Here is a 131,975-nt window from a genome sequence, read left to right as displayed (position 1 = left end):
TTTGGTCATACAACATTACTTAAAATTAATATGTGGGGGAATACAGATGTAAGTCTACAGAGGGCTGAAAACACTACACTCCAGCACACTCTCACACACAATTTGACTTTCACTGAAGCGCCGTCTCCACCACACTGAATGCTATGTATATCACTACAGTTAAACACACAATAGCCCCAACCAATGAAATGATTTATCCAGTGACTTTTTCCACCCTGACTGCTGTGCAGTTGTACATCAGAGCCTGACCCTAACAGGCCAAATTAGTCAGTGATGTATTCATTAATTTGCTGAAATATTAGTCAATTAATCATTTAGTCAGTTAACAAAAACTTAATTAACAAAAAGTGATAATATTTAATTAAGCAGGTAATTTAACATGAAAAAAAAATTCAATCATTCTAGACTATTTCTGGTATCACAAATATAATAATTTCAGCTTTTCTCAGTTTAACATTATTGTACATTAAATACTTTTGAGTTTGGTCTGATGAAACAAGCAATTTTTCATTATCTTCATATCCACATACATTTTAAAAAGTAAAAAAAAGGTGAAACTATAATTTATGATTCATTTTTATTATCCTTTATGCAAAGAAGTAGTCTCATCGAGAAAAAAACATCAATAAAAAAACATCAAACAAAGTTAACACACACACACACACACACACACACACACACATACTCACTAAGTGGTGGTTAGTGGTTACACATTTAGAAAAACAATGACTCAATTTAATAAATAAACCTTTATAGTCATTCTTTGAGCATAGTATTTTAAAATATTTAAGTAGTACAGCATCTTAATTTTTTTACATTTTTTTTTTTTATTTTTTAATGAAGAACATAACTTTTGTTTGAATATGCGATACAGATGAAGTTAAAACATCCTGTGACCTGACATTAACATGACTATTGAGATGATGATCAGTTTTTGCGGTACAGATTTATAGATAATTAAAGAACCTCCCTTCTGTTGGCTTAGGTAATTATTTATTTATTTATTTATTTATTTATTTATTTATTTATTTATTTATGACCAGGGCAATAGGGCTTGGGGGTAAAAGGGGACTGAGTATCCAGGGCCCTCGTGTCAGCAGGGCCCACCATAATGCCAGAATAAATAGCCGTTTTTACAGGGTCCAGAATTTTGTGCAACGCCCCGTTTCATGACCAAGGATATGGGGGTGAGATTGACAATAAGAGTCCTGGCCAAAAAAAAAAAAAAAAAAAGTTTATCCATCTATCTGCTCTGCACAGATGTTTCAGCTGGAAGCTCCGTCTTTATTTCTCAGCCAAATGCATCTAAACGCATCCTTGAGCATTCCTGACGGGATTACTGGGCCAGGTACCATCCACTGGTCAGGAGAGATAAAGAGAGAATGAGTCAGAGCGAGCGTGCAGCACAGCCTGCTTGTTTTCACGTCTTGCGCTGCGTGCTTGAGCAGATTTGCCTTGATAAAAGATAAAGGCTCTTTGATAGGCTGCAGGTGCGCTGCTTTAATGAGCATTACCACCCCCCACCCCCGCTTTCTTCCCTGCGAAAACGCACCACAGACGCACATCTGCACATCTGTCATTCGATGCTCTGCAGCATCTCCCTGCTCTCTCCTCCCCCTCCTCCCTGCCTGTCACTCATCCCCAGACTCTCTCACACGCTCAGCACACATCCCACGCTGCATTATTTGAGGAACCAAAGCGACGTCAGAGATTTGCTATTCAATGAAATAGTTTTCCTGTATTGATACAGCTTTTCGTGGCTTGCCGAATCCAATTGAGCTGCCCAAAAAAACATCCAAACCCCACCCACACGGGGCATTCCAGGCAGGCTAAAACAAACGCTCGGAGAAACAGGAAAAAAATACAGTAATTCAGATGCAATTTGGCCTGTTAGAGGTACCTTGGAGAAAGAAAGAAACAGGGGGAGACAGACAGATAGAGAGAGGGATGTTAGGTGTTTGTTTGTGGGCACTTGCTTCCCCTTCATTCAGAGCCTGAGGTGCCAAGGGAATAACTTGATGACGTGGGTTGTGGCCTGGGCAGGAAACGTTGGGAGGAACTTGTGACTTTATATTAAGTGCCGGGGCGGTTAACAGGAAAAGATAACCTGTTTCTGTTGATATAGCAGGGAAGTGTGAATTCTTGGCACATGCGAGATTTCGCAGAGAGGAACAGGCACGACGATGCCTTCCATGTCTCTGATTGACTGGCTCACTGGAATTTCCTCGAGTTCACTGTGGTTTTGTTTGGGTGGCTATGATGGAGTGTTACAGGAATGCTTAAGGGACATTCCCGCCGTAAGTGAAAAGGTGTTTCTTATGCAAGGAGAGATACTGTTGCATCATAGTGGCCACACAGTGTAGTCTTATCAATGCCCTCTTGAACAAGCGGCCTTGTTATCTGTGGTCTTTTTTTGTGATGCTTACAAGTAAACAGTTTAGTTTAAGCCGACATACTCTCCAAGGAGTTGTTCAGCAATGACTCAGCAGATGAGCCATTTAGAGAAATAACATGGACTGATCATTATCTGGCAAGGGTGTGTATATGCAAGTCACATGCAGGACAGAAAAATCAGATAAATTATTCTAAGCCTGCTCTAATTTTAAATTTCTAGAATTTAGCAGAGGGAAAAATATACATATTTAAAAATACATTTGTCAGATGTTAACAAACAACAGAGCATTCTGTAGTCACTGTGTGTAATTATTACATCAGTGTGGTGAGATTATACTGCACCTCCCATTGCCTGAAGAAAAAAGAAAATGCCCATGTTACACTTGAGTAATAACAGGTTGTTACCACCACTTATTGCTGTATGTGTGCTCACTGTATAGATTTAAAAAATATATATAATGCTTTTTTAAAATGCTCTTGCATGGGATTGCCCTTTGCAGCAAGTGCAATGCTCTAATTTCATCACACAAACACACACACACACACACACCATCAGCATTTATGAAATTAATTATTACACATGCAAATTTCTAACAAGCTTTGCTTTATTGCCATATATTAGGAATAATTTCCTAGTCCTACACATTTTCTCACTAACTGCAACCGAAATTTGCCTCAATTTATTTTTTATTTTCTCAAAAAGCCTTGAAGCATTTTTAATTATTAAAAAAAAATCACAGTAATTGCTAAAATTAAATTTAAAAATATTGCATTCTTAAGCAAAAGCGCAAGTACACTTTCATTATTAGAAAAACAATTTTCATTGAATTCCTATTCAAATAGCTAACACTGTGGTATATTGAGTATTGCTGATTGGCTGAACACACACACTTTCTCCTCTGCTGCCTCCATCCAGTTCAGTCAACCAAACGGAAACCCAGTCAGCCACTCAGTCAGTTAGTCAACCAGCGAGACACCTAGTCAAGCAGTCAGTCAGTCAGTCAGTCAGTCTGGTGTTTGGGCAGGGTGGAGGCTCGTAGACGGGCCCTTTGTCTGAGCAGAGAAGCCCCAGACACAACAGTGGCTGGCCCCGGCCCCTCACAATGGCCCTCCACACAAAAGCCCCACACACTGGGACAATGGGCCGGGCTCAGAGTGGGGGTGGACCACTGAGCTGAGGTTACCCACCTGCACACTTCAGGACCGGACCCCCACCACTACCCCACCTCTCTACACACACACACACACATACAAAACCCCCACCCATCCAGCTGTAAAGAGCTGCTGCAGGTGTCTTCCTGTGTCGGTGGCACGAGGAGGAAGCAAGGAGATGGCGTGCAGTGAAAGCATTAATTTGGGTTTTACAGCAGAAGATGAGCCATGACAGAAACCAAGACACGTGCAGTAAAGTTACTTCAGGTCAAAGAGTGTCTAGCTGTGGACTAGAGCTCTGCTGCTGGCATACATCACTCACAGTGACAAGAAATTCTCACGAAAAAGAAAATAAAAAAATATTAGATATTGCTTTAGAGCAAATATTGATTTGTTTTGCAGATAAGGGATAGGTGTGTTTCTATTTTTTTTATATTTCAGTTTTATAATATCAATGACTAAATATTAGAACAAAATTGATAATTATATAAACATGTTTGAAATATAATATATGACTATTTTTTAAAAAGTCAGGAATTCTCCGTTTTAGATTTAAATAAGAGGCAGAAAATACAATTCCTAATTTGAATGCAATTTTGCCACTGAGCATAGCACATTTTACAAAAAAAAAAAAAAAAACTCCACTAGCTTCAGTTAATAATTGTAAATATGCCATTAGAGGCCAGAACAATTTTAGGGTTAAAAAACCCTAATTAAAAATATATATAAACAAATTAAAAATATAATTTAAACACACCACACAAGACCTATAAGAAAAAAACACAGGCTCTAATATTCTCTCTAACACACACACACACACCCACCCACACACACACTCACACAAATACAGATGCTACAGCAGCCAGTGAAAAAGTAAAAAAAAAGATGTTAATAATTTAAATTTCCATATTTTACCTTAAGAGTTGAGGATCGTATTCTGAGCTCAGAGCACTGATATTTTTTCCATCAAAGCCATTCCCATGATAAGTTACTGAATGTTACTGGCTGCAACAAGTGGTCTGCTTTCCTCACTCTCCTTTTCATTGGATAAAAAAAGTGTCAATCAGCAGCCCGCTCAAAATGCTGGTGGATTCATATTGGGAGTGTCACTACATTGTACCAGGATGCCTCCATGCACAGAAATGCTGCAGACTTGCACTTCAAAGAGTGTGTTTTTAGACTTTCACTGATAGAAAAATGTAATGCTATTTTTTTCCTGCAGCAAATCTGAACATTTAATGGATAAAACTGTGTGTGCATGTTAAAGTGAATTTACACCAAGTGTAAAAAGCAACAACAAGTCACATAGATTTAATTTTCTCTTTTAATTGATTGCAACACATTTTATAACCACACATTACAAAATGCACATCAAATATTTTATCAGGCTCAGTTTGCAACCTTATTGATAAGAAAAAAAAACTACCAAAAATATGCTTTTACAAAATAAGACAATTATAATAAAGTAAATGCCACTTTGGATAACCGTAATCAAAAACCCATTTTTTATTCTACATAAAAAAAGCTTGACATAAATAAGTTAGTATAATTTCTCAGTGTTTTTACAAAATTATGTACATAGGTACATTGCAAAGATTTACACAAATACACAGGCATGGTGACTGCATTTCTGAGACAAGCTGTTCTCTTTCTCTCTCTCCATCCATCCAGGTGTACACTGGTCTCTTTGAATATAACCCAAGCTTTAGGTAAATAAAGGGAAGCTTTTAGATGCTCACATTTGCATCCTCAGCAGGCTAACAACATTGGTGAAACAAATACAAACATGAATGGAAATTTAAATCTAGGTTATCACAAAAAATGTGAAGTCAATTAAGGAGCACAGGCGGTGCTGGCAACCATACCGAAGCAACCATGTATTTGGTATTGTAGGACATTCAACCCTTTTCAGAAAACCTCCTCTCTGAACAGAATTAAGGCTGATGAAACAAAAGGAATATAGTCAAGGAGAGGATGACTTTACAACACAACCTGTGCAGTTTGTATGGTCTTTGTCCTTCAATATCTGAGTACCTCACAACTCCTAATCAAACACACACAATGTGGCTGAGGTGTGCAGGAGAACTTGAGAAAAAAATAGATCATATTCCAGGATTCAACTGATGCTATAAAAGCATCCATCTCAAAATAAATAATCGGGTGATGTAAAGGAAGTCCTAAAAGAAATATTATGTTTTTATTCCTGTGTTGATTTCCTGGGGAAATTGATCTTATAGGAGAACCTGCACTTGGTGACACTGAAGTGACCAGAGGAAGAAAAAAAATAAAAAACAGATGAGCTACATTTGTACCGTTCTTCACTGCTGAGTTAGGAAGATGACAGAGTGAAGATACACTGTTAAGAAACTGTAAGAAACCATGATTTTGTTTTAAATGTAGCAATTAGGGACTGTGTCAAAGTCAGACTGCTTCTTAGAAAAGAAAATAACAAAAAAAAAAAAAACAGAACAGCATTTTGGAAACATGTATCAAACTACACTGCAATTCTTCAAGTCAAATCAAAATTCACACCTTTTTACATAAAGGATTTGTGTCAAATCATAATATTTTTTTATGTGCTACATATGGAGAAATATAATATAATATGTATATTTATTTACACACAGGTAGTAAAAAAAGGAGCAAAAAAGGAAATCAAACCTAATTGCACACTGCTACATTGACTGCTTTTAGAGGCAGTAACTTTTTAATTGAGTGCCACAACTTTAGTGTTTCTATTCAGTGCTTCAACAGCGTCCTCCCCCGTCTTCAGGAGAGTTGATATGTTTCTGATGCTGTGTAGTTTCTCTTCCAAAAATCGGCCAACACTGAGGTTTCCCACACAAAAGGGGAAATACATCTTCGGCTCTGTAGGGGAAAATTAGATGAAAGAAAAAAAACAAAATAAGAGTCTGCATGGGTGAGGCGAAGTTATGACACTGGGCTTCATGCATCACTTGAAGAAAACTTTTGCACATCAGTGAGAAGGGACAGAATATTTTGTGAAGAATGACTTTGTTCTATATCCTCTTGCTTTTTGACAGAGATCATTAACTTGAAAGCAACAAGACAGTATGCAAAATATAGTGTGAAATGCACTGCAGTTTCCAGTGACAGTTGCAAGAATTGATTTTCACACTGAGCAAAATAATATAGCTGAGAAAGTAGAAGGTGTGAGTATAAATTGGCACCTGTACTGCCTTGAATTTTGCATTTATAATAATTTATAGGTGGTTGCAAGGCAAATAACAGCTAACATGCATGTTAAAAATGTAAACTCATAAACTCTTCTTCCTCAAAAACACAATGTTTTCTATATATTTCAGTGTACTAAAACATATTCACAATCATTATGAAGACTTCACCCGTTCCCACAAATTAATAAATATACTAAAAAAGCAAGTTTGGTTGTTTATCCTGCACTGCAGCCCTGACAGTTCACATCCTGCCACGACAATACAGATTTCATGCCTTTTCTCCCTCCGCCGTGGCCAACGAGCGCACTTGATTTCTGAGCTGCACGGCTCCTCTGCACACTCTCCGCCGGCAGAGACAGATGTGTGTGTTGTAACATTAGTGTGCAAAGTGTGTGCAGCGCTCACACACACACACACGGACACACACACACTCACAGAGAGAGAGACCAGCCCCTTCCCGTCCCTGCTCTGCTCTGCGCTGAGGGCAGTGGCTGCTGACGTGTTACTACTACACTGTTGTTCAGCACACTTGTTGTTTACAGTTCAGTCGGAAACTCAGGCTCGCCTTTGCAGGCAGCGGTTGTAGTAAAAAAAAAAAAAAAAAAAAAGGTGTAAATGTACAGCCACGTTCTCTCTGTTGCTACTCATAACTGCCCCTGTGTCGATCATAGTGAATCGAAACAGGTTTGAATGCGAAAATACAGCTGAAAGCTTTGGTAAAGTCGACCAGCTGCGGTAACTATTTTACTCACTATTACTACTTAATGAATGGGGCAGCCTGACGACACCGTTAAAGTGCATTATATGTGTAAAAAATATATATTTTGATTGGAACACTTGAACAGGTTTGAAATTAAATGTTTAATCTGAACTGCAAAGGGGCTGCGTTATGAATATCTTATTATATTACTGAAAAAAATCTATACCTATATTTTTAAATAGGGTTTTGTTTGATTTACACCTGCCTTTAGAGACAAACAACAGCAGGAAGATGAGGACGAGACTGACGCTGATAAACAACCAACTCAAGTTACACCATGCAGAAGCCCATTAAAAAAAAATACATTTTTAAGAAAAAGTTGCATTAAAGACAACATAGTTCCTTACCGTTTCTCGTCCTCACGTTTGCCTCTTGGGACTGGTCTTTCGGGGTGTGTGTTCTGCAGGATGGCTCAGGCTTGGACAAGTCACCTCATCTGAGTTGGTGTGTGACCTCTTATTTTGGGCCGAGGGGTCTGCAAAAGCAAAGTGAACAGTCAGTAAAAACTACTGGAAAAAAAATAAATAAAATTAAAATTAAACAATGTCCAATTTCCTTGCATGCTGCATGTAAGCTTACACTTTATGGTGCAAGTTTTCATTATGTCGTAATTTTAAAAAATATATTTTTTCAGCCTGGGGAGCGACATACCACCACTGTGATCGATATGCTGCAGTGAGCAGCAGCCAGGCTACCTGCTACACTAGAATACAGTCGGGTGAAAAATATTGGTCATTTTGTTGCAAATCTAGTACCGTGACATGCAGGTCTTTTCCTGAGCCCGGTGCACTGCTCCTTGCACTCCATCTGCCCGTCAGACCTGTCGATGTCTTCGCTCGGAGCCACCACAACACAATTATGATTCCCATTTAGATCCACATTGTTATTCCCAGCAGAGCAGACGCCCTTCTCCCTCCGCGGCTGCTTGCTGTAGAATTTCGGGACGTCTCTGCAATCCACTAATTCCCAATCGAGCCTGCCGTTGGCCAGCGGCGTGTGATTGGCGAAGTCGAAGCCCCACTTGGCGGAGGCAGCCTCTTCCATCTCCCGCAATTGTCCCTTTAAATCCCTCTTTAACTCTTCGTGATCCACCGAGCCGAAGAGGCTTCTGCAAGCTGACGGTTTTGGGTGATCCGACACCCGGGAGTCCGTCCGCTCCAGAGTCGGGCTCCCGTTTGATAGTCGAACATCTGACATTTTCCCCCAGAGAAAGGCAAAATTTTTCAAACAGCCGGGAGCGTCCAGTTTTCGCAAGAAAAACACACACCGCTCAAAAACAACGGGTATCTCCTCGTCGCTGCGCAAGATCCAAAACAAGCGTAAAACGACTTATGCCATGCATACGTCGGGCTGGAAACGGTAACGGTCGCGGTGTTTTGAAGCCGAAAGTAGTCTCCGCGGATCATCAAAACAAAGTGCCCAGGAACTGAAGCCGCTCTGTCAATTTCGTCCCGTAGTGAGAGGAACTGCGGACAAACCTTCTCAGTACCCAATATGGCGATTGAGAGATGTGTACTTGGGATTGAGAGTGGAGCTTGACTAGGGGGGTGAGGGGGGAGGAAAAAATGATTGACACACAGACCTATTTAAATGCGAAAGAGGCCGCTCATTGGTCAAAGCGCCTAGGCCCGCCCACTTCTCTTAAGGTGGAGCAACGAGTTGCGGCTGGGTTTGCAACATCCAGCATGTCTGCAGATCACAGCAAATCCTCACACTCCAGGCTGCTCTGGCGAAGAAAACATGAAACATTTAAATTGTAACAAGCATTTTAATTTCTGGCTGAGAAAAGATGTTCTCTTTTATACTAACATTTAAATAACTGTTTAATGCAATTTTTAAAACTACTAGCAAAAACTAGTCAGGGTACAGTGAGACATAAAATAAATTGAAACTACCTAACTTATGATGATCCTATATACTTTTTTTTTTTAAATCACAAAATCCACCTTTGTATATAAATAAAACTAGAATTATTGCATCATGGTTTATCTCTCTGCCTACCAGTCAAGTTGCAGTTTAAAACCATGTCTGTCCAGATGTATGTGTTGCAAAGACTTTGAAGGAATTTAATTAAAGCCAGTGTTTGTTTTGACAATTGACATTGATTCAAGTGAATAATTTCCAGTCAGACATATGCTGATGACTTTGTTAAAGACATTAATCCGAAGCTCATTATCTGCAAAAAAAAAAAAATCCCAGGAACAGGAGGCCCCCTGTCATGTTTGTCATCCAGGGAGAAGAAGTGAAGAGGGGGGGCGGGGGGGATTCATACAAGTACCTAGGGGTCCAAATCAATAATAAAAAAAAATTAAAAAAACTGGCCTGGAAGTGACAGAGCAGACATTTCTTCCTGAGGAGACACAGATCCTTCAGTGTCTGCAACAGGCTCCTGCACATCTTCTGTAATTAGTGTGTCTATTCTTCATGGTGGTGTGCTAGGGTGGTGGCATCAATTGTTGGAGGTCAGCAGGCTCAACAAGCTGTTAAGGAAGGCCAGCTGGTGATTAGGTTGGACAGTGTGGACAAAATCAAAGCCACCTTGGATGACCTTTTCTCACTCTCTCTGCAACGAGCTGCAGCAGATTGGCAGCTCGTTGCAGAGAAAGGGATGAAGGACAAGATCAAAGCCTGGGGGATGTTTTATCAACTGAGTCCAAGGATAGAGGATTTTGTTTGCTGTACAGATCTTGAAGCCCCTAGATTTGTGATAAAAGGGATTTATAAAACATAGGCTACTTGACTTTTTATATGCATTGTTGTTCCTGTCTTTTGGTGTGTAAATTCACAGAGAAAATAACAAAGAGAAGTAGCTACAAATTTTAACAAGTGGATGATTCACACATCAACCCTACAGCACAGACGATCTATACAATCACCCCAGTTTCAAGGTAGACTCCCAAAATTAATGTCACCAATTAAGTATCTGATCATATGTGAAATATGATCACAATTTTCCCATCTGTTCCAGAGTTATGGTATTGAATGATTGATGAAGTAGTACTTCTGCAGAACATTTTGATGTGAGAGAACGCTGACCTTTGACCTTTTTTAATATAAAATGTCATGACTTAATAATTTTCTCCCGTTAGACATTTGTGTGAAATTTCTGCTATAATGATGGCATAAAATGTGTATTTTGAGGTCACATTGACGTTGACCTTTGCCCACTAAATTCTAATCAGTTCATTTCTGTGTCCAAGTGGATATTTGTGCCGAGATTTTAATAAATAAATAAATAGGTCCTCAGATATCATGAGAAGGAGATGGGAGGATTGACAGTTGCTGACACAGAAGCATTACATTTTGACAGCTGCCAAAACAAAATGCAATAAAAGTTGTTAAAAAAAAAAGTTGTGTGTGCAGTTTAAAATTACTGTTAAAACTGAATTGCTTGCAAAGATTCCACCTTAAAAGAAATGACATTTCTGAAAAGACATAAGCTTAAGCTTTAAGGTGTGGGCCCTCTGTTGAAGTAGGTATACCTCAATGTAAAAACTATCCCAATGATGGCCAAAGAAGAAATAGAAAAAAAATAATTCTGCAGATTGGGTAAATGTGTACTTATGTAATGGTATTTCCACCAAATCTCTGGAACTGAGAGAGATAAGTCAAGGTCAGCACACACCAGACCCTGTCCTCATCTCTACCGGTCCCCAGGAGAAAAAGAGAAGAACAGATGTACAGGGACCAGAAAGCCATGTATGTATCCACATTAAAAAGCTTGCAAATGCATCAAAACAAAAATCCCAAAAGCAAAAGAAAAGCAATAAAGATTAACAAGCAAAGTCCCTGCATGAGGAAAGTTCTGAGTAGTTATTTACACCACAGTGAAAACTTCAAACTGTAGGGTCAAATTTAATGCCAATCTTGTAAAAATATTCAGCTAATGGAAACGTCAAATTTATGTTATCTAAAAGTGATCTACAAGTGAAATTAGTTTATTTTGGAATCAATCCAAAACTTTGTTCTTTTCTTTCTGGTACAGTTTACACCTTCCACCACTAAGGCAGAAAAACAGCCACATTAAAACAGATGTTGGCCTCATGTTCACATAAAATTAAAAAAACACAATTTGCTTAAAATAGAACGATAACCTATTTGCGAGAAATGATGCAATTTAATTTTACTGTGAGCAATTATTTACCTATGGGGTCACAGCAGGGTATGTGGCGCAGCTGTGGGTTGCCATTAACACTGGGACAATGCTGCCCTCTAGTGTTCACTTTCCAAGATCTCTGGACAGTACAATATACAAAGTCATCAGGCAACGATCATTATATCAAACGCTTTTTAATACCATAGCTTTACATTAATGTCACATCTGTACATATACATATTTATATGACAACCACCGGCGACCCCGTAGGGTTAAGACCATGGCAAAACCCCAAAATGTGGGAAAATATCAGTCAATCAACATCTCCTCACTGATCCTGCAGACGTGTAGTCGCCTACCTTCCCAGTCACTTCATTATACGTCAAACTGGTCCCTTGTGAGAGCAGACAGCCTCAGAGGCTGAGCCATTTGATGATGTAAAAGTTCTTCTTGCCCACTCTGAGTAAGGTAAGTCCATTTGATAGGATATGGAGTTTGGGGATCAGCACCAGCTCTGGTTTTTCCATCTGCCTGTGGTTGATCCACACAGCTCCCGCCGAAATCATTTGATACCTGCACACAAACATTAAAACAATTAAATAATACAGGGTTTCCTCTACATAGCATGTCTGAAATAGTCTGGATATTACCTTACATTGCTGCAAAACATCTCCTGAATTTCACCCAAAACCTGGCAATCTTACTTAAGTATGGATGTAAATTATTTAAAAAATTCTAACCACTATATGTGCAACTGCACCACCTTTTTCATGGTGGAGGTTAGCCTCTTTAGTCATGCCCCTTTTTACAACTCAGGTCCAGTGTTTATGTGGTTGCGTGTGCATATGCATGCATGCATGCTTGGAAAATGTTAACATTTTTCCAAACACAACAAGTCTTTCATGGAACACACTGCTAAAGGTAAGGGTGAAAATATGCCTCCCTAATTTGGGTGGACTGGCCCTTTAACGTTCATATAAGAACTGTATGGTAATGTTTCTAAGTTTCCTATTTTTGTTAACAGCAGTGACAACAAAGTTGACTGAGTCAATTGATTTAAAATGCATATTACAGGGTTCGTACACTTTTTCAGTGGTCAAATTCAAGCATTTTTCAAGGACTTTCAAGGTCCATTTTCAAGCTTTTCCAGTATCTTACACCTGTTTAATTGCATGTTTTAGATGAGTACTTACATACTAAAAGGGGGAGATTTCACTCAACCATACCAACAGCGATGGTATTACTTTTAGGAGGAACGGTCTTCATTTCAGATAGGCTACTCTTTATTTTTATATTGAACATGTGATTATCTATAGTCTATAGATGAATATAGTCAGATTGCAAGAGAAATACAGTAATGATTTCAAGCATTTACAAGCACTTTATCCAAAATCCAAGCACTTTTTAAACCTTGAAAATACAACATTTAAATTCAAGCATTTCCAAGGATTTCAAGCACCCGTACGAACCCTGATATTAAAATATATCCGTTTTCTCAACAGAATCTTCTTAAACTCCCACCAACCATCAGCAGCTTATTTTCTAATGCAGATATTATTCTATTATTCTATTCTAATGAGATATATATTTGGGACAGATGATTTAACCACGAGTTCTTACCCTCTGGGTCCTTCTGGAATTGCGTTGACTTGACGACAAGCATCTAAAACAGTGGTACCCGGCTCCAACAGCAACTCATGGAAGGGAGCCTCCCTAAAGAGTTCCTGAAGCTCCTCGTCACTCATTTCCTCCAAGGCCTGCACGCTGCTGTGGTACAGCGCGTTGGTACATCTGCAACAATACCATGGAATTACTTTTCTGGTCTGAATAGGTTGATTACACTGATAGATCCACTCTGCAACTGGATAATTTCCAATAAATAATAATGTAGAAAACTGGGATTATATTGAATAAAAACATTAAATACCACATACAGTACAAACAGCATTTTCTGACCTCTTTGCACTCTCGAAGCCCTCCTTTCCATGCACCAGTTTCGTCACCTCTGCTGCCAGTCGTTTATGTGCGAGGCGTTTACCTGGATCCTCTCTCTGCTGCTCCATCACTCTCTCCACCTCCGCCAGAGGCAGGAAGGTGAACAGCTTCAGGTACCTGCAAAAAGACCACACAATATACACTACCGGTCAAAAGTTTTAGAACGCCCCAATTTTTCCATTTTTTATTGAAATTCAAGCAGTTCAAGTCAAATGAACAGCTTGAAAGGGTACAAAGGTAAGTGGTGAACTGCTAGAGGTAAATAAAAAAAGGTAAGGTTAACCAAAACTGAAAGATAATGTACATTTCAGAATTATGCAGGTAGGCCTTTTTACAGGGAACAAGAAATGGGTTAACAACTTAACTCTATGGAGTCTTGGGCAATTTTGTCCATTTTTGAATTCTTTTCATGTCTTTGTAAGTCATTTTGTGTCTTTTGGGGTCTTTTTTTTGTCATTTTGTGACTTTTTTTTGGTCATTTTGTGTCTTTTTTAGTCCTTTAGTTCAACATAAAATGTGATTTTGAATCTTTTTTTTATTTTCAAAACACTATCATGCTCAATAAAGAATTTTAAATGTTGCAAATGTGCATTATTTCAGAGTACACTGAGACATTAAACTGCATCATTTTCAATTAAATTCTGGAAAAGTTGGTGTGTTCTAAAACTTTTGACCAGTAGTGTACCTCAGCCTCCTGATACAGTCAACAAAACAACTTAATTTACATCATGTTAGCATTACCTACATCAGCCAGATGGGTGTACAAACAATGAGATGCTGTCAGCTCATGCACTGTTTAAAACATCTGTATATGCTAAACCAGGGATGGGCAACTTAAATGCTGGAGGGGGCCAATATTTTTCATGACACTACCACAGGGCCACTTGTAGGACCGTGCACTTAACCAGGTATGATGAAACTGCAATTTTAAATATGTTTACAGTGCAGTAACTCAACATATTTCATGCATGTTTAACAGTATAAATAGGAATACAAAAGGTTTGAAGCAAATAAAAAATAACCACTTACTGTGATTTCTTTTTTATCAGTGCAAGAACAGCAGACCAACATTAACCTCCTGAGAACCTGCATCCTCATATGTGGACATTACATTTTAGGTTCGCTGGACCTTTATACTTCATTCTGCTTAACTGTGACATGTTGTCCTCAGTAGTACACACTCTAGAAAATACATCAAGGAGTGTAAAAATCAAATGGCAGCATCTTGGTAAAGTCAACCAACAGCTTATCCCCAGAAAAAAGTGGACCAGGTACAAAACCTGATCAGATTTTATGGTTAAAACTTGTTTATTTGTGCTTAATAATGTTTGTAGTTTGAGATTCTGTACAAATTTGACTATTTTTAGCAACAGCAACAAGCTACGACTGCTAATCAGGAAGTATTAATTTGACAACGAATAGATTTTGCTATTGTTTTTTTCAAAGAGAGGTTGTAAATGTATGGAAATAATCAGATTTACACACTGATGAATTAATTGTGTTCTACAGTAAAATAATGCTTAGTTTTTAATAATGCTTTGTTTTTGTACTCATCATGTCCTACTAATCCTAAATATCTAGGAGAAACTAACAATACTTACCAAACTAAAGCTTGGGTCTCAGGAGGTTAATTGCAAGAAGTAATTTTGTGCATTTTTACACTGCACTTTAAAGATTTAATGCTCAAATGCATGTAGTTGTACTGAGGGCCACTTCAAGTGAGGGTGCGGGCCGTATGCGGCCCCCGGGCCTCCAGTTGCCCATCCCTGACTAAACCTATCAACAGGCTTCATCTTCACTTACTCTTCCACGCTGGAGTCCGGCTGTCTGAGAAAGAACTGGTAGAGTTCAAAGGGAGATGTCTTGTTTCTTTTGAGCCACACAGCGTTGCCTGCCGTCTTCCCCAGCTTGTCCCCCACAGAGCTCTTCACCAGTGGGATGGTCAGACCGTACACCTCCTCACCGCTCACTCTGTGGACGAATCAGGCTTTAGTACGCAAGTGCTGCATGTCTGTTGTAGGCATTTTTGAGATCGGAATGGAGCACTTTGATATAATTTAATGGAATCAAATGGGGATGATGTGGTCATTTTGTGGTTTTGCTCCTTCTCTCTTTGTGATTTCAAGCAAATTGTAATAAAAAAAACAACCTACTAAACATATAAAATACTGGAGTTTTTGTTTGACTTTTGTTATCTATAAAATGAGTCAAGAGTTTAAGATTAAGGTGTCATCAAGGCCTAAAACAGTGTCATCTCAGTGGGCAAGAATTCTTTGTAGTTTTCCACAAAGCAGGAAATCACTGTTTTATTTTGTTGTTTATTTATTTATGTGTGTTTTGCTTTAATTGTATTGTTTTTCTTGGTTTGGACCAATTTGTATTTACTTTTCTTTCATGTGCCTTTGTCCTAATTAGTTTTATTCCCTCTGTTTTGTTTTGGCATGTCTTTATATTCGTGTCTTCCCTTGTACTACGACTGTAATCACTGTAGTGCACAATAAAAAAATAAAAAATAAAAAAATGAAGTGTGTCCACTTTATAAATAGTTAAAATGTGTTTCACCGATAAGAATAACTGCTTGATAGGTTGGTCAATAAGCAGAATTGAAGAATGACTCCTAACACTTCACACAAGATTGTTAGTCATGTGTTGGTGTGTATTAGAGGTCGACCAAAACATCGGCCGGCTGATATATCGGGCCGATATTTGCGTCTTTTACTTGTATCGGCATCAGCTGATACGTGTGTGCATTTGCCGATAAATTAGCACATTGAGCAGCCATGCATTGAGGTAAAAAAAATAATTGATGCTACCATAACTGAGATGATTGCCACAGACAATCAACCATTTACGGTTCTTTCTGATGTTGGTTTTCAACAGTTGGTGGCATTGCTAATATTTAAATGTTCTATATTGTTTGCTATCCAACTGTTAATATGGTTTGTTTGTTTTGTTAATAAATGTTTGTTTTCTGTTTAAATTGAGACTTGTGTAACATTTTTTATCATTGTGTCATTTTTATTGTATAAATGGAGGGGGGGAAAAAGTCAATATCGGCCTCACGAATCGGCCCAAAAAATCGGCAGCACATATCGGGGATCTGTTAAGACTGTTAAAAATAATCGGCATTCAAAAACCTGTCGACCTCTACAACATTCTTAAGGACGTTTGGAACAATGTTCCCAGACCATATTGCAATAACCTGATGTGCTCTTATCAAATAGGATGGACATTTACTTGTGAATGTAGTCATGGCCAGACATCAAATTGCCCAGCTGGTCGGTGCCTCCGAGCTGAATCTTGCAGCCGTATACTTGGTTCAGGTGATGGAAGTCATAAGCTTGGAACACCTGGTAGGTGAACTCAGTCAGGCTCATGCCCTCCGCGCTCTTCAGCCTGGACTGCACGCTGTGGCGGCTGAGCATGGTGCCCATCCTGAAGTGCCTTCCGGCCTCCGCCAGAAACCCAACCACGCCCCGGTCCTTGTACCAGCTCAGGTTGTTCAGGACGGTCACAGTGCCCAGCTTCCTGGCGCTGTCATGAAAGTGCAGTTCGTGGTTGGTGAAAATCCTCTGGATGTCCTCCCGGATGCTTTTGGCGTTCGCTTGCACAGTGTCCGAGGACATCGGCTCCCTTTCGCTCGTTTTCCCGCTCGGATCTCCGATCTGTGCCGTGGCTTCTCCGAGCACAGCGAGGACATGGTGCCCGGCGCCTCGGAAGTGCAGCAGGCCGATGATAGCGAGCAGGTTGCCCACATGGAGGCTATCGGCCGTGGGGTCAAAGCCGCAGTATACAGTCTGAGCACCGGACTGAAGCAGCCGAGGGAGCCGGTCCTGCGCTGCGTCTTCTGGGAAAGAGTCCTTCAGAACACCCCGTTTGTGTAGAGAAAGGAGCAGTCCGTTATATGCGGAGGAAGAACAGTGAAATTTAGACCCGAATGAGAGGCAAAGACTCGCTCGCTTTGGCAGAATACAGGATCCATGCCGCGATACATAACGGCAGGTCCTCACCATGGACGCAGCCATGTTGGACAATGTGTCAAGCACCAAGGAGTGTAAGAGGAGGAGGAGGAGACAGGGAGTTACAAACAGCTGTCTGGAGCATTACCGCCCCCTTCTGACAAGGAGTGTGTCCAGTAATTAATGTTGAACTGTACTGTGATCTTTCTCTCTCTCTATCCATACACATATTGTATATATATTTTTGGCGGGTACTGTTTTATCCCAAAATGTAAATATTATAATATAGTCATTTTTGAAAAAAATATACTGTGCCATTTTTTATTTATTTGTTTTACTAACTAACTATACTAGTGTGTAGGGCTGGGCGATATATCAAAATAAAAGATATATCCATATATTTTTAAATGTGATATGGAATTAGACCATATCGCATATGTGGATATAGTTCAATTAAAGAAAAAGATTGGCCTATTTTATTTCATAGGGAGCTTTGATTTTTAAAAAGGTTCCCCTGTTGTTATACAGTATTTATGTTCACTTAAATAAACGGTTTCAATAAAACCACTTGTGACATGTCATATTTGGCTTTGACTTTCACTGAACATTTGCTCTCACTATGCGATAAAAATATCTGGATATTTATCGCATATCGATATTTAGCCTAAATATATCTGGATATGACTTTTGGTCCATATCGCCCAGCCCTACTGGTGTGTGTTATTTCTAAGCAATTTTGGACAAAAATTACAATTTTGTGGCACCGTGTTGTGGCATTTTTGGACATAAGATATTTTTTTGTGTGTGTGGGTTTGTTTGTTTTTTGTTTTGTTTTTTTACATTTTTGGACAAACTATACTATTACAGTCATCAATTATTCTTGTTTTTTTTTTCTTTACAATTTTACTTTTTCGATATATATACTTTAAAAAAAACATTTTGGACATGCTATGCTGTAGCGTTTTTAGATATTTTTGGACATACTATACAATGGCATTTGATTGGAATTTTGGACAAACTATAATATGCCGCTTTTGTTTTGTTTTTTTGCATTTTTGGTCATCGTGTTCTATTACAATCTTCAACATACTATTCTAGGTTGTTACTTTTTGGACAAATTACAATTTGACTGTGTTCAACATACTATATATATACTTACTAAACATACTAAAAAAACATTTTGGACATACTATACTGTTACTATACTATAATTTGCATTTTTGGGGAAAAAAACATGCCAGTTTTTTTTACTTTAAAAAAAAAAAAAAAACTATACTAGGGCCTTTTTTCAATTTTGTTTTCATATTTTTGGTATAGAAATAATGATACTACAAAATCTAACTCACTCACACTTGCACTTACGGTCTGCTTTGGATATATATATATATATATATATATATATATATATATATGAATTTAAACATAAAACCTTGTAGCCTGCATTTCTTCATTGTGCTGAATAGTGAAGACAAGGATAATAGAAATTATAAGTTTATTTAATAGGGAAATTATTATCTAGATAGTTATTAAGTAAAAAAGTGAGATAAAATTACATTAAAATATAACATTACTTTATAATATCAAGTCTAAAATACACAAATCTATGAATAGAGTTGTTAAACACTTAATTACACTTATAACAAAATAAATTTGAAAATGTTTATTCACTGAAAATAAAATATAAAAGCTGAAAGAAGACAACAACATTATAGTTACTGCACTGGTTTTGCATTACTTTTAGAACCAGCAATGCAAAACCAGAGTGCAGTAACTACCTTTTTGAGGTCAAAGGTCAAATAAATCATCATGATTTTTTAGCTTAAATATTACATCATCAATACATCTAGAAATAAGTGACCTATCTATAACCCATTTGGCTGACCAGTTAAAAAACAAATAACTTCAAAGCAGTTTTTCTCAGTTCTATCATTTGTGTAGTTACTGCTGTTAGGCTTTGTAGGGCAGTATAGTTATGTCAACCTATAGTGTCCCAGTTTAATTCCTCCTGCCTTTTATTTCTCATTTCTGCTTTGACTACATTTCACTATGATTAACTCATATTTATGAATCTCATAGTTGCATCTCTTCCTGTTTGTTCCCCTCTATTTCTGTGTGTGCTGGTATCCAGATCAATTTCACTATTACGCCTGTTTTGTTTATTCTGTAGATGGTTTTTAATTCCAGCGTAATGTTGTTTTGATCAACATATTGAGCCCAAAAATCATGAAATCTGAAAAATTATACTGTTTACTACAATAAAAACCACAAATATGCTCAATGAACTGTTTTGGAACTTGGAATGTAAGCATAGGATACAAATATGAACATATAAAAAGATCACATTTAAATATTATAAAACTATATACAAAAAAGTCCCATAAAAACATGTATATTTATAGGCGTTTTTTTCCTTGTTAACTGCAACTCTTCAAAACAAACTATGGGAAATTACACAGAGAGCTACACCAACGCTCAAATATTTCTGTTCTATCAAATTAAAACTATCATATCTTTGGTTTTACATGACCTAGGAATGTCAAACAAAAGTTGGGAGAAAGTTTCAAGTCTGTACTTTGGAGTAATGTCGTTTTGCTCCTGACTGCATACTCTGAGATCTGAGCCAATTACCACTTTGTTTGACATTACATTTAACTCTGGAATTATTGAAGCAACTACTATTCTGTCATTGACTGCTTTTGGGACATCAGTGCTTGTTTTTAATATGATCAGAATCAAAGATCAGAATAGAAAACACGGGTGGAAACAACACTTTATTTCTGGCGCCATCTGCTGCAACCCTCCAACATCCCAGCTCCAGTTAAACTGCATGTGCTCTATCCCCGTCTTATGACTTCCTCTTCTCCTCCTCCTTCTGCACTTGTGCTCAACCAGGAAGGAACTCAGCAGCCAAAGACAGAGAGAAAATTAATTTATATCCAATGAAAGTGAGTGTGATTCATGTGTTGTCATAAAGTGGTAATGAAGAAATTCTAAAAGTCATTGTTATGTAATTTCAATTGACTGCAAATTACATTATCTATCATAATTACTGTAGGCTATGATGATTTTTGTCAAAAATGTCAAAAAAATTGTCAAATTTTAAAATGCTTAAAAATGCTAAATAATGGCCCAATTATGGTTTGTGATACATGAAATAGTATAGTTTGTCCAAAAATAGCGGGGGGGAAACACCATATTATGGGATGTCCAAAATGACCCCCTCAAAAAAAGCCATACTATGCATGTGAATTTTTGTCAAAAATGGTCAAATTTTAAAATGCCTAAAAATACTTAAAATGGATCAATTATGGTGTGTTGATATATATTAAAGCATAATATGGCCAGAAATGACAGGGAAAGACGATATTATGGGATGCCCTAGCGTTTTTATATTTATATATATATATATATATATATTTATATATATATATATATATATATATATATTTATATATATATATTTTATTTATTTTTTATTTTATTTATTTTTTATTTTATTTATTTTTTTATTTTTTTGCTTTTAATTTTTTTTTATTTTACATATTTTGACAAACTATACGATTACAATCTTCAACATACTATTCTCTATTGTTCTTATTATTTTGGACAAATTACAGTACGAAAGTTTTCAACATACTATATTGTTGAGAGCAGTTTCATTAAGAAACTACTTATATTTTTTCTGTATTTCCTAAGTGAAACTGCTCACAACAAGCTCTCAGTAAAAGCAATGTAGTGTAATTGCAGGTTTCACTCTACACCAGTAGATGGCGAACTTGCATCAGGTCCAGCTCAGCAGCCCAGAGTTACAGCCTAGGATCACTAACAATTTTTATTTGTTTGTTTCCAGCCATTTCTACCCTAAAAATGCATCTATAGAAACCAACTTTAGGCAACATGGGCTGAGGGTGTTGTATTAACTTTATTAGTATTCATTTAAATACAAACAACTAAAACGCAGGTTGGTGGATTTGAAAATCATTTTATTTTGAAATCCATTCAATGTCAACTGGTTCCATTGTTTAAATGACTAGATATACATTCATCAAACATTTACAGCATTGTTACCAAGCCACAGTACACATTAACAACACATCCAAAGACAGTCTCTGTTGTCTCTTTGCATGACACTATAGCCACAAAAACAAACTCCATGAAATCCAGGAAGAAAATAAAAAATCAAAATATATCTAATTCCTATGACTGCTGCCCCCTGGTAACATTTTACTGTCAGTTTTGGAAAATAAGAATAAAGGTCATATCAATATTAATCAATATTGTTGTTGGTGTTTGTGTGCTGTAAGGCAGAGTACTATAAACTCCCTCCAGAGAGAAAAAGAGAGACAAGAGATAGAGAAGGATGAACAGTATCTTTCTATGTCCTGAGCTAGTTCAACAAAGGAAGACTAGGTTTCCCTGATACAAGTTAAAAAGTCCCTTGTCAATTCAACACAAAACAGACATTCCTAAGGGTAAGCAGACATCACACAATTACACGACTTTTCCTCTTGGGCTCTAGTGTTTCAACCATTTTTGTGTTTAGACTTTAAAAGTTTGTCCTTTTTCAAGCAAATCCTTCATTGTTACTGGTTTGCATCATAAAATGAAGCCTCTATAGCACATCTGAGCCCCTCTCTTGCTGTACATAGGATACTTTCCTTAATCTTCTTTGACATAATTTCCTGTCTGCGTGGCCCTGTTGTGTCAAAAACAGCTCATTCCAGCTGCGACACAAACAATTTTACAAGTCTAAAAGTGTGTGTGTGCACAAGTCAAGTTTTTTTTCTGAATCTCTAGTGTTTTATGGCATGGGCACACGCTAAGGCACAGATTGTTTGTGGTTAATCCCGAAGCATGCCTGGGAACTACAAGTCCCAGGAATCTTGCGAGGGGAAGAACCGAGCTGCGTTGGATGAATTCTGCATGTGGGACTGACATTCTGTGAGAAGATATAATAATAATAATAATAATAATAATAATAAGTAGAGGCAGCTTGAAGGTCAGTAATCTACTCATGGCATAAGAAATGTTTGGTGAGTTAGTACAATATAGCAGCGAGTGAGGAAAGTCAGACAAAAAGCGTGACAAAAACAGGATTATAAAACAGTACATACTGCATTTTCATTACTGCATCTTCGTTACTGTAATAGCATATGATGTGATGTAAAATTAGGAGTGCAATCAGTTTCTCCATTTAATCAACAGAGATGTGTTGCATCAAAAAATAAAAGTTGCAGGCAACTATGGATGATTTCTGATAATGATGAAATTCTGTGCATACATTACCCTTTTTTCATTTCTATTTTTTTTAAATATGCAACCTGAGTACAGAGTATAAAAAGACCAATATTATAAGATCAGTGCTGGGTTTGATTTTTTCAAATGATAAAAGGTCACGGAAGTCAAGTTTACTAGTAGCTAGTACAGCCCTGCACAGCCCACATACGTTTTCACTTTGAATTCTAACAGTTAATTAAAATAAACTGAATGCATACTGCAACATTGATGGTTCTCGATCTAAAAATAGCAATCAACAAAAGGAATGTCCCCAACGGGATTCAGATCTATGGATATTCAGATTACCAGTTGCCCTGTTACCCTTAAGTCTATTTACACTGCACTCTTCAATCGTGCCATTTCAAATACACAATTATCCGATTTAGTCATACATATATACTTTAGTATAAAAATATGATCCAATTCAATTAAAACACAAAGTATGTGGAATTTAAGCAAAAAGAACAAACAGTACATAACTACATTTACTGTAAAATTTTAAACATTTTAAAGTATTTACCAAACGGAGGAATACAAAAGTTGATCATCATTTAGTACCTTGTATACCTCTTGAGTTAAAAGTCGGGGCGAGCAGTCAATGTGATCATTTAGCTATGTACAGTACACTCTGTTTACACAATGTGATGCAATTATAAACACAAGATCCATTTCTTGTGACTGAATTTCAATAAATCTGTAATGATTTTAGGAGATTTTGGTTGGATGAGGAAATTGGAGTGGGAGGCATTCTGTCACTAATTTACATACAGTATATATTATTCAAACTATCTACCATGCACATTTTCATCATTTCCATATCAACATTCCCTCTGAAGCATTTCTACACAAGGCAGTATGGAAACAAAATACAGGAGTGGCCTCTTCACATGCATGCTTATTGTCACGATAGAGGAAAAGAACATCTTGTGGAAATGCATTTGGTCTTCATCCATTACCAAACACTCACTCACAGAATCACATAAGTGCAATCAGCCAAATGCTTGTGTTTGCTTTTTTTTTTTTTTTTGCCAAAAATAACAAGGCAATTTAAGAGAAACTACAAGAGCAAAATAGAACTGTTTTCAACCAAAATGACAAGTTTGATGATGATGAAACACTTGTAATGTCAAAGTATTGGTTTAATCCGAGGCCATCACATTATGATTTCTATGAAAAAAGAAAGAATAATGCTCTAAATTTGCCATCATATAAAAAATGTGCATGTAAGACCCCTGAATCTTAATCAACTGCATGTGTCATGAGCACAGAACACAGCCAGTGAAATACAATAGAAGGCTGACAGACTGAGCAGGAGGAGAGACAAAACATGAGAAACTGAGAGAAGCAAAGCAATGAGATGGATTCTGGAGGAACAGGGCTTTAATGAGTGAAAAATAAAGAAATAGATGAATTAATTTCTGGCAAATCCACTTTAAGTCTGCGTGTATTAAGGTTGCAATGCGGTTTATCTTGGGGTGTTAGCCCTTAAATACCAGGACACAAAACAGAATGGAGTGCCAAACGTCTGTGCATGTTTTGTGAAAAAAGGCATTTAGCAGAGGTCCAGTATAAAATAGTGTCATCAACATATCACAGGTGTGTTCGAGCTTTAGACGTGCATTGTGATGCATGTTGTGATCATTTCAGTCTTGAAAAACTTCAACATTTCTTACAAACTAAGATTTTTCCTATCTGATTCTGAAGTGTAAAAATGCTATTGCCTGTACAGTTCGTGGACAAGTTGAGTATTAAGTAAATAATACATACCGAGTCTCGATGATGTCGTTCGGAAGAGAACAGAATATGAAAGACCGGTCATTTCCAGTATCATTACAAACACAATATGGCTTAGAAGACTTACGGGGGGTTGGTGCTGGTGCATGGATGCCCAACACCAGAGCCGTTATTGGCAGCCAATTTGGCATAAGCTGCCTTGCTTTAAAAACTGTACCATTACTGTGTTAATGCTGCTGCCCACTGAAGTCATTTGGGTGTTGTTAGCTGTGAGGGTATATGGCTCTTTGCTCTTTGACATCAGTATAAAAATCTATTTTCAAGCATACTGCTGGAGTGGTGACTATTAAGTTCACTTTCTTTCCTCATTTTAGGGCTTTTAAAGGGTCAGGACAGGGATAACCATGGAGACCACCTCAAATACTTAAAATTAGAATTTAGTGCTTTTTTCCCAAGTATTTGGTCAGAGATTGTATACACTTGTATCTAGATTGGGGCTCAATCAGGTGTACATATTGTCTTTGCATACATGACTTTTCTGTCACACAATGGAGTGTGGACTGCGTTAAACCGAGACAATCATCAGCCTCTTGCCAGGGCCTTCACACGACCTCTTGTGCTGACTAGAAGCCAAAGCTAACTCTTGCTGCATCAGGGGGTTTGAGTGGTTTGACTTAGCTTATCACGGAGGACTCTTTTTCTGTCCCTGAAAAAAAGAGATGATTTGTAGAGTGCCTCTCCTGGTTATTTCTCCACAACCCTTAGTACATGTCTCTGTAGATCTCCTGCAGGAGTGGGTGCAGTGAGGTGTCCTCTGTCTTTTTGATCTCCTGCACCAGTTGCGCATGCTCCGTGACCAGCTGCCGGAGGTCAGCAAGTTTCTGCAGCAGCTTGGGGAAGAGGAAAGAGTCGTCGGGGTGATTGGCCAGCAGGTGGAGCTGTAGCACCTGCACAATGCTCTCCTGCATCCGTTCGATGTGCGCCACATTCACCAGGCCTGGGCGGTCTAATGGCAGAGGAGGAAAAGTAAACTTGAGTGAGACGGCTAATTTAATAACAAGGAAGTACCAGGATGCTTTCACAATTCCTGAAATTTGTATGACATTGAAGAACAGGCTTTGAGATACAGTAAAAGATACAGAAAGAAAACTAGAAACATAATTTTTCCTGCATCCTCACCTCCACAGCAGATAATAGCTGCCACAAACAGAGCCAGGTCACTGTCATCCAGCTCCAGCGCGTTAAACTTCATTGCAAACTGGAACTTTGGCTCCATCATGTCACTAAACGGCCTCCGCAGGCTCTTGAGGAATTCCCTGGTAATGAAGCCTGAGCCGTACGCTACCAGCAGCCCGTCCTTGTTCATACTGGAGGCGAGCATGGCAAAGAGGGCCTCGTACACGCCATATTTCAAAAGAGTCACCTGATCGTTTAGGTCCAGGCTGGAGAACCCGGGGACGGACTTTGCAAACTCTGTGAGCTCTGTGACAGTTTCCACAGACGTGCACTGGCAGCAGTGGAAAATCCGAACTTCTGCCTCCCTGTCCTTCAGAATTCCCGCTGAGCCGACCATCTTGGCCACCAGCGTCTGCTCTGCCAGCTGGAGGGTCTCCATGTCATGGATGACAAAAGGCTGCGGACAGAATGGAAAATGACAAACTCTTATGAGCAATACGTTTAAATTATGGTTAAAAGTTGGTAGAAATGCAACACAGTCAGTACAGTGTGCCCTGTGATTTTCCATACATTACATAAATAAACCTGACTATGTAAATATGGAAAAGCTGAGTCAGCAAACTCTGTACATGAAAAACTGTAGTGATTGTGGTGTTTACTCATAATTCACAATGACATAACTACTCTCCTTGAGCCTACAGCTATACAACAATGGGTCACTCTTCACACTCTGAGAAATTATTTGCACTTTAAACTTCTTTAGAGTGTCCCGGTGGCACCTGGTAGAGCACATATCCCAGAGGCCTTGTCCTCACAAGCAGACGGCACAGGTTCAAGTCTGGCTAGCCGTCATATGGCCAAAAAATAAATAATGTAAATCATTTCTCTAGAAATACAAGAACAGATCTACAGTTGGAAATAAAGCAGTGTCAGTGAAAAAAAGTAAAAAATAAGAGGGTAAACAGGAGAATAATTTGAAACTAATGCCCAATACTCTAAAACATTCTCAAAAAATCTTGTTCAACGGACACAGGTACTTTAAGATAAACAGCAATGTAAGCTCGAGCTAGCAGTGATGTCCTTGATTATAATTACTACGTTTTAGCTGCGTCACTGTTCGCACATGGAACAACTTATAACATGTGATGAGCAGCTACACCTGCTGCTGCACATCAGATCAGAGTTCGAGTCATGAGTGTTGTGCTAAATGTGGTCCAGAGCAGCAAGGGTACAGATATGACCGCCATGAGTGGTTTCACTTTGTGTCCGTCAACGCAATACTTGATCATCAGATCACTTGTAACAGATAATTTACAATAAATACTGATATAACAAACATAATAGGCTTCTAGACAACACTGCAAAAAAAGCCAACTTGTATTTTTTGACCTAAAACAGTGATTTAAGTTGGTACAACTTGGAAATATAAATTATTGACATTTAGGGCAATAATGTAAGTTAGCACAACAAAGGAAGCCAGTTGTCTGCTCAAAAACAAGTTTGTGAGTTGTTGTTACTTATATCTTTAAGTTGGGGTTCACAACAAGGGACAATAGTTCTGCTAACTCTTATTTCTTTGTTGTGAAATTTGGTCTTTAGCGAAAGCTAGCGGCTAACTGATGCTAGCGGCTAACTGATGCTAGTGGCGCTGTTTGTTACAGCTACAAGAGTAGCCTTTAGCGTATCAATGCTAACTCAAAATTGTGGTCACAACATTAGCTGACATTTCATAGCGGCGTTACAATCGTGCCAGAGAAATTCAGAGTTGAGCAAACTTAAAAACAAAACTTAAAATATTTAGTTTAATTGTCCAACTTAAAATTTTATCGAAGTTTGTTGCCTTGAAATTTTGAGTTCACCCAAGACTTCTTTTTTTGCAGTGAAGATGTATGTGCATATGTATGTTGTACATGTATGTATGTTTGTATAATGCTTATAATCTATATTTTGATCATGAAATAATAATCTCGGTTTCAGAATGTGCCAAAACTTTGTTTTGCATGCATGTTGTTTCCAGTAAATATCTTCAGTTTTGTTTTGGATATACTTTGCTTTTTTTTGGCCTCGCTGCCTGAATTGATGCTACGCGATTCTGCAGAAGAAAAGATGACATATTTTTGTTCTTATTGCCATCATAACAATGGGTGTTGGTACTTCAGCGAGTAAACATACAAAGCCCACAGCCCCTGTTGACTCTCAAGATTTCCATGACAACATAATTACGCTCCTTGACCCTGCAGCTATGATGGTATGTGAACTCAAAATGGGTTTCTAAACCATTCTGTTCTATAAATATTCATTCAGTTTACACTGTAAGCAGAGCCACATGTGCCTTATCATTATGTTGTGTATGCTCCAGAAGCTGTCTGATGAAAACACTGTAACAAAAGACTATCAAGAGAGCTACTGTTAGCCTTTGCTAAGTACAGCTGCTCTACTGCTGATGAAAGTGTCTTTGGTTTTAAGACATTCAGTAAAGACTGTACTGACTGTTAAGATGAATCATACCAGAGCAAAACAAGTTAAGTCAGACAGTAAAACTAATTGCTCGCTGTACATAAATCAGAGTTAACAGTGACACAATTATGGCTCAGTATTCCTCCCAGACGATGAGACAGATGAGTCAAACCTGACTGACAATATCTCGCTCAGTTACTGATCCAAATAAGTTCTTAGAGGATCCAGTTTTTCTAGGAGGTCGATTAACAATTCAATACAACAACAAAAGGGATTTTTTTCCTTATCAACTGTCTTCTTGCAATAGTGTCTTCAAAAGTATTAACTATTTACTTAAATTAAATAGTGGATTCAAATGGTCCAATTCCCAAAGTTGGAAAAGTCATTTTTCCATCTTGGGTGCGTTCATGCCCTTCAGTGATAATGTGGAAAGAACCTGAACCCTACAAAAAAAATGTGCTGTATTTTATTATGCGTTTATTTGCGTTATTGAACACACTAATAGCTATTTCCAGTATTTGTTTCAAAGGAAACTGATCAGGTGAACCATGAAATATGATTGAGAAACACTTTTTTCCCCCATTTTTTTGACACCTCATGAATGCAGCACAATGCAGATTGTGAACAAAAGTGAAAATGGTTTGTGTCCTGTTATTCAGATCATCTCCAAAATTGAACAGGTTCTTCTATTGCTTATGCTATACTCTTCCATGAAATCTCATGAAAATCGGGCCAGTATGCCTAATCCTGCTGATGCATGATGAACATTAGAAAGGCTCTTTGTGAGGCGTCCCTGTTAGGGTTAGGGTCCCTTTGCTGCATGTCTTCCCCTCTGTCTCCTCCTTCCATTCTCTCTGTCACTGTTTTTCATAGCTCTTTATACTATACTGTCAAAAAACATCTCAAAATCTGAAAAAAGTTACCAGGCACATCGTACAATATGACTTTTGTTGTATCAAAGTGCTGTGACACTATGAATGAACACTAAAATCAAGGATTGGATCATACAATACATGCATTTTAAACTGACTGCTGTCTTTTGGCTGCCCAGACTCCCTCAGGACTCTAAATGGACACTTATGTCCATCTAGACGCTTTGATCTCCAGAAGCTGAAGGGGGAGGTCTGTGTTTGAACACGGATGTGCACTCACACTGACCTGTCCCTCTTGACCTACTTCACACCTACACACATGCATCCATGGAATTCACAACAACTCCAGGCTGCCGTCCCCGACCCTCCCCTTGCCGGTCCCCCTTTTGGATGAAAAGAAAATGAAAGAAACAAAGTGGCGAGGGAATATTTTGAGTGAAACTGGGAATGGGTGATGAAAAGAGTCCAGGCATGGAGGGAAACAGGCGGTGGAGGAGAAGTGATGGGCTCATACACTGGCTCTTTATACAGATACAGATGTTTCCTTGTCCGGCTTGTGTGCTGGCTCGCACCACTGATTGAGCAAGTTATTTCTGCCAATGGCTACGGTGCTAATAATCTCTGAGGTGCAGGCTGCCAGGTCACATTGAGACATTAGTTTGATTGCATTACATTTTAAATGTGGTCAGAATTAGATAGAAATCACTCCAATGGGGAAGAAATACATTTAAAAAGTTGCAAGACAAGAGGACCTTGACCTGTGAGGAAACTCTGGAAATGAGAAGAGCCATGAACAAACAATCCACACATGCAACACCTTCCACTCACCAACCCACTACTCTTATTCAACGTACAGGGGTGCTGGTCTTGCCGGTGAGAATGGTTCGAGCCTTGGCCTTGTTCATGTTGAAGTTCTTGAGGTAGGCCTCGTAAATCTGCCGGGCCAGCGTCTTCTGGTCGGCTACCTGGGGGTCTACCACATCCCTGTCCCCCGTTACCATCTCCGCCTTCAGCTTAAGCTTCTCTGACTGGGGCATCCTACCAAAGCGGATGGCTGTAAGCAAAGCAGACAGAAAGTCAGACAATTTGTGCCGGTATCAATCTGTCACAGATCAAATATGTGCCGCGGCAAATATTGCAGAAAATGCAATAAATGTTTTATTGAATATTATTATAATAAATAGATATAGCCCTTTCAATAAAACCCAGAAATAAGAGGACCCAGTGTGCTTTAAAACAAACACAGTATTGGACATTTTAAAATAGCCTGAAACCACAATAACATCATATTCAAGATGCTCACATTTGGAGGAATCATATTCAAGAAATCACTGCGTGAAATTAATCCAAGCCAACATATCAGCAGAGAACAAAAACATGTACTGCACTCATACAGAAAACATTAAATCTGCCCAAATAAAGCTTGTGGAGCTGTAGCAATGAAATGTTCAAAAATAGCACCAGTGAAGAGGAAGAAAGTGCTCACTGTTTCATCCTGATATCTGATACCAAAGCCTGAATTCTTGAAATCTATTGACCGGGACACTTTCATGTTATTCTAAACAAGAGAATATCACATAATGTCCTGATAAGATAAAAAGTCTAACACCCGAACACGGGGAGAACCACAGACCACATACCAAGTTATCACCTGACTACTTTCATTTCACACATGCAGACAGTCTTACCCTTGCAGTGAATGCATCCAAAATTAGTATCAAGTGTTCTCTGTGCAGTAAAAACAACACTTAGCAGAGCCAGGAGGCGGCCTCAGGTTGCCTTAGGTGACGAAAAGGCCATCTCAGGCTGAGGTCCTGCCCTGACAAGACCTTGGCACTGCAGTCAAATATTAAAAGCTATATTTCCTGCAAAACAACAGAAGCCTAATGCAATGATCTTCTTTGCTTTATGGCATGAATAATTAACCTTATAGTCAACAGTAACAGTTAAAATACATTTAGCAATCATAAATCCTGTATAGTAAATCCTGCAGTAGTATAAGTTTAACGCAACATATGCAGCAGCTCCTCACAACATTTAAATGAACTAATTGCCCCATAATTTTGATTAAATAACTGGGAATTAGCGTGTGTAAATAACGACGAATGCTTTTAAACCTCGATTGTCATGAAAAACTTTAATTTCAAAAAGGTACATACACTTTCTTTGCATTTTTTAAGATGCATTTTCATGCATCTTAAAAAATAAAAATGGAAACAAAAACGGTAAAAGGACTTCTCTTTTCATGCATTACAACAATCAGAAAATTCTGAATGAACATACAAGTGCAGTAGAGAAATAAAAGGTGTGTGTGAAGTGTGCTTCATCGCTATATAAGAGTTGTTTTTCTCAGAGGATGCCGACATCTCTCAGACGACCTGATCCCATTTGACGAATGAGATTAGAGGTGAACTGGTTTTAACCCCTTCTCGCCCATTTAAATGGCCACAAACTGATGTGCACACACGGCGCTCTCTGAGAACCCAACATCCAGCTGCACCTACCGCCTGCATTTACAAGACCATAAAAGTATAAAAAGAGATCCGATTTCCCCTGTTTCCCAATGAGCCGCCTACTTTTAAAACAAATCCAGGCCAACTGAGCAGGACAGAGAAGGGATGAGATGCCGAGCGAGCAAACAGCATGAGGGCCCATTAGATTACTGCTCACAAAGTGGATGGATCATCTGAAGCTGGTAAAGCTCCACAGTGGGCGTCTGGGCAGGAGCCAAGACTAATTAAGATGAGAGGAAGTGAGTGATGTTAAGCTGAGCATAAGTCCATTTCCTCAGATCCAGTGTGAGAGGATGAGTCTGCCACTCATGTGGGGAGGGGGCTAAAGGTGGGATGTGGACAGTCTGTCATACCATTAAGTCATCTGCTTCAACGGCCGATTTGTGGAGGAAGATTCCAGCCATTAAACACCTCCTTAATAAGACGCATTATGTGGAAATTTTTCAACCGATACCGGCAACCGATAAATATCTTCTTCTCATGGCTGATACCAATACAATAACAGATATATTCTTAGATACAGTACAGGCCAAAAGTTTGGACACACCCATCTCATTCAATGCGTTTTCTTTATTTTCATGACTATTTACATTGTAGATTCTCACTGAAGGCATCAAAACTATGAAAGAACACATATGGAATTATGTACTTAACAAAAAAAGTGTGAAATAACTGAAAACATGTCTTGTATTTTAGATTCCTCAAAGTAGCCACCCTTTGCTTACTAGAAGACATGTTTTCAGTTATTTCACACTTTTTTGTTAAGTACATAATTCCACATGTGTTCATTCATAGTTTTGATGAATTTACAATGTCAATAGTCATGAAAATAAAGGAAACGCATTGAATGAGAAGGTGTTTCCAAACTTTTGGCCTGTACTGTATGTTCAAGCCCCCTCTTCAGCCAGTGAATACCTGTGGGGTGGACACCGAGGTGGTGCCAAGTTCTAAGTATCTAGGTGTATACCTGGATAATAAGTTGGACTGGTCCCTAAACACAGACGCTCTCTACAAAAAGGGGCAGAGCTGCCTCTTTTTCTTAAGGAAGCTCAGATCTTTTGACATCTGTAGTAAGATGCTGCAGATGTTTTATCAGTCTGTGGTGGTAGTGTGTTGTTTTATGCTGCAGTCTGCTGGGGAGGCAGCATCAGACACAGAGATGAAGGCGGTTGGACAGACTGGTCTAAAGAGCTGGTTCTGTGTTTGGAGCCAGGTTGGACACACTGGAGGAGGTGGTGGAGAGATGACCTGTCAAGATGTTGAGGCCATCCTGAAATACCCGGATCATCTGCTACACAAAACCTTTATGGAACAAAAAAACAGCAGTGGACGGCTCCTCTCTCTCTGTTGCAGGACGGAGAGATACAAAGATCCTTGGCTCCTACAGCCATCAGGCTGTCTCATTCTAACAGAGATTCTACCAGACTAACTGAATTTGCCCTCGGGGATAAAGTCCCTTTGTTTTTTTAATTTTGATTTGATGTACACTACTGGTCAAAAGTTTTAGAACACACCAACTTTTCTAGAATTTAATTGAAAATGATGCAGTTTAATGTCTCAGTCTACTCTGAAATGAATGCACATTTGCAACATTTAAAATTCTTTATTGAGCATGATAGTGTTTTGAAAATAAAAAAAGATTCAAAATCACATTTTATGTTGAACTAAAAGACTAAAAAAAGATACAAAATGACCAAAAAAACCCCACAAATTGACAAAAAAGACACTAAAAGTCACAAAATGACCAAAAAAATGACTTACAAAGACATGAAAAGAATTCAAAAATGGACAAGATTCCATAGAGTTAAGTTGTTAACCCATTTCTTGTTCCCTGAAAAAAAAAAGGCCTACTTGTATAATTCTGAAATGTACATTCTTTTTCAGTTTTAGTTAACCTTACCTTTTTTTATTTACCTCTGGCAGTTCACCACTTACCTTTGTACCCTTTCAAGCTGTTCATTTGACTTGAACTGCTTGAATTTCAATAAAAAATGGAAAAATTGGGGTGTTCTAAAACTTTTGACGGGTAGTGTATATTCAAAGAAGTTCAATCACAACTTAGGGTAAGAAATGATAAGATGTCATCAGCAAAGATTGATGATTTAAATTTCCATAGATCTGTCCAAACCAAATCTAACTGACACTATTGTTAACAAACACAAAGAACTGTCCTGACTCTTCAAATTTAATTTGTACTTTGGCTTTTGTAGTAAATTTGGTCCAAGAATAAAATATTAGATTTAGAAGTAAATACTTGCCAAAAGGAGGGGTTTTTTTTGGCTTTGTAGTATCAGGGGATAATTCATTGGCATTCATTTTTATTATCAAAATAATACATTTCAATCTAAAATTTCACAATTTTGGCATATTTTGCATCCCTAGTTGGAATTATTATTTTCTCACAAACTCATGAAGATATTCAGTGATGTGTTACATAAGAACTGAGGCATCAATAAGTTACTGGGGTCGTTGTTCTCTAAAACGTAAATAAAAACAGAATACGATAATTTTCAAATCCTTTGTGGCATATATTCAATTGAAAACTGTACAACAACAGAATCATTTATTTTCAAACTCCTAAACTTTGGATTTTGTAAATATACACTCTGAATTTGATGCATTCCGTTCCTTCTTTTTTACATTTCACAAACAGTGTCCCAACTTTCAATTACTTGTGTGATGTGTATTAATAAAAGAACTTTGCTGCCATTGCACGCAAACATATCTCACTGTAAACTCCATTACTTTAATGGATAATTTCGAACCTGGTCTCACAGAAATCCGTGAAATAGCCACGGATTTCGCTTAACTCAAAATCCGTGGAATAGCCACGGAATCGCTAAAATTTCCGTGAAACTGACAAGGATTTCGCTACAATGCAAGTTAAAGACAGTCATATCCCATGGCCATCCCATTGATATTTTTTCCTATTGGTTTGTTCCAAGTCACGTGACTTTCAAGGTTCCGGCGGTCAGAACAAAAAACATGGCGGACAGTTCTCTCATTTTTAGTGAAAAAAATAATATTTTGACTTTGTTTCTGCATAAAAATGGATTTTGATCACATTTCTAGCGAGGAATATACGTTTTATTTTCTAAATATTCACTCAGTGAATGTACATAATCACTTTGTGGTGAAGATCTCGCCAGAAAAATATGACTGTCATTAACTTGCATTGTAGCGAAATCTGTGTCAGTTTCATGGAAATTTGAACGATTCCGTGGCTATTCCACGGATTTCTGTGAGACCATGTTGATAATTTCACATACCGAAAAAAAAAAACGTTTTTTCTGATGATATCGGAATGTTTTATTAATTTTAATTGAAAAAAAGTCTAAAAACTGCTTAGCCATTCAAGGAAGGAACAGCACCTTCAGATTTAAATCAATTGGAGGTCGATAGAAGCGGAGGGACAAAGCTCCAAACTTAGCAGTGATGTGGTCCTGTAGTCTCTTCAACCACCAGACCCCAAAAGATCGGGTTGCACGGGTCTCAAATCTCCTTCCTCCTCCTTCTACGGTTACATTCAAGCTCATGAAACTCAATACACGTATACCATAAGAGGAAGTGAAGCTGACAGATATACTACTACTTTAAGGCACTAGTTTGTTAGCCTTGTTAGTCAATGACCCCATGGGACAAACTAAAGACGCTCAGTCCAGCCTCGGCATCCTCAAGTTCACTGCCACCATTGTGAAATATCTGCAAAGGGTCTATAACTAAACCAACCGATTGCATTGACCTCTTTGATCCTTCTACTAAAAATAAACTGACAGACCAGCAAAGAAAAGCACCTGCACGTCCACACAAGCACACACACAACACACGTAACCTCCAAAATCTGTTTCAGTGCTTGTTTTCCCAATAAGGACATTGAGGTCAACATGCTGCATGTTTACACAAAGTAAACAACATTCACCAGAATCACAAACTTTGACCTCAATATTCCTGTTTTCCAAACACAGATAACCAACACTGAGGTGAAAATATGATGTAATGCTTTTAAGGTGTTCACAGATGTTGCATGTTCAGGAGTGAAACCCAGACTGCAGGAGCATGTTCTGGATTAATAATCACAAAATATCAGTCTTTTTTATGGTACTTCAAAATGAGTGATTCTTTTTATAATGATTCTTTATAAAAATTATTAGGGCCACTATAGGGGGAGAGAAAAAAAAACTTAATAGTTTTAGAAAGTGCTGACATATATGGGTATAGTTTTAATTAAGTTACAAAACTCAAATCAGTAACAGCCTCATTACAGCTCATGTAATTAATTAGCATTGATGATCATTTTTGACATTTGGAAAATGGAAAATGTGCTGTGTTGATCTTCAGATTTATGACTACAGCTAAGGGTTTTTGTGGATTACATGAGCAGGTGGATCGACTCACTTGGTCATGTGATTTCCCTTCTTGTTCACATATCTGCAACCAGAAGGGTTCAGTGGGTTCAGCCACTGTAACTTAATATGACTCCATACTGCAGAGGCTGCAGTATGCTCAGACACAGATAGACATCGCACATGAATGAGTTGCAGATCTAAGTGGTGTTTTTCTGATTAAAGGAAATGAGTAAATGTTAAAGAAGGATTAGTCTTCAGTTTAAGAGACTTGCTTTAACATGCAACTGAACACCTAACTGTGGTGTTACATTTCTTATTCAGGCTAATTATGTGTCTACGTGACTGCTCAATCTCTCTTGGCATCTGCACAACTGTTGTCCTCTGTTAAGTAGTGTGTGTTTACAAGTCACAATAACCATGTGTGTGTGTGTGTGTGTGTGTGTGCTGAGCTTGAAGCACTGCCCAGACCTGCCCTGCCTTGTGGGACTCACCGTTGTGGGACATGCCCACTGAGAGGCACTTCTGGAAGCGGCAGTATTGGCACTTGTTGCGATTCTTTTTTTGGATCTTGCAGCGGCGCTCACACTTGTCATACTCCAGCTTCAGACGGATCGTCCTACGAAAAAAACCCTGAAGGAACGAGTAGAAAGCGCTGTTAAAATGTGAATACAGCTCACATGAAGCAACCATTTAATCCTTTGCCATTATTTTTATACACTTGACTGGTAGTGTATGTACCAATGAAACATGAACACCATAGATCAGATTAATCCAACAATAAGTGAAACATTCCTTGAAAAACTTTTGAAATGTAACAGAGACAAGTAAATTACCTTTAATAACCTATGCTGGTATGAAACCAGCTTCAGGGCCCAGACAAAAAAGAAAGAAGAAAAAAAGATAACTTAAAAATAGCAGTTATTAACTCCCATATGAATGGTACGTGACAATATCAGACACTCAGTTTCCCAATCAGTTTCCCTTGCTTACACAACTTTGATAAAAAGAGACATCTAACTTTGGCAAAGAACACATGGACCATTAGACACGTCTGTGGTTGGCTGCATGGTTGAAAAAGGCCTGGGGAATTGCTTAATAACATATTTATCCATACTTAATAGCCAATTGCACTTTTATCCAAAAATGTCACCCACTGTTCCAAAACACCCACACACTCAAGACACAACGATGATCATAAAGTACGCCATTACTCAGGCATGTTGCAACCACGTGAGCACATGTTAAGTAACTCTGTCCGACTCTCACCCACTGACCTCCAACCTCACATGCGCACACACACACATATACAACCATAAAATAAGGGTGACACGAAGAGAAGGCCAACTGGGCTTCATGCTGCTCGTGTCCAGTGTCATAAAGGATCAGTGTAGTGACAACACAGAGGTCAGCCTCTTAATGTTCCATGACCAAGTAACACGGCAAAATCTGAGAGCGCAGGCTTACGAGTGAATATGATGGTGTTTATACATATTTTCTGACAAAATTAGAATTCTGGTCATTTCACAAATTCAAAATAGGATTATCATCCTGATCAAGAAGATAAACTTGGGTTTTCTGTGTTAATTCTTTTGGTGCTTTAACTCTTTTTGTTACTTATTTGGTCATAATCTTTTCATGTGGTAGAGAAATAACTGTAATTTTCAGTGTTCTTTAACATTTGTGTCAATTATCTGTAAATCTGTGCCAGTTTCCTCCTTTACGCTCCATAGTTCACACTCTGCACACAATCCCAAAACTGGTAAATACAGGTGGTCACATGGTGAAACATGTGATATTTTTGTGATATTTTTCGCTTCAGGAGTTGCAGACAACCACCTAAATACAAATATTTACAGGCACAGAGGAGATTGTGGGGTACTCGGGGCTGGAAAGGACACAACAGGCTGCTTTGGGGTGTTGAAGTGGCCTGGATGTTTAGATCCATTAACTGTGATTGCAATTTCCCTGTTCCAATTCCCAGTTGGAGACCTATGTTGCATTTCCCCTCTCCCTCTTCCCAAATTTCCTTTCACCTTTCTACCAAGGTTATTATAGTTAACGAAAACTAACGAAATAACGAAAACTAGAATTGAAAAAACATTTTCGTTAACTGAAATAAAAATAAAAACTAGAGTTTTTAAAAAAACCATAACTAATTGAAACTGTATTGCTTGGTTACAAAACTAACTAAAACTAACTAAAATTATAGTGGAAATGTCCTTAGTTTTCGTTTTTGTCAACTTTTTTCATTCATAATTCAGTGTTTCTATTTGAACATGCAACACATGGTGAATATGTTTACTGAGACTGGGATGTCTACACTCCAACCAAAATTCAAAACAGTTAATAACCTTATTGGGGCTGAGATGGATAAACCAAAGGAAATAAAGGCAAAATTTATTATGACCACTTTGAATCTCACACCCAACACATAGCCCATTACAATCAAACTAAAACTAACACTAAAACTAATAAAAACTAAAATAAAACTAAGCATTTTCAAAAACTAAAAACTAAACTAAAACTAGAAAACTCACTCTTAAAACTAACTAAAACTAACTGAATTTGAAAACAAAAATTCACAACGAAATTAAAACTAAAACTAATGAAAAATCCAAAACTATTATAACCTTGCTTTCTACTTTCTACCTTGAAGTAGAGGCTTAATTACAGAATAAAATAACAACAGGACTGCAGTTCTAGAGTAGCCATTTAAATGAGACAAGTCTTGCTGTCCCATTAAAACAGACGTGATGGAGAAACGCTGATGTTGCAAGAAGGAGCTTCAACGTTACCCTTTGACACTTCAGAGGCCACTTCTCATAGATGCACATCTTATGACTCCTACCTAAACACTGAGTTAAACAAATTTACCTTGACTTTTGTGATAACCTGTTCTTACTTTACAGCCGTACAACTTCACCCTGCACAGGTCACATAGCTTTGGCTCTGCCCTGTGGACCAACCAAGGCCTTTGTCCAGTGCAGATATGCAGTAACGGAAGAAAATGTACAGGTGTGATGGTTGTAAAAGGAACACCGAAACTAAAGACAGCTGGATATGCTTGCCATAGAACGGACTACTTTATAGACGATACACAGATCTGGTGAGATACCAGTGGAAAAGGGAAGTGAACTGTTATACAGAAGTGCCTTTCTGAAGTTTATTGATGTCTAATATGTTTAATAATGCCAGGGGTTTAATGACAGGGCAGTATGAGCATTCCAGCTAGAGTAAGTGACCTTTCTTACATTTTTTTTTTACAAGAAAATATAATATAAACTGGTTTTACATGTGCTTGTTCATTCTTCATTGCCATAAGATATTACAGGATAAATCATAGAGTTATATAGGTTCTTCTTCTACAGGGTATGTCTTAGTCTATATAAAATATCAATATTTTTGCAAATTTGCTCAATACACAAGATGTGTTATTTTCCACTTAAGCTGATCATCAATCATTATTATACAAGAACTTAACATTGGAAACAAATGCTAGCACATTATTAGCTATAGGAATGGGGAGAAGATGATCTGATGGGGTTCTATTTTTAGGCTTGATCAAATTTTAATCCATTTGAATCATCCATTCCTTCTCTACCCTTTCTTTTACTAGTTATCAACCTATGGTCATCTTTATCTGAATAATAATGGTATCATCAGCATATATAATTAATTGCGCTTCTTTTGATATCAAATGTAAATCACTGATGAATATAAGAAATAAGAGAGGGCCTTGTATGCAACCTTGTTTCCTCATAGCACCAGGAGCTTATTTCTTATATAATAATAATAATAATAATAATAACATTAATAATAATACACTTCTGTACTGATGCACAGATGCACAATTACATGAATACACAGAATAATTCTACCGCTGCACAGCCTCACACTTAAGTGAGCTGCTGCTCTGATGTGAATGTTTATGTAACAGCATGTTGACATGATGGAGTTGCTGAGTTTATGTATCACTTCCTGACATTCATACTCCCACTGCTGGCTTGCCTGATAGATTTAGCTACACTCAGTAGATTCACAGTGCGGAGGTGTAGAAATCTCCCTTACTTCAGCGACAGATAGAAAAGAAAAATGTATATTAAAGAAAACAAAATACTGACACACCCACAAAGACTCAAACACACAGTAAGATAGAGTATCTTTGTCCTTTAGTGCCTCTTAAAAACAGCCTTGGGTTGTTCTTCAACACAACTGGTCAACAATTAACTCAAAGATTATTGAGCGACCACGTGTTGAGGCTGAGACTGGTACTTCTGATGTTTTTAGGAGTTATCGTTAGTCACAAGACACACTGCCTCTGGATTTCTGGCCTTGCATGTCCTACTTCTTTCAGTGTCTTAAAAAATGTGTAGTCAGAAGGGCTGTTTGGGATTCTTGGCTTGTGTGAGCTTGAGTGTGGACGACTTTGGGAGGAAGCAATTCATGGAAACACAAAACAGAGAGAAATCAGTAGTGTGTAAAAGAAGATATGGGTCAACTTAAAGAAGAGGCATCTGTGATAAAGCACAGTAATAAATGCCCATTAATGTGACCAACTCATTCACTAATCCTTGCGTTGGTCTAGGCATCACCAACATCTACAGTGAAACTTAAAGACAAAATCACTTGTTTGACGGTTTGACTTCAGAAAATATTTTTTTTTTTTACCTTATTTTTATGTTGTTTTATGTTTACAGTACTGTAATGTAAACTAGAAAATTTCCTCGCAGGAAATTTTGAAAGGGCCACGGGGGCTACTGCCGGTGTGTACACTATGATGAGATTCTTCAGAGATTTCAAACTATGCCCTTTAACCTCAAAGTGTGTGTGTGTGTGTGTGTGTGTGTGTGTGTATGTGTGTGTGTGTGTGTGTTTGGTTTGTTTTTACTCTTCCTGTAAGTCGCTTTGGATAAAAGCGTCTGCTAAATGACTGAATGTAAATTCATTTCAATTCAAAATTTTTAGCAGTTTTTCACGACTTACGTCGCGAAAAATTCGTATTCTGTAGAGAAAAGTAATAGCACACCGATCCCGATCAAACCGCACGTTCTGATATATAATTTGTACTGCAACTCTTTAAGTTGTAGGACTAGTAGCGGGACGAAATTGCGTCCGGAAGAGGAAGAAGAAAAAATCCACAGTATAACAGTAGTGCTTGGTGCGATTGCCCCGAGGCCCTAATGAGTGTATGAAATGTGATTTTGGCACATAACATGGTGTTTTCATGAAATGTGACGCTACGCTGCAAATGCCCGTATTTTGAAAAACCAGCACCAGAGTCACCACCTGCCTGTGTGGCTGCGGCGCGCGAAAGAAGAAGAGAGTAGAGACAACAGTCCGACGTGGAGGGAGAGAAAGGGTGAAAGAAAGGCACCTAAGCTAGGTTATATATATAAAAAAAAAAAAGAAAAATTAAGTGTTCTCAGCCAGGCTGCAAACTGTGCCATTAGATATCGGCAGTTGTGTAGATGCTTGCTAAAGTACAAACATTCAGTTTGTAATCATTATTTCAAATGTTAAAAAAATTCAAGTCTCACTGGAGACAGGAGGGCACAGTTGTGCATGGAGTTGTGCTACAGCCTTGTATTTTTACATTGTAGCTATTTTCTTCAAATGGATGGACTGCCTTTTTCTTTTGTACACATTCTATGCAGGAAGAGATGTTTATTTGACTGTATTCAGTATAGACTAGTTTAGTTATTTAACTTATATCTTTAATTTGTTGTTGTTGTGTTTGTAGTTTTGGCCTAGTGATACTGCAAGATCCTATTTTCAATTATTATTTTCAATTCATGTACCGGAAACCCTATAGTAAATAATGTATTTAGAATAACATTCAGTTTGAATTAGTCAGAATTTCACATTTCAAAATTCATGTTGTCGTCGTCGTCGTCACCCCCTGTTCCACTCGGGCAGACCTCGTCCACGGTTTAAGAAAATCCTGGAGGAAACCCTGATTCATGTGTGTGATGTTAGTCTCACCTTGCAGCCCTCGCAGGCGTGGACTCCATAGTGGTAGCCCGAGGCGCGGTCAGCACAAACTCGACACTCCAGATTGAGCGATGAGGAGGCAGAGCAGACGTCCTCCTGGCCCGGAGCCAGCCCGTAAACAACCGACGAAGGGCTGGATGCTGGCGTCAGGGCATCTACAAAAAACATTTTTTTTTGTTTAAATAACCGTGTCATGGTACTACTGGCCCAAATACACACATATCTCAAGGCAACCCCTGCACTGATAAAATGATAAATCTGGTGATAGTCTATATTCTTCACAAACAAAATCAGATTGAAAGACCAAAACCCATCAGTTATTCCTTTTTCCTCTCAAGACTCATTTTTGTGACATTCTCAACTAGTTCTGAATCACAATGTTTCCATTCGCAAATGCAGATTGAATCAGTCAAGACAATGGCTCTTATTAGCCCCCACACAATCTTATCTGATCTGAAAATGGGTGCATGCGCACGTGCACATGCACACGCACACGCACACACACACACGCACAGACTTCAATAGATCCATAGTGTATGGACGTCAGTATGTATAATATCCATTGATGCTGTAGACCAACAATCATTCTAATGATCATATGTTGAGGGCGCAAGAACTGTACATTTGCTTTTTGTATGAAATAGTGAATGAAAAAATGCTCATCACAGCCCTGAAATTTCTCTCAACTTTAACATTCAGTGTGTCATTTGCATGATATGCAATTTCATCTTAAAGAAATGGAACATAACTGTCTGACTGGATGATGCTCTCCCTGTCCCCATCAGGACGTTTCAAAGAACCAGCTGTCAGAACGTCAAACAGCGACTGAAACCCTCTCCACTCATACCTTTCCAATGTGCTTTTTAGACTATTTCTGTAGCTCTCCCAAATCAACAGTGATTGGCCAAGTCTGTGTGATTGTGAGAAAGCATACAGGAACGCATAAATATGTGTTTGCTGTGTTCAGTTTCACGCATGGCGTCAGAGCGAAGAAACTAATTGATGACCCTTTCATACTTTGTTATAGCCTGCGGTACGTATAGGATACATGTTGATCTTGTTACCACGATCCAACAACAAAATGAGTCATTATCTTTACAAAACTTCAGTAGAAATAAACATTTGCCACTACTGCTGCCTTAATGAATGCAACTCTACTGTCTCACCTCCCTCCGGCAAAGAACTTGCTGAATATAAAGTACAGCTTGACCTCTTTGTCCCGACAAAGACAGTCTGTTCCAACACAGCAAGTATTTATTCAGAGATATTAACATGTCGTCTGTGGTGTGTTGCCTGCCACATAACAGTCTTGGAGTAGTATTATGGAGCTTCCTCTTGGATGACAGGTCACAGGGTTGATTTCTCATTCCACCTTGTGAAGGCAACATTGGTAGAACTTTCTTGGGACATAAATAGCGAAGGCGAAACGGGTCAAAACAGTGGCACTAAGTCAAGCCACATGAGCTGTTCGAGAGACGCCAAAACAGGGATAAGCAGAATTTGGCAGCGAGTCTGGAACTGTGTTCCTTCTCTGCTGCAAGCCCACATGTCTCAACTGAGCAACAAGAGCATGTCAGTGTTTTATCTGCTCCTGTTACTGTCTCTCACAGTTAGCACGCCTAAACATCCATAAATCCCTCTCACTGACTTTTCCATGACATCATCAAATGTTTCCGTAATGCCTTCTTCCCATACTTCCCTCTATTCTCTCCTCTCCTCTCTGTCCTTCTGTCTCACTCACACCCTCTATTCTCCCATTAACTGTTTATCTTTCTGGACTATTCACGCCTTCTCCACTCGTTGCATAATTTGCTAGTAGCATAAATTTCCCCGGTGTCCATGTGACTATTATTCAGGAGGAAACGCAGCAGCAAAATGGATGTTTCCTGAGAGGTGGTGCATGGTGGCTGAGGAATGTGTGAATTCCTCATTGGATATGGGGCGAGGAGAAGGGCTGGAGGACAACACAGAGGTAAAACAACAGAAGGCTAGAAAGGCAGGAATAAATAGGGAAATAAACCGGCAGGAAAATGCATCAAGACACTACTGAGGACTAATGTCTAAGTGGGAGAATCAGAGTAAACAATCAGCTGTCAAAGGATTGTAGCGCTGCAAGTGTATGTCCTCTTTGAACATTTAGTTGGAGCAGATAAGGGATTACGGGGTAAACTAATGGACCCCTGCTTGGACTAAAACAACAATCCCATGGAGATTACACTGAGCTGTCAGGGACACACTATAAGGATAAGAGCACACCCCACACTGTTATCTCAGCATATTATCAATAATAGAAACAGGTCATTTTTATCAATGGTAATGAGACTTCACCTAGAACAGTGGAACCTTCAGAGCCATTGCTGGACGACTGGTATTCGGGGACATTATAGGAGCTGAGGGCGTCGTTGTCGATGGACTGGGAGATGTCCTGGAGCTCCTCCATGCCTCCCATGAAGTCGTCATCGGCGCACAGGGGGCTGCCCAGCACCGAGTCCTCCAGGGGCGAAGGGGGATGGTAGTGGCTCTCCATGTCGACCATTGCGGTGGAGGAGCGGGCTGCCGGCACTCTCACTCATCAGACTGGAGACAGAGGACAGAGGGGGGAGGGAAAAAGAGACAAGAGGTCAAAGAGGTGATATGGAAAGACAAGATGATAATTCATCTCTGAGGTCACCTCTGTCTGAAGTGTCAGCTTGTTCACATGCTCGCAGTGACAATTCTGACATGCTGATGTTGAGCAGGTTTAACATTTTTTTATCATCATTTTGCATGTCAGCATGCTAACATCAAGCCAATGATAAACACAGAGTATGTTGTACATATCAGCAGACTTGCAGGACGTTTATTCAAGGTTTGAATTATTGGACAAATTAAAACTTTGACCTGATCATGGTGCCAAATATAAAATCTTGGGAACATTAAAGCAATTGAGGGCATGGATGTCAAGTTATTAAGAATATTAAGAATGTTAAGTTGTTAATGTTCCAATCATTTGGGTATATCATCTGGGAACCATGAATGTTACTACCAAAGTTTTTGCCAATTCATCAAATAGATGTTGAGATAGTTTATTAGATGAGTGATTTTTGTTTTTTTGCTGTTGGCAGTAAAAGAAAATATTTGGGCTCACAAATCTCATCCGGATCCATCCTCTGGGCACCATGAAAGTCTCTACACAATTTCATGGCAACTTATTGACAACTGTTGAGATATTTCAGTCTGGACAAACTGATCATTTCCATCCATGAAGCCGAGCCACTAGCATGACTAAAACTGATAATAACCAATGATCTTGCACCTTTTTATCAGTGCACATGATTCAACACAGCATATAATACACTCAAGTTCAATGAGAAGTGCTGATGCAACATACAGACCTCTACACTAACAGGTGCCGCATGTTGCTGTAGTGGGTGAGCCACAGACGGTAAAGGAATGAAGCACATGGAGTATCTTATGACATAACATAGGCCGCTCCGCTGCAGAGCTATTCACTCCTAATACAGTAACCTTATCCTTGTAAACCTCATCATGCTGCAGGAAGAGAAAGACAGAGGACAGAGAGACAGAGGCTGAACCACAGGGACATGTGGGATAAATGTAGGTCACTAGGCTGGTGTAGGCTGTGCTGTGATAGGCTGGAGTTGGCGAGAAGACAAATGACAGGCCGGCTTTTACAGAAGATGGGTGCGATTTTGCTGAATTGCACAGTGGGAACTGGGAGGAGCTTGTTGGTTAAGCTTAAGACCAGCAGAGGGAATGGACCTTACATCACATATTAAAACTTCATATATCCGCATGTAAACTAGGTCAATCTTCAGTAAGCCTTTTCCATCGGACCCCGCTAAGAACATCAAACGAGGGGGATGTGGGAGGTGGGGGGTGGGGGTTGTGGTTGAAGGTGCCTATACTACAAGGCTACAAGACAGCAGCTGCTGGTTCTCAGCCATTCCACAACTTTACACATGACTGCTTTCGGTTTAACCTTAACTTAACCTACACTGCAGGCTGAGAGCCTGACTGCACGGTGAAAACGTTCCTGCACTCAGTAACCCCTGTGAGTCTGTTTAAAAGATCTAACGACAGACATCTAGTGCATTTAGGCAGTGCGAGTGGTCAGTGCAAACTTTGTTTTTCTATAGTTCTCATCTGTGTAGATCAATGATGTAACTGAAAATTAGATAAATAAATTGCAACAACAAAAGCATGACAACAAGATCTGGTTCAAAGTCCAATCAATGGTATAACATGAATGGATGCAAATATGGATGAGCCATACTTAACAGCACACTGTCTAATACAACTCTGAGTTGTGGAGAAGCAAGTCCATTCATCATTTACATGGCAAAGTGGGAAAACTGCAACACAGATTACAGAACAGCAGATTATTTCATTTCTGCAGCAGTTTCCTGGAATAAAACTTGGAAAAAAATCATATTGCAATATACTACATTTTAACATTAACAATCAAAACCCAGAGGAACTGAGCTGAATCTCATAGTAAAGACCTTGAAGATTCCCACCCCATAAAAACACAACATGAAAAGAAGCCTGGCATGTGAGCTGGCTGGCCGCTTTACTGAGCTACTCACTCTTCAATACACTTGGAATTGTGAATGGAGGCACTGTTAGCTCTACTAGCATAAAGCAAACCTCTTTAGCATTCAGCTTCTAGCTCCTGACCCTCAGGTCTTCCCTTAGAGGACATCCTGTTTCATACACTCACTTCACTCAGCACTGTCTCATCATAATGCTGCTTCAAGGGGAAAAAATAAAGGCTGACCTCCTTGCTGTCTATTCGGTTATTATCAAGTGGTAAGATCAGATAAAGTTGGACATTATTTTTCTGTGGCAAACCCACTGCATATTTCAATAGTAACTGTAGATAAAATGGGAAACTCCATAACATAACTGTGTAATACCATACATTTAAAATGACTGATACTGTAAATCTTCAGATTCCTTTTTAAATAAAAGTTCATATTTTGTGTTTAAACATTGTGTTATTGTTGTTGTTTTTTCCATGGAAAAACACAATAATACAAGAAATCACTGTAGTTAGACAGGGAAGTTTCATAAAGTAACTACTTAATAATAGTCTAAATTTACAGTGATTGGCCTTAAATGTAGCTATTATTGCTGTATTTATGGTGTACTCTTTGTTTTTCCGGTGTCTAATGAACATTTTTAAATCTATATGTAGTTATAATTTAAATTGACAGATTGATATGATTCCTTAGTCTTTTTGCATGACATACAACAATATTTTAACAGGAAATTACTTTAGATGGACTGAGCAGCTTCATAAATCAACTTGGAAATGCTGTATATATTTACTGAAGGTATTATTTTGTAATGCATTTTTACATGTGTAATGTTTTCCCACTATAAAATTAACTTTTGACAAAAAAATACTTGACTGTTAAATCTGCTCTGTAATTTTAAAGCTTATTGTATGTCATTTTGATGTAAGGTTACTCAAATTTATTGGTATCCATCTGGAAACTTTGCCGCCAGACTTTACTATTTTTTTGTTTTTGTTTTTTTCCTGTTTTTCCATACTTTTCTATTCAAATGGCATGAGTCCTTTTCTGAACTCATGACCCTGTACCAGCAGCTCTGAAGTGGACCGAGCTAACCTCCTGTTGCCACCAACAAGCAACAAGACAATGTAAATACACAGATCTGCTTAACTGCAGAGGTCTTGTGGATTGAGACAGAGAGACAGAGAGACAGAGACAGAGAGACAGAGAGAGAGGGGTGGAGAGGAATGTCAGTTAAGCTACATTACAGGGTCTTTATCAGCAGTGTGTTGGACTGAGCGAGCAAGTGAGGCAGAGAGAGAAAGAAAACAGCGGTTCCTAGGGTAACAGCAAGTCTTTGTCTTCTGGGTCAAGACCTCTCTTGTGCTCACTCAACCAAGCCTGCTGAGGGCACTGCACACACTGAGAGAAAGATGAGCAAGGTCATATGTGTTTGTGTGGCTTAGGGTTGGAGCTAGGGTCCAAAATAGGAGGATGAGGGGGGTTACACTGACAAAAGACCACTAACCATGAGCCACCGGGGTCGCCATGAGGATGCCATGGCAATGCCGACACACGGATCACGCTTTGAAATCAGCGTCAGAGAACGGGCAGCAGGTGTATGTATATAAAAAGCCTTAACTTACTGCTGAAATTCAATCGCTCATCATGAAAATCAATAAATCCCATTACAGACTGTATTAGCAAGTCTGCACCAGTGATCACAGGGCCGGATGTAAGAGTGGAGCATAAATAATCCATACTGTCCGATGGATTCCTGCACAGTTGCTTAGCACACTCACCCAGCCCCCCATGTTATGCTCATCCATCGCAGTGAAGACCCACATTAGACAGACAGGCCACAGAGCTGCTGGTAAGCCGCAGCTGAGGCTGAGATAAACACGCTCTGAATGAGACCCAGGCATGTCGACGGCCTCCTGCTCTCCCAACAGGAACGGCCATAGAACAGCATGGAGCTAGTTTACACAGCCGTCTGAGATATTCCAGAAAATGATCCATAAATCACCCACACTGTTGGGCTGACAGTCTCAGTAGTGATATGCATCACGCAAGAAGTTAGTGCACTTACGCACATAACCTTCATGACTAACTTTTGTCTCAGAGGCTTCCAATAAAGCTTTCTCAATTCATTAACGATGAGGACAACATACAGCAAAGGGTGTGATGACATGACAAGAAAACACAGATAAAGCTGGCTGCAGACCAAGACATCGGAGGTGTGTATGGGCTTGTCTCACCAAGGCGTGGGCAAAAAAAATGCAGTCCTTCAAAATGCAGGGGAACATACCATGGCAAAGAGAAGAGACAGAAGAGAGATAAGTTGCTCATGCACTATCTGTCTGTTAGCAGTATAAGATTCTTGGTATATGGCCCTACCTTCCTCATCCAAAAAACTGAAGTCTTCCATGCAACGTTGGTCCCTGACAACATGACAGCCAACTCTTTCCAAAAGCTTGTGTGATTATTCAGTGTGTGTGTGTGTGTTTGCGAGAGAGAGAGAGAGAGCAGACCACAGGTTAATGTTTAATCCACCCATCCTGTGGTCTGAGTGCTAACAAGCCTGTCAGAAGAAGGGCCCCAGGGGGCATAACGGTGGTCTTAGAGCAGGAATATGGGCTGATGGGGCTGACCCTGCAGCTCCGCCTGTCCATTTGTTTGAAGAGTTCACTATATGAGCTCAGCCTGGACCGTGCCCACAGTGTAAACACTCAACGGAGGCCTTATCACTCAGGGCTGATGTGCTGGCCAGCGCCCTCTTATCGTTATGGAGATTGACCAAAGTACAGGGGAAGTGATTGACATTGGACTTTAGCTGTAGTCTGCGACAGATGAGCCGTGTGATAGCCAACAGTTCAGTCGTTATGTTATCAGGTCACTTACCCTATCATATCAGGGTCAATGAAAGCACATTTTGTCTGCCAGTTTTAGACTTGAAAGGTCCAAACATGTCTGCACATTTAGTTCCTTAATATGAAACCATGCATACTTTACATTTTTATAGATATTATAAAATGCTTGCTATGAATGTTTCTATTTTTGGATGTATTATTCTAACATTTCCAGATTTCCATTGGTCTCCCCCTTTTTTTTCCTGATTTTTCTAAAATCTATGAGAAAACTTATTTGAGTTACTTAATCGACATGAGCAGTAAGCCTGGGTTAGCCTTAATATTACATAATTGCTCAGTTTTTTTAAATTCTGCAATATAGTATTTTATCTCAAAACAGTAATTTAATTTGACAAAAACAACACAGGCAACTCATGCATCTTTCAAGGGTACATACTCATTATCTGTAATATTTTTCCAACTACTGGAGTTATGTATTTCCTTAAAAGAAGATATTTGCATATTTCCCAATTATTCCATTTCTAAATGGAGTGTTACTTAAGATAGTTCTTTTGAATATCAGACACCCACTGCTGCGTCGTTGAGAAATAAAACAGTGACTTGCATAATTCTCAGTGGACTCTGACCTCTGCATTGACAGCGTGTCCAGTGTCAAAAAATACTTAAATGTTCAAACACGCTCAGAGCCCCTTACAATCTGACCATAAAAAAACAGAAGGTGCAATGTGACCGTGTATCACATTACCTCACAGGCCTGTGGTGACCTGACCCTTTCCACACTGTGACATGGTGGAAAGTCTTCACGTGTGTTGTGTCTGCTCAAAACAAGCATGAAATTTTATGGTTATATGATATGAACAATAGGTTCTTATGTATGGTGATCTGTTTGGCAACATAGAAAGTGTAAAAATCTGAATTTAGACACATGAACTGTTGCCGTGAGCTCTTTGTTTCATGGTAACTTGATTTATCTTAAATATGCTGGCCCAAGTGTAAGGTTCCTTAATACTTGCATTGCTCTTCACATTCCTGAAGTATGTTTAATTTGACCAGCTGCCATCATCTCCAAAATGTTTTGTTTCTCATACGGGGATGAGGGTTTACTTGGCTGACACATTAAGCCTTTTAAAATATAAATATAGGCTAAGTTTCCAATAACCTGTTGAGCACTGAACAGCAATACGGTTACATGCTGTAGCATTGTGCTATGCAATCATGTAGCAAAATGTGTTTGAAAAGTAAATTATTTACCTTTAATAAAGTAATAGTGGTAATGATATAACACAATATGTCTTCTGCTTTGAGTGGAGACTGATGTGTCTGCAACAGTGGGGTCATATGGAGAAATGACAAACAGCTGCTGTGTAAGGCTGACCTGCAGCATAGCCACAGTTTCACCAGCTACACCAGTGTGTTAGACATATACAGTTAAACGAAATGCAGGCTCCATCCTCACTGTTCAAAGCTGCTAAAATCATTAATTTCTAAAAACGCTGTCCTTAAGCAACACCTCTGTTCAATGCCAAACACTGGCTCCTGGCAGCCACTTTGCACTTATTTCCAAATCAGTCACAAGGATCAAGCAGACCACCATTACCAAACCTCCTCCGCATTACATCCAAACCGTAAATTTCAGAGGGGGGAAAAATGTTGCAATCTGTTCCAGCCACTTTTATCACTTGACAGATGTAAGTCTGGGGTAATAAGACAGCAAGCAGCACTTCCATACATCAAAATGAGCCAACAAACCCATAAAGTGCCTTAATGAGTCACTTGTATTACCTGCAAGTCACCTTTACTTTCCCTTTTTTATGATCTATACCATCATTGCTCTCAGTTGATTATGTTTATGACATTTTACTGATCTTCCTACGAATGCAAGAACTAACATGAAGCGACTGTATGATTTCCTGCTCATGCAATACATTTGGAAATGGCGTTGTTTCCAATTTTACATGCAAGTGCATGTTAACAATTTTAGAGTTGAAATTTTAGTGCTCAGCAGTTTCTCGGCTTAAATACAGAGCCAGTCACGTTTTAATATTAAGTGCAAGTGTACTTCACACCTCACACTCATATAAAGGATGGTGTGCGCTCCACTCCAGAAATAAAAATATTACACGTGATCAGCACAACATACATATCAGAGCTGGTGCCAAAAAAGAAGGGAATGTTAAAGTGCGTCTGTACTGTTCTACCAGTTGTCCTGTCCCCTGAGACTCTGCCAGGATACAACGCCCTCAGCCCCTGGTTATACGGGGACACCAGGACAGCAGACAAAGCTCTCAATCCTTAGCCCTGTGAACTTTGACTGACCACCTTGGGTGCAATGCTGCCTAGAATAACATTAGACATGCTTTGGCTTGATTTAAGAGGACAGTACATGTGCTACAACATTACAGGGGGCAATTTAAATTCTTAATCTAATCTTATGCTATAGTTAGGGGCTGAAATGATTAGTCAATTGCAAAACCGGAAAAAGGAGATTTGCTCGTTCCGGCTTTGGACTGTACTAAATTTAGTATATTTTGGTGGTTTGGTGGACAAAACAAGCAATTCAATGTTTTGTTTTTTTTAATCTGGTAATGTACAGTACAGGCCAAAAGTTTGGACACATGACTATTGACATTGTAAATTCATCAAAACTATTAATGAACACGTGGAATTATGTACTTAACAAAAAAGTGTGAAATAACTGAAAACATGTCTTATATTCTAGTAAGCTAGGTGGCTACTTTGAGGAATCTAAAATACAAGACATGTTTTCAGTTATTTCACACTTTTTTGTTCAGTACATAATTCCATATGTGTTCATTCATAGTTTTGATGCCTTCAGTGAGAATCTACAATGTAAATAGTCATGAAAATAAAGAAAAACACATTGAATGAGAAGGACTTTTGGCCTGTACTGTATATTGGGCATTATTTCTTCAGATTCAGTTACAGAGTAAACGGGTGTTCTTTACAAAAATCTACAGATGAATCAACAATGAATATATCAGCTATTGGCACCTCTACTTCAATAAAGAAAACATAAAGGGCTTTTTCCTATTGTGGGTCTAATAAGGGAATCTTAATCTTCAAGCTTCTCCTATGCTTTCTTCATCTTTACCCCAAACAATCTTTGCACTGAGGCGTGATAAAGATCTTTCCTAAGAATGTTTAAAGGGAGTTCCTGCATTACTGCAACAACATAATATTGGGGAGTGCCAGAATGCAGAATTCACTAAAAGTGAGATGAGAACAACATGACGCTGGAAGCATTTCTTTCGCACAGACAGCTGTGTGTATCTTATTACATTTTCCAGCATGACACTGGAGTCCTGAGTTCCCCCTCTCTGGCTGCCAAACCAACCTACGTGTTTGTGGGGAGGCATGCAGCACACAGGCCGGTTGACAGAACAACACAAATTGCTACTGTAGTGGGATCACAGAGTGTGACAAAATGCTTTTTTTTGTGTTTGTTTGTCTTGCAGCAAGCGAACAAATGCTGATATCAGCAAATCTTGAAAATGGTGTTGGTATCCCAAGGGCTGATTGAATAATTTCATATATAGAAACTGTACACCATCACCTCATGAAATATGTATATATATATACACACACTTTACTAAAAACACCTGAGTCAGCTACACAGCTGACACACAGTATGGTTATTAGGGATGTCATGATTCCCTAAATCCATGTTTCTATTTGACTTTTGATCTGATCAAATTTTCAATACCGATTTTTTTGTGCCTATGCCTATGCTATGTTTCGGACACACAGCATGCATGAGCAGCGTGTGAGGTCTGCCTCGCTGAACTGCTGTGCCGTGCTTGCTCCGGAGCAGTGTCCACACAGACAGCGTTTCTGCTGCTGTGCTGCTGCCTGCCATCTACATTGAGTTTGCCTGTGATAACGTCCAAAAATAGAAGGCATCATGTCCTTTTCAATGTTAAAGCTCATACTCTACTACATTGTGGAGCCGTGCATTTCACAGTATTTTACACAACACAGTCCTGCAAATATTTCAAAATAAATGCTTTGTGTTTACAAATGAGGGGATTCTGTCAGAAGAAATGCCATAGGGTTTTTTATTTTGAAACAGAAACATTTCCATTAGTAAATTGTGTTAGGGACTGTCGATCCAGCCATTGATTTTGATAGTATTTCAATAGTCAATATGAAAAAGCTAATTTTGATAAATTTTATATTTAGAATCGACATTGCGGTGAGAACACCGCTAACTGTTACATTGCTTCTCGTAGGAATCTTCCTCCAAAACTTACTTTCTCCGACATGTTAATAAGCACTGTCAATGTCCATGCTAGTGTCAAAGACCTCTGTTATAACTAAACAAACAAACTTCAGATGAATATTTGAGTAAAATGATGTTGAAAGAGATGTAGGTGTTTCTATCTGAGCGTATGAGTGGGGCTGAAAGAGACTGGGCTTCTTCAGTAATATAATTAGTGTGGGAGAGTAGATAAGACCAGGGACAGGTCATTGATGAGGATTTCTACAGGCTTTGTCTCAAGAGGATGGGGATCATACCCAACTGCCTCAACTACAAGTTGACAGAGTAAACAAAGAGAGTAAACCTTCAGACTTAGAAAAACAGGATGTTGAAGAGATGCGACTCTCACATAAACAGACAGCAAACACAAGAATGGGAGAGACAAAGAGGTTGTGGTGGGAAAATTATTTCTTCAAGACAACCATCAAGTCTTCCTGTCCAACTTCCTTGTGGTTGAACATACAAATTCAGCTTACATGCAGCATCCCTCCCCAGACAATCTCCTGTACAGAGCTGCTTACTGTAAATCTGGCTGGAGGGCCTCAATCCTATTCAACACAAAAGGACTTTGCCTTAAGGAAGGCTCAAAGGGGAATATACCTGCCTCAGATGAAGGTCAAATCTGGAGGACACAAGTTACAAAACAGGCCGTTTGAGTGTCGACAACCACAAACAGCTCGCTCGGACTGAAAATAGCACTGTTTAAAAAAACTGTGTGTGTGGGTGTGTTCCTACAGGTACCAGAGAGGATGATGAAATTCAAGGTCAAGTCCAGTTTAAATAACACATTCATGCATTTGCCGTCTTATCAGATGCCAAAACACTGGTCAGCTGAGGGATTTTACAACTCTGGAAAGTTATCACAGCGATAATCATTTTATCCTCCATCTTAATGACTGTGAAATAAACAGTAGAATGAAACTTTCCCCCAGACAAAATCTCCTGCACATGTGTGTTTGCATGTATTTCTTTGACAACTTTGTGGGATGTTGTTGCAGTGCACTTCTGCATAAGTTTAATTTAACCCTTTTGTAGGGGACATCCAAGGAACCCCACTTTGCCAATTAAGTGGTCTCTTTTTCTGCTTTTGAGTGTAGCCACCTGAAACAGTTGTAAACATGTTTCCCTTTAAATGTGGTTGGGAAACACTCTGAATGACAACATGGTTAAACTTATGGACTCTTATTTCCTTGGGGGTGTAATAATAATAATAATAATAATAATAGATTTCATTTATAATGCACTTTACATTAAGGTAAATCTCAAACTGCTACAGGTAAAAAGCACAAGTCTAATTCTAAAAAGGATTAAAATGGGATATAAAAACAGCCAAAAACTGAAAGAAAAAAATAATCTAGAAACCATCCAGAGGGGAAGAACCAAAAGTTTTGCTAAAAAAGATTTTAGTCCTTTTTTAAAACTGTCAATGGACTGTGTTGTCCTGACAGATGAGACCTACCAGAAGTGCTCTTATTCATAATTAATTATTCTTAATCACACTATGAGCAACAATGTTACAAAACAGCCAAGCGTGGCGCGCAATATTGTCACCGAGTCACCATTAAAATGTTGCTCAATCGCTTTTTGACGTACAGTAGATGTCATCATGGGCTTGTGCGTGTCTGCAAACATGGATGATTTAAAGCATCACATTTTGCTTAATGTGCAAAATGACACAGTATCACAGCTAACGTTAGCCATTGTGCAATGTAAAAATGTAACATGACATAGCCTACCTGGTTAGGTTACTCCCTAAATAGCTGGTGAAACAAAAACATGACTGATTGATGTTTCATTGTGTCATTACAGCGCTAAAGAAAGTTGAGCAGCTAAACTTTGATTTGTTGCATGTAAAACCCATCTCACAGCAACACGTGTCGGGCATCAGTTTGTAGTTTTGTGTTACCAGCTTTAATTGAAAATGACTTGTAGCTTGTTGCTTAGTCAAGAGTGGTGCACAGTTAATCTTTGCTTGGTCACTTGTTGATAGCTGTAATGCAAACCTTCTGTGCTCTAACAACTTTCTTGTGTTAGCGTAGCATTATTGCTAGCTTTAGCTTACTGCTAAACGCTGCTCAACACTTTCTATATTTATCATGAAGCAGTAAGGGTGAATACCCATTTTCACTCAACAAAGTTTTCTTTTTGTTTTTCTTTTGTTTAGGGATTAATTAGTGATTAGTGATTAGTAATTTTGTTTCATTTTTTATTTTGGCCTCAGGTTCTCCCTGGAGACTAAGCTTCACCAAGTTAACTGTGTTTTTAATTTCATTGCCTGCGAGTACTTTTCTGTTTACTTGTTGCATTTATTCCTGATCCACTTCTTGTCCTTAAGTTGCACTCCCTCACCCCCAGACCGGGGTGAAACAAATGCACACAAAACAAAAGCTGTATGTCCAAGACAGTGATTTGGCTAACACATGCTTTCAAAATTATGCTCAATGCTTAGATTTTTTCCACTGCTTTGGGCCAGCAGTGGAGGGATTTGAAAAACATGTAAGTTGGAATAAGGGTTTTGTTGCTAAACATACTCCCAATACATCTGTTCATGAACCCATTACAGAGAAAAATGATGAACTCTTGAGACCGTTCACTTGAGAACAGAACCTGAAAGTCCTGTTTGAGGAGCAGAGAGGACAAAAAACACCTTTCACTCTGGTCTTGTTTCTGCATTTAAAATCTCACTCCAGGCTGTGAATGCAAGCAGACAGAAGCTGATTACAGGTCTCAGGTTCCTGGAGACAAAACTGTCAAGAGTGCAGCAGCACAGTTGGACAGAAACTAACTACGGAAAAAACAACAGCAGGGAAAGTTCCCTTAAGGCAATGTCAAAGAAGCACAAACACTTGTTTGGGCATGGACAGGACGGAGAGTTTGTTTCTTAAGACATTCATGAATTGTGCATGAGAGATAATCTTAATGCATTGCTTCCCTCTGATTATAATCATGAAGTTGAAGATGAATTGCAAGCACAAAACAACTCAGCACACCATTGCAGAAAAAACTTGCACGTGCAATAAAAGTTCTGCAGACAGAGTACAGATTGTCTAGTGTGATCTGCATGGAATGAAGAGACTACAGGTGGAAATTATCAGCACTATGTTCAGAAAACCACAGAAAAATATTTTGCATGTACTTTCTATATCTTAAAATGCCATTATCTGATTGCCCGGATGCAGTAACCCCACCCACCTGCACTTGGTATTCAAAATGGTATTTGCTTCTGCTATTCAATCAGGGTTTGGTATGCAGATTTTGATCTGATCTCTGATCATTTTTAGCCTATGACGTGATTTATTCTTCCGCTGATGATTTTCAAAATTTGCTTTACGCCTAAGGCACAAATATGATCAAACATTCTGCTATTATTAATGGATTTCTAACCACACACACCAGAATGATAAGGTGGTTCTGAGCGAGGACCTGTGATCTCAAAGTAAAGGCCACGTCGATGTGGAGACTGACTTTAAGGGTCAGCAAATAGAGGGGGGCTCATGTTAAAAACCTGGTGTAGAGAGGACAGAGTTGTATCTCAGTGTGCTTAGAACTGGACTGCAGAATGAGGAAACTGTCTTCAAGATTACCTGAACAGTCTCACTTTTTGAGGAAACATGTCTGCAAAGAGCTGGACCTCCACATACAACTTTCCAATCACAACTATATTTAAAAAAAGTCACTTTTAACCATCAGTCAGGAGCCACTGCGTTATCTAGTCAGTGAATGTCATCTTACAATGAAAACAATAAGAAAAATACACTACACTACACTGGTAGAACGTTACCATTAAGGCCAAGTCCTCGCTGCGGCGGAGCCGGGTTCGAATCCGGCCTGTGCTCCCTTTGCCGCACGTCCTCCCCTGTGTCACCCCTTTTCTATCTGTCTCTTTCAATAAAGCATGAAAAATACCAAAAAAAAATCATCTTTAAAAAAAGAATTTTAACTTTGTAACCCTTTAACAATTTATGCTGCCCCATAATCTAGCATTTTAGCCTAAAACATACCAAGGGGACAGTTTACAAAAGTAAACAAAAGTACACACTGGGCCCAGCTTGTGTGTAAAGAGAGGCTGCATTCCTATATTCCTCAGGTGCACAAGACAGGTACAGCAGGATTTGGCTCAAATTTCCTTTTCACAAAACAAGAGGAAGTAATGTTTGCTGCAATGAGAGACAGTTGAGCTGCAGGATGTCAGGAAGTATTCACACAGTCATTCAAACAATCAAAATATGAGGATGCGTTTGTCTGTGTACAGCTCTGAACATCAATCAACATTTGTCACTATCTAAACAGCTACAGTTTCATTTCTGTGAGGCATTAATTGATGCTTGTAACTGAGCTCTTGTGACACATTGTGTTAGCTATAAATGATCACACACAAGGAGAGAAGGAGTCGCTGAGACTGAGAGAGAGACAGAGATGCTTCAGGGTTATTTAAAGAATTACATCACAGCACCTGCGGCTAGATATTAACTACTGTTTCGCCCATTTGTCCATTGAACGCTTGATAGTAAAACATTTATGCTGCAAAAACACTCATAACTGGCCATAAGCAATCTTAGAAATATATGGTTTAAAGGTGATATTTTAAGCCTGTCCTGGAAGTCTGGTTTAAGTCTAAACAGGGACTTTTTTGCATGGCATTTACTTGGAATCCATCTCATTTGGTCACATTTGTAATGTGACAGGCCTAAAAAATACATAAATAAGACAGGTTCTAAAACTCCACCTCAAATCTGAAGCTCCTTGGAAACAATATTTACACTCCATAAGCCATATGCAGGTGTAATGCAGGTGCTTCTTGCAATTAGAGAACCATATATCCAGTGCTTCAGACCTCACTGAAACACTAACATCATGTCTTGATGTTAATTTGTTACACAGCATTGACCTATTGACATTAGTCACTGTCATCAATGCATCAAACATGCTGATAAGTGGCCTCCATGACGAGCAATACTAATAAGCAATCCACAGCTTCTTCATAACGTCCATTAGAGTAATAGGGCGTACCAATAAGTCAATAAATAGCCTTTGTGCTGATTGCATGGCTTACTAATGAATAGAGATGTTGCCTACTGATGAGAGAGCGCCACTTTAGCTGCGCAGGCGTGCAAACTGAAATCAGATTAGCCTGCCTACATACAATAACAATGGTCCCATAATCCTGGAAGAATGTATTAATGTGCCCAGTTTGCCTGTAAACAACCGTGTGCAGCTCTGGGGCTGCAAACTGGAGAAGGCGCGCTGTTTCCAGGCTGCAACCACCCCTGTGCACTGAACAAATTCCCTCACAGATAGTCTCTCAGCTGCTGCAGGAGCGTGCATTTCTTGAGGGGAAAAAATGCCAAATTAAGACATCTACCTTACAATAGACAGCCCAATCCGAAGCCGCCATATCCCCGGAAATCTCGCTGGGTGTAGAAGCGGTCGGTGTAAGATCGAGAGAGGAACGAGGAGGGAAAAATAGTCCCCCGACCCCAACTACGTCCTTGTTTGTTTCCCAGCAGCGCTGCCGCTGTCAAAAATCCCCCACCATGTCCATACAAAGCAGAGCCATGGAGCTCACACCCGCAGGAAGTGACCTCATGACTGACAGCTGGAGGAGAGAAGGCGCACACCCCCCTGACACACCTATAGTTTCAGCGAATCGAAAGAGCGCAGCAGTTTCCCTTGAGACGGACGCCCCCTAACCATGGTGACAGCAAGAGGGACCGACCGAAAAAAAAATCTCTAAACTTGTTCTGCCCTTTCCTGCAGTGCAGTGTTAAGATAATAAAAGATAATATAATAATATAATAATATAATAAAAGAGAGATAGAGAATCAGAAAGTTTTGTAGCACTGATAAAATACTGCTGAACTGAATGAATACTGAATATATTTGCAAATCCATGACACTGTCCTCACATGACCCTCCCAGGTCAAGTGTTTCCTCTTTGTCTCAAGTCAGTGCAGTGAAATAAGGTTAAATGAAGCTTTAATGGCAAAAAAAAAAAAAAATATATATATATATATATATATATATACATTATATATATATATATATATATATATATATATATATATATATATATATACATTATATATATATATATATATATATATATATTTTTTTTTTTTTTTTTTTTGCCATTAAAGCTTCATTTAACCTAATTTCACTGCACATTATTTTTAAACGTAATTTTAAAAAAATCCCTTTTTTTTTTTTTATTTTAAAATTTTTTTAAAAAAATCCCTTTGCTAAATAAAATGAGCATAGAATGAATATGATTCTCATACACATGTACAGGAGCACACACGTATGATGTAATATAAGTAAGTAATATAAGTTAGATAAGATAATTTATCAGTACCATTCCAATTAAAATATCTATAATTAGAATTTTACTTTAACAAAAGTATATTATTAAACACTAAAATGTATATAAAACATCAAAAGTATAATAGCTGCATAATGCCTCTGTCTTAGTGACATTATGTCATTTGGGGAGAGTTTATTTTTCAAGCGCATTCAACACCATCCAACCCAACATACTCAAAAACAAGCTCCTTTATCTCCTGGATCACAGATTAGACGATGACAGGTATGACAGGTATGACAGGTATGACAGGTAGACCACAGTATGTCAGATTGGGGAACTGTGTTTCTGGGACAATAATGAGCAGCACAGGGGCTCCACAAGGCACTGTTCTGGCTCCATTCCTGTTCACACTGTACACAGCGGACTTCAAATACAACTCTGAGTCCTGCCACATCCGGAAGTACTTGGACGACACTGCTATTGTGGCGTGTATCAGGAATGGACAGGAATCTAAATATAGGGATCTGATAAAAGCCTTCAGTGACTGGAGTCACAAGAACTATCTCCTACTGAACACCTCAAAGACTAAGGACATGATCATAGATTTCTGCAGGTTCAAGCCCCCTCTTCAGCCAGTGAATACCTGTGGGGTGGACATCGAGGTGGTACCAAGTTATAAGTATCTAGGTGTATACCTGGATAATAAGTTGGACTGGTCCCTAAACACAGACGCTCTCTACAAAAAGGGGCAGATCCACCTCTTTTTCTTATGGAAGCTCAGATCTCTGGACATCTGTAGTAAGATGCTGCAGATGTTTTATCAGTCTGTGGTGGTAGTGTGTTGTTTTATGCTGCAGTCTGCTGGGGAGGCAGCATCACACACAGAGATGAAGGCGGTTGGACAGACTGGTCTAAAGAGCTGGTTCTGTGGTTGGAGCCAGGTTGGACACACAGAAGGAGGTGGTGGAGAGATGACCTGTCAAGATGTTGAGGCCATCCTGAAATACCCAGATCATCCGCTACATAAAACCTTTATGGACTAAAGAAACAGCAGTGGACGGCTCCTCTCTCTCTGTTGCAGGACGGAGGGATACAAAAGATCCTTCGCTCCTACAGCCATTAGGCTGTCTCATTCTTACAGAGATTCTACCAGACTAACTGAATTTACCCTCGGGGATAAATGAAGTAATTTTGATTTGATTTGATTTGATTTATAGTTTGTTCAGATTCTGTTTGGAAATTGAGCTCTGTCTAATCACAAACCCATTTCTGTTAATGAACAGACATCAACTACTTATTTATTAAACTGAGATTTTAACAGAGAAACTTTCACCTTCTATGTACAGTAGAAAGACTTAAAAATATTTTGCACAAACACAGTCCATGGCCTAGAGGTTAGAGAACCGGGCTTGTAACGGGAGGGTCGAGGTTCGAATGAACCTGACCATGGCACCCAACTCCTCAGGAATGTGGGGTGTTCACTGGTATGTAAAAGGATGCACTCACTTGCTGTTACATTGTGTGTGTGTGTGTGTGTGTGTGTGTGTGTGTAATAAGATTAGCATACAGTAAACAAATACACCCTATCTCTTTTTGTAGCACATCCTTGAGGCTGAAGAATATGATTTGTAGGCTGGGACATCTTGCAGCACCACAATAATTCATTCCAAATGGTATTTTCACACAAAGGTTGGCTTTAACAAATATTGCACCTCCTGCAATTTGGATATTGCTCTAGTTCAAATTGTGATTTAGTTATTTAGTTACTTTAGTTACTTTAGTTACGTGTGTGTGTGTGTGTGTGTGTGTGTGTGCAAAAATGACTATTAATCTTGAAAGAGTCGGAAAGTATTGCTGTTGATCACGCAGTTCTCGAACCTCTGAGCAAACAGACATCTGTAAATTTCCAGATGCCTTGGCAGCATAGTGTAGATAATGGGATGCTGACCAGTGCATGGTCACTCTAATTGTCTAATTGTGCAGGAGAAAAACCTATGCACTTTTTAGGAGAATCTCTAATGGCAGCTGGAGAAAACATTGTGGCCCACGCTGACAGCTGGCCAAATTGTGAGGGTTTCCAGTCAAACTGTTGCAATAAACTGCCCATTAATGAAGCAGCTCTGTTTTCTCCACTCATGCCAGATGCTGAGTGTGCGACCCTGTTTTCAGATTGCATCTCTCTGCTCTCTTGTTTCCTCATCCAGTTCCCCTCGCAGCTCCCTCTCACATTTTGTCCACGTCTCTGGCAAAGCAATGTGGGTGTCACTCATCAGCTTGGCCCAAGGCCTGGAAGCAGATACTGGCTGTTCTGTATGAGTCCTGGGACCCCATTGGACCCCTTCACAAGGTCCAGGCACACTCAGCACTTGGAGGTGGAAGGAGTATTCAGATCATTTTCTTAACTATAAGAAGAAATACCTGAAAATAGTCATTTGAAATTTCACAGTTGCTCTATGTGATGGCTCATGATGTGAGCAGCACTTTAATGTAGCAGAAAAGTACATTTTCCTTCTGAACATTTGTGTTTATTAGCAGCAAAAAATACCCAAATACAAAGTAAAGCATGTCTGATTTTGTTTTCTTACAAGTACTGAAGTGCAGTTCTTACTTTCTTTCCAAAAACAACTCTACAGATGTACTGCATAGAGAGAATAAGAAACATCTAACAAATTATCTCTGCAGAATGGTGACGTGAATAGAGATTCTGGAGGATTCAATTGAAGAATTTGCATTCAAGGCCCATTTCAGCCAGCATCAACTCTGCTGAAGAACCCTAAAATAAAACACACTTAGTCAAGTTCCATTAACTTCACTTAAAATGTGGTTTGTAATGTAAAAATCCTGTTGATTTCAATTAGTTAACAGCAGTACAACATCAGTACTGAGGCATCCTAGATCCAGTTCATTGTGCTGTCCTATGTCTTGCAGTTTAATCTGTTACAACGGCTCCATGTGACAAGAAAACGAAGAAACATCAGATTAAAAATATACAGTAGAGTGGATGTACTCAGATCATTCACAGAAATAAAAGTACCAATGGCACACTCCAAAAATATGAGTAGAATTTAGGCAGAAATACTTATTATGTAGGGAAAAAAAGACCAACTGTGAGGGCTATATATTGACGTATTGGTTTAATTAGCATTTCATTGTGTAGTTGGTTAAGAAAGCAATGTTTTCAATGTACTAAGCATTAAAGTTCATTCTTTACCTTAGAAATAGTAGCTTGACAAAACAATCTAAAGTTCAGGTCCAGTTACTAGCTTTCTCTAGAGCTTTCAACCATATCCCATGATTTTATCAGCGGATGGAGATGGACCACAGAAATTCTGCGATGGGATTGGTTCGTAAAACTTTATATACTGTTGGCTGAAACAAAATCTATAGCAATGGGTCAAATCCTATATGATTGTACGTCTTGAATCTAAAAGGTTGCAGAGTAACGGAAACAACATTTATACAGTATAGGCCAAAAGTTTGGACACGCCTTCTCATTCAATGCGTTTCCTTTATTTTCATGACTATTGACATTGTGATTCATCAAAACTATTAATGAACACATGTGGAATTATGTACTTAACAAAAAAGTGTGAAATAACTGAAAACATGTCTTATATTCTAGTAAGCAAAGGGTGGTTACTCTGAGGAATCTAAAATACAAGACATGTTTTCAGTTATTTCACACTTTTTTATTTAAGTACATAATTCCATATGTGTTCATTCATAGTTTTGATGCATTCAGTGAGAATCTACAATGTAAATAGTCATGAAAATAAAGAAAATCGCATTGAATGAGTAGGTGTGTGTCCAAACTTTTGGCCTGTACTGTATATTCAGCCACTGCAGCAGAGCTGGTTGTATCTGCTGCCCCAGCATCAGGGAGAGACACAATCCAGCTCTACATTAAATGTAAAATCAGTAAAAGCAATATCTTGTCAAAATAGATTTATCTCAAACACACACCCACACAGATGTCAGCTGCAGTGCACTGAGTTCCTCCACGGCCGCTGGTGATTTCTCCATGTGAGGAGGACGTGGAGAAACATTAGACTCAGAAGCTACGGCTCGTTGCAAAACGACTCGAGAGATCAGGCAGAAAGAGAGTCCACAGTAATGGGCTACGGTCAAGACATTCTGTCTGGACAACAGCTGGTTTCCACATCCAGATAATATAATGACAACTGCCCCATTCGCTTACAACATGGCTGTCCCTGAGCTGAACCTGGCTCTAATAAAACAGACCATGAAGAAGCAAAAAACTTGATGAAGTAATTTATGATTATGGAATGGCACAATCCTGAGAATTACAAGTTATGGGAGGACTTCTGGCAAGATGGATTTGCCCGTTTTAAAAACTGTTTTGTCTAACTGAATCAAACTGTAAAATATGGCTTTTTCGCTGCAATGAAATGAACAAGAACGCAAATTTGATTATGCCTTTTATAGTTATAATACTTTTGTGTATTTTCCCCTGGTAATAGCATAAATATCCATTAATAGGGCATGAAATTGATCCCTACAATTTAGCAAAAATGCATCACATCAAATGTTTGAACCACATGACCTTGACATTGCATTTTAAACCAAAATAACCCTTCATGTTTTCAGTCACGTGAAAGGTCATAGTGTTTGAAATAATGAGGCATTTGGGGACCTATCATATACTTTGTTTGACAAGGGTTAATATGATGACCTACTGAAGAACAATAAGTGGGTCAATGTTGAGTTTCAACAGTAGCTAGACCTCTGCTGCCCCCTGCTGCCCACAGACTGTAGGTGACAGGACAGGCCTGATCCAGTTTTCAAGGAAAACTTTAGATTTTCCCTCAAGAAGCAGTGAATGACACTGTTAACTAAAAATAATTTAGATGTTTGATGAACTCATTATTATTGAATATTCATTCCCAGTCCAATCTATTTTATTTATGTGCAACAGAATCCCAAATTTGCCCCAAATAGCTTTACAACTCCCTCTATCTGTAGACTGCTGTTTCTTTCAATGGGGAAGAGTGGAACAGCCTGGAAGAGCAATAAAGGAGGGATCCCGCCTCCAGGATGATAGACATACAATCTCTGAAATTAGTTTATAGGGAGGGTTGCTAGTTCGAATCCAAGGACTGACAGGTCAAAGGCTGAACCACCTAACCTCCCCTGGTGCAGTAATGTGCTGCCCCCACTGCCCCTAAGCATGGTGTGTTATCTGGTTTGTAAAGTATGGGTTAATGCAGATTCACCCAAATTCACTCACTGTTTTATTGTGTGTGTGTGTGTGTGTGTGTGTGTGTGTGTGTGTGTGTGTTCTTGTACTCCATACATAGTGAGGACCGGAACACGTTTTTAACCAACAGAGTGAGGACATTCTTGCAAAGTGAGGACATTTCGGCCGGTCCTCACTTCTTTAAAGGCTTTTTTTTAGATTTCAGACTTTGTTTTAAGGGTTAAAGGTTACATGATAATGATAATTAACTGAAACTGTATTGTGTGGTTACAAAACTAAAATTATAGTGAAAATGTCCTTCGTTTTCGTCTTTGTCAACTTTTTTCATACATAATCAAGATGGATCAGACAAAGGAAATAAAGGCAAAATTTAATTAATAAAAATAATAAAAATAAATTTAAACTAAAACTAGCAAACTTAGTCTAAAAACTCATTAAAACTAACTGAATTTGAAAACAAAAATTGACAACGAAAATTAAAACCAAAACTAATGAAAAATCCCAAACTATTATAACCTTGCCAGGGAATTTACTATTCCATTGAGGGCCCTCACAAAGATAGAAAAACAAGAATGTGTGTGTGTGTGTGCAAAAAGACTCTACTAATAAATAATATAACATAAATAATAATAACAGAAACATAACACAGTACTAAAGTACTAATAAAAAACACTTTTCTTCTTTCCATGAAATGATTGTGACAATGTGATTTATTGTTGACAGATAAAGTGTATATCTTTTCATCTCTTCCAAACATCTCACAATGAAAACGAAACAACAATTAACAGAGGATTGTGTCTGAAAACAAAATGATTCCAACTTTATGGGCAACAGTGTACTTGATAATCAAGTGTTTATGTCATTTTTACAGGTGAAATAGCAGAAATGAATCAATTTCAGGTAAGAATTTGCAACTTTTAATGCTCTTAATTTAAAGTTAATTAAATATATTTGGATTTTGGACTGTTAAACAAGACAGTCAATGACATCACCTAGCTTTCCAGTTTATTGAAATGGCTGTTTGTCACTCTTGTCTGGTATTTTATAGAACTAATCTACAAAAGAACGTATAAGGAAAATAGTTGCTTGATGCAGCCCTATGACTTAATAGTTATAACTAGAATATTAATGACAATGCAGAGTAAGAACATGACAATATTAGGGGGATAAGATAAAATATGTATATAAAGAATGTTGAATGAGCTTCCACTAGGTGGCGTTTTTGGCACATCTATGAGTGAGTGAGGCCTGCTAACTGCTGTTATTGAAGTTAATATTGGTGATTAACTGCATTTAAATGGTTTATTTCTATGTGCAGAAAATATAAATATTAATATGGACAAAATATTGCAACAAATACAAATTATTTAATTTCCTTGCCCTACATTTCAGACTGAATAATGCATTTATAATCACTGAGGCACAGATTAATGTGGCTGAATCTATTTAGATACAGGCTTAGCTTTTCTTCATTTCGGCAAATGCACTCTGCTCAGTGGTTTATATTGAAGGGGCCTGCCCACACAGAGCCTTCAATCCTATCCACTTACATTCGATCAATAACACTATTCCATTTATACAGCTATGACATCATATGAAGGCTTAGAAAAGCAGCGCTGTGAGTGTTATTCTTGACAAATTCCTGGCAACTTTGGATAAAACAACAGTATGTTATTGAATTCTGACTCATGTGTTTCAGACTGAGTCTCAAAAGCTTTTCATTAGCTCCCTTTGCATGGGAAAAAGAACATCCCAAAGGTGGATGTCAAAGCTTTTTGCAATGTTTTCGATGAAGCAGTGAGGCGGAGGAGATGAGGGATGGAGCGTAGCCTTTAGAGATGCAACCCCAGAGACAGGATGCACACAGAGCCATTGTCTCATCAGGCTTAGTATTCAGCTCACTTTGCTCGATCATCAGGGCCAAGGCTCAAATCAATTCAATATGGTGGCTGGCGGGGGACAGCTACACAGTGGGTGCAGCCTACATGCAAATAAATCCAACTTTGGTCTAGACACATAGGGTACAGTACAGTTGTAGACTTTTTGTTTTTTTCCCACGCTGCAAAGTTACAGCTCTGTGCTGCACTGTCACATAATCCTGCTCACTGTGTCTGAGACAGTTGGTGAATGTGTAACTAGCTCAGCAAGTTTGGTATGACTGATGTGTGAAACCATGACAGGAAAATTGAAGCACAAAATGTGTGCAAACCTCGGCTACAACGATTTTAATGTCTGTACATGCACATTTCCAGCAAAATGCATATTAATAATAAAAAATGACCTGCTATACAAAGTTGATCACTGGTTATGTGACTGTGAAGTGGTATAGGGGGTCAGCAAGGACTCTCACTGTGAATGACAACCCCCCAAGCCTGACCTTGATAATAGATACAAGGCTGCGGTCTCAGACAGTGAGGCATGCCTGATGCTCAAGTTGGCCTGATACTGGTTGGCACTCACCTCGTCATGTGTCTATCTGAGTGTGTGTGTGTGTGTGTGTGTGTGTGTGCTGCTGGCCAGAGAGCGACAGAATACTGTAACCATCATCTGTTGCCATATGAATCATGCTGTAGCGCAGGAGGTGAGATTCTGCCATGGCTCCTCTTTCCATCTGCTCTGCTCTGGGCTGCTGGTTGCTGGCTGATCCCAGGAAAGGATGAATTTCAGAGATTTCCCAACCATTGAAAAGACAATGATAAAAAGAAAAAAACTGCATAAACTGATCAGAACCAACCACAAATCTACTAGAATATATGGCGTTGGGGGCGTCCCGATGGCAGACACTGGTAGGTCGCGTACCATTAAGCGGAGTCCTTGCTGTGGCGGACCCGGGTTCGAATCCGGCCTGAGGTCCCTTTGCTGCATGTCTTCCCCTCTGTCTCCCCCTTTCTATCTGTCACTATCTCGTAAAGCATGAAAAATGCACAAATAATAATAAAAAAGAATATATTTTTATTTATATATATATATTACTTTTTTTCCACCATTTCAGTCACTGCAAAAGTCTAAAACATGTAAATTCACAAAATGTGGGAACAAAAAAAGACCCTCAATAAATGCCAAAGACAATCTGATTCATCATCTTTTTCTTTATTGATGTTTAAATCAAACACATCAAATACAAAAGAATTCATAGTGTACAGAATTTACCTGCTGTTGCTCTCTGCTGCTATGATTTTTCAGGGGAAACCAGGAGTACTGGTGGCTCAGGGTCTGTTCGTTGAGTTTGGGAGGGTTTTTTTGATTACTGTGAACAAGATGCCTCCTGTTGTCTGCATGGTGAAGTATTGCTGCCCTTCAGGGAAGGCAGTAGGTTGTATAGTTATCTCCCGATTGGGCAAAATCACTACCCTGAAACCACACAACCTACTACCTCACCCCGTTCGAACATCAGAAAGGTCCAACGGGTTTGAAGGCTCTGCTGCAACTTGTACAGGAGAGCCCTCAGGTGGAGTGACACATAAAACATAAAAAAACATCCTCGTACAACTACATTTTCACAGTTTGGAAGGCGAACACACTTCATATCTAAAGCAGCTTACAATGGCAGATAACGACTAAGTTTTTGTTTTAATTTCTAAAATACTGAAATTACAAGCAGCCAGAACTTAACAGAAAAAAATCCTTAAATTCAGTGATGAGGGAATAAAAGAAAGATTAATGAAGAGCTAAGGAAAGAAGATAACAACTAGTTTTTTTATGTCAAAATGCAAAATATAACAAATCTAAGGTCTTTAAATGTACACTACCGGTCAAAAGTTTTAGAACACCCCAATTTTTCCATTTTTTATTGAAATTCAAGCAGTTCAAGTCAAATGAACAGCTTGAAAGGGTACAAAGGTAAGTGGTGAACTGCCAGAGGTAAATAAAAAAAGGTAAGGATAACCAAAACTGAAAGATAATGTACATTTCAGAATTATGCAAGTAGGCCTTTTTTCAGGGAACAAGAAATGGGTTAACAACTTAACTCTATGGAGTCTTGGGCTATTTTGTCCATTTTTTAATTCTTTTCATGTCTTTGTAAGTCATTTTGTGTCTTTTTTTGTCATTTTGTGTCTTTTTTTGGTCATTTTGTGTCTTTTTTAGTCCTTTAGTTCAACATAAAATGTGATTTTGAATCTTTTTTTTATTTTAAAAACACTATCATGCTCAATAAAGAATTTTAAATGTTGCAAATGTGCATTCATTTCAGAATAGACTGAGACATTAAACTGCATCATTTTCAATTAAATTCTGGAAAAGTTGGTGTGTTCTAAAACTTTTGACCAGTAGTGTAGCTATAAAAGAAAGACAAGGTAAAGCAACTAGAATCCTCAATGACCGACCAAGATGATACGCTGTAAATGAATTATGTTCTTAGCAGTCTGTGGGTAAACATGCACATTCCAGTGTTGATCAAAATCCAAAAGCTCCAACGACGGCATCTGACGACATTACAGCCACTTCAGGAAAGACAGTAAGTTGTATAGTTATCTGACAGGAAGGGTATGACCCTAAAACTATACAACCTACTACCTCACCCCAAAGGACAGTCTTTAAAAAAAAAAGTCATTTCAGGTCCCCGGTCATGCAGGTAATCCGCTTTGACACACCTCGACGAATGCAAAACAGCAGTTATGATTCACTGAAACACAAATACACATGCCACTCTCCTCTGGGACACCACACCGGTGTGACTGGAGTCTGTGTGCTCAGAACACAACGTGACTACTGGGTCACCCGGTTCACTACTGGAGCACAGGGGGGAATTCAAATGATCTAACTAGGGGTATATTTCCCAAACAAATTGTATGGCAAGGTATTTCCATTTTCAAATGTGACCTGCATACAAGTTTAAGGGTACTGTGACATCTAAAATAAGGACAAAATTTTCATAATAAAATATGCAGATCATATTTTAGACTGTGTTCAATAGGCTGATGATTAATGCTGAAAGATGGTGGCAAATGAGAGCGTTACCACTTTACAACATTTCTTAAAAGATGTCAAGTAATGATTTAAGATAGAAAATATATTTAATATTTTTTATATTATTTGCTTTTTTCTATAATAAAATACTTGAAAGTTTTACTTCTTCAGACATCTAATTTCTTTGGTTTGAAAATGTGCAAAAATACAAAAAAAAGCTTTGTTTTAAATGGTCACAAGCCCAAGAGATTGTGAACCACAGTTCTAAAGCAAAGCATTGCTGCTCACAACATACAATAAATTATTTTTTTTAAAGTTTTTATTTTGTATTAAATCTGCACGGATTCCACTGCCTTACGCCTTTTTTTCCTCCGTTCTGGTTGTGTGTTTCAGAGAGGAGAGTGTTAACAATAGTGACCAGTGTTGACAGTGGGCGAGCTCAAGCTAGCTCATATCCTGGCCCACATGTGCGCAGCAGAGGGCTGCAGCTGCTGCCTCTGTTAATGTTTCTCACCTGCTCTGTAACACGCAGCCTCCTCCCTCCATCACGGCTTCAGCAGCATGTCAGGTAGCCTTCGTCTGAAAATCCCCGAGAGGGAAAATCTGTTACTTCTGCAACAAAGGAAACGGAAAAATACTTCAACACAATGACTTCAGATTTGCTTTCTGTGAGATCAATCGCAAACACCCCAGTAGCTGACAGTCTTTACAAGAGTGTTTTTGATTCTCAGGTGATAGCACATTGTCCGGGTTTGCTTGCAATTTGTGCACGTGGTGCTTATGTGCATTTACAATGTGCTTGTAAGGAATTCTGTAGAGCTCTACCACACCATCCTGCATGTTTAACTGTCACACAATCTGCTGAAACAGAGTCATATCAGGGTAATCTTTGTCAGCACATAGCTCTACAGTAATATTATTCTATCTGTGGAGGCACAAATGTACAGCACAGCATAATACAGAACGGTATGTCTTGAGCTGAGAGGCCCCATTGTGTCTGCTCAGTGGTGAGTCTGAGGCTCTTTGCATTATTCAACACTGCCGTACTTACACCATAGCACTGGATGAGTGGATTGTAAGTATGCGCAAGCACACACACACACCCTTAAAGGGTAACAGACAGACACGAGAAGCACACAGACACTGAAGGAAAGATACAGTATGCACACACACACACACACACACACACACACAGACACACACACACACACACACACACAGTAATGATAGTAAGAAATGAACAAGGACTTAAATTACTCAAAGATTTCAATTAAAGCTAATTATGTTCAATAAGAAGCTAATTTACTGTTTACATTGTGAAATTAAAAAAAAGGCGAGCAGCATTAGATTACAATATTGCAGAGAACTTCAAATTAACTTTTTCATCATACTCAAATCAGGCAATATTTAAGCTTCAATATGTCTTGATTTTAAGTGATTAAACAAACTCTGTGTAGAGCGTATCACCATTCCTATCACAGTCTATTCTCATTGTGCAGCCCTGCAAAACGCTCGGCGGTGCGGGGGCCAGACTTCATAAGGTAAGGTCAAGGCACACTGTCCTCTCAGTCTGCTGACTGGACATACTTCAATCTAATATAGTAGATGGCTCTGGGGCCCTGACCAGCAGAGTGCATGTCCAGGAAAAAGCTATTGCTTTCAAGTGAAGCCAGTTGCCTTTATCCAGTGACAGGGAGATATTCACACTCGCACCCACACACACATAGTGCAGAGGACACACACACACACACACACGCAAACATGTACCCTTGTGCACACTTGTTTAGGGCTCTTTAGGCAGTTATGCAATACAATCTAAAAACACCTCCTTTATGTGCAGCTTGTCCACCTGAAAACTCTTCTTAAAGCCTTCTTAAAAGTGTGCAAACTCAGCGCCTTCACTTGAAAGCCAGCGTCTGTAACTGATACTTCAGCCTTGCACCTCCATTAGCTGCTTAGAAGGGCCGAGGTGCAAAGTCCTGCTTTCTACACCTCATCGTCTCATAATGTCACACAAACACGTACTCACACTGTGGAACATGCACACGTGAATGCATAAACAAACACAAGGACACATTTTCTGATCCACATGTGCACATACAAACACGGAGAAAAAAAAGCCTTTAGTGGGGAAAAAAGGCTAAACATGATATTCATTTACCTCATCACATTTTCACACAGCCTTCACAGGAAAGGCGCACACTGCTTAAAAAGCCACTTTAATTCAATCACACTTGAGTCTAAGTGCTACAGTGCCTATCAATCAATACTGAAGCTGAGTTTCACTGCATTGATAGTACGATGGAGTGCTGTAACCTTGTAAACTGATCTTTGGGGTTCTGGTGGTTTGTGGTCACTCAGTGCGGCGAGTAATTCAGAAAAAGAAGCTGGACATTTACACAATATGTATCCCGATCTTCATTATTTTCTCTCAGTTTTTACTCATCCACAATGCTCTTAATAATCTGTATTTTACCACAATATCAGAATATATCTTTTGTGAGTGTCCAGGCCAAAATGGCACCCCAGTCCATTTCACAAATGTCATCCAGCAAATCCACTGACCTTCTAGGCAAGTGCTGCACTTATAAATAGTGCTTTGTATCAAATCTCAGTAACTTTTAGGTAGAAATATGTCTGTAGTATTGAGAATTGCAATCAATAATTTCTATCCAAACAAGGTATTCTAATTCTGTTCAGGTACTGAACAGGTATTCTGCAGGTACGACTTGACTCAACTTGCTATTTTTTGGTTTCATCAGCAAAAGTGCTGCATAATATTTGGCACTTTTATCTTTAAATACTACCTCAGTTATGGTTCAAAGCAAGTAGAGTCAATACAATAAGGTAGAGTTAAAAGATTGCAGACTACTGCTGATTGGTAACAGATTGACTGACGCGACACCAGACATCCTGCACAAACTTGTGACTCACAAACAGCCAAGCTGCCATCAACAGCGACGACAATCTTTTTATTTATTCCGATTTTAAAAACCTGTAAAACAACGAAGTACGCTACACAGGACGACACACTACGTGCCCTACCACTGACGAAGCGCAGAACTTCCGCTGTTTGGCTGCTGATGAAAGGATTCAGCAAGTGTTGAGTTGAAGATGATGCCACGGCAGCAATTAGCTGAGCCGCTAATATCCGCAGTGGAAAATGAAATAGAGAAAAGGACTTGGTACCAGAAGTGAGTTGAGTCAGGTCGAGCAGAGCTGTACTGTGCAGTTATAAAACCAGTGGTGGAATGTAACTACTCAAGTACTGTAAGTAAGAACAATGTTGAGGTAATTTTTATACTACATTTTGAGGCAAAATATTGTACTTTTTACTTCACTTCATTTAGCTGACAGCTGTAGTTATTAAAACATGATACATTTAAATTGATGAGACATTTGTTTGTTTTTTAATCAAATGTCATGACAGTCTATAAGTAGTTAAAATGAGCCCTAACTTTACAAAATAAAACACTTCTTACATAAATGCATCAATAACACAATAATATATTTGGAATATAATTAACACTATGAGTTGAGCCATTCTGCATGTAGAGTACTTTTTCATGCTAGTACTTTTGTACATTTATTTAAGTAAGGCTTTGAATGCAGGACTTTTACTTAAAGTGGAGTACTTTCACAGTGTGGTATTAGTTTAATATTGGCACTAATACAGAAACAATCCAAATCCAATCTGTTCACTCTTCATCCTTATTTAAGCACTTCTTCAGACTCAGATTGACCCTCCTCCTCAGCCTAGCTTTTGTGGATGCCTTTTGGCACCGCAAGATTATATTAGTGCTTATGGTCGAGTTGCAAGCATGTTATGCACAGTATTTGAGCTCATTAGTCCTCGTGTTTATACATGTGTGGCTGTAGTTCTATCCAGGAAGTGGTCAGGACTACTGAAGCGCATGTGTTCATGTATTTCTCCTTTGTCTGTATACATCTATATGTGCGCCCTGATACAAGTGAAGTGGTGTCTGGGCGCCGACAGGAGGAATCCAGATAGACACGGTGGAGCATTTATAAAGGGAAGCATGGCTTCTGTGGCCCCCCACAGCCCCCTCTGGGTAGCACAGCAGGCATGACCCATCTATTTATACCAGGGCCAGGGGGGAGGCAGTGGGAGGAGGGGGGAGGACAGGAGCGGGGGAAGAGGAGAGGCTGCATGGGCAGGTCCTGTTACACATGCCAGGGGGGATGGCTGGGGCAAGCCACAGGGGGATTCTGCTCAAAGTCAGACAGGCTGACCTCCCCGTCACCTCTGCATGAGGCCGATATTGAGCTTGCAAACCTTGTGTGAGGGAGAGGGATAGAAGAGGGAGTTTATGGGTGTATATGAAGGTGTTTGAATGTACAGCATGTGCCTATGTGTTGAGCTACAGGTATGTATTAATGCATGCAAACTATATGTGTGGTGTTTGTGCGTGCAGATCAACATAATGTACACATGTGTGATGGAGTGTGCATGTACTCACGCCTATGTACATAATATGTGTGTCTGCCTGTCAGGCTGTGAGACGAACCGGCCCCAGAGACTTACCCCGCCATCCGCCCCTCCATCCCCCAGCGCAGCCATAAACATGCCAGGTGAAGAGGGCTGGATTAGGCAGAGTTAGCTGATCCCAGTGCAGCCCCCCAGCCCCATCTTTAGAGGTAAAAAATGACCCCAATCATTGTAATGACAGGGCACGCAGCAGGGGTCGCCCAGACCACTCAGTCCAACCCTGCCAGCTGCTTCTCATCTTTCACACACAGTATACAGTCACATGTACATAGAGAAACATACACATTTGCATGCATTTATGTGCACACATGCAAAGACAATGCACTAACAAATACATACATTTTCTTTGCTCATGTAAAGATTCAAAATCTCAGCCTTTGTGAGTGCTAATGGAAGCTGCTGAAACATGCATCGCCATGTTGCCGCTGGTGACCCGTAGGGCCCCCGTCTATTAGGAGAAGTCTTTAGTCCTGACATGTCTGCATGCCCAGCTCTGCTCTGGCCTGTCTGCAGGGCCCCTTTCAGTTTGGGCAGTGCCCCATCGAGCTGCATCTGTTGCCAGCTATATTTAGAGGGTGGGACAAATACCTTTCTCCCTGGATATGAACTTCAGCTGACAGACAGAAGGCCAAAGTAGTCAGACAGGGATCTGTACAGTTTGTAACCTTGAAGAGCTTGTTACCCCCTAGGCTACAGCTGGCAGTAGTCATTACAGTGGTTAGCAGTTCCAGCTAAAAGCTAAAGCTGTAAATACAGCACAGTTAACCACAGTTAGCATTGAAAAGCTTGATTTGGCAGCAGTTATTACCGCCAGTGCCTATAGTTCCAGGACTGCTGCCAACATGAAGGGGAATATATAGCAATGTACTCTGATAAAGAGATTTAATACATCTCCCTCTGTGAGTTATAAAAGAATAATGAATGGATTTCTGTGGATTTGAATCCCCTTCAAATAGTCCTACATTTCTGCCTATAAGCATTTGTGTGTGTGGCAGTGCCAGTGAGGCAGCCAGCGTGTGATATGTGACCATGTTGCATGGCCATCTGCTCTATATAACCATAAACAAACGCAGGCAGGCCAGCTTCACAGTATCATTTCCAAGAGGTCTAGGCCGGGTAAATGTATTCATGCTTTGGTCTCTGGGTAGATGCTGTAGAGATATGCCCTAGAAACAGACCACGGTTATGCAATAGCATTCATAATTCATTCCACAAACACAATATGGAGGCCACTCTGTCCCATATGCAAACACATGGCCAGATTAAGGACTGGGGAGCCAAAGGGGACAGAGTGCATTCTGAACTGTTAGGAAAGCCATTGACTGTATGTCTGTCTCAATGAGAGCCTGTCTGTGACAGGCCTAAATAGGCCAGGTCTTTCTGCTGGAGGGACCTCTGCTATATTTTGCACCTAGAGTCTAAATCAGTTACATGCCAACAAAGATACGCACTGATACAGTGAGCAACTTTTAACAGCATCCCCTCAAGCCATAAACAGATATAGTACCCTGATATATATATGTGTGTTGTTTCTCTGTCTGTGCTGGAAACTTGTTCTGCCACATTGATGTTTTCTGACGTACATATATATTGTCACCAAATATTTTAAGAGTTTGCAAACTAGTCACCTTCCCTGTTAAGTTACAAAAAAATACATGTATGTGTCCCTGGTTAGGGTGCTTCCATGCAGGCTGTTCTCATGAACTGTATGTGGATATTCCCATCAAAATATGTCAGTTTATGCTGCATACAAACCGCAGACGCATTAAGGGCAAGTGGGAGAGGAGGTGGATGACAAACCCAGGATTTTGACCCAGGAGACTGGTGTTTGGCGTCTTCACTGATGTTCTACGTCATTAATGTAACTGCGTCCAGTAGTTTTGGACGGAAATCATTTTTTTCAAGCCTAACCCCATTCTTTATTCTTAACCTTAAACAAGTGGATTTGTTGCCTGAATTTAACTAAATAGTTCATAACAGACATAACAGAATTTAATTTGTCATGTAAATAAGTTGTTCCATGAGCTCATAAAAAGCAAAAATTAACAAAAATGCTCTATAAAGACAATAAACTGTTTTTTTTTATATTTAAACGCTATTTCTATAAACAATGAATGTGGTGGTTAATGAAATAAATGTATGTATGTATATGTATATATATATATATATATATATATATATATATTAGACTAAATATATTATAGAAAATAAAATATGAATATTGGGGAAACCTCCAAAAGTAAATTGAATTGATTTAATTTCAAATTGATTTCATGATTTCATTTTTAAGGAAGTAAAATCACAAAACTCAACATACTGTAGCATAAGCTAAAAGCGCCTGGTGATTCTGTGCGACTTTGTCGTCAGGTAAGTTTAGCACTGGGCGGATCTAAAGAAAAGCAGCAGCAGCAACAGCAGCAACAGACACCTACAGAAGGCTCAATATAGTATCTGTGGTATTGGGGTCAGAGGAGAGGAGGATTTTAATAACATCTGCACATGTAATCAAATGCCTGGCACATACAGAATTCCAGAGCCGCAGGCAGCTCGCTACAGTAGCTCGAGGTTGTAGGGTGGGGCCCGGGGTTACTGAGTGCATATGATACAGGCACAGTCGGGGTGGAAGCTATAGCTAATAGTGTGCTGTGGTTAGGGTGGAGACAGGTACACAAGCAGAGGTTAAAGCTTTGAGCAAGCACTCGCAGGGTATAGAGCACTATACGCAGGCAGGTTGTGTTAATACGGTGGGGAACTCTGAGTGGTGTGTAGGCGAGAGGGAGCCCTGATGGAGGGTGGAAAGGGGTCATGCAGCTGTGGACCCTGCCAGCACATTTCCCCCCCGATGGAAAAGAACCGTTTATGGCGTCCACCCAAGGTCAGCCTTTTGAGAAGAAGAGTTGGGAAGGGTCCAGAGGGGAGGCTGCTTGTTTGTACGCAGTCAGTTGGCAACAATTAAAAACCTCTCTCCGTCGCAAAAAGACATTTTAAGCGTTCTATCATTGTACATTGGAGCACCTCTTCTCTCCACTCCTCTCTGTTTATTTTAATTTGCTCCTCAACAAAGCACACGGTTGCACCCACTTTTTTCTCCCTCACTTTACTCTGTCCCTCTCATCCTGCTACCTGACTACTTTGGCAGCGATACACAAAATGGCGGCGGGGAGCTGAGAGCTTGAAGGCAGAGAGTGGAAGCCATTTTCTAACAGATCGAGGCCCCAGCACGGAAGGAGTCAAGACTTCCTATGCCTGGTGGACAATTACGATTACACCCCTAGTGCGTTCTGTGCATGTGCACTGAAGATATTTCTTGTTTTTTTTAATCTGCACTAACAAGCCATTGGGACCGCTTGGCCTTTCAAATGGGATAAAGGCACAAGATGCAGTCATTACGATTTAATCTAATGCAGGCTCACATTATAATAAGTTTCAGGAAGAGAAAGAAAATAGATGTAGACAGTGCAGTGCATATAACAAATGAAACTTGTGTACGCAGCATGTAGGCCTAATTACAGCCTTCATCTCATTACATGAAATGCAAGACAATACGACCGCATTACAATACGTCATTAAATAATAACAAATTGCATTTACAATAGATTATAGTACTCACAATGCTGCTGCGATCACCAGTCTGTCTGTCTGTCCGTGATTTCACTTGTTGGCCAAATTGTTGGTGCCTGTGGCTGAAGTCAAAATCCATCTCACCGCCTGCAAGAGGGAGAGAGATAGAGAGAGAAAGGCAGACAGAGAGTGAGGATTTTAGTGTGAAGGGAGAGATAATTTAGAGAGGAAGAGAAAACAATAGAGAGAAGCAGAAAAACGGAGGGAGTGATCAGTTGGAGAGCCAGCAGCAGCAGCAGCAGCAGCAGCAGCAGCAGCAGCAGCAGCAGCAGCGGAGGGCTGTAGGGGCTCCTCTCTGTAGCCTGTTTACTAATAAGCTCGCCCCACTGTCTTGCCTGGCCAAGGAAACTCATTAGTGGAACATGTAACACACCGCACCCTCTCCTCTGCCGGCCTGTACACCAGCCAACTCTCACTGCCGCATGCTCACCCAACACCAACACACAAGCTCCACCGTGGCCTTGTCCTTGCCCAGTAGCACCCACTCGCTGCATACGTGCACACACTTTGGCATGCTGTATTACCGAAAGCCTACAGTGTCATGTGCGTGGGTGAAGTGGCGCGTATGCGTGTACTTGTGAGCATAATAAGCGATTTTCTACACATGCGGCACAGTATGTTCATGTTCACACATGAGGGCATGTACAGACCGCCCAGTGTTAATGTACGAGGCAGCTTTTGACATGTGCCTGCATTATCCTTTGCATACATAGGCTTGCGATGCCAGCTCCGGATCAGGTGGAGGTGAAATAGAACAAAGAGGTATTTAATCATCATTAGTCAAATCTCATAATGAGGAAAAATAAAGAAGCTGGTGGAGACAAAGAGACGTGAGGCTTGTCCTCTAGCAGTCCAAGGAGGACACTGCCAATTAAAGGCCTCCACTCTGTGGTGGTGGTGGCTGCTGAAGGGTGATAATTCTGTACAAGGACGCTAATTGCAGCGCAGGACACGGCCTTGGCGGGGAAGGGTCTTTTATATATTGTTTCTAACGTTTGTAATTACAGTGCAGTGCCTTGGACCGCTGCCAGCACATGTTTATGGGCTCATGAGTAACCCAACTCCTCCAGACCATGGAGGGAGATTCATGCCCGAGCTTTGCACTCAGTGCACTCTGTGTGTGAGGGCGTGTGTGTTGTTTGTGTGTATATGCATGTTGATGACTCATGAAGCCTGGGCGAGTATGTGCAAAGGGCATAGTCTCCAGTATATTAGTCTACAACACATCGAAAACACAATATTCTGTAAATACATTTATAAAAAATGATCTCTATTACAAGACATATGGTTTTGCTGATTAAAACTGGAGTTTTTGGTCATTTTCACACAAAAAAATTAAATATATAAATTCAACTACAAGTCCAAATCAGTACTACAGTTGCAGAAATTGCAGTCAAATCAGCACATTGCATATTCAATATAACTGTTTCTGTAGCAAAATGAGTAACACAAAGACAGCTGAAGCCAGTGCATTTGTTTTTGTCACTAATCGTTAATTCATCAGCGCTGATGAACAGTAAGAAAGTGATGAAGTGGAGGTGAGGCGAGGGAAGGGATTCATAGCACGCTGATAGTCGGAGAGTTGCAGGCGAGGCCTTTCAACACTTCCAACCCTACCTCCAAGTGGAACCATTTTGCTGATTCTGCAGTTATTCTCTGACTAAATTGCCTTGGCGACAGCGCAGGCCAAAAGCTTGAAGAAATATATGAGCGTTGGAAAAGAAAAGTTGAGTGGGCGCAGCTCGGCGTTATCTGGAATATCGCTTTGCCTGGCAGGTACATAAAACAAGTATCCATCCCGACTGTGTGCTGAGAGACACTCACACGTGATGCTGGAGACTGCAGTCTCTCAAACACATATTGAATACATTGAGAGGTCAGAGGCAAAGAAAACATTGCGTTTGATTTGAATAATTACAGATATTAATCTGGTTGGGTGAAATAAATCGCTCTGCCTGTCAAACTTCTTTCATTAATGAGGCTGTTTAAATTAGCAGGACTTTAGTGGTACAGCAAGTGTAAAGAAAATGTCCTTGAGTAAATAAACTAAAAAAAAAAAACATATTGACCTCTGCCAAAAAGCCCATGATGTAAAGGTGAAAGTTGCACAGGTCTCATTTCAGAACGTCTGGAGAAAAAGGGGGGCGGGGGGGTAAAGGGGGGGAGGAAAATCTACATCATCTGTCACCCCCCGAAACTCTCCACCAGTCCAATATTATGTCATTATGACTGTGCTCACCGTCTCTGTGGAGTTGCTGTGGTTTTGTGGATAAATTACATGTGACACTCCCAGCTGACATCCTGATTAACACAGGGAGAATAAAATGGCCCCCAATCCTCAGTAGTCGACGGGGTAATGGACTAATGGCTTCCATGTATGGCGAGAGAAGCGAGGAAAAGCAGGTTTGGTGTGTAAGTGCATAAATGTGATGTGTATGTGTGAGTGCATCAGCATATGTGTAATTACTTTGCTTATCGAGCCCTGAAATGTGTGCTTTTGTTCAATCATTTTGGAACTTGCATACACAACACCGACCCCAAAAAATGTACAGTTCATGTGTGTGCGTATGGGGGTCTCGGGCCTCTTTGTCCAGCCTCTCTCGTCTCTTTTCAGGCCTGGCCTACATCCTACTGTACTGTATTCTGTAAAAGTGCGCCACAGCCTGTAGTGGCCACTGTAGATCCACTCATCTGCTCTCCCACATTCACAGTACAGGAGGGCAACAGGGAGCCTGGCCAGCTTCTACCACAGAGACTCGATCCGACTACACCGTCGTTCACCTCAAGGAGATTTTAACAGCTTTTTCCCGCTGACTGACAACCGCTAAATAAAAGCCTGAAGCAGATGTTGCCATGTTTGACACAAGAACTGTGAAATGTAAGCAATTGTCTGAGAGGTTTTTTGCAGAATGCACTTTGACCTTCTGAGGTGTGAGGCTGCCAATGTGGGAAATTTAAATCTAGCTCCATTTCAACAAGCAGTGACCTGTTTGTCCTAACCAGCTTTACAGTAAAAATACTGGACTTTAATCTAAGGCGTGACTGCAAAGTTGATACCCTATATAAACATATTTTCAGCGTGCATAATATGTCAGATTTTATTTTCGACGTTCTTCATTTTATGGAGTAAATGCAGTGAAAATGCATTTACTTGAACTTGAAAAATAAAGAGTGTGGCTGCTTCTGCATCAGCAAGAGACTTACAATAAAAGTCTATAATTCTGCAAAATTTATGCAGCAATAATGTTATTCAGTGATAAGAAGAAGCACATTTCCTTAACTTAAAAATCTTTCTACATCAGATTTATTCATATATACATTTCTAATTTAAAAAAACACTGAACACACATTATATTCTTGTATAGAAAATTTAAACATGAAAGACGTAAAACAATAAAAAAAATCCTTTACATCCATGCATTTTTAGCACAGGCAGCACTTTCTGTCAATCAAATCCCTAACCCTGACAGTCCTCCAGAGGGCTCAGACATACAATATAACTTTCATTATGCTCAGCTTCTCAGTTTTATTGTACTTAAAACAGCACACTGAAACCCTTTTTAGCGGGAGAAATAAAAGAGGCTTGATAATTATGGCAGAAAAATATATTTACAGTGAGTGCTCACTTGGCCCCCATTCACCACTCCAATCTGGATTTCATATTAGCCAGGAGGAAATTGGATGGAATTCACAACATCACAGGAAGCTCATAAATGAAACAAAATCACATAATCTTAAATACCAATTTATCCACTTAACAAATGAAGCAGTGTATTGGTGGCTTTTTTCTGTGTTGTGCTGGTGAGTGAGTCATTTTCACTGTGTGCTGCACTCGTAACAATACTCTGAGAACTGGCACATGATCTAAACCACATATTTAACACTTCAAAAGTATCTGGCAGAAATACTCAGATCTAGTGACATACAGTAGTCTTTACAGTGCTGCTGCACCACACATGACTATTAAAACCTACAGCAGGAACGCCTTATTCAAAAAGTTATAGAAAGATCAAAAGCATCTTTCTTTTCCATGTAGATTAAACAGCTGCATAACATTAAACCTCTGAAATAAATCGTTCTCATCTGTTCATTTTGATTTTTAATATTAGGTAAAAAGTCGCATTGCATCTATTTTTTTTAATCTACATCAATATATTTTTAAAGCTTATAACATTATTGGGTATCATAAATAATACATTTTCGGGGGAAACTGATTACGCATAATTAAATAACCATAGTAAATATGGCTTTTCTACACTAGTTTGAGAGCATTTGAAAATACTAAATGCTGAGAATTGTAGATTGAAAAAAAAATAGACACACAAAGTTTATGATGACCATACATAAGTTAAAGAATAATGATATAGTTGATATACTTGCTATCAATGATTAAAAAAATGACAATATTGAAATAATCTCTATATTGTAAAAAAAAAAACCAGCGATTAAAAACAGCGAATTATAATAATCGCTATGCAAGAAAGTCAAGAACACACACACACACACACACACACACACACACACACTCAGCAAAAAATGCTGATGCTGTGTATTCGTGAAAGATTATTGTATTTACTAAAAAACAGTGCTGTAAAAACAGAAATCTAACCACACAATTACTTAGTTTTATGCTTTCGGGTATATTTTCCTTCAAATAGACATATGGTCATTGAAAAAAGTATTTTTCCCGCAAGAATTGACTGCAATTTTCTCTTCTGAACAGAAGAACAGAATTTCTAAAATTCTTTAAAAAAGTGTATTCCTTAAAGAAAAAAAATTATAAGAGAGTAAATTGCTTTGCTTCATTTAATCTTTTTCTCTCTAAAAATGAAAAATATTGTAAAACTTAAATACGTTTAAATGAAATACAAAGTAAACAAAGCTCATTATAAGTAAAGCATAAACGAAAAAAATCCATTGTTTTTTTAAAAGCCTTAAATAATATATTTTTTTCTAATTATTTTAAAACAATTGAACGCATTGTTTAATTCAGTGCTCACTTTGTCACTTTTTGGTCAATGTACATAAGCATTAAAAAGTTATGAGGTGTTGTTAATTGGAATTTTTGGCATCTTTTACAAAAAACATACAACACTTTGCAATAAGTAGTATATTAACAAGGAAACTACTGGTTTAAAATACAATTTGAGAAAAAAATCCAGAATTTCTCATTCAAGTTCAAGGCCAAAGTCAAGTTCAAGACTGGGAACTTGTTGTTCTACCTGTGGCCTGCAGTTTCCTTTAGCTCTGCTTTTGCAGTGTATTCACCAAACACTTGTACTATGTGTTTAAAATATACATCTAAAAAATAGTTTGAAAATATATGAAATATATTGACTGAAAAAATGTATTAAAAATGTGCTTTTGACTGTTTACACAGATTTAATAGAATTAACACTTTAAACACACCAAGTCCCAGAACACACAAGGGAACAAAAATATATAAAAAATATGTTCAGTATTGCTAGAAAGTATTACTATCTGGCATCCTGCACAAAGAAAATTATTAAATTACAAAAACGATGATGTCCGTTTGATTGTGTGCTTGAATTTGCATGTGTGTGTGTGTGTGTGTGTGTGTGTGTGTGTGTGTGTGTGTGTGTGCCATTATTGGCTTTGCTGTATTTGCTTTGTAGCTGCAGAAAGCTGGAGTTTGCCTCAGAATGCCTCATTGTGGGCTGAACCAGACTGTTGGATTGGTCAGGTATAGTTTTTCAGAGAGTGAAAATACTGCAAACCCTCACCACCCTGCCATCTGCCTCACAACATGCAACCTTCCCCTGGACCCCTGCCTTCCATTGCCAAAAAGGCCTTAGGGGTGGAGTAGTGTGATACTCTGCCAGCCAAAACCATGTGTCCACTGCTAGTTAAGCAGAGCTTATATCCATATGAATGAACATAATCACCTATGTATGGGAAAGCTGAACCTGAATCGTGAATCACCTGAACGCTTTGAGTAATATCGGGCTGGCTTTGCCCTTCAAAAAAGTCACCTTTCATATAAACCCTGATGAGCAGCATGTAAACCCACATGAACAAGTGCAGATATTAGAACACCACAGCAGAAAAAAATCCACTGCTAATACATGAGTTTTTTTTCTCCTAAAAATAAACAAAGCGACATTTCAAAAACATTTATTCATTATTATGAATTTGGTTCTCCTAACAGGCAGTGCTACAAATAAAATGAATGAATAGACCTGGGGGTTGTACTATGCCATACAAAACGTCTCATTTCCTAATACAACCTGATTTTTCTATTCACTTTATAAAGTTAATAACCAAGTGTCTGATAAAAAGCCAAAAGTAGCCAAACGAAATTCATGTATTTGTCCAAAGTAACAAATTTAAAGTCAAATTCATCATTTGTGAATCAGTCGTTTTGTGGAAATGCTCATTCAGGTTTGTTCTTTCTTCAAATGAAGACAAGGTGATGTTTTTATATGCATCAGTATAATTACACAAAGCATTTAGAGAGGAGGATTGGTATATACTGAGTATAAATTCTGCATTCAAGTAGAGAGAGAGGCACCAAAAAAAAAAAAAGGAAAATGGGAAATGGTGTGATCGCCATTAAAATTAGGTGTGTAAACGCAAATACCTCGCAAATGGCAACGTGATGCACTATTTTATATTTATTCTCTATTTTTTCCTGTCAAACGGAATACAAGATTAGCAAATAATACCAGCAAAACTCCAAATTCAAAGAAATGCACAGTTTTCTCATTGAAAGATCGCTGACAATCGAGATTTTGAGGATATAAAGCGATCAAAACGATCTGTACACCACGTACTTCTCTTGATACAGTACATACTGAGCCCGGGCCACATCACTCATATGGAATACCTCCACAACCGTGGCCTTCCGCTCATCCACTGATTATCACGAAGCAGGATTATCCTGGCAGCAATCAAATTGCTATTAATGACTTTTGTTATTGCATTACTAAATTACAGCAAGGTGTTGTGGAGGGCTGAGAAAAGTTATAGAAAAAGCATTGTGAAAGTTATAGGAACAGCCCTGTCGCTACATGTTCCTAAACTACATGAGCATGTAGGATTTTACATTCAGACGTATAAATGCGCACTGATTTAAAAGAAACTTTGTGTGCAATTGTTTATTTGTACAGGGTGCCTGTTAAACAATGAATGCCTCACATGAAAACACACATAAACTTCCGTCGGAACCACGCAAGCATATTAAAATAGAAATTACTCACCAATTTTTGAAGCAGAGATGGTGAATGTCCGGTCGGGATGTGAAATTCGGCAGGTCTTCCCGCTTTGATCCACATCTCTGTCAAGAAGAGGAGAAAGCCATAAGCTCCTGCTTGGTGCTTGGTGCTAGACCCAGTGATTCCCCCTCGGACTGTCCCCTTCACAGCCGAGCCTGAGCCCAAGCTCCAGCCTGAGCCCCAGCCTCTATCTCAGCTCCAGCCTCACTCCCTCTTCCAGCCACAGTCTGAGCCCCGAGCTCAGGGCTGCACGGCTTGCCTGCCACTGGCTGGGTCCAGGCCTGGTGAGGCCTGAAACAATAGGAGGCCATGAGGCTGTCTGCAAGGCTCCAGCTAAGCCCGTCTGCTAGTTAACAAGTCTTTGAATGAGGAATGTTAGCAAACAGACAAACAGCATGTCTGATGCATGCAAATAGCACAACCAGTCCAGTCACAGCCTTGGCTGGGCACATGAATAATTCAGCAGTCTATATGCTGCTCTCCCACATTACTCCCTCCCTCTTCCCGAATGAAATGCCTTCACTGGAATAAGTGTGGCAAAGTATTCAAACCTCTGCTTTAACAGCAACCTTGGTCGCGAAAATCAGTTTTAATACTTCGTACAAACATGCAATTTTATCGCAAAGTGGCCATGTAGAGACTCGACATGCAGGGATACTTCTGACATTTCGCTGCAACAATTAAAATTTTTTGCAATTACTACATTTTTTTCTCTTATTGCCTTTTAATGTCTTTTGTTTGCAGTTGGCACCTGTCCCAGAAAGAGCTCCAGCTCAGCACACCACTCATTCTCTGTTAGGAGAGCGAGTCGGTGTGAAAGAGAGAGAACAAGGGGGAGCGAGAGACAGACACAGAGACAGAGAGAGAGAGAGAGGACATGGGAAGGAAATAGAAGGAAAGAGAGTAAAGGCGAAGGAGGTGCGGTACTTCGCGCTGAAGAAGGACATCTCTTTAAAACACAGATGTGTACCGCGCTCAGATACTGGTCACGTTCTCTGCTTGTCATCCATAGTGGTCATCCAGACCAAGAGCCAACCCCGAGCAGGTTACCCGTCAAAAATGGCGCCCCGACACTCCAGGTGGAACAAGGCCCATCACATGGCGAAACACCACCTTGACGAATTTCCATCCAAAAAGAAAGAAAGTAAATAAATACTATTAGAAACCCGTCAGCAGGGGGAAAAATAGGAAGACGCAGTGCATTTTTAGCAAACAAAATTCAAAAGAACGGAAGAAACGGCGCCCAAATCCAGAGTAATGCAAAAAACATTGTGCCAAAAGTGAGAAAAGGCCCCTTAAAAGCAACTTGTTGCCAGGTTTTGCAGAGCTGCTGTGCAGCTAGTTGGAGGCAGAGGGTTAAAATCCAGCTAGTAGTGAGTGAAAAAAAAGCTCCGTCTATGGAAGGGCGGGCTGTGGGGAGGCCCTGACTGTAGAAATAGCAGCAGACTTTTTTTCTTTTTTTTTTCCCCTCGCAGAGCTTAAGTCTCCCCCTTGCGTGTGGCTGGAGCAGAAAGAGGGGAGCAAGCGAAACAGAGAGAGAAAAAGAAAAGAGAGAGAGAGAGAGAGAGGGAGGAAGAGAGGAGGAGACAGCGAGCGCACAGTGAAGGGGAGAAATGCTCCGCTGATGATGAAATAGGAGGTGCGGTGGAGCGCGCGAACCAGTCACTTTTTCATCACATGTCCAACACGGCAAGGAACTGTATTTGCACCGGAGACGGGGTGGGGGGGAAGGAGGGAGGAAGGGGAGGGAGGGAGCATAAGATGGGTGGGAGACAGAGACACAGAAGGAAAGAGAGGGAGAGAGAGAGAGAGAGAGAGAGAGGGAGAGGGAGAGTGGGAGGGTGGAAAGCACTAAATGTGGGAGGGGTGGAGGAGGAAGAATGACACAGAAATCCACTCCTCCAGCAGTGCGCAGACGCAGTGCACACACTCACACGCCATACTGGGATATACTATACAGTACCTCAGCTACTATATCAACTAGTGAAAAGAGGAAAAAGAGAATATACAGTCATTCAGACTGGACTGCGCTGCTGAAGAATCCGTGAAATATGCAAGACTTTTGAGAGCTGGCTGAATTATTAACCTTATCTGTTACTGTAGTGGGGCTCTTGTCGCTGGAACAGTCTTGGGAGCAAACTCTGAAAGGAGCACACACTCCGAGTGCATTAACTCTTTAGCATGCCACAATGACTAGCGTGACTGCACAGAATAGACCAGACGCACACATACACACGTACACACACACACAGGAAAAGATAAGCTTCCCCAGTGTTTATTTCAGTAACATGTGGCAAAGAACGCGGGGCTGTAGGACCCTCCTCTTTTGCCCCGGCTCTGTCACAAAGCAAGCTGAACACTGCAGCTGAACCCTTGCAGCTATTTTGGCACAAAGTCAAAAGGCTGATAAGCATTTTTGGGTGAGACTTCGCTGCTTTTCCTCGAGGAAAAACAGCTGCCACTTGCCCGGTAAAATGCATTCAACAGTTCGGGGAGAGAATTTTGTGTTACCCTGCAGAGATGCTGATTCGTCTCTTTTTAGGAGGGATAAAACAGAAAATAAGAGCATGTAAACAATTTGTCCGAAGCAAACACATGCACTGATTTACATGAAGAGTAAGCCAGAGAGTTAACCAGAGGGAGAGACCTAAACAGCATGGCTGTTTCCACCATCTTAGATTGTATTGATTATTCTTTGCTGTAACGTCTGTCTCTCTCACACACGCTGGCTCTCTTTCTCTCCCTTTCTGTCCCTCCCTCCCTCTTTCTGCCTCTGTTCTGCCACCTTCTCTACTCGGCGATCAGCATTTGGCTTTTTCCATTTGTGGCAGATTACTGTAACGCTATTGTACAACAACTTCCTGCCTCTTTTGGCTCTGGTTCTAAAAACTGCAAAAGCAGAGCTCGTGGCTTCAACTTTTTCCCCTCGGCCTTGAACTGCAGGAGCTCTAGAAGGAAAGAAAAGGAGGAAGGAGATATGTAAAGTGTGTCTGTTACTGAGGAACTATTTTGGTTGCATTTCTGCTTTATAAACTGCTGAGAATTAAAGAGGGCAAGAGGGGACTACAAGCCTAGCAGAGACAATGAGAGAAAAAAGGTGGGGGTTAAACTTTTCTTACTTTTACTCTTTGAAAACTTTCAGTTGGTTTTGGAGGGCACTGCATTATTAGTGGGGGACTCACGCAGATTTGTCTAACATGGCTGCTACTGCCTGGGCTGCACAGTTTGTGAGGGCTGCTTTCATAGCACGGCCACCACCCTGTTCCTCGCCGGCTCTCTTCCTCACTACAGCAGCACAGAGACTGGATTCTCCACAAAAAACTATTCTCCCCTCTTCTCTTTGCTCCACAGGTTTTACTAAAACACAGGTGGTCAAACACATACGACGTGCAGATAGTTAGAGGAAAATTCTTGCATTATTTACTCAGAGAAGGCAGCCCTGCAATTATTTGTTCTCCTTCCCTAAATGAGATACGAGCCCGGTTCAGGCATCTACACTGGCACGAGCTATAGAATCCTATTAGGAGAGCAGCTGCACGTCACATCTCGCCATCCGTTTTAACCAATTGAGAAACCCATGACTTCATTATGGCTTCAATGTATAAAGCTGTTATGTGTATATGTTCAGGGGGATGTATGTGGAAAAAATGTGGGTCATAAAACAGAATATGCTAAAAGGTCCGAGCATTAAAACGTAGCTATTTCAAGCGTGGCACTTTGTGTTTTTATGCTTAGTGTGCATTACTGCACTTTGCATGGCATAAAGTTCATGTGAGGATACAGTTTTGGTTTTGGGTCCTGTGCCAGCTCTCACCACAGTGCTCTGCGACACTGCTCCTCTGTTTGCGTTTTGAAAGAATTGATGATTTTTTAATTTTACACTCATAATTTACAATATTTTAGCAATTAAGACGGACTTTTTAAAAATGAATAAATACATTTGTTTTGGATAAAATGCGTTTTTAAACAGTGCAAACCTTTACACTGTTTGCTGCTTTTTCTACTCCTGCATTTCTTTTATGTATTAAATTATCAAATAAGATGAACATTTTTAGAACATTAACACTAACACAAATTTCAAACTGCTCTTTGATTGACACGCTTTCAAGCAGAGAAAAGCAGCAGCGTTTCGTCTGCAGTGCATTGCTGCAGCATCTGTGTGATACAAAACCAGTCAATCAGGCCAATTGATAATACGTTGTGAAACAAAATGGCAGACGGCGCCATGTTATGGAGTCTGCCCGACATCATATGACTCTAATCTTCTGAAACAGACAATAAAAATTGCTTTCTAAACTGCAAATCTTTTTATTTTTATTTTGTAAAAAGCATCAGATGATATTGAATTTTGTAATTTTTAAATTCCTAGGTAATATATCTCATAAAAGCACATTAAGAATATTACACAGTAGAATTAAAATGATCTAAATTGTTAAAAGATATAATTCAAATAGCAATATAAATGTTGTACATGTGTATGCAATTTCTGTTAAGATAATTCGATCTGAAAATTATCTTTTGGGTATTAGGGCCTTGAATGAACTTTCAGTCTCCCACTGATTAAGCCTCATATAGTTTGAGTGCTGTTGGAGAACACACTAAACACATATTTAAGTGTCAGTCAGGGGCAAATACTCTATTACAGAAAGTTCAGATAAGGGGACAGGACAAGGACGCGTTATGTTTTTCTATAGCTACAGGAAAGAGCCAGCAGAGCTGCAGGAATATGAAATTGCAGTGGGCTGGGGATCTGCAAAGACAAACAATATTTGCACTTAGTCATTTGCAAACATCAAGGAGGCATTAGGAGGTTGTGGGGGTGAGAGTGGGGCGGATCTGTGCTTGGTCAGCAACCGCCACTACATCAACACACTAGACATGATATGTGGCACATAAAAAACACATATATATTCTAATGGGCCTATTCAAGGGGATAAAAGCTAACCGCAAAAGTATCCCTACACAACGAGGGAAGACTTTATGCTCTCCAGGAGCAGGAGCAGGGTCTATGAGGTGGTCTTGCTTAAGCCCCGCACGTGTCTAAACAACTTCTCTATTACACCCGAGACCTTTGAGGGCACTCCCCATCGAGCGGGGAACAAAGGCCATGACCCAGAGGTCAAAAGCGTTACACGGGAGGCCAAGCGGGCCCATTGAATGCTGCACTGCTGTTTGCTTTAAGAAGGTAAAGATTACTAACACATTAACTAATGCCGATTAGGGGGTTATCCCTCATGGGACCGGGGTCCCAGGGCAGCACATCACGTCTTATTAACACAGCCTGGCCTTTGACCCCAGCAGTCACCTCAGGCAGCCGGCTGTGACCACCACTTTCTCTATCACACACACACACACACACACACACACACACACACACACACACGGACAAGAAGAGAGTCACAGGAAGGTGCAGCACAGCTTGAAAAAATAATTGTTGTGGAATAAATGATGCGATATTATCACTGCGCTCCTGATTAAGTGGCGTTTGACTTGCATCATGTGTGGATCTGAAAATAATCAGAGTAATATTTCCGTTTTGTACAATTTTCTAATTAAACGTGATCAATTCAGAAAAAATTGTATCGAGGCCTCAGATTTTAGAGCATGTGTTCTACCGAAGTTCATAAAATGGAAGCATGTGCAATAAAGTTCTCATCTCAAAATGGAGGACAGAAGACATGCGCAGTATTGATGCTGCAGATGATCATATGATGAAAAACAAGAAAGGTGCAATTTCTGCACAAACTCCCTCTGCCATGCTAGGCAAACAGTATTTTAGCATCAGCAGAGAGGGAAAAACAAAATGTCACACTGAGCTTTTAGCCTCTCTGTAAAGAAAGAGCAAGCCAATATTATCTTCTATTGAGACATAATTCATGCTCATCATCTTCCAAATGACTGCTAGTGACTGGATTATTTACCATCATTTTCTTTCCTAAAATAAAATAAGATGTGAAAATGAATTTAATGGAACCAGCAAAAATCAGAAACGGTGTATTTTCTGAAGGTCAAGTGAGCAGGTTTGTGCAGGGAATGTAAAATTGAATTCAATTACACAACCTTTTGTCGAAACTTGCCTTCTCATGTGAAACATGTAAAATAATTATTACAATTGCGCACTTATTTGAAAATACACAATTTGATAGATAAAAAGTGTTACAAAATCGAATATGTGTATTAGAAAATTAACACATTCGGTTTATAGTATAAAGTGTATTTTCATTTTAAATTTCCTATAGGGTTAAAAAGCTGATTATGACAACAAACTGCTGTCTGTTTGCTATTTCTGTTTTTTTTGTACGTTATGAATGGAATAAAGAAATTGCGAAATAATATTTATTAGGAGTTTATCATGGCAAAGACATTATGCAAAGTTTAAAAATAATTCATTATAATTCATGTCTGAAAATTACATACTCTCCCCCCCCTTTATGTGAGCTTTATTATAAGGTGTAAGAGGGAATTTATAATCAAAAAAATAACTCTGTCATGTATTATGATTTTGTTTTGGCAAATATTCAATAATGTATTAAATGTGAGGGTTTGATTTATATCTATTTTTACTTTTTATTAATTTTGTTTGTGCAAAAGCAAATTACTCTGAGGCACACACACACACACACACACACACACACGCACACACACACACACACACACACACACACACACACACACACACACTCTCTCTCTCTCTCCCAAAATCATTTTGGTCTAATAAAGCTATATTTTTATGTTCCCTGGACAGAGAAACACATTGCAACTTAATTAGAATTGTGGGAAATTGTGCTTTACAAAAGAGTGTGTATACTGACTACTGAAATACCTAGATTTCAGCCACAGCAAACAATATTAACACATTTTCAATTTTCAAAATAATGAACTGACTAAATTACATGTTTGCATCTGTAATAGAACCATTAGCAGTGTGATTTGGATTTAAATTAAAACAGCATTTTGTAATAATTATAAATCTAACAATTTAAGGCAATACTTTCCCCTTGATTGAATAGATCTGATCTTTGTATATGGGACATTTTCACCGGAATGCATGTAATGTACATTCATTTTGTTTAATTTTATTAGAATTTGTTCGATTGCCTTTCACTGAAATATTTCACAATGGGCCATGTTGACTCCTCTAATCTCGAAGCGCAAACGGCATTGATTTTTGTTTTTCTTACATTACTTTATATGTAACAAATTAAAAATACAAACTCAGAGGAAATCTGAGCTGCATTTTGCATCATTTTAAAGTCATATTCTTAAGAGACTTGATTTTTAGAAAGGTCAAGTACACTGCCTCTACTCATTTTAGCAAGCAAATAGATATAAAGGCTTTTCCCCCAGCAGGAATTAACTCACCTTGCTGTTTCTCACAGGATTCACAACGAAGAAGAAGAGGAAGAGAGACAGAGAGAGAGAAAAAGAGCAAGTGAGAGTTTCTCCTGGGAACAAGCTGGAAATTATGGACCTATTCGATATCAGACCTCAGAGTGGACAACCTATCCAAAGAGGGACGCGCCCTAACTGTAACTAACAACTACTTCTGGCAGCCCTTCAACAGCCAAACATATTGTCCTGGACCAGGGCAGCTTTCATATGGCAGCACCGAACTAGGGCAGCGCAGGCAAGAAATCTAATCTAATTAAAGTAAATGAATGTGGGGTTTTTATGAGAAATAGATCAAGCTGTAAACTATGATACCTTCAAGATTTTACTCATCAAACTTGAAACATGTTAGGAAGATACAGAGGAGAGAAAAATAAACTTTTCTACACCTTTAACCATCTGACACAAAAAAGGGATAATCCTGACAGTTTATTATATATTTTTATTATTATGAAATACTATATGTGCTATTAATATGTACAATTACTTTTTTCACCCTGTGGTTTTACCAGACCATAAATAAACCCCGAAACAGCATTAAAAGCTGATTTAACCTTATTTTCAAAGTCTAAATTTTCAGTTAAAAACTCTCTGACCAAACTATTTTAAAGCAGAAGTAATTTATACATTTTTTTTTAAATGAACATGTGAGATTAATTAATTAAAATCACTTGATATCAAAAAATACTAAACCTTTCTTCATTAAATAGAATTACCATTCATCTTTTCGAATACACATTATTATCATGGACATCATACGATAATATATAATTCTAGCAATAAAATAAATAAAAATAAAATAAATAACTTTAACGTCACTATTAAAACATGTTACCGAGTCACTATGTTAACTGAGCTACCCGGACAAATTCTCAAAAGTCAATGACGCGCAATAATAAAAAAGCTTATTCTCCTTTTCTGTCCACTTGACTCGTCTGTGCCGGGCTTCTACATACCTGAACTCTCCCCTTTGCAGTTTTCCCCCTGAGGGCTGCTAATACCTACTTTAAACAGCCTTGGCCATTTTGTTTTATTCGTCCTCAACACTAAGCCATGAGGAGTGCACAGGCCTGGCATTTTAGGGGCCACGTCACAACGTCTGTGTCTGCGCTGCAGGGCTGCAAGGAGTCCAACAGACACTCCATACGCACTCAGCAGTTCACTGCCTCAACAAACACTTTATGTGATCTGTTTTGATATCTTTCACACTCTTTCTAGCATCCCTGCTTGACTGAGAACGGCAAAACATGCACCTAATGTGCTTTATCCATTTCTCAAACATGCTCTCCTCCAGGTGCACTCTGCAGCCTCTGAATCACTTCACAGCGCTTTTATCTCTTCTGCATAGTAAAGTTAGCTCAGCTGCAAAATAAATAGATAAATACTCCCAATTCAGTAATGCCACTAAAGGAGATTGATACCCTAACTTTCTGGAGAGCAAAAAAAATCATCTGTAGCATCCTTTAAAAAGCGGATACAGTACTGATATTGACATGACAGTGAGGATAAAGGATAAAAACACTGATTCTGTAATTTCACTTGAGCTGACACATGGTTATTGATGTGTGTAATGCTATTAGCAAAAATATATTTATCTGGCACTTTATAGCACAGCTGTGCAAACAGAGTTTTTATTACTCTGTCGGCTATTTCTGCAAATGTAGTGGCTATTTCAATTCAAATAAAACACTGTTTCAAAAAGGAGCAAAATACATGGCAGCAAATTGGTTTTCTTTTTACATTTAAAGCAGCAGTGTACATATTCATAACTGTACAATGGACATATTTTTGATTTTCTTATATTTATTTCCTTTGCCCTGTCATTTTGTCCATATATTAGATATAAGTATTAAAAGTTATGATTATCTTACATTATGGACATAATGTAAAGACACATTATATAACATATGGCATTATATTAATAAAAATAATACCTGCCCAGTGTCTTTGAGTGGACACATTAGTTGTATGTATGGATGCAGTGACTTGTTCTTTTCCTCTGTATTATGTTTGTGCCCATCAGAAGAGGAACTAGAGCCAATGAAGATTTCGGTCATCCGAGGACATACACGTTCTACAAAGGAGTCGTTTCTGTAAATCTTTAGGGTACAAAGGCGTTTTTTATGTGTGCTGGTGACTGGCTCATCTGTGCGCTTCATACAGAGGCTTTTCTCTACAGAACAGTTGTTAGATATGTTGCACTGTACTGGGTACATAAATGAATATGCAGTTTAATTTGTGTAAATATTCTTTAGATTTCCTGTTATTCTTCATGATGATATTCTTCCTTATGTAAATGTGAAATACTTTTTTTCCTGATGTTTAAGGTTTTTATATAAAGTCATCTGAGTGGCATTGAGAAGTGAGTGATAAGAATAATGTTTATTATCACAACTATCATCATAATTATCATTCTTCGTGTTATAATGGTACATTTGTGGGAACATGCTGCTTTGTTTGTAATGATTATGAGTACACCACATAAAAAAGGGTAAACATTTGAGTTTATTGGTGCTTTCTCCCTTCATCGTCCCTATGTGTATATTATACGCTGAACTTTGCTGACTAGATGGTGTGTAATAGCTCTCTGTCTGCCCATCATCATCATCCGGGTAAAGGTGTGGACAGCATGCGGGAAACTGCGATATGACCTCTCACACCAGCTTAGAGAGGCAGAGGGTCATGCAGAGGACATGCTGGTGGAGGGAGAAGTCAATCTTATCCTTCCGTTCCGCCACAGGCCTGTATGCAGCGACAGCAAGATGAGCTACAGGGCTTTCCAAAATCCACACTCGTTTGGCTGGGAGCAAGGCATCAGGGCCGTGTGTATTTCAAAGGAAACGCTGAGGAAAGCGTTTTTTGTGGCAGCAACCGTGCACTTGACAGTGTGTATTAGCCTGCCTCTGTGTCTTTGCTTCGTCCCCACCCATACTCAATATCCCCCAACACCAATATCTGTCATCTTTAGTAGCCAAAGTGGCATGCAGCCCATTTGTCTCCCAACGGCGGAGAATTCCACCTTGTCTTGATTCCTCATCTTGATATGGCTCTCAGGCATACATACATTTTTTTGTCATTATCTCTACACATCACAAATACCTTCCGTCCTGCTAAGCAGCGGAGGGCCGAGAGGTTAAAAGGCAGGAGGCACCGAAATGAGAGGAGAGAAAAGCATCAGCTCTCGGACTGCTGTCAATTGAGCCTGTGCCTCTGTAATGGGGAGGGGTGGGTCGTAGTGGTGGTGGTGGTGGGGGTGATAACCTGGCACAGAACCAACCACTAATGCCCCTTAAATGTCAGAGACTGCAGCAGAAAGGAAGGGAGACAGCAAAAACGAGAGCACATTCATATTTCAGTATGGCAGATGCTATAATGCATTGATGCCTCACACTGAGTGCACACAAGGACACCAGGAGAGAGAAAAAGAGAAGGCGGACATGAAAAAGGGGAAATGAAAAAGGGGAAAAAAAGGACTTTGCAGCAGTGATGGAAGCAGCCCCATCTGATGGTTGTCTCTATTCGACAAAGTTTAGAGTGGATCTGTCTCACTCACACTCTCTCTCTCTTTCTCTCTCTCTGCAGACGAAAATCTGGCGGGGTGGGGGTCGGGGGGACGGGGTTGAGTCTGGTGTTGGGGGTGGGGTTGGATTGCTGGAGAGAGTGATCTTTTTTTTCAGCGGGGTGAAAGGCGGACGGTCATGTGTGCAGAGCTCATGACAAAAGGCCCTTTTATGTGCAGCGTATGCAGATAGAGGAGGCTCCTTTGTGCACAGATGGAGATCCCATGCCTGGGTCTGCCTGCGGCGGAGAGGGAAGGGAGGGAGGAGAGGAGAGAAGAGTGTTGGTGAAGGGAAGGGAGGGAGGGGAGGGAGGGAGGGAGGGGTGTCTCTGGCACTGAGTGCCATCACTGTGTCTGGTGGGGGGAGGGGGCACGGAAAAGGAGAACCAAGCCGTCCTGGTCCTGCCAGGTTCATACATTAGGGAGGAGGGGCCACAAGGCTTGCTAAGAGGATATCAAAACTGGTAACCCCATAGTGGGATCACAGAGAGTCGCATCTAACAAGTGGACCAGGGTCAAATATTATTTGCAAATAATCTGTCGTGTTTGTTTTAACTGGACCAGAGATAGGAAATCATGTCAAACTTATCTGATGCTAACTAAGGATTACTGGGTTAGAGAAGCCTAACCTACTTTTAAAAGCCAACTATAACATCCGCCTAACAGGTTAAACAAACAAAGATAAGCATCACTTAACCACCATTGTGTTTTTAACCAGCTAAAAGAGAGTGCAGGTAGTCCTGAAGTGAATGATCAAGGTGAAAACCTAACATACAATGTCAAGTTCAGCTTTTTCCCTTCTAGATGACTGTCTGCTTCGTGTTTATCTCAGTGCTGCTGCTTTGACCCTTGTGCAGTCTCTGTTATGCATAGTAATCTATCAATCTCTGGATAAGACTCCCAGCTAAATGTCGAAAGTGTCTCTTCTATCCCGGTGCCACCTCTCCCCTCAGCGACGAGGTGACTCCCACTGACATCCCGTCTGCTGAGAAGACGTCATATCCTCTAGGCGGCCTCCGCCCACTGACCGGGACGTCTTAACACTACAGCCAGACAGATTCCTATCCTGCCAGAGCACCAAGTCATATGGCCCTTTTCACCAGAGCACAGATGGACAACACCCCCCGCACTGACAGTCAGGTTAACTCCTTCACATAAGGCTGAAGCTGCTGATACACATGCAGTGAGATAGAAGTTGTTAACATTCAAATGTGGAAAAGAGGAAGAGATTAGAAGTGCAGAGTTTGCTTGAAGAGATTTGCCTGGGGACGCAATAACTAAGTGCTTGATAGCTAATTAAGCCACTTAGCAAGCTAGTGAGGGTCATTATTTCACTACAGTAAGCTTGCTAGCACAAGAGGCAGCATGAGCAGTTTTCTTAACTACCATATCATTTTGTTGCCTTTAAATCACACTGCTGTTTGGGGCAACTTAGGCAAAACATGTTTAGGGGACGTAGTTTTATGGTCAGTGATAGGCTCAGATTATTATAAGTGTCTAATAACAGAAAGTAAACAAACCCTACAGAGATAGACTGTTATGTTACAGAAAAATCCCTTTTGTTTAACCAGATTCAAACAAATTGCCAAATCCACCAGACTCGATTGACAAAACTGTAATTTTGCCTTTTTATAAAACACACTTCATTCAAAGTTGAAAGAAACCAAAATAAACTTACAAAACCATCTTGGTTAGTCTTTCTGCTGCTACAACAACCACCAACTATTTTTTTTGTTTAGCAAAAAAATTCAATAAATGTTTTGAATGAAATGTGTTTTAAGACACACTCTCAACTCTTTTTGTCAATAGAGTCTGGTGGATTTAGCAACCATGACATAGCTGTTGTTTACAGCTAAAACAAAACAGATTTTACTCTCTAACAAAAATGTATATCTCTGTAAGGATCCTTTTTTTCTTTTACAATAATTTAAAATCATAAGCAGCATGTATACACATGCATTATAGCTTCAGTTGCTAGCATAGCATGCTAGTTAATGATGTGCTGTACTTTTCAAATGTTAGCTCCACTGGATTTGCTCTCATCTGATCAGGAAGTTGCACATCTCTTTCCAACCTCTGCAGGTAATGAGTGTAACTATTGTACCTTCTCCAGTCATTTGTAGGGCTTAACCAGGAGGTCAAAATCCACAAACAATGACGAAAGTTTGTCTGGAGATTGACCAGTCTGTGGTTGAGGGATGGGACTTAGCGAAGAGTCAATTGACTATAGGTTATTGTTTTAAATACATGAAATTTAAAGACATTAAAATCTGACCGCCTTTGTGGTACATGCCCAATAATAGGGCAGATTCATCGCACTTGATATCATGTAGGCGATCTTTTTAAAAAATAATTTTAAAACATATAAGACAGTTAAAGCCATAAAACCAACGATTTCTTAATCTTTACAAATCAAGATTCTTTTTTTATTCAGCAGGTTATGCAATTATTTAACTAAATATGTATTCAAATTGTGACCTTAAAACTAAAAGCCTAATTAAATCATGGATTTAGAGAATCGTTACACCCCTAATAATTATAAGACTATGCTTGTTTTCATCACTGACATAGACGTTTAGCATGTCCTGATGAAAATAAAGTGGATGCATCAGTATATAAGTGCACATGCATAAACTTAAGGGTCCCAGTTTGGGGTTTTTTGACCCATAGACTTTACATTAGGATGACTTTGCAGATTTTAAAATTGTATTTTTCTTCGCTGGAGTAAAGTTTTGCAAATACAAATCTCCACATATCAAGAATTCATAACAGAGTTATAATTGACCTTGTTTGCAGTTTCAGGTGTCCTATTAACAGTTTCACAGACATCTCTGTTATCATGGTGGTCAAAATGTTGGGAATTGCTTTATGGGCCCCTGGGAATGTTTTCCTGCAATATTCTAAGTGGCCACTGGGAAAAAATAGAAACAAGGTGGAGCAGCGCCACCACATCCATGTTTTGTTATATATCCATGAGAAGAAATCATAGCATGGGAGAGCCAATAAATGACAATGCTTGATGAAAAAAGGGAAATATTTAGCAAAACAAAGCAACAAGATATTTTTCTTTTGAGATGACCAACCAAACAGAGCTTAAAGAACAGTGAATGATGAACTTACAATTAACAGGTGATCAGAGAGGTTCCAGAGCATTTTTTGTTTTGTTTTGCCTGTTATGTAAACAAGTAGTATTTTGCTAAGCCGTTAGCCACAAAATGTTAGCCTTGGAGTTTGTTTTGAGATTTTTCTGCCCCCCCCTTGGTCAAAAATCAGTTTACTGCGGTCTTGAAAACCTTGTGATATCCAACCATGATTGTTACATTTTCATCAAGTGAGGTTAAACGATTTTACCTCTATTGCTCTCAATGAAGTTCTCATATTTGTCTGCATGTGTATAGCATTAGAAATTACAATAATCTCTCTAAAAATAAAGTTTTAAGATATTTAAGTGCGTTATTGTGGGGTTTTTAAAAAAAATTGCAATATGGTTCCTTTATCCTCATAAACTATTCAATGTACAGTACAGGCCAAAAGTTTGGACACACCTTCTCATTCAATGCGTTTCCTTTATTTTCATGACTATTGACATTGTAGATTCATCAAAACTATTAATGAACACATGGGGAATTATGTACTTCACAAAAAAGTGTGAAATAACTGAAAACATGTCTTATATTCTAGTAAGCAAAGGGTGGTTACTTTGAGGAATCTAAAATACAAGACATGTTTTCAGTTATTTCACACTTTTTTGTTAAGTACATAATTCCATATGTGTTCATTCATAGTTTTGATGCCTTCAGTGAGAATCCACAATGTAAATAGTCATGAAAATAAAGAAAACGCATTGAATGAGAAGGTGTGTGTCCAAACTTTTGGCCTGTACTGTATATCACTAATACGTGTAGCCTAGTAAAGTATCTGGAAAAGTCATATCGTCAAGTCCGAACTGGAGTTGAGTCTTAACTCTGATTTAACAACCTGAGACTTGACTTCAATGTGCATTTAACGACTCCTGAACACCTCATCTATGTCGTCTCTTTCTCTCTCTCACTTACACACAAATCCTCACACTCGCAAGCAAGCAAACCTGATGGCAAGCCCAACAAGGTAGGCTTAGGCTAATTAAAGTGATTAGGGGTTTTTGTCTGAGTACTGTCTTGGTTTGCTGGCTGTGGCCTAACCCGTGCCCAGCCCGCATGCAGTCTGCCTGCCAGGAGGCCAGGAATGAAAGGCTGGCACTTACTCTTCTCTCCTATCTGATCCCCTGTTGCTACCCTAGATGCCAACAAAGGTATTTCTGCCCCTAATCAACAGACATGGAGAGGGGGAGAGATATGGAGGCGTGCTTGTCTGCAGTAGGAAGTAACAGGGCTTAAACTTACAATAGTTTTGAGCCAAATCAATGCTTTAAAATATTATTATTAAATTACAATGTACTACTTCAGGCAATTTACTATGTAAAATCAATATATGATGATATTTTCTCCTGATATTTGATCAGACTATTCCCCACAGGAAGCAGATAGATAGTGATAATATTAAACTTGGAAATTTTGGGAAAAAAGAGTCAAAGACCTGGTGAATCAAACAAAGACGAGGCGATGATAAAGAGGAAAACTCTCTTTGGCATGTTCGATATCCGCCTGTCTCAATTGACCTGTAAAATCTTCGAGACTGGAACAAATGCAAATAGCGCTGACTTGCTCGCACCAAAAAATCCTGAAGGCTTTTCAAATGAACTCACTCTCACAATGGTGGGGTGCCCAGAGCAGGGTGAATATACGGTCTGGGCTCTGAATGGCACAATGTGTGAGAGCCAAACAGGGAGCTGTGAAGTGAAGGCTCAGGACCCTCCAGGCTGCCTGTCTCTGTTGAGCTCCGGCTGCTTCCACAGCAAAAAGCTGACCACCACCGCTACACTCCTGTGCTGGTCTGAGCTCAAAACCAATTTCAAAATGGAAATCTAAATGGGAAAATACAAATACCTACAATTTGAACGTAAAACAACTAAACAATCCCCCCTGTAAATGTAGGGAGATTTTACTGGATAAAATAACAGTCAAACACATCAAAACAGGTAATTCTAATGTAACGCAGCATCTTCAAGATGTCACATAAAAATTCAAGAAATATGGAAAGATTCCTTCCACCTATATAGGGCTGGGCGACAGGGCCAAACTTACATCTCGACATAGGTCATTTAATATTCCGATGCATATGCTTTCTGGTAATTTCAATAAATAAATAGTCTATATGAAACAACCACATAGTTAAACCTATATTTGTATACTTCATACTCAATGTTGGAAAACAACACCTCTATGGTTCACTCCCAAGGATCAAAACTTGAAGAATCATTCAAATGGCAGTTGGCCATTTGACATAGCAATAACAACAGTATACCACCGTGACTCAAAAAGAGTTGAGATGTAAAGAAAAACCAGATGCAATGATTTGCAAATCCTTTATGACCTACATCTAATTGAATACCGTACAAAGACGAGATATTGAATGCTCAAACTAACTTTTATCCTTTGTAAATAAATTTACTCATTCCAGTGTGTTCGGTTTATATTCACAATTAACATAGTTTCCTAACCCAATCAGGGTTGTAGCTATTTTTTTGACATTTTTATATATATATTTTTTTTATGATTAACACCCAGCCCTACTTCCTCCCTTTCATCAAGATATACTGCACCAGTTTTACTGTAAAGGTTTTTTGTTGTTGTTTTTGTTGTCATAGTGTTTTTCAGCCTCAGCAGAACACAATAATGGTTTGAATGCATAATCTTGAGAATAATTACATCTCCAATAAAATACTACTGGTATTTTATAATTATCAGTGCTTTTAAAAAATGAGTTAAACTACTTCAGTCATACTACTTGAACTCTTATTGTCTAAAGACAAACATACTAGTTACTACACTAAATAGGTATTCATGATTTTTGTAAATAACAACTGAGCAAACAAACCCAATGTAACATTGATACTAAGCACTTGTCTCTTATTTGTCTGTGGTTATTTTGAATTTCAATGCAAAAAAAGTTTTTAAATTTGAAATCTCTGAAATGTAATGTGCAAAAGTGGGATATTTAATCAAATCAGACTACACCAACTTTTTAAAATCTAAACTTGGCAATAACTTAACTGCAATTCCGAAAAAGAGATGTGATTAATTTATGCACGGTACATTTAAACAGCACTTCACTGTACTGCCCCATTTCCATGTCCATGACAGAGGAATGTTTTGGTAATATCTCTTTAAGAGAAGGCTGAGCCTACAGCTGTGAGAGCTCTCTGCTTTGTTGCTCCTCTTATTTCTACTTTCAAACTTCATTTTCAGCCCTTGCAAAGATTTTCAGAGCCGCTCTCTGGACGGTGGCAAGCAATTTCACCAGCAGCCAAACTTCCCAGCATGCCTTTCGGCTGGGCTGGCTTTGTTCACAAAGTTAACTGTGAAGTTGCTCGGCTCAACATGAGATACTGTACAGACCATGCTTCACTGTTAGCCATGCAGGATTACAGTAGAAACATAATATACTGTCAGAAGTATAAATACATGCATACTGTATTTAAAGCTCTTCATTTTGCAAAGTCTTGCTTATACTAATATTGAAAATTCTTTAAAGAATCTTTCTCAACTTTTGATGCATGCCTATAATTTGAAAGCTATGGTTAAAGAGCCCACTAATCTCCAAACAGTGGTTAAAAGTGACATCTTATAATGTTTTATATCAAATGTCTTCTTTCATCATCTCGCCAAATACTTGGATTAAACCACTGGAATTAAAGACATGTCCTCACAAACACTGCCCTCAGTCAACTTTCTGTAGCAGATTCATCATCAAAGCTACTTAATAACCCCAAATGGGGCCTATTTTCAATGATGCACAACTAAATTACATTTAATCCTAACACCATGGAAACAGTTCCATCTCTTAGCTCCGAAGTGGATTGCACATCTCCACTGGATGACATGCAAGGGACAATACAGGCTGCCTGCAGCATCTGGTGGACACCTGTAAGACTGCAAGTCACTGGAGTGAATGAGAGAGGCCTTTGTGATTTTGTTAAGTCACTAAAAATCTGGGCCAGTGGACTGACCCTCAGTGTTCCAGCCAGTTACCGCAAGCTTCAGCACGGCGGCCGCGTGAGATGTTTAATCAGAGCGTTCGATCACAAAATCAAAGGCAACATTAATAAAAACGAGCAGTTGGCAAATGGTCAGCCAGACAAGACCAGGTTCTTGGGGGGGCAGGAAATCAAGTTCTGCCAACTTTTTCAGTTGTGCAAGGTCACTGGCACAGTAAGATCACTAAAAGAAAACTACCCTTGTGAAATGCAATATTCAATTTGTACTGATATGTTTTTAGGCCATTCCTTTCATCGCATTTTAATTTTTAAGAGTTTGTCTGTAAGTTTTTCCACTGTGGACAATCTGTTAATATTTAATCACTAAAACTAAATTACCGAAGAGTTGAAAAGCTTGTTGACACACTCAAAAAAAACCCACATGTACCTAACAGAAACTAGTATTAATTGCATGATTGCACATGTTGACCACCTGTATATAGAGAGTACTCACAGTGATTGCTTCAGGGGCTCAATTTCTCTTCATTCATGGATCTGTGGAGTAAACAGGGAGAAACAACACTGTAAGTAAGTGTGGAAAAAATGTAAAATTGTGTGCGTGTGACAAAGTCTTAAGGACAAAGAAGATTGTCCAACATGTGTTTTAGCTCAAGCACTTCAGACCTGTATCCAGCGTGCACCGTTAGCTCTTTCATTTATGAGAGCTAATCACTACAAGTGAACCAGATCACAAAGGGACAGTCACTGACACCAGAGCAATTACATTGTACAGGTCTAATCCCTTACACAGCACTTAGGACAGTTTTAAAGGCCACCGGGGCACACTGCGGAGCTCCCTTAACTGTTAGGGTGCAGTTTGGTCCATTTTACAGCCACTCGGGCACAGGCCTGATTGTTAAGACCAGGGAAAGTAATCCCTGGAGTCAGGCCACTAAACCTGCTCTGTCCCTGTAACCATGGTAGCAGACAGGTAGTGTCTGGGTCACAGGGCAAACATGGCCAGGCTTCAGCACTGGCCGCCGGTTAATAAAAAACTAGCCTGGTGTGAACACATACGAGGCGACCGTGTGGATTCACATGAACGCAAACGTGAACATTACAAAAACGCGCGCACACACACACACACACACACACACACACACACACACAAAGGTTAAGGTGAGATTTGACCTGGAAACTGATACCACCACAAAGCAGTACTGGGTTTCAGTTAATCAACAGTGGCACTGGATATTCAAGATGGCTAACACCATTACTACGAATTAAAACAATGAGTCACAGTGACAGGTGAATGGCGAAAGGGCCATCTATAAATTCCCAAATTTTTAAACTATAAGCCATTTATCACTTGAAATGTCGTCTTAGACATGTAAGAATTAATAATTGATATATATTTACATAGGACACATAGAGGACACTTCATTTTAGAAGCTGGACTGACTTTTATTGTCTGCCCTTCCCTGAGAATTTAACCTTTTTTTCTTTTTTTTTTAAAATATGATGGAAAAATACAAAAGTATGATTTTCGAGAACATTGTCTGCCATCCCAGGTCCCAAAACATAGTCATTTAAAAGAAAGCTAATAAATAATGTGCTGGGTGTGAGAAGAATTGTCCAGTTTGATTATTCCTCTTCACAAAATGCCCAAACGATGGTCTGGTCTATCTTGCCCTTTTGAAAGAAACACATGATCTCCCCTGGCCTTTTCTCCATTTACCAGCTCTCCCTCTCTCTTTTCAGTTGCTATGAGACACTCCAGCTGAAGCCAAGGCTTCCACAATTCATTACTGGAGGAACAAAAGCCAAAGCACTGGACAAAGCAGGGCAGACCAACTCAAACCAGCTCCCACTTAACACACACATCACACCTCTGAGTGCTCTGCTGACATACAAATGGCCAATTCAGGACCTCTCCTTTTTCCTTTTTTTATTTTTATTTTTTTTTACAATGCCAGGGGGGTAGATGAAGGAAACGCTCAAGGAAAGCAGTAAGAAGTCAACAGGTTGAAGATTTGGCACATTTAGAGATCAGTGTCCGATATTCGCCATAAGACATGATTCTTGTCAGCATCAAAAAAGTATTTCCAAAAATAATGTTCAATACGTCTTTTATGGTGAAAAAACAATTGGCTACAATGCACCATCAGTGCAACATCACCTGTCTCTGGCTTTCCACCAGCTCTGCCTCGCCAAATCATGAAACATCTCTTTCCCCTCCAACCAATCAGATCTCAATCTCTGGCTGTTCTCATGCAAAGAAAGAGAGGGGAAGGCCAATGAGAAATGGCCCTCCTCCTTCCCCTCGTATCCTACACACACGACAATCACCGTCTGAGAAATGCCAACGGACGGGCAATCAGTCATTGTAATTAGGCTGGCTGCCATTACCAAGCCTTCATAATTCAGGCTGGAGCTGGAGGACATAGGTAGTGAGAGCCCAGCTGCCGGCTGCCACAGCCCACCCCTGGCTCACCCAAACCTCAACACAGGCCATTCCCTCTCCCCTCTCCCTCCGATGGGGGGACCAGCAGAATTATAAGGGGGGCCGGCTGACTGCAAAATTAAAAACTCCCCCCCATCTCCCTCCCTTCCTCCTTGTCTACATCCCAAAACCGCTCCCACTCACACTTTCTTTTCACTGCACTGCAGAGTTTTGTTCTCCAAACTGCATGAGCGCGAGAGCAGATACCTTGTGTTGAGAAAATGACAAGGGTCTTAATCTAAACATATAAAAAAGCCTCTATAAAAAGTGGGCTAGTGTCATTTCCCTCGTACAATTTTATTTGAAGGAGTAAACCCTGCAGACAGTATTGTTGATGCTGTTTCTAGGTGTAGGGAACACTGGATTTACAGTACAGACATGGCTCACTCTTTTCTCTTTGGAATTCACAGCTAAACAGGAAGCTATGGCAGTATTCTGTAGAGATTTATTTTATTTGCTTAAAGGCCGTGGTTGACTCAGAAACTGGCTTTGCCTGTTGTATAGGACCTGAAGTTTTCTTGGCAGTGAAATGAAGAACTGCAAGTTCAGCCAAAATAGACAATAAAGCAGAATGGAGAAACATGCCAAATTGCTGGGGCAATTCAGTCCAGAGGCTCATTTTTCCAAAATGATTCACACTGGAAAGAAAAGCATTTCCCTGTCCTTAGATGAACTTAGTGTGCTCTCTGTCGGCTTTTACGAGGAAGCGATGGGGGGAGGGAGGAAAGCGCGTGCACACTCAATCACACACAAACACACACACACACGTACGTGCATGTGCACTCACGTACACATGACCACACAGCCATCACTGCAGATTCTTTGCTCACTGTGGAATTAGGTCATGCACATAAAAGCAACAAAACACAGACACACATATAAACATGCACTACTTTAAAAAGACATTTTCAAAGTCACAGGGGAAAACCACATACATGGAATCTTTGTAAAAAACAAAAACAAAACAAGAACAGCCGAGCTGGGTAAGTGCCATTTAGCATGTACTGTACTCTGCACTGTATGCTAACAGCTTGTACCAGAACTACGGGACAAACAGTGTTTTCTAACATGTATTCAGTTGTCAGTAGCAGCAGCAGCACCAGAACAGTTGAGGAATGAGGGAGGACTAGAGGCAAGTTTTGCATCAGTCAGCAGTGTCCTGAGGCTGGTTTATTGGCTTGTCTGGCTCAGCTGGCTGACAGTGTTCACCTGTTCCTTCTTCCCACTGCAAGATGACAGTCAACAGTCTGCTGTAGCACAACGAGAGCAGGAAGCTCAAAGTTATTCATCATTATTTTTTATCACTCACATGGACTGACTTTCAAAAGCAGATGTTATAAATGAATACACTGAAATGAATATGTACAGCTACAGCCTTATATCAATAAAAGTCACGAAATAATAAAAATACCAAAAAAATACAACACGGCATAAAAAAAATGCAGCCTGCTTCTGTTTGTCAGCATAACTTGATATCTAAAGCTTGAGATGGAGTCTCAGTTTGTACATAACCTCGCATTACATCTCATAGTAAAATTAGATCTTGTATAAAGCAAACATTAAGCACTGAGTTATATAAAAAAGCCGTCTGTATGGTTTTGCCGGGAGCTTTTATGCACTCATGACTATGCTGCTATTGTAAATATTTGTGCGGCTGCTTTTCAGTGCATATTCGACAGATATAATATCAAATCAAAATAATTATCAGTGTAAAGGAAAAGCAGCTATGTATTCACCTCAGTCTTTTGCATGCAAGTTATTATCTGTAAATTATTTTATTGCCGGACTAAATCATTATCTTTTCACTGTCGGCGCAGAGGCCTTGCTTACTCAGCAGATTGTGCTAAAAAAAATCTTTAATAGCAGCTGTAATATAATAATCATTCACCTAATGCTCACCCTCCACCCAGCTATTAACTGATGAGCTCTACAAGTAATAAAGAACTGAAAAACAGAATGCAGCCAAATTAAAAGATGCACACACACACATCTGCACAGACGCAAGAATGTGTTTGGATGACGGTAGGGAGGAAGAAGCAAGCTGTGTCATATTAAATAACCTTGAATGTTGTTGCAGACAACAGAAAATCCTTGATTTACACAAAATCTAAGTAAATGCATTCATTTATATGGAGTTAAATAATTAGTTTCCAAATTGAACATGCAGGCAATAATGGCTCTATACGAGTGCAGGAAAGCAGGACTTTATTTCAACTTTTTAAAACAGGGTTTCCTAAATGTTGTTCCAGATGTTACTGTTCTGCAATTGTAAATAAAGAAAAGCAGCATTTCCTCTTAAACGGCAAGTGAGACTGAAGCTAAACTGCAGAGCTGCCGAGAGGTCGTTCGGCCACCGTGGACGATAAGAGGGGGAATAAGCAAAGTAAATGTCCCTATGAAGCTTCAGTGTTATCAGCATACATTCTAATGTGCAGTTTTACTTAGAGCAGCCTTTCAGACTTCAAAATATCTAATATACAAGATGTTCTCATGATTTGCACTCCACAGACACTGTAAAAGCCCCATAGTCTGGTTGTGGATCGTTGTCAGTGACAGGTCATTACATTACAGTAGATTGATTTCAGTGCTGGTGGATTTTTTTTTGTCTCATACAGACTAAAGACAAACAACCAAATAATATCAGACATAAAACAATTCAAGCTGAAGCAAAGTTACAATTTTAATTTAACTTACGTCTGACTTTTGTTTTGAAATTTTATTGTACCACCTGGTCCACACTACATATTGCATCTAGCCGTAATAAAGTGTTATCCAATTAACTTTAATGTGTACTGTGTGCTGTATTCTGACAATAGTATCTTGATGTTTTACGTTTTCAATACTTTCTTACTGGGTTGCTATTCGTCTATGCGTTAAGCTGACCCAGAAGTCTAATTTTAATCCAGTAATTTATACAGTATTTGTGTACGTTTTTGTTAAGTCTTTGCACCAGATCTCTCAGAGGGATTTTAAACCTTCAAAGCTGCACCTCTGCCTCACTACTTTATGCTGCATGAATATTTTTATTAGAAATCTGGACAAACAATTTACTGTTTCCTCGACACTGCAGCATCCCTCTATATATTATTTCCCAGTATCACAGCAAAACTGCATCTGTATTTCAAGATTTTAAAGAGAAACCAAACTAATAACCATCATGCTGCATGAATGTCATCCCTCTATGCTTTAGTTTTCTTAACATTTGCACTCAGCAGCTACGTAACTTACACTAAACATTCACACTATTAAGTGTGACAGAGTTTAGCTAAAGCTTTATGCTTTTTCCCTCCTTTCCCATGACAGTGAACCTGAAACCACATGACACCTACCAACAAGAGCCACTGACTGAACAAATACAGGAAATAAACTAAAAAGAGAAGAACCACAACAGGAACTTCACACCACACCACCAGTGAAAAAAAGTTTAAAATACTCGTGCAAAATTATTAATAGTTATAATAAAATGTTAACATGTTAACCTAGTTTTAGTGCTACGCAAATGGCTTGTATTGAAACGTAACTTATGGTGCAAAAAGGACACACTTTAAAAAACAAAAACAATATTCTGATAATATTTTTAATGTTTTATTCCACATATAGCTCCTATTTTGTAAGAAATATTACGGCCTTGGTTTAAAAATAATAATAATTCTGAATAAGCAACATGTCAAAATCGTGTCGTAGGACAAAGAAAGGCTGCAATGGACTCACCATAATAACGCACCATGTGCTTGTTGCTTGTCAGCTGCAGGTCTCCTCCTAGCGCGTCCACAGTGCAACAGGCATGAGTGCAGACCGAGCAAAAGAAGCGGCGTATTGAGGCATTCTCCCCGGCTGCAGCTGCTGCGTGTTGTTGTGGTGCTTCAGTCATTGACAGGAGGAAGACAGTTTAAAGAACTGCGCGTGACGCCGCCGCTCTCCATGTCATTCAAATAGCCTAGAAAGTGATCCTCAGCCGAGTTATAATTTACAAGGTGGTCTGACGATTGTCGTGAGGATAGGATTATGCACATCCAGGCAAAAGCTTTTCATCTGTTTCATCCGCTGCTGCGCAGACTGTCCCCAGTATCTCCGCACGGCTGCATGGCGAATCTGACTCACTCCACTGTGCGTAAAGGCTGGACTGACTGCAAGTTATTATCACAGCCAACAGGGGTTCTGACTAGTTAGATTTGTTGGGGAAACTAAATATTTATTTGACCTGGTTTCGTCTTTGATAATTGTGTCTGTGGTTGATTCGGGTCCTGCAGTGTTTTTTTTTCTGCTGGAGAACAATGACTGCAGAGTTTGAGGCTCATAGTGAAGTCATGATGTCCACTCAATGCGTGTCATATGATTTGGCCTTCTTTTTTGGCTGCAGGACAAATGAAGGTTAATATTTGATGCCAGAGGATTGATCAATACCACACATCTGCTCTAGTGAGAAACTGAGGGCATCATAGGAGAGAAGTATTGTAGAATGTTCTCTATGAGGTGGGCATGAAGTTCAATTACTTTGGCATTCAGGGTTTGCAGATATATTTGCATTTTCATACACAAGCCACTCAAAACGTAATGTCTTTCTTCTACATTGCGTTTTTTCCTTGCGTTGTGAAGTATCTAAATGCATACTTTAGCTGATTAGACTATATTAGTTCACATAACAGGAAATAAAAAGTATTTTTGGTCATACATAATCACCATATGAACTAATGTAGTGTTGATGCTGATACAAATGAGCCTGTGATTAATGCAAAATTCTGAATTTGTCAATGAAAAGTGTGGACAAATTAAAAAAAGATTTATAGTGATACAACAAATATGCTGCTTTAAATCATTATACTTTCTAATTCCCACTGGCTGCGTGCCCTGTTTTGACAATCTTTTTTTATTTTGCATCAGATTTGGTGAGTTGTATCCCAAGCGTTTCTCTAGTATTTCAGGAATAAACACATCCCCGTTTCTCAGCACTCAAGCCCCAAGCATCCTCTATTCAGTGTGCACTTAAGCAGTCAGGTCAGTCACTCTGCAGTTCTTCAGACTGAGTGGCCTTGGGGATGTTTTAATGGTGACTTGAGCTATCACTCAGAATAACTCTCACTGAATCTTAAGTTGCACCTGTTGCATGATCTGTTCTAAAATACCAGACTTGACAGATGGTAAACACAGGCTGCACTGACTTTTCATCCTGAGCGCACAAACAACTTTTACCCGGCAACATGTTTTGCACTAAAGCCAAAGCCACTTAGGCCGCTTGATAGCAACTATTAATACAGACACTGCCTCTCACATTAAGGTGACTCATGTTTCTGTTAGGCCTCAGTAAAATTTATGATCATTTTGATCCCAGTGCAGCACGGTGGCCCAAGCGACACAACCCCGTTGACCCCATACTGCATAGAGACAAGGGTAATGAGATTAGCTGTGCATGAGTGTGGCTGTCGTTTGTGACATGACTACTCGCAGATTGTGCGTGCACAGCTTTCAGGCTCTGCAGTTCAAGTGACAAAATCACAGTAGTTAGTAGAGTGAGGATTACAGGGCGGGGTGATCGGGTTCATGGAGCGGCGAGCTCAATGCAAGAGTTGGCAGCACGAGGTTCTGCCAAAGGAAATGACATGAAATGTTCGGGATTTCTGAACTTCCTGCCTCTTTATGATATTTTGTGAATACTGTTTTAATGCACTGCAAAACATGGTTCAGTTTTTAGGCCATGTTGTAATCCCCAGTGATATTTCAATGTTTCTACACTATCTACACATTTTAGATAATTTGTCTTAACTGACCATATTCACCACTGATTGCATCGTTTCAGTGATTTATGTGTTCCGTCAGGATTTCCTGCATATCCTGGAATGCGAGATAAAGAATATTACGTGTTGCGCTCAGTGAATTCTGGAATATGGGTATATAACTATGGTCAGTGTGCCTACTCATGAATAGTGGATTGTGTCTACCAATTTATCAAAATGCTGCATGTCATGTGGCTGCAATGCATTTGTGTCATTCTGATTTTTTTAAGCTTTGCCTCTTAAACTATATGATTAATTTTGCAGTATATATGGATGTCAACAGAAACTAACAGTTTAAGCTGATATTTTTTCAATTTGCCTGTTTGAACGGATGTAGCTTAGGTTGTGTTTTGGTCATATGCTAAACAGGCACTTTGTCAGAAACCTGAAGATGTGACCTTTGACATGAAACCTTGTATGGATATTTTTGCCCTTTCTGTTATAAGCTTTGGCTCAAACAATGTCTTGGTGGAACTATAACCTTAACTCCACCCTTAACCTGGTGGGTTTTAAGAGGTCAAGGCGTTAAGACCTTGAGAAACACCACACAAACCCACGCTGTTATTTGGTATCAAAGACTTGACATTTTGGAGAGTTTTGCAAGAACCACATTTTCCTGAGATTGCTTGGTGAGAACTTCTGTTCTGTAACCTCCTTGTTGTCAAAATACATAAAAAGCCTTACATCCTCTAAATGCCCTAGGTTTCTAGTTTTGGTTGTTAAGGTTCCTAAGGCTGTGATTATCTTTGAGTTCACAACAGGTCATTTTATACAATAAAGTCAAATTTCAAAAATGGTCTAACTACAATAAAATGAATGGGGACAAACATCATCACACTTGAATTCAATTTGGCTCATTAAATCCACAAGACTCTTAGCTTTCCAGTAAAACAATTTTAATGCAATTTCAAGAGTGTTTAAGGACACCGGTATGCAGAAATATTCAAATACAATAGGTGAAAATAATTCATTTGTGCTGTGTGACAAAAACTGCATGGTTTTTGCCTCAAACTTCAAGGGATTAGCACAAAATGAATATGTACTGTATGTAAAGGGGACATTTGTTGGTACCCATAGGACACATTTTGAGGTCAAAGGGACCGTTTAAAAATGCCCATGCCAGTTTTTCCCTCGTCAAGTTGTAACTTTGGATTGTTACAAAGCCTTCTTCCCGACAAGATACCATGACATGGCTGGTACCAATCTGAGCCCTGATCTCGTGAGGTGGTCAGGATTGTTGTTACTCCTCTGAGGGTCAGAGTGCATGATCGGACCACAGACACTGGCTCAACATGGCTGGTCAGGTGGTAGGAAGCAACGCAAAGTTCTGCCTGCCTGGCTGCTCCAGGCACAGACACAGGAACAAAGACTCAACTATTATTCTAATTGTCAAATCAAATCACTTCTGTCAACTTGATATTAAACTGTTCAACGGATATTTCTGCTCGGCGTCTATACTTTGATTAATTACATGTTGACCACTGGATCAAAGCATTCTTACCAGATTTTGGTTTATTTAGCGTTGTATAATCAGTGGGCATATTGTAAGGCCTTTCATACTCATCATAAGGGAGTTTCCTGAGGGTGGTGTTTTGAGATAAAAAGTTCACATTTTATGACTCTGAAGTGATTTTGTACATTTAAAATCTTTTGAAATTGATTGGGCGAGTTTTTCCTCCAGTTTGGGGTTAGGGTTAAAGGTTATTTTATTTAACTATGAAATGTTAAGTATTGCACTATTAAAACATTATATATTTTTCTTTAATCTGTGCACGCTATAAAAACAATACCGTCTTTGAGATATTATAGATATAATAATATCTCCAGAACACCTGCTCTGGTCTCCACCAACTCCAGCAACAGGCAAGTTAAAAAGCTAAATTCTCATTTTTGATTCAAAGTCAATTGAACAATTGCGCGCTGGACCCTGAATGCACACATCCTGCACGCTGTTTCTATACTTTGCTTCAGACAATGAACCTCTTATGCTGCTTGATCAAGAGTCCAGACACAACATGCTTGCAAATGCAAAAACCACTTGATATTTAGATTAAGGATTATGACTTACTCATTGCTCCTTCTACAATTCAATGGAGTTCGCCATCATCCATAAGCATGTGAATTCCAGCTTTGGGTTCAAGCGATGAGTTTCGCTTGCGGCTGTGCTGAGATGTTTTGCTTGAATGCTCCTTGACCTCAGACTGTCTGGAGGCTCTTTGCACACTAAGCCATGCTTATTTGTAAACAGAATGCTTTGCTGAAGTTCTCCACGCTCACCCTCCAGCCTCTGAATAACACCACTTCGCACAAAGAGACCATTCTTACTGATGTTTGGACCTCATTTCAGCTTTCTATACTTTATATTTGTAGTGGAGGCCTTCATTTGCTTTGGATTGAGAAAATGAGACTTTTTTTTGCATAAAGCATGCATTAATCGCTCTGCATTGTGAGTGAATAACTTGAAGGTAATGCTTGATGTCAGAAGTTTTTCATAGCGCCCAGACCACCAACCGCACAGACAATACACTCCCTTAAATGCTGCATGAAATCAAACAAGATCGTAAATCAAAACTGGCACCGGACCTCAGACGCTTGGCCGTCGCTAACTTTCTCACATTCTCCCTTGTGCTAGTCTGTTAACTTTCAGAGGTACCTCCTCAGGAAAACATGTTCATTAAATTCCCAGCAGGAGTCCCTACGTGGGCTTCACCCTGTCATTGACAGATGCATGAATGACTCAATATGCGTCTGGATTTGTAACCTGCGAGGGCTTAAGAAAAGGCCAGGGAGACAATGGCAACTGAGGCAAAGCTGCACAGCCTTCAGTCTAAACAAAATCTCATTGTTCCTGTTTTCCACAGTTAGGGGGTTAGGCATACCCTTCACCCACCCCCCACTTCATAACACTCCCAGAACCTCAGTCCGCTGTTCCACCCCAGTCTCTGTATTCCACCAGCTCTGAGTGCTGTTACTGTGGCCAGTAATTAAACAGGGCTGCCTCTCAGTTTCTGCAGCTCCATGGGGGGAGTCCCTCCATGAAATGCACTCCTCATTCTGAGTCCAGACGGCAGCTGATGAGGGATTATCTGCTGGCAGAGGCATGGCATACTCCCCACCATAATCTTCAATTAGTTCAGTTCACGGTGATGTGTTGGGTGGACCTGCCACTACCTTTCCCACGGCTTCTTCATAAACACCACACCAACGTATTGTGTTATGTACTCTTTGGTTTTTGCCTATAAAGGATGTCAGATTGTTTCAAAATTGCTTCGAATGGCAGAATTTTATTTGGGCAAGAATGCCAGTAATAAGACCCACACACTTGTAAAGTAAACTTCTATTTCCATGAATATTATTCATGATAAGTTGTATTTGTTATTAGAAATTACATGTTTTACAAGATCGCAATTCATGTTCTCTCAACCACCAAACAAAACTGTTACTTTTTTGTAATGTTGGTAAAATAAAAAGCACCAAAACACGTTAAAACATGAGAAACTGATGTGTGAAGCATGAGTATTATAAATACTTGTATGTGATTAAGGACATGAACTTGAACTTGGCCAATATTCTGACATTTATCACAAGCAAAACAAGGCAACCAAAAACCTACAATCCACCACATGGACCACACAACATGGATAAAATCTACACTGTGATGTGAAGGCCAGAGTGAAAGGAGTGTTTTATGGCCAGTTCCCATTGGCAGAGACAAAAAAGAAAAAAGAAACCAGATTAAGCTCCCTAACTAGATATATCCAATCAAGAACAAAAGGAAATATCACATGGAAAAGACATCCCCAGCCTTCCAATCTCAGCTGATATGGTTCAGGTTACTGTGCAGCAACTATGTTAGACTCTCTGAGGTAAAGCCTTATAGCAGGCATGCTTTACAGTCATCAGCGCTCCGTTCCTTCAATTCTTGGTCCATTTACAGTTTGAACAATGGAGAATTCAGAAGGTGTGTCTCAAATTACAAAAAAAGAAAACCCATTAATTACTTTGACTGAAAGATTTTTCCAAAAGCTCTGCTGACTTTTTAAACACAGTGCAGAGACTTGATGAAATACAATACCCAGACACACACACACACACACACACACACACACACACACACACACACACACCACCTTTAAATACATTTTTAAGGCATACATTTCAAACTAATTTAGGAATTATATATTATATATGAGATGCAAATCTGAAATTATAGTGCTATTTCCCTACTTAATCAGGTCGTAAAATTTATTATCCACTTGTGTTATCAACCCAGGCTGATATTTCCTAACATCATAATACTGCACCTATTCGCAATACCAAGAATTCCCCAAACATTTCCTTTTTAATAATTTATCTTTCATCAGGCATCTCAAGTTCTGGGGGCATGCATGTTAAAGTGAAATTGGGTCTGTATTAAATGAACAGTCGTGTTTGGAGAGGAATACAATATTTTGTTGAACCAGTTCTCACTGCTTTAACAGTATTGACTCTTATACTTAATGTCACTCATAATGGTGTAATGCCAAGAGGCTGTTAAACCGTGAGGAAACATAGGGCCTTTTGGTACATGCAAAAAAATATGATAGGGATTGATAACTTCGTCTTGTCAGCGCGTAGGCTATCTGATCTGCCCATCAAACGACCATGTGACAGTCAGATAGGTTGAAACAAGGAGGTTGTGAAATGTACTCCCTCCCTCTTTTGATGATCTGGTTGTTTTTCATGGGAAGTCACCAACAAAATGTCTGAGAAACCTGGAAATCGTCTCACATATGAAAAGGCAAATCCCGGCTCAGCGTCAACTAGTATCGTCTGAAAATCCATTCAGAGTACTTAGGACGTAAAAGAAATAAGGATTTGTTGTTTAACGCTGCAGTGACTTCAGAATTATATAAACGTTATTCTGATGTTATTCTAACCTAAGGAACAGACTGATTTTCTAAAACCTAGCACATATGGTGTAATAATTGCACAATGACGCTTTCATATATGTGGACTTGTGTTACCTTAAACCCAGGGTGCTACTCAAGTGAGATGAGTTTATGTAACAAAGCTGTGATATTATAATGGATTACCATTGGAAATTCCATTGTTATGTTTGTCTGTAACTGATCCTAATGCAAATGTACCTCTTTTGTAAACATTTGTGTCTTTATGCATTTATTTGTATTTTTTTATTGTAATGTATTTATTCATTTGTATGTATGTGTTTGTATTTATTGATATATGAGTTATAAATTGTGAATTATTATTATTATTATTATTAGTAGTAGTAGTAGTAGTAGTAGTAGTAGTGGCAGTAGTGTTACATGTCTTATAAATATATGCTTTTCAAAACCCAAAGTGTACATTATATACAGACAATATATATATTTCCCAATTCTAGCTGACAATAGAGCAGTAAAGGTGTAACATTCATTTAGGAAATAGGCATTTAAAATACATCCTCTGAAGTATCTGGTAATTCAATTCACATGTCACATGTTACATAGTATTCTGAAAAATAAATATAAAGTACAAAAAAAGTGAAAAAAGTGGAAATATGAAACATATTAAATTATTTTTATAGTAATTATTTTATTATTATTATTATTATTTTACACATTTGTACATTTGAATTGCATTTAATAGCTCCATCATGTTATGCCTGTCTGTGGCTATAATCAATAAGAAAATTGAACAATTATTAATAATTTAACTGTAAATTAAAAGACTGGACCGCTGACAGTCAGTTTACGTCACATGACAACCTGCGGCAGGTTAAAGGTCATCAGGTGACGTGCCCTCTGTTTTGCTAACGTGCAGCAGTGACGCCGCAAAACGCAGCGGAAACGTTAAGTAGGTGAGTTTAATTTATTTGATTAATGATCACATTGTATTCATGGTCTTACCATGACGCAGCGTCATTGCGCAGCATAATAATGGTTATTCCGCTAAATAGTTAATATTGTGACGCTTATCTGTATTTAACTCTTGATATTATGGAGGTCACGTTTTTTTTCTGTACACTAATAAGCTGGTGTGTTGCTGCTGATGTTACAGACGCATTTAGTTGGGAAACTCTGCATTTCATGTTGTCACCTGTTGATCTGTGCCAGTTCAATCAGTCTGTGAGTAGCTTTGATCATCATGAATTTAAGTGTAATTGTGTTTAGAATGAGCTGTAATGGGCGCATGTGTCTGATACATGCATTAATACTTTTTGATATGGGCCTAACTTTTAAATTCACTTTAGTACTGATGTGTACCTCTGAGATTTACAATACTGTATATATTTTTGCATACTCAGAATAAAAAAGAGTAAGTCTGATAAACCATCTCAATGTCTACTAATTGCTGAAAACCGACGAAAGAGAATGCAGTATACATTATTTGAGATCAGGTTTTATGTTGGGATATCATTTCAATCAGTAATTTAATTACTAACATTTCACCAGTGCCTCTCTTAACTTTGTTAGAGTCTATAGATTTAGTGCATACAGGTATACGTCTTAAGTTTCCTCTATATGTACTTGGTTGAAACGTCTAATAATATTACACATACTGATATTTTTATTATCATATATTGTATTATTATACAAGGGCTGAGCATCTAGATGGATGTTCTTAACTTGGTTTTACTTTAGTTCATTTTATAATGATGTTGATCCCACTTGAATTGTGGATAATGTTGATAATAATAATAGTTACATATAAAATTAAAAAGCACTACAAGTAGTCTTACTATTAATGCAGGAGTTTGACATTTCTGGAAAGTTTTAAAATATTAGTCCATGTGAATGTTGGGTCTTGATGTGAATAGTCTGGACCTCTCTCTTATGCATCTTTACTTGCAGAAGCAAATCATTTCAAATATGCTTATTAGAAACCACCGTCATACACAAAAAGCACAAGGCATTACAAATGTTCCCATCACACCCATGCAGATAACAGCTTGTGAAGTGTACCCAAATAAAGGTGTAGTTTAAAAATAAATGTTCACTTCTTTTATTTGACAAAAATAAATACCTGTATTTACGAGCTCCAGAGCAAACCATTCTGCTGGTGGTTTAGTCTAAGGTGCACATCAGGTCATATTACATTATTATAAGAGGCGTAGAAACCGCAGCAACACCCAATAGGGTGAGTCACATTCATGTGGAGAAGGGTCATTTCAGGTAACGTAATCACGTGGGTTCCCCTGGCACTTTTGGTCTGGCACTTCATCCTATTATTGTTGAGAAAAGCCCATATGCTGTGTTCTGCAAGAAAGTCAGCCTGACATTGACACGAGGCCAGAAATGCTGTGACACAAACAAGCCACGGGACTCCCCTCAGTTCACCTGTGACCTGCTTTTTAAGGACATGTCTGAAAGGATGAGCGCCTGTGCTGCCAAGTGTTTTTGTAGAAGTGTGTATGTGGGTCTTGTTTGTTTTCCCTCGGAGCGCAGTGATAGGCTTAGATAGGCTGGCAGACATGCCTTAACAAGATGTGGGGCAGGCCTTGATAACACACTCAGATGAGCTGCCTATCTTCAGTCATGGGACTCCATGAACCCGCTCACCCCAGCCAGTGCAAATGAAAAACAGTTGGCTGCAGATTCAAATACCAAAAAAAGCAAGGATGTTGTTTTCGTTACTATGTTCATACAAATACATGCGGCATAAATAAAATTGTGGTTCATGCACATGACATTTGTGTTTTACATCCACTATTGCATTCATTATGTGCATATATTTCTCTCTGTGTGTGTCGGTGCACCAGCGATCTTTGCCTGTGACATCTAATGTTTACCTCATGTGGCCCAGGCCTGTCATTTGTCTGGGCATTACCGCATCTGATCCCTGTCAGTGTTCTTGGATCATCTCCATTTGAGGGTTTTATCCCTCCAGCTGACCCAGAGGATCTTTGCCGTTTCACACTGCCTGTTCAGGCCATCCCAACAGCCCTGCTTCACTTCTCTTACTCAACACGGCATGTGTTATTCATCACGTGTTGTCATGAGCTGTCAAGAGCAGCCATGACAAATACTGCTTTTCTGTTTATGAACCGATCATGTTGGCCTCGCACTTCAAACCACCATTATCATCTACAGTCGACTGCTCTGCACTTGCAAAATCTCTTTTGTGGGCACGCAGCGCCATAACTCAAAGGCAGGAGGACGTTTCATTTGCAAAGTCAATGAAATGCAACATTCTTCACTACGTGCCAGTGCCGTGAAAAAAAAAGCTGAAAAAACAAAAGGAAATACATTAGTGTAATTAATGGTCAGACTTGTGGATTTATCACAGACCAACATACTCTTTTCCCCTTACAGTAAGTGACCTCAACGGACTTACAGCATACAGCAATCAACACTGCTCACTGCACAATACATTTACTGTACATCTCATACATGCCCCACTTTCTCTCAGAGATGACAAACATGCATTGTCCTTGTCCAGGGCCAGAACAATCACTTCCTTTGTGGAGGAACGCTCAAGGGTCAGGCAAGGTCAAGGAGGACTGTAAAAAATGTACATTTGTGTGGAAAGGAAAACAGGAGGCATTCACCAGAAGGATATTTATAGACGCATTTGTAATGTATTTCACTGTAAACCCGTTGCCCTCGGTTTGAAATCAAGCCTCCTACTTGTGCGCCTCTATTTTGTTTTTGCTCACAAAGCCTCCCCCCGTCACAGAGCTGTGCTGAAGATATTTGTGCTGCTGCATCGAGACAGTTTTGTCCCTCCCTGCGTCACTCCTTCTCTCGCTACACCCCTCCTTCCCCACACAGGCTGAATCAGCACACTGGGCCCCCCGGTGTCGCTTCGCAATGGCATCACCACAAATTTGCTTTGGTGAGCCGGCCTATGCATCACCGACGGAGCGCTGTCTCCCCCAATGACAGAGCCAGAAGGGGGCCGGGTGGGCGGGAAATGAATTTGAAACAGCCGAGATGGCTCAAGTGAAAGAATCACCAACTAGAAAGGGGAAAAAAAAGTTTTGCTCAACTGAGATTTAAGGGGAAACAGGCATAATAAATCAAAAAGAGCTCATGGAGCTTCTCTGTAATGTTGTTTTGGCTCTTGTTCTCATTTTAACATTTAAAAAACATCTGTATTCACTTTTGCTGTGTAAAGACCACAGAGTATTTGTCATGATGAAATACATGGCCAAAGAGTAAATTCTAATCCTGCGTGATAACTAAACATGAAGCAAAGGAAGGAGATCAGTGTAAATTGGAACACATGTGATTATTATTCGCTAAACTTCTATCTGACCCGTATGATTAGAAGGGAGCTTGAACAGCCGAGTTTACATGTGCAGCGAGCGACTCAGTCGAGCAGTTTATAGCTCTGGGGTCTGCTCTGTTAAAATGTGCGAATTGGTCTGGACACAGCAAAGATTGATTGTATACGGGTAGGAAATCTGTTGCACAATCGGTCTGTATAATTTACTGGGTCACTGGATCTTGATTTCTATCTTTCTCAAAATCTTTGAAGCATTTGGAAGAAAGATAATCTCATTAGTAGCAGTATATTTTCTGGTAGTTTGCATCCGAATGCCTGCTGCTGACACATGCAGAAACACCAGATGGAGAAATCTTTCGTGAACTTTTACAACGAGAGAGTAGTAAATTAAACCCAGTGAAAGCAAATCACTGAAATTTTCTACCATGTTTAGGGATATTTCCACTACTGCCACTTTGGTTATATTACGTTAGATCATTTCAATCAGCCGTCAGCAATCTGTTTGCAGAGATCTGGGAACACGGTGACATTGCTCGTGTAAAGTTCGCTGTGGTAACAAATACAAGTGTCAGATGATTCACAGCACAGGTTTCAAACAAACCACCAGTTTAACCAGATGACCTTTATTTGCAGGTGAAATTGAAACTGAGCAAAACTAAGATCATTTTCTCACTGAAAAAAATGGAAAACTGCAGTAGTAATGTGTGATGCTTATATTTTTAGAATGAATTTAAATGGCAAGAAAGTTAATGGGTTGAACATATACTATATTTAGTGTAACCAACAACGTGTTAGACCAACTCTCTATATTTTCTGACTTCCCTATCCAGCCTGAAGCTGGATGCCGATTTATTCCTACTGAGCTGTGCATTAGTCAAACGGAAGTAAAACATGCTTTTCTTTGGGACTATTTCATCTGCTGACTCATCGCACTGGTGAGTATTTGCCATTTGTCAATCTCGAGGGCTGGAAAATGAAGCCAAAGCAGAAGTGCCAAAAATGCACTTCCTTGAATGGCCACTTAAGGGTGGCTCCAAAAGCAAGTACATCCCCATAGAATCCTATGTTAAAATGTCCAACCTTTACAGCAGAAAGAAGCGTGTTTACAGCCTCATACAAAAAAAATACAAAAAACGTTTCATTCTATTGGTAATTTCCCTGTTTATACTAACTATGCTTGAGGGAGAGTTTTTACATAACGCACCTGACTTAAGGCCTCAAGTTATACATAACTAAGGCTGTGGCTGCTTTGAGTGACAGGTGGCAGCCATCACAGGTTCTGTGTTTCAGCAGCTCGCGACACCTACACTCCACCTCTTTGCTCATTTTTGGATTAGCTCGGAGTTCGGAGGAGACAGGCCAAGAGGGCTCTGGCTGGAACCACCACACTGAGCCTCACAAAGGTTCTTCAGAAACCTCCAGGTGACGTCACGGAGAATACATCCATGTTTTATACAGTCTATGGTATTTACGACAGCAGGATGGTGTATATGGGGTAGACTGAAAATAAACTACAGTGCCCTTGTTTATCATAGGGAAGAAATTGCGTCATTCACTGTGTGGCTTGTGTGGATAAATTTGTTAGTTTTGGTCTTTTCATGGAAAAAACGAGATAAAAACAAAGACATTTCATTTATTATAGCATAAAACAGTGGCCAAAGAAATTTAAACTTTGTCTTTAAAGGTTGAGGTGTTCTTTAGCAAAGTCCTGCCAGCTAATGTTCCTAAAGGGGGAGTGTGTGACCAACAGACTGCGGTTGTACTGATGAGGTCCCTAAATGAATGCAGGGTGCTGATACAAACTATGCTGCTTTGCTTTGCAAGGTTAAAAAAGTTTTCTCCACGCAATCATGAACATGAATGACATTTCCTCACAGGGGGATAATCAGATCGCTCGGAGCATTTGCAATTATTATTCAGTTGGTGTAAGTAGCGCGCACCACTATAAATTCCAGATTTTTACCGTCACTCCAAGCACTATAAGAGGAGACAGCTTTGACGATACATTCCGGTCGAGATTAGCCTGAGATTGTACAATTAACCAGAGCATTTACATATGTTTGATGTTTAAGTGCCTTGTGTAACATGCTAAAACAGAACCCGGCACTATAATGCAGTTTGACTCGGAGCAGTGGGCACAATGTCTATCTTTGATCAAGCTCTTTTTTGAATCTTAATAGGGGTACTGTTACTGTACAGCGATACGCCTGGTGGGACCGAGAGCGTGGGGTGTCCGGGCCAGACACTGTTTCAATCACACGGCAGGCGGGAATTGGAGGAGATGTGTTCCTCTGACTCTAAAAAGTGGTGCGCAATCAAGAGTCAAGAGGCCCCCCCAATCCCACTCCTTACACACTCACTTGCACACACACACACACGCGCACACACACACCATCCAGTTGGCAATCCAATCCACTGTAGTGTTGGCTGTAGTCAGGAAGTGCTAATTAAGTTATTAATGATATTCATGTGTGCAGTGGCGTGCACGCAGGGACTGGGCCTCCATTGGCCAGCTGGTAGATCTGTCTCAACTTTAGCTCATGGTGATTAATAAAGTGGGAAAGAAAAGAGAGAAAGAGACTTTCACTCTAAGTATTGTGAAGGAAAAATTAGGAGAAAGATGCTGCAGACAAGCACTAAATACAGGAGTAAAATAAAACAGCATCTTTAACAGTAAGGGAAATGCTGCATGAGATTAGGGGTAATTTATGAAACACACTTTGATTGCGCTAGATGAAAACTTATTTTCTTTTGTATGAACTAGTAAAATCCCAATCAAAAACTATCAACGCAGATGCACTTTCTACTACAGGATGACAAACAGATTCAGCAATATTCTGCATCACTTCTGTTCACCTGATCACAGACCGGCCTTGTTTGCAGTGTGAGAACGTTCTGTTATCACAGCGGTGATTTTGAGCCGTGAGTCACTCCTGCAAAGATGGCAGCAATTAAGATGGCGGAGAGAGACTGGGGGGACAGTCAGACCCCGGCTCCATGCGGGCCGGATCCACTGGCTCCATGATTAGGGGCTGTTGAAAGTAAGGACCTCCTTCCCACTGCTGCCTCAATGCTTGTCCAACAACTCCCTCTGCTGGGTGTCCACAGTGCTCAGGAGTGAGGACAAGCTTGGTTTAATCACCAATTTTATGCATAGAAAAGAGTGCAACTCTGCAGTCAGCATGCCTTTCTACAATGCCTTTGCAGTTTAAATTTTATGCTTGATTATAAATCAGCTAAAATCTGCAAAAAAAATCTTTAAACCTCTGACTTCACGCATTTCCTGTGTACATTCGTATTTTTTTCTTTACAAGTCCATTGAGGGAGACAGTAAATAGACTGACTCAAAATGACACATGCTCACTGTGCAGCATTTTGTGCTCCATACTTTGTCTCCATCTACTGGGAAGACTCAGCTGTCACTTTGTTTTTCAAGTTTATTCCAGTGTATTTCAATGGCAGCTGTGTTCACAAAGGCGTCAATAACAAGACACTAGAAGCTTATAACCGTGAAACTGCACACAGTAAAGGCAATATCTATAAATATTGCACTTAAAAGCATATTTTATGCCAAAACAGAAAATGTAATTTGTGCATGACTTTAGCAGGGAGATGGTGACATATAGATCACAACAGAAAGAGCACTTTTGAACAGCAATGTGCAAAGCGCATTCTTTTTTAATGTAATTTATCAATGAAATAGTGTCCATAAGGGTATCCTGGGGTGTGCTGGAACTTTGATTTCATTTATTCACTGTGGTTTAGCCTGCACCAGCACCCAGGAGAGAAGCACTGCTGTGCCCATTTTTTTCAGCATTTTAGATTATAAAGACACATTTCTATTATAATGTACTGAGCTGATTCTTTGACATATTGCTCTAATTTATTATACCACACACAGATGGGCAGCCATTCCCAAAGACATCATCATTCGGATGGCTTCCTGATGACAGCGGTCAAGTCTGAATTTCATATAGGAGTGCCAGGGTCCAACCACCCATTAACCACCAATATATCCCTCAATATATTTAATCGCTTGGTTATGAATGATTTATCTGTCCGACAGCACGCGGCGCCAGCACTGTGCACGTTTGGGAGCCATTATTCTGTTCAAGCTAAATGAAGATAAAGGAAAGACAAATTTATGGGCCATGTGCCCCATTGGTCGAAAAAGAGGAATTGTATTGTCCACATTTGCTATCTGCCACTTTCTGTGAGCTTTCTGTGCGTCTCTGCCAGAAAGAGTTTGCTACAAATTCCACTAAATTCCAGTAAGTGGTGTCAGACAGCTTTCCTGGGCTTAACGGGAAATCTGTCTTTGGGGTGCAAGATTATAACCTCTGCAAACCGCTGGTCAATGGAAAAGTCCTAATCCACTCACAGGCCAACCACTCCCGGGTGTAATATTGGCTCCAGGAGATATGGAGGTGACCAAAAACAAATAAATTCTGTGAAGAATAAAATAAATACTCAGAAGAACAGCGTGTGGGGAACGGAAGAACATTTTGGTGTCTGTTTTCTTACAGTCACTTTTGGTTATGTTACAACCAAATTCAGAGACTAGAAAATGCTGCTATAAAGATGTCCCCTCTGATTAGCTTAAAATCACTGCAAACTTCTAGAAACTGCAGCACTGACTTTTCTTAAGGTACAGTGTGATGTGGGATTTTTTTTTACAGTCATGCTAACATCTTCCACATAAATGCCTTTTACATTATACTGCCATTTCACACTTACAACAGCCTCTCATCAGAAGCTGATAATGACTTTTACTCTTGCACTTGGCCTAATTGTTATAGTCCAAACAAAGGAGACGTTCTTTTAATTCTCGGAGGGAATGCATGTAGTAAAAAAGTGTTGCACCGCAGCAAAATAAAACCAAATGGGAAGCCTTTCATGTCTCTGCAGCTTCAGTTTACAACGGGGTTTACGCTATGACTGAAAATATCATTGTCATGCTGGTGGCGGCTGAGGTAATGGCTCCGGCCTCAGTGTGGAGGATGGCTCCTCTTCTGTGTCCGCCAGCCGTTGTTGTCATCTTCACCCAAAGCCCTGACACCAGACAGAAGAAGGAACTGAGGATGATGTGAAGAAGAAGTAAGAGGAGGAAGGAACCCTACAGAGCAGCCACAGTCCAAGTCCAATGGAACATTAAGGTGCCCTTTGACCTGCGCTGTCAAACAACCCAGAATGCTCTCTGTTTGCAGTTCCATTGGAGTTGAGCCTGCCGGCACGGAGCTCTGGGTTTGGCAACAGTGGCTGTCACTCTTCTGTCTCCACGGAAATGTCTTCTTCCTCTACGCGCCGAGGGGAAGCTTGAGGGCAGACACACAGACCGACAGACAGACAAACCGCAGGCAGCCCAACGCTCTGGAGTTGAAATAGCAGTCACTTCTCACAGGAAGTCGTTGCTCACTGGGATGCTTCACTGCTCAGACACAACAAAGTGGGCTTTTACAGACCAAAACACACAGGAAGAAAAGTGTGGGGTTAACCGGAGGCCAGGAGCGGGACGAGGGTTGAAATAGAGTGTGTGTTGACTGTACATGCAAATTGTGTGGGATTGGTGTCCTTGAAGCAGCTTGGAACGGGATAAAGCTGAAGTAAACAATCTTAATAGACAAATGGCCTCAGATGGTACATTCATAAGGAGTTCATTACTATTTCGGAAAAGAAGAAAGAAGTCATAGAGGCCTGTGTGTGTCGGTTGCCCTCTGCAGCACATGTATGAGTATGCAAACTGATAGCCCGAAAGTTGTCAGTGTCTTTACACCAATGTCACCAGGACAACGTCTCGTGCATTTATTGTTCTTGACAATTTAAGTGATTCTGACTATGACCCTCCTGACCCAGAACAATTTAACTGTCTCCCCAGCATTTCCTCTCCTCTGGCTGCCTCCTCATCCACTGTCCGTCCTCTGAATACTACAAGAACCTCCCTGACCCAATTTAGATGTCAGATTACTGTTGTGGAGTCAAACAGGCAAACAAGCAGTGTGTGTGGCTGTGTAACAGATCCATCCAAACATTCCTTTGTGTATGTGAGGCCCCTGCAAGGTTCAGTGTGTAGCTGACACAACAAAGAGAACCTGTGTTTGTCAAGCAGCCTGAAGCCAGGCCCAACCCGAGGCTGCCAGGGAGCCGGGACACACTGAACCCACCTGAGGCTGGATGTCCAGCTCATAGACACGAGGCAGACACTGACATTCATTTTCTTTCTAATTTGGATCTTGAGACACATTTTGAGTTATCTCTTTTTTTGCGTTACGTCTGTAGCTTCTTGTCGCTGCAGGCATATTCAGTTGGGATAAATTGTGTGGTTAGTGACGTGGTTTTAAATAAGGACAAGATGAGAAGTAATGTTCACTGAGAGAGTGATGTGCGGTAATGACATATGAGGTAAAACAAAACTGTATTTTGGATGATAAAATAGGCAGATTGCAAGAATTATATTTTATATAATTTATCTAATAAGCTTGAATCGCTGTATGCCCAGTTGAGATCTTCTATTTTACCACTGAAACTGGACAATATGTCAGTCTGGAAGCAGAACAGTGGACTTGTAGGATAAAGAATTGGTAAAATGTATTAAAATCTTCTTCTGCTACTTGGTCATGTGAAATGATGGGAGTTAATACGCCATGTTACCTGATATCTAGATATAAATATAATTTCAGTTGATGAGTAAGAGACTTTATTCTTGACCTTGAAAGTAGATTCACAAAAAAATCTCACTCAAACTTCACTAAGTGTTACAGCTCAGTTTCACAAACGATACTTTATCGTCCACAGCACTTACTCTACTCTCCTGACTCTAACAGCAACCTCATTTATGGCAGACAGTTGCAAAACACTATGCTTGCCACAGAAACTACAGCCACAAATGATGTGGCTCATACCATCACTTACTAGCTTACTACCCCACATTCAGCAGGAATCAGGAAAATTACTTGAACAACAAGTCAGAGAGTCTGCGAAAATGTTGGTACACAACCTGCCGAGTAGACATTATCATCCTTCAAACCTTATTTCAGATATTTCAGTTCAATTTTTTGCTCACATATAATATGTTATTAGGTCATCTAGTGACCTAGATTAGTTAGAAAAGTGATTTACTAGAATTTATCCTGATAACAAGGTAAATAAAGGTAAGGTAATGGTTAGGTAAATACATTTTTTTGTGGTTTTAGGGAATTAACATGTTGCTTGGACACTGAGCAATAAAATACAAGACCATCTCCATGTTATTTTCACATTATTACTTCATGACCACACCAAAGTTGGAAAAACAAGTTCCCAACTTGGGAAATTGGACCATCTGATTGTCCATTTGAATGCACCCATAATTCCATAGCTTTTGAGTGCATCTCATCATCTCTTCAGCAGATGGACCATTGGCCACATGATTTCGGGAGTTACAATCTCTGTCCCATATCACCTGTTTGTACAAAGGCTGTGAGGTGTAACTGAAAATTCTGGGAAAAGCTACTAAGTTGACCTGAGGTTTTCTCGTCAAACGTCTTAATTGGTGTTTTTCTTTTGATTTTATCGTGTAATTGGACGGTGTTTTATTGCTGCAATAAAAGACCATTTAAACAGACATAAAATAGATTCTTCAGCTCTATTGTGTAATAGGTATAAGTTACAACAAAATAACAGCTATTTCATGTGCTTTAAACCTGCAGGGAGAAGTATAACCATTGTGTAACACGAAATCTTGGCATCTTGGCCACGATGCGATTTGAAGGATGATTGGTCGAGCTAATTGCTCCCTTATATCAACAACAAATCTAGCTTGAATATCATTTCACATCGGGCCTCCTGAAAAAGGCAGCACTGTAAGGAAACATTTTTGTGCCATTTCTTTTTTACCGCAGTCTATCAGGCCGGTATTATTAGGCCTCACTACACAGCTGCCAAGCCATCAGTGAGAAGGAGTGAACGCCACAGATGGCCTTTACATATTACATACCCAGTGTTTGATGTCAGGATGGTATATGAAAAGACACACTGACAGTGCCAAAACAGGAAAACCGCATTCTTATATCCAAACATATCAGGCCATTGGTATAGAAACCTCAATCTGCCAAACGCAATGCTGAAGATAAACAGCATGGATGGATTGAGGGGAATGGCATATGCAGAGACGGAGCAGATTGAGAATAGCCAAACGCTTTTTAAAAAAAATTACATTTTTGACATTTAGCCGATGCACTCATCTACAGTGATTTATGCTGGAATAATGAAATTCTGAGAAAATTAAAAGCAAGCAATAGTTGGGCCTGCTCTTTTTTAAATCTGATCTGACTTCAAAAAACAAAACAAAAATTGCAAATGTAATGTATGATGTGATTTGAAACAATAAAAGATATTGCTCTTTTTGAAAAATGCCTTTTGTTCATTTTGTAAAGAAAGACTGGAGTTTATTCATGTTCTTTTTTAATAACCTCTGTAGCAGAGAGTGAAAGAGAGGACAACAATCTTGCACCGGCTGTGTGAACTTGGTGTACCAACTTCTTCCTGGGAGCAGGTTTGTTTTTGTGACTGCTATTGTTAAGGAAATGAAATAGTGCTCAACTAATATCTCTGTGACCCCGACTGGAATGCTAAAACAGTATCAATTGCCAGAGGAGAAAATGTATCAGGTGCATTTCTCAGATTCTGGTTGATTTCTCAATGAACTTGGCCTCTGTTTTTTCCGAGTGCGACCTGAGGCCAAGCCTTCAGCGTTTGTGTGTGTCTTGACAAAAGCGTGGCCTCAGAATGTGCTTGAATGGCGAGGGGACGGAAACGAGCGCTGTTTGAGCTAGGTGCAGTGCAAACACAGACAGTGCATGGGTCATTGTGTGAGACGGAGAGTAGAACGAAAGGACCCGCTCACACTGCAAACACTCCCAGCTGTTCAGAGAGTTTGCATGTGTGTGTGCATGTGCACGTGTCTGTGCACTTGTGCCCGTCCATAGCTGCGGTCAGATACAAATATGGAACCACACCTTATGTCAATGCTCCCTGTTTAACTTTCACAGATATGTAAACTCCAACGCCAAAGCATGCATTTGATGTGTCCGCAAAGTTTACCCTAAAGGGGAGGAAAGTTAATACCTAATTCAGTTTTGCAATGTTATCTCATCCATATTCCTGCCCATTGAGGCAAAACATGCTCAGAACATTCACTAATAGCTCTCAACCAATGAGACCAATATGCACTGGAATCAATGATGCAAGATGGTTATTTAAAGAACTATAGGCCATGCTGGAGTGCTAAGAGCCCTCTAAATGTCGTAAAACAAACCTCAAACTTACTGTTTTATGTCATTTATGCTTTAATAATGCCTTTTTTTCATCTTCAAGCTGCCACTTTGAAAACAAAACAGCAATTATCCAGTTGAATTGTTGCTTCTGGACATAGGGAACATGTCATGATATCAATATTTCAGATGAAATCCCGTCCAAAGTGCCAAATTGACGAGGACTCTGTCTGTTCTCAGACCTTTTCTCTCATATCCTCGGGCTTATTAGAGGCCAACAGAGAGTATTGCTTGTATTCGCTCCACTGCACACAAGGTCTGGGGCCTTTGCTACAGACACAAGCCATATGTCTGTCAGATTTTATTGTGAATGTAAATGCCTGGGTTCCATTCTCTGACCAAGGAGACCGAATGTGGTCTGTGCATTTTTTATTGTAACATCAGTCTTTTCTTGTTGTTGTTTTTCATTTTGTTAGCGATGAAATGCATTGTTCATGCATTTAGCGATCCCTGTCCTCAGTTTTGCTTCTAATTTTCTATTAGGTCAAACTGGGTTGTAACCATAAAGATGTAAGAAAAAAAAAAAAACAGTATTGTAGCCTACAGTACCCTAAATACACTCTACAGTCTACAGGATGTGTCGACGTCCCATTATCATGATGAGAGGCCCATCTGCTGGCACAATGCCCCCCAATCCATCTGATTTTAATTCAAGCACCTGCATACAACTCATTTCTTAGTCGCTGTCAGGGCAGTCGAATCAGTCTAGAGAATGAAATGGCTGCACTGATGCTATAAGAATTTCTCATAGATTTAGAGGAACTTCAGTTCAATCCCCCTGACAGCGTCTACTCAATATTCTGTTTATTTCCTCTATTGTTTCTGACAATAGGGAAGGAACAGCTAAAACGATTAATCACAAAATACTTTTGGAAAATCATACATTCAACAATGGATTACATTTAATTGATGTATTGGCATATGGACATATTTTCCGATTTTAATTTATCGTGTTTCCGGCTCATGTGCAAATTTTAAATCAAAAGCATTTGAGCGGAGGACATGAAGTTGGAAAAACAAACCATCAATCATTTTGTCTTGTGAGGCAAATATTGCTGATGGAGGTATTAGCATAATTTATTCCCGCTGAACTATCGCGTTCAGTATTTATTAAGTGTATATTTTATTACTTCTGTGAAACATACAGTACATACCCAGCTACAGTCACTCTCATACTCGTGAGGTCTAGACACATGGCACAGTAGCAACAAATCCTAATCTCAGTCATTCTCAGGCCTCTCCAATTTGAAACTGGACTCTTTTCTTTCCTCTAAGCCATTTCATTCATTTTACTGTGTGTTCTCTTGAATAGAGGCTACAGCTTTGGCGTGGTGTCCCAGACTGTCAGATTTGGGTAAAGTGATCCTGCCTCCCTGTTCTGTCTCGGAGCCCCGGCCTGATCAGGAAAACACCCATGACAGTTTGGCGAGCGGCCTTACTAAGAAGTGAGCCCTATTTAAAATAGCAACATAGCAAATTAGTGTTTGAAGTTTTTAACATGAGAAAAAACACTGCTCTCCCTTTGAGGTTCGGTTCAAACTTTATACAAGCTCCCCCAAGTGGTATCGGACACTAGTAAAGCCAACCCTCAGAAAACCTGCTTTCCATCGGGAGGGCATGGTGCAGCATTTCAGCCTGAGCTAATCAGCCAGTGAGAAGCACTCTGGGATACGAGGGGACCCGGCCTGGCAGATCTGTTTGCATGTGCGCACACACACATGCACACAAATGAGCCACCAAGTACCTGATATATCAGCGAGCATGGTGAGGAATTAA

The 131,975-nt window shown here is 39.5% G+C and overlaps 3 protein-coding genes and 2 long non-coding RNA genes across 6 annotated transcripts; 1 reads left to right on the top strand and 4 right to left on the bottom strand.

Annotated features, from left to right (window-relative positions):
* Window positions 1–4,852: 4,852 nt before the first annotated feature.
* Window positions 4,853–9,193, bottom strand: cdkn1bb (cyclin dependent kinase inhibitor 1Bb). Its single transcript, XM_059335913.1, has 3 exons — window positions 8,259–9,193; window positions 7,851–7,978; window positions 4,853–6,414 (listed from the first exon to the last, which is right to left on the bottom strand). Exons 1-2 carry the CDS (start codon window positions 8,698–8,700, stop codon window positions 7,863–7,865), a joined length of 558 nt encoding a protein of 185 aa, XP_059191896.1. The 5' UTR covers window positions 8,701–9,193; the 3' UTR covers window positions 4,853–6,414; window positions 7,851–7,862.
* Window positions 9,194–11,774: 2,581 nt separating this feature from the next.
* yars2 (tyrosyl-tRNA synthetase 2, mitochondrial) lies at window positions 11,775–17,662 on the bottom strand. Its single transcript, XM_059335382.1, has 5 exons — window positions 16,832–17,662; window positions 15,398–15,565; window positions 13,556–13,711; window positions 13,220–13,390; window positions 11,775–12,172 (listed from the first exon to the last, which is right to left on the bottom strand). The coding sequence occupies exons 1-5, from the start codon at window positions 17,617–17,619 to the stop codon at window positions 12,013–12,015; spliced, it is 1,443 nt and encodes a 480-aa protein (XP_059191365.1). The 5' UTR covers window positions 17,620–17,662; the 3' UTR covers window positions 11,775–12,012.
* Window positions 17,663–24,379: 6,717 nt separating this feature from the next.
* Window positions 24,380–59,130, bottom strand: pparab (peroxisome proliferator-activated receptor alpha b). Of its 2 annotated transcripts, none has more exons than XM_059334587.1 (7): window positions 58,951–59,130; window positions 44,248–44,496; window positions 41,911–42,074; window positions 36,420–36,558; window positions 29,924–30,123; window positions 25,744–26,197; window positions 24,380–25,570 (listed from the first exon to the last, which is right to left on the bottom strand). In XM_059334587.1, the coding sequence occupies exons 2-7, from the start codon at window positions 44,453–44,455 to the stop codon at window positions 25,326–25,328; spliced, it is 1,410 nt and encodes a 469-aa protein (XP_059190570.1). In that variant the 5' UTR covers window positions 44,456–44,496; window positions 58,951–59,130; the 3' UTR covers window positions 24,380–25,325. The 2 variants fall into 2 exon arrangements, with proteins under 2 accessions (XP_059190570.1, XP_059190569.1); XM_059334586.1 differs by lacking the exon at window positions 58,951–59,130 and adding an exon at window positions 48,837–49,154.
* Window positions 59,131–68,181: 9,051 nt separating this feature from the next.
* Window positions 68,182–87,466, bottom strand: LOC131973129 (uncharacterized). Its single transcript, XR_009394539.1, has 3 exons — window positions 85,367–87,466; window positions 78,136–78,233; window positions 68,182–70,627 (listed from the first exon to the last, which is right to left on the bottom strand). It is a non-coding gene; the product is annotated as an uncharacterized LOC131973129 (long non-coding RNA).
* Window positions 87,467–88,131: 665 nt separating this feature from the next.
* On the top strand, window positions 88,132–93,403 carry LOC131973128 (uncharacterized). Its single transcript, XR_009394538.1, has 2 exons — window positions 88,132–88,478; window positions 92,761–93,403. It is a non-coding gene; the product is annotated as an uncharacterized LOC131973128 (long non-coding RNA).
* Window positions 93,404–131,975: the final 38,572 nt, after the last annotated feature.

The sequence above is a fragment of the Centropristis striata genome, chromosome 6, assembly GCF_030273125.1.
Source record: "Centropristis striata isolate RG_2023a ecotype Rhode Island chromosome 6, C.striata_1.0, whole genome shotgun sequence".
In the NCBI taxonomy this organism is placed as follows: domain Eukaryota; kingdom Metazoa; phylum Chordata; class Actinopteri; order Perciformes; family Serranidae; genus Centropristis; species Centropristis striata.
The sequence above is the reverse complement of the archived record's forward strand: the minus strand, read 5'-3'. Positions and strand labels throughout refer to the sequence as shown.

What these genes read in the sequence shown, in the direction of transcription:
- cdkn1bb (XM_059335913.1), bottom strand. Translation starts at nt 8,700, where the DNA reads ATGTCAGATGTTCGACTATCAAACGGGAGCCCGACTCTGGAGCGGACG. An exon ending in GAAAAGACCTGCATGTCACG is followed by an intron (nt 7,979 to 8,258) that starts GTACTAGATTTG and finishes TTGCTTTTGCAG; the next exon opens with ACCCCTCGGCCCAAAATAAG.
- yars2 (XM_059335382.1), bottom strand. Translation starts at nt 17,619, where the DNA reads ATGGCTGCGTCCATGGTGAGGACCTGCCGTTATGTATCGCGGCATGGA. An exon ending in GGCCATGACTACATTCACAA is followed by an intron (nt 15,566 to 16,831) that starts GTAAATGTCCAT and finishes ATTCGTCCACAG; the next exon opens with AGTGAGCGGTGAGGAGGTGT. An exon ending in GGCTTCGAGAGTGCAAAGAG is followed by an intron (nt 13,391 to 13,555) that starts GTCAGAAAATGC and finishes GTATTGTTGCAG; the next exon opens with ATGTACCAACGCGCTGTACC.
- pparab (XM_059334587.1), bottom strand. Translation starts at nt 44,455, where the DNA reads ATGGTCGACATGGAGAGCCACTACCATCCCCCTTCGCCCCTGGAGGAC. An exon ending in CCGGCAAGACCAGCACCCCT is followed by an intron (nt 26,198 to 29,923) that starts GTACGTTGAATA and finishes TTCTGTCCGCAG; the next exon opens with CCTTTTGTCATCCATGACAT. An exon ending in AGCTATTATCTGCTGTGGAG is followed by an intron (nt 25,571 to 25,743) that starts GTGAGGATGCAG and finishes CTCTGCCATTAG; the next exon opens with ACCGCCCAGGCCTGGTGAAT.